At 47.2% G+C, this 144179-nt stretch overlaps 3 protein-coding genes and 1 pseudogene across 4 annotated transcripts; 2 read left to right on the top strand and 2 right to left on the bottom strand.

Annotated features, from left to right (window-relative positions):
• The first annotated feature begins 7164 nt into the window (after window positions 1-7164).
• LOC144602584 (uncharacterized) lies at window positions 7165-60366 on the top strand. Its single transcript, XM_078415712.1, has 13 exons — window positions 7165-7575; window positions 7653-7748; window positions 8942-9175; window positions 9828-9850; window positions 9943-10061; window positions 16657-17181; window positions 41053-41330; window positions 52224-52490; window positions 52568-52663; window positions 56469-56702; window positions 57361-57383; window positions 57476-57594; window positions 59715-60366. The coding sequence occupies exons 1-13, from the start codon at window positions 7165-7167 to the stop codon at window positions 60245-60247; spliced, it is 2958 nt and encodes a 985-aa protein (XP_078271838.1). The 3' UTR covers window positions 60248-60366.
• Window positions 40768-41522, bottom strand: LOC144603015 (galectin-2-like). The gene has a single exon (XM_078416140.1). It carries the CDS (start codon window positions 41442-41444, stop codon window positions 41043-41045), a length of 402 nt encoding a protein of 133 aa, XP_078272266.1. The 5' UTR covers window positions 41445-41522; the 3' UTR covers window positions 40768-41042.
• A 26784-nt stretch (window positions 60367-87150) lies between the features above and the next one.
• On the top strand, window positions 87151-143225 carry LOC144602583 (uncharacterized). Its single transcript, XM_078415711.1, has 14 exons — window positions 87151-87561; window positions 87639-87734; window positions 88463-88696; window positions 89358-89380; window positions 89473-89591; window positions 97754-98278; window positions 116699-116778; window positions 118797-118901; window positions 134953-135456; window positions 135534-135629; window positions 136362-136595; window positions 137255-137277; window positions 137370-137488; window positions 142693-143225. The coding sequence occupies exons 1-14, from the start codon at window positions 87151-87153 to the stop codon at window positions 143223-143225; spliced, it is 3102 nt and encodes a 1033-aa protein (XP_078271837.1).
• On the bottom strand, window positions 113083-126596 carry LOC144603016 (zinc-binding protein A33-like; annotated as a pseudogene). Its single transcript, XR_013548521.1, has 6 exons — window positions 126158-126596; window positions 121219-121314; window positions 120895-121128; window positions 119006-119028; window positions 118804-118922; window positions 113083-113798 (listed from the first exon to the last, which is right to left on the bottom strand). The product of XR_013548521.1 is annotated as a zinc-binding protein A33-like (transcript).
• Window positions 143226-144179: the final 954 nt, after the last annotated feature.

Here is a 144179-nt window from a genome sequence, read left to right as displayed (position 1 = left end):
GTGTGGGCGGGGCCCAGGAGCGGTTGGAGCAGCGTGTGGGCGGGGCCCAGGAGCGGTTGGAGCAGCGTGTGGGCGGGGCCCAGGAGCGGTTGGAGCAGCGTGTGGGCGGGGCCCAGGAGCGGTTGGAGCAGCGTGTGGGCGGGGCCCAGGAGCGGTTGGAGCAGCGTGTGGGCGGGGCCCAGGAGCGGTTGGAGCAGCGTGTGGGCGGGGCCCAGGAGCGGTTGGTGCAGCGTTGGTTTAAAAACGTTCCCTCACACTTCAAAAGAAGTGGTCTAGAGGAAGCAGCTGATTGGTGGAAGCGGACTAGAGGAAGCAGCTGATTGGGCGTAACCCCAGGGTTGTAAGCACATTGACAAATTGGGCCCGTTCCTCGTAGGGTTTCCATTTCGACCTGGGGAAATGACGTTTTTCTTTAAAATAAATTGTCTCTTAAAAAAAAAAATGAATCTCAAAGGGAGGGGGGGGGGGAGGTGGAGAGGGGGGGGGGGGGAGGTGGAGAGGGGGGGGGGGGGAGGTGGAGAGGGGGGGGGGGAGGTGGAGAGGGGGGGGGGAGGTGGAGAGGAGGGGGGAGGGGTGGAGAGGGGAGGGGTGGGTGAGATGGGGGAAAGGGGAGAGGGATCCTCTGACACCGTCCTGCCAGCGGCCATCTTCTTTCTCCTTCACTGTGGTGCCGTGCTCCTCCAGGGGAGGGGGAGCGCAATTAAAGGCGGTACAGGGAAGGGGAGAGGGTGTGACCGAGGAGCCTTGGACCCAAAGCCTCTCCTGTATTGGTGTAGCATCCTCAACCCCCTACACAATCCCCCTGATCCCTCCTCTCCCTACCCCCCACTCTCCCATTTTCCCTGACACCCACTGTCCCCCTTCTCCCCAGCCCACTCTCTCATCCCGTCCACCAACACCCCCTCCTCCCCCCACCCCTGCTGTCCCCTTCCCCCCACCCCACCCCTCCTCCCCAGTAGAACTCTCCCTCCAACCCCCACTCGCACTCTCCTCCACCCCCCATTCCCCACAACCTCTTTCCACCACTCTCCTCCCCCCAACCCCCCCCACTCTATCCTCCCCCGCCCCACTCTCACTCTCCCCATCCCCCCTTTCCCCCACTCTCTCCTCCCCCATCCCCCCTTTCCCCCACTCTCCCCTCCCCCAACATTCTCTCCTCGGCCAGCCTCACTCTCCCTAGCCCCACTATCTCCTCCACCCCTCCTCACCCACCCCCGCCTCCCCCACTCTCTCCTCCCCTCACCCCCCTCCCACCCCTCCCCTCCACCCACTCGCCCCACCTGCATTCTCACCGTCCCCCTCTCCCCCACCCCCACTGTCCCCCTTCTCCCTACTCCCCATTCTCTTCCCCCACCACCACCCCTTCCCCCCGCACTCCCTCTCTCCTCCCCCACCCTCCCCCTCCTTTCACTCTCACTGTCCCCTTCCCCATCATCCACCTTTCCCTCCCTCCCCCACTCTTCCCTGACCCTCAGTCCCCCTTCCCTCCCACCCCCACTTTGTCTTCCCCCCACTACCACCCCCCCTCCCCCCACCACCACCCCCTCCACCCACCCCCTCCCCCCACCACCACCACCACCCCTCCCCCCACCACCACCCCCGCTCTCCCCACCCCCTTCTCCTCCCTCCTCCCCACCCCTCCCTCCTCCCACCCCCTCCTTTCACTTTCACTGTCCCCTTCCCCACCCACCCACCTTCTCCCTCTTTGCTTCCCCCCACTCTTCCCTGACCCCCACTTTCCCCCATCCCCACTCTCTCTTCCCCCCACCCCCGCTGTTCCCCTCCCCTGTCCCACTCTCCCACCCACCCCCACTCTCTGCTCCTCCCACCCTCCCCCTCCCCCCAACTCTCCCCTCTTCCCTGACCCCCACTGTTCCCCTTCCCCCCACCCCCATTCTCTTTTCCCCCAACCACCCCCGCTGTCCCCCTCCCCGTCCCACTCTCCCCCTACTCTCTCCTCACCCACTCCCCCCTTTCCCCACCGCCCCTTTCCCCCACTCTCTCCTCCCCCCATTTTCTCCTTCACCCCCACCCGTCCCCCACGTCCTCTCCCCTCCGTGGAGCCGTTGGCGGCGAAAGGCACTTACCGAAGTGCAGGGAGGAGGAGGGAGCCCCGGACTACTCGAGTTGGGCGGCGGAGGTGGGACTACTCGAGTCGGGCGGCGGAGGTGGGCCTACTCGGGGCGGACGGCCGCGGGTCTGGGAGAGTGGGGAGGAGAGAGAAGTGAGAGGAGGGAGGGGAGAGGCGCGGCGGGGGATGCGCACAAGATGGCAGAGCATGAGGAGGCCGCCATCTTTCTGAGGTCGCGACGGGGCCGTCGGTGGCAGCGACCGCTGAAGGAGGAGGAGAAGAAGCTGCCCGGTCCCGCTGGGTCCGGGCGGGAGGGAGGACTCCAGGACGCCGTGCCCATGGATTGAAGGGACGGAAGGGAAGGATGAGGACCATCAGTCCGACCATCCCCCTCCTGCTCGGGAGTGTCCCCCGGATGAGGTAGAGTGAGGAGAGGCCATGCCGTCAGACGCACAGCACTTTGAAAAATGTGTTTAGAAATGAGAGTTTCAAAGTTAAAAATGTCTGTAACTTAAAAGATATTCGACCAATGACAATTAAGCTCTCGCGGGCCACATAAAATGACGTGGCGGGCCGCATTCGGCCCGCGGGCCTGTGTTTGACACATGTGCTGTAAACAAACACAATACAGAAATATATTATGTTAATCTTCAATATTCATTTGACAGGAAGAGTCACACAGCCTTCAGTCCCATGTCACATCCCAGTTTGCTAAACTGCACCAGATTATCACTGAGAAAGAAAAGTACTTCCTCAAAGATATCCGAGAAGATGAGGAGCGGATTCTAAATCTAATGGAGAAAAATCTTCGGGAGATTCAAGAGAATTTAAATTCTAATCAGGAGGAACGTTTACAGGAACGGATGGAAATGCAGAAGGGCCTCTTTTCTCCTATACTCAACTCCTCTTGTTATGAAAGCCAACATTCCATTGGCTTCCTTCACTGCCTGCTCTTCCTGCATGCTTCCTTTCAGTGACTGGTGCACTAGGACACCCAAATCTCGTTGTACGTCCCCTGTTCCTAACTTGACACCATTTAGATAATACTCTGCCTTCCTATTCTTACCACCAAAGTGGATAACCTCACACTTATCCACATTAAACTGCATCTGCCATGCATCCGCCCACTCACACAACCTGTCCAAGGCAACCTGCAACCTCATAGCATCTTCCTCACAGTTCACACTGCCACCCATCTCCCGGTGACTCAGCACTTCAACTCCCCCTCCCATTCCCTTTCTGTCCTTTCTGTCCTGGGCCTCCTCCATTGTCAGTGTGAAGGAACAGGAAATTGGAGGTAGAGCACCTCATATTTAGCGTGGGTAGTTTACACCCCAACGGTATGAACATTGACTTCTCTAACTTCAAATAGCCCTTGCTTTCCCTCCGTATACCCTCCTCCTCCCCAGTTCTCCCACCAGTTCTCCGACTACATTCCATCTCTGTCCCACCCACTCCCCTGCCATCAGTCTGAAGAAGGGTCTCGTCTCGAAACGTCACCCATTCCTTCTCTCCAGAGATGCTGCCTGGCCCGCTGAGTTACTCCAGCATTTTGTGTCGACCAGTGAATTTATTCATTCGACTAGTCCACAGGCATACAGCACACACTCTCACCAACACACACCTTACATGTGGGGACACACCATGACTTACACAACCATCGATGAACACACTCACCAACGCAGGATACATGCACCCACTGATATTTAATACGGCCATTACATTAACTCAGTCTGACGCACACACGTACCCAGCCGCAACTTCGCCATCATCTCCCATTTCGCTCTCCCCGTCCGCGACAACCAAAACATTTCACTTCCACTTCCCGGAAGAAAATTAGCGGAAATGCATTTATCTTTTCCATCTCGCGCAATTGTGGAAAATCCCCCACGGGAAACTTTCAGTTGTCCGCCCGCCTGTGCCCGAGGCCGAGCGGCCTCTCCCCCGGTCCCGGGGCCGCGCTGCCCGAATCTCCCCCCGACCCCCGGGGACTCTCTGATTCTCAGCTTCTCTCCCCAGTCTCCGTCACCCTGGATGTGGAAACAGCGCATCCGCTGCTCGAGGTGTCTGAGGATCGGAAGAGGGTGGGACAGACCGAGTCGCGGAGGAGTCTCCCTGACACCGGGAAGAGGTTCATAAACTGGCTGTGTGTGCTGGGATCGGAAGGATTCACATCGGGGAGACATTACTGGGAGGTGGATGTGGCGTGGCCGAACTAACCATGGAGACTGGAGTCTGGAGCATCGAGCGGGATAGTAATGAGCTTAATGCAGTCACCTCCCCTCCATCCCGTCTCCCCGCCTGTCCCATCCCCTGGAGGGTGGGAGTTTATCTCAGTTACGAGTCCGGGACAGTTTCCTTTTACGACGCGGGCACCAAGTCCCATCTCCACACCTTCACTGGGAATAAATTCACGGAGAAACTTTATCCTTTTTTTGGGCCTTGGCAAGAAACCCAGTGGCTGAGAATCTGCTCCGGTTCCTCTCCGGGTGTGTGAAAGGGTCGGGTCCCGGGACCGGCGTCAGGAGCGGGGCTCAGGGGCTGTGGTGCAGAAACCCGGTGGACAACAGGTCGGCGCTGAACGGCTCCCATTTAATTCCCAAATTCCGCGTCGTAAACCCCCAGTGAGCGCGGAAATAATACCAGGGGGAATGAAAATGTGGGAAGAGAGAAATAAACAGCCACCGCTTTAGAATTGTTGATCCGCCTTTTTTTCAAACGTGTTATCGGATCCCGTTAACTGAACTTTTATAAAAATCTAAGGATTGATACACTTGACCTCCCCGCTCATACTTGACCCATGGCATCCCGATCTCAGTCAGAAAGTTGTGAATCTGTGGAATTCTCTGCCTCAGAAGGCAGTGGAGGCAGAGAATTCCAGAGATTTAGAACTCTGAGTGAAAACGTTTTTCCCCATCTCCGTTCTAAATGGCCTACCCCTTATTCTTAAACTGTGCCTCCTGGTTCTGGACTCCCCCAACATTGGGAATATGTTTCCAGCGTCTAACGTGTCCAATCCCTTATTAATCTTGTATGATTCGGAGAGTTCTCGGAGTTTAACTTCATGAAGTAGAAACAAGGAACCGCAACATGCTGGAGTAACTCGGCGGCCAGGTAGCGTCCCTGAAGAACATGGATAGGCGAGGTTTCGGGACGGGATCCTTCTTTGGATAAAACATGGGTAGATGACGTTTCGGATGCGGGTCCATCTCCAGACTGAAGAAGGGTCCCAGCCCGAAACATCACCAATACGTTTTCCAGAGATGGTGCCTGACCCGCCGAGTTACTCCAGCACGTTGTATAATTCTGTGAATCTTGTGTGGCTTCTCGTCAAGCTCTCAAACACCCGTTTAAACTAATCCCAGTTTAGCTCGCCCCGTGTTCCGCTAAATCCCTTCAATCGTTACCAAAGGACAGAAGCAACTCTATTTTTTAGTGCGACTAAACAGGAGTATCGAGGAGAGGTCCGCGAGGTTAGAGCGAGAACGTCCAGACTCGACACAGCGAGCACCAACCAGTTCGAAGCCAACACTGGGTCGTTGGATCTGTGCAACGGCAGGTCATTTTAGCTGTACCACAATAGTGCCCGCATGCGATGGAAAACTAAAGGGCAGTCAACGGGAATGTCACAGTCACCCCCGGTGATGCTGCCTGACCTGCTGAGTTACTCCAGCATTTTGTGAATAAATACCCAGCTAACAATGGCCTGTTTCATTTATCACCCTAACTTTTTTTTGCATATTTTTCATTCATGTGTTCTATATCTCTCTGCATCCTCATCTATATCTATCGTATCTCTTTCCCTTAACGCTCACTCTGAAGAAGGGTCTCGACCCGAAACGTCGCCCATTCCTTTTCTCCAGAGGTGCTGTCAGACCCGTTGAGTTACTCCAGCTTTTAGTGTCTATCTTCGGTTTGAACCAGTATCTGCAGTTCCTTCCTACACATGTAGATTACACAGAGAGACTGTGGAACGCCACATTTCACCGGTGTTCGCATGTTACCATTTAACAGTTGGTCTAAATTTATATTTCACCATCGTTTCCCATCCACGTATGGCACCATTTTGGCCTTGCTCCCCATTGTTCTGCTTTACACTGTCCCAGGTCCATATCTCTGGTATATTCACTTTCAAGAACTAACGGCCCCTCCCTCCTGTGAGATTAGTTGGAGGTTTGCTCGGACAACTTCACAATGAACCCTTGCAGTTTAATGTGGATAAATGTGAGCTTATCCACTTTGGTGATAAGAATAGGAAGGCAGATTATTATCTGAATGGTGTCGAGTTAGGAAAAGGGGACGTACAATGAGATCTGGGTGTCCGAGTGCATCAGTCACTGAAAGGAAGCATGCAGGTACAGCAGGCAGTGAAGAAAGCCAATGGCATGTTGGCCATCATAACAAGGGGAGTTGAGTATAGGAGCAAAGAGGTCCTTCTGCAGTTGTTCATTGCCCTAGTGAGAATGCACCTGGAGTGCTGTGTGCAGTTTTGGTCTCCAAATTTGAGGAGGGATATTCTTGCTATTGAGGGCGTGTAGCTTAGGTTCACTAGGTTAATTCCCGGAATTCTGGGACTGTCATATGTTTAAAGACAGGAGCGAATTGACTTGTATACACTGGAATTTAGAAGGATGAGAGGGGATCTTATTGAAATATATAAGATTATTAAGGGATTGGACACGTTGGAGGCAGGAAACATGTTCCCAATGTTGGGGGAGTCCAGAACCAGGGGCAACGGAGATCAGGAAAACGTTTTTCAGTCAGAGAGTTGTAAGTCTGTGGAATTCTCTGTCTCGGAAGGCAGTGGAGGCGAATTCTCTGGATGCATTCAAGACAGAGCTAGATAGAGCTCGTAAGGATAGCGGAGTCAGGGGATAAGGGGAGAAGGCAGGAACGGGGTACGGTTTGAGAATGATCAGCCACGATCACATTGAATGTTGGTGCTGCCTCGAAGGGCTGAATGGCCTCCTGCCGCGTCTATTGCAGTCAATTAACATTCATTATACGAAGTGGGAGGGTGCGGAGTGGATAACGCGATACTGCAGGAATCCAGCCGCACCCAAAAGCAAATAGAATTCGAACCGGGAATTAAAATGGCTTCGAAAGATAAGGTCGAGAGTTTAACCGAGGAGGCAGTTTGTCCAATCTGCCTGGATTTCTTCACCGACCCGGTTACACTGGAGTGCGGGCACAACTACTGCCGCTCCTGTATCACACAGAGTTGGGACAGCGAGGGGAGAAACTCCTGCCCGGAATGCAGAGAGGAGTTTACAGACCGCACCCTCAAAGTCAATCGGGCCTTGGCGAGACTGTCTGAGAAAGCTCGAGCACTGAGCCTGAATGCAGAAGAGAAGGGAAGTAAACTTTTCTGCGAGGAACATCAGGAAGAAAAGAAGCTGTTTTGTGAAAATGACAAAAAACTGGTCTGTCTGGTTTGTCGAGATGCGCTGGAACACAGAAACCACAGCTTCCAGCCGATTAAAGAAGCTGTTGACATCTACAAGGTTAATGCAAACAGATTTGTATCTTTATTTACCTTGTTCATTCTTTGTTGTCTAACGCCTTTATTCTTTGATCCTAGGCTCGGGTAAAATCGGCCATAGAATCTGTCACGAAAAATAAATCTGATATCGAAGAAATAGAACAGCAACAACTACGAAAGATTTCCAAAGTTCGGGTGAGGCCTTTCTGTCTGGAAGATCATGACAAAAAGTATAAGAAAATAACTGCAGATGCTGGTACAAATCGATTTATTCACAAAATGCTGGAGTAACTCAGCAGTTCAGGCAGCATCTCGGGAGAGAAGGAATGGGTGACGTTTCGGATCGAGACCCTTCTTCAGACTGATGTCGGGGGTGGGACAAAGGAAGAATATAGGTGGAAACAGGAAGATAGAGGGAGATCTGGGAAGGAGGAGGTGAAGGGAGGGACAGAGGAGCTAACTAAAGTTGGAGAAGTCAACTTTCATACCACCGGGCTGCAAACTGCCCAGGCGAAATATGAGGTGCTGTTCCTCCAATTTCCGGTGGGCCTCACTATGGCACTGGAGGAGGCCCATGACAGAAAGGTCAGACTGGGAATGGGAGGGGGAGTTAAAGTGCTGGGCCACCGGGAGATCGGTTTTGTTAATGCGGACCGAGCGCAGGTGTTCAGCTAAGCAATCACCGAGCCTTCGCTTGGTTTCGCCGATGTAAATAAGTTGGCATCTAGAGCAGCGGATGCAATAGATGAGGTTGGAGGAGGTGCAGGTGAACCTTTGTCTCACCTGGAAAGACTGTTTGGGTCCTTGGATGGAGTTGAGGGGGAGTAACAGCGGGACTGGCAGCACCTCTGGAGAGAATGAATGGGTGATGTTTCGGGACGAGACCCTTCTTCAGACTGGTTAGAGATAAGGGAAACGAGGGACAGGGAGTAGACGATGATGCAGAGAAATAAAGAACAATGAATAAAAGATATGCAAACAAGTAACGACGATAAAGGAAACAGGCCATTGTTAGCTGTTCATGGGGTGAAAGGGAGAAGTTAGTGCGACTTGGGTGGGAGAGGGAGAGAGAGAGAGGGAATGCCGTGGCTACCGGAAGTGAGAGAAGTCAATATTACTGGGCTGAAATCTGCCCAAGCGAAATATGAGATGCTGTTCGTCCAATTTTGCAATTAGCCTCCCTCTGACAATGGAGGAGACCTAGGACAGAAAGATCAGTGTGGGGATGGGAAGGAGAATTAAACTTCTTTGTTTCAGGAAAGTGTGAGAGAATTTGACTGATTAGATAATTCTGACAACCGGACGCCGATGGGCTATATGGCCACTTATTCTGTCAACAAACACAATACAGAAATATATTATGTTAATCTTCAGCATTCATTTGACAGGAAGAGTCACACAGCCTTCAGTCCCATGTCACATCCCAGTTTGCTGAACTGCACCAGATTATCACTGAGAAAGAAAAGTACTTCCTCAAAGATATACGCGAAGATGAGGAACGGATTCTAAACCTAATGGAGAAAAATCTTCGGGAGATTCAAGAGAATTTAAATTTTATTCAGGAGGAACTCCTGCGTTTACAGGAACAGATGGAACAAAAAGACAGCGTGAAATTTCTAGAGGTAAGGAAGTCTATTTAAATTTGCTTCCATAAATGTGCACCGTCACAAAATGGCATCTGATATATTTGAAACAAATTCAACCATGTTGCCTATTGTCTATGCATCTGCAGTTCCTTCCTACACATCACTAACATCATATTCAATAGACAACAGGTGCAGAAGTAGACCATGCAGCCCTTTGAGCCAGCAACTCCATTCAATGTGATCACGGCTGATCATTCTCAATCAGTACCCCGTTCCTGCCTTCTCCTCGTACCCCCTGACTCCGCTATCATTAAGAGCTCTATCTAGCTCTCTCTTGAAAGCATCCAGAGAATTGGCCTCCACTGCCTTATGAGGCAGTGAATTCCACAAATTCACAACTCTCTGACTGAAAACGTTTTTCCTCATCTCCGTTCTAAATGGCCTATCCTTTATTCGGCTGAAACGCACAACCTGTCCAGACTATCCTGTCAGCATCGTGTAATTTTCAGAACAATCTTTATACTTCCTCCATCGGTTCTATGTCTGCAATATCATTATTCTTGTCTCTGTCATTTTGGGTGAGAGTGGAGAAATGGGAACTTTTAGCACCTCGTAATAATCTGGGTGAAATTCATGCTCTCAGTAGTTCTGTCTCGGTCAATTCAGTCTTGTGTTTTATTTATTTCAGGAGGAAGCTGTTCGCAAGCGAAGGTAGGGCATGTTCTTCACTGAAACTCTACATGAAACATATTTCCTCATAAACATCAATGCAGAATTTGTAATCAGCTATTTAATATTTGCAGGATTAGTGATGATGGGCATTTATTGTCAGTGACAGATGTTGCCATAACGGCTGAAAAATTCAACCACCTCTTTTTGTTGAAGGCAGCATTGATAGAAACGTTTGACTCCGTTAAACAAGGTAAAACATATGGACTTATTTCACTTGGTTTGTGGGACACATTGATGTTTTTATGTGATGCAAAGATTGGTCAGGATAAGCACTGAATGGTAATTGGAGTTTCATTTCTGCACCAACCCACTGACTGAGAAGCCTCACGCACACATGGTCAGCTGGAGATGTTAGGTCCTGGAACACATGCAACACAGGAGCACAATAGACAATAGGTGCAGGAGGAGGCCAATCGGCCCTTCGAGCCAGTACCGCCATTCAATGTGATCATGGCTGATCATTCTCAATCAGTACCCCGTCCCTGACTTCTCCCCAAAACCCCTGACACCGCTATCCTTAAGAGCTCTATCTAGCTCTCTCTTGAATGCATTCAGAGAATTGGCCTACCCCTTATTCTTAAACTGTGCCCCCTTGTTCTGGACTCCCCCAACATTGGGAACATGTTTCCTGCCTCTAACGTGTCCAACCCCTTAATAATCTTATAAGTTTCGATAAGATACCCTCTCATCCTTATTGAGGCCAACATTCCATTGGCCTTCTTCACTGCCTGCTGTACCTGCATGCTTCCTTTCAGTGAATGATGCACTAGGACACCCAGATCTCGTTGTACGTCCCCTTTTTATAACATGACGCCATTCAGATAATACTCTGCCTTCCTATTCTTACCACCAAAGTGTATAACCTCACACTTATCCACATTAAACTGCATCTGCCATGCATCCGCCCACTCACACAACCTGTCCAAGTCACCCTGCAACCTCATATCATCTTCTGCACAGTTCACACTACCACCCAGCTTTGTATCATCTGCAAATTTGCTAATAGTACTTTTAATCCCTTCATCCAAGTCATTAATGTAGATTGTAAATAGCTGCGGTCCCAGCACCGAACCTTGCGGTACCACACTAGTTACTGCCTGCCATTCTGAAAGGGGCCCATTTATCCCCAGTCTTTGCTTTCTTTCTGTCAACCAATTTTCTATCCATGTCAGTACCCTACCTCCTATACCCTGTGCTCTAATTTTGCTCACTAATCTCCTATGTGGGACCTTGTTGAAGGCTTTCTGAAAGTCAAGGTACACCACATCCACCGGCTCTCCCCAGTACATTTTCCAAGTTACATCCTCAAAGAATTCCAGAAGATTAGTCAAGCATGATTTCCCCTTCATAAATCCAAGCTGACTCGGAACGATCCTGTTACTGCTATCCAAATGCTCCGCAATTTTGTCTTTTATAATTTACTCCAACATCTTCCCCACCACTGATGTAAGACGAACTAGTCTATAATTTCCCGTTTTCTCTCTCCCTCCTTTCTTAAAAATTGGACAACATTAGCTACCCTCCAATCCACAGGAACTGATCCTGAATCTATAGAACATTGGAAAATGATCACCAATGCATCTACAATTTCCAGCGCCACCTCCTTAAGTACTCTGGGATGCAGACCATCAGGCCCTGGGGATTTATCAGCCTTCAGTCCCATCAGGCTACCTAACACCATTTCCTGCCTAATGTGGATTTCCTTCAGTTCCTCCGTCACCCAAGGATCTCTTGCCACTAGAACATCTGGGAGATTGCTTGTATCTTCCTTAGTGAAGACAGATCCAAAGTACCGGTTCAACTCGTCTGCCATTTCCTTGTTCCCCATAATAAATTTCCCCGCTTCTGTCTTCAAGGGACCCACATTTGCCTTGACTATTTTCTTCCTCTTTACATACCTAAAAAAGCTTTTACTATCCTCCTTTATATTATTGGCTAGTTTACCCTCGTACCTCATCTTTTCTCCCCGTATTGCCTTCTTAGTCATCTTCTGTTGCTCTTTAAAAGTGTCCCGATCCTCTGGCTTCCCACTCTTCTTTGCATGGTTGTACTACTTCTCTTTTATTTTTATGCTGTCCTTGACTTCCCTTGTCAGCCTCTTACTCCCCTTAGAATCTTACCTCCTCTTTGGGATAAATTGATCCTGCAACTTTTGAATTATTCCCAGGAATACCTGCCATTGCTGTTCCACCGTCATCCCTGCTAGGGCCTCCTTCCAGTCAATTCTGGCCAGCTACTGCCTCATGCCTCTGTAATCCCCTTCGCTATACTGTAATACTCACACTTCCGATTTTCCCTTCTCCCTCTCAATTTGTAGAGTAAAACCTATCATATTGTGATCACTGCCTCCTAATGGCTCTTTTACCTCGAGTCCCCTTCTCAGATCAGGTTCATTACACAACACTAAATCCAGAATTGCCTTCTCCCGAGTAGGCTCCAGTACAAGCTGTTCTAAGAATCCATCTTGGAGACACTCCACAAACTCCCTTTCCTGGGGTCCGTTACCAACCTGATTTTCCCAGTCTACCTGCATGTTGAAATCTCCCATAACCACCGTAGCATTACATTTGCGACATGCCAATTTTAGCTCCTGATTCAACTTGCACCCTCTGTCAAGGCTACTGTTTGGGGGCCTGTAGATAACTCCCATTAGGGTCTTTTTACCCTTACAATTCCTCATTTCTATCCATACTGATTCTACATCTCCTGATTCTATGTCACCCCTTGCAAGGGAGTGAATATCATTCCTCACCAACAGAGCGACCCAACCCCCTCTGCCCACCTGTCTGTCTTTTCTATATGTTGCGTACCCCTGAATATTCAGTTCCTAGCCCTGGCCCTCTTGTAGCCATGTCTCAGTGATTCCCACAACATCATACTTGCCAATGTCTAAATAAGCCTCGGGCTCATCCACTTCATTTTTTGTACATCGCGCATTTAAATACAACACTTTAATTTCGGTATTCTCCTCCCCTCTCACACCGGTCACAATTGGCCCTGACCTTACTCTCTTATCCCTTCTCGAACTTCCCTTCCCATTCATTCAAGATTCCTTTGCAATTTCTCCTCTATTCGCTTCCCCGCTAACTCCATCTTCATATTCCCAGTTTGTCAACCCCTCCCCCCCCACTACTTAGTTTAAAGCCACACTTGTAGCACTAGCAAACCTACCTGCCAGAATGTTGGTCCCCTGTTGTTAAGGGGTAACCCGTCCCTTTTGTACAGGTCACCCCTACCCCAGAAGAGATCCCAGTGGTCTAGAAATCTAAATCCCTGCTCCCTGCACCAGCCCCTCAGCCATACATTCATATCCCCGATCTCTCTGTTCCAGCCCTCACCAGCACGAGGTACAGGTAGCAGTCCAGATACAACCACCTTTGACGTCCTACTTCTCAGTCTTCTTCCTAACTCTCTAAACTCACGTTGCAGTATCTCCTTCCTCTTCCTCCTGACGTCGTTCGTGCCCACGTGCACAACTATGTCCAGTTGATCACCTTCCCTCGCTAGGATGTTCTGAAGCCGCTCCGTGATGTCTTGAACCCTGGCACCAGGGAGGCAACAGACCATCCTCGAGTCCCGCCATCTGCCAAAGAATCTACTGCCCGTACCTCAGTAGTCAGGAAATTGGAAGTAACGGAATTAAATTATAATGAACAACGAATGAGCAGTATTGTCATGGGGATACGAGGGCGTCCTGTGGAGATCTGTGCCATGGGCCCTGCCTAACCTTGAAGTGACTATCGTTGACTCTGGTTGACTCAGGTCTGCCCCCTGTTGGACCCTTGAGCCGCACAGACTTTCTCAAACCCCATACTGATGCATTGTAAGAACGAGACCGGATAGATCTCGGCCCAAGATCTAGTCTCGGAAAAGCACGCACAGTTTCATCGGCCTGACATAGATACCCTTAAACACATTCACAAGGAAAAACTCCTGTTCGTGGGCACAACCTCCTCAATATACGTTCCCACTGTAAACTGGAATTGATAATCTTTAGACACCGTGAATATATTTACCTGAGTAACCCACAGACTCTGTAGTAACATACGCTGAGTCAGGAAATTATATTTCAGCTTTGCAGGACTTAGGCATAATTTGGAGTATTTTGTGCAGTTCTGGTCGTCCCTTTGCAGGAAGAATGTGGATGCCTTGGGAAATGTGCAGAAGAGGTTTACCAGAATGCTGCCTGGATTAGAGGGAATTAGCTATTAGGAGAGGTCGGATACATTTGCTTGTTTTATGTGGACTGTCAAAGGCTGAAGGGAAACTGATAGAATTATTTTAAATTATGAGAAGGTGTAAATCGTAGAGGGCATATGTTCAAGGAAACAGAATGAAAATTTAACGGAGGATTGTAAGGCTTTTTAAAAGTACACCTAACTTCTAACAATATGCTTCCAGGGGGCACTGCAGTAGCAGCGATCACACCAATGTTTAAGAGGTATTTACACAGCCAATACAGGGTACGTGGGATAGGCACGGGCAAGGAAAAGAGGAAAACGGGCCATGTGCAACCAAATGGGATTAATTTATGTTCATAGGCATCATGGATGGCGCTGATATGCTGGGCCAAAGGGCGTGTACCTGTTCTGTATGTTTCTATTGGGGGAAGGATATTCATGCTATTGAGGGCGTGCAGCGTAGGTTTACTAGGTTAATTCCCGGAATGGCAGGACTGTCGTATGTTGAAAGACTGGAGTGTCTAGGCTTGTATACACTGGAATTTAGAAGGATGAGAGGGGATCTTATCGAAACATATAAGATTATTAAAGGGTTGGACACGTTAGAGGCACGAAACATGTTCCCAATTTTGGGGGAGTCCAGAACGAGGGGCCACAGTTTAAGAATAAGGGGTAGGCCATTTAGAATGGAGATAAGGAAAACATTTTCAGTCGGAGAGTTGGAAATCTGTGGAGTTTTCTGCCTCAGAAGTCAGTGGAGGCCAATTCTCTGAGGGAACGGGGTACTGATTGAGAATGATCAGCCATGATCATATTGAATGGTGGTGGTGGCTCGAAGGGCCGAATGGCCTACTCGTGTGTCTATTGTCTATGTTCTATATTAAAGAGAAAGTGAGGAGATCTCAGTGAAACACAAAGTTCTACTCGACTTAACAGGCAGCATGATGGGAGGACCTTTCCCTTTCCTGAGGTGTCCAGAACAGAGGTTATCATCTCAGAATAGGGAGTATGTTTTATAGGACAGAGATAAGGAGATAGTTCTGCACTCAGAGGATGGTAGACCTTTGGGATTCTCCGCATCGGATGGCAGTGAAGGCTCAGTGATTCACTTCATTCAGTCCCAATCTACTGCAGGGAAATGGACCCTTCGACCCACTATCTCTATTCCGATCATTTTGCACATCTACATCAATCCCATTGGTTCACAACACGTCAACGCCCTTATATACCTCGCGTGTACAACTGTCTGTCTAAATGACTCTTGAAGTTAGTGATTCCACCTCCTCCAATGGGAGCATGTTCCCGGTATCAACTACTCTCTGTGCAAGAGATTTATCCCTCACATCTATATACTAAAACTCTCGCCTGTTTGTTTGTTTGTTTGTTCCTGAACTACAGCTAAAACGGTTCACGATAGCACAACAATTTTAGGCCCAGCTTACTCACCGTCGTCCCTTTGGTGCTAATGGAAGGAGTTTCATTGAAATCAGTGTTATATTGTTAAAGTTATTCAAATTTTAAAGTTTAAATCTATCTCCTAGGGAGGGAGGGAGGGTGGAGGAGGGAGGATAAGGGGGGTTCAAGGGGATGGAGTTGGGTTGAGGGGAAGCTGGAAGGGGAGGTTGTGTGGAAGGAGTGGGGTGGGGGATGGAGGAGGGGAGCGGGTAGGGTGAGGGGGAGGGGGGAGGGTGGAAGGAGAGGGTGCTGCACCAATGCAGTAGAGGTTTGGGCCCACTTGGTCTTGTCTTCTTTAAAACTCCATCCTCTCACTTTAAACCAATAACCTTGTTTTTGGTACCATTAAGATGGGGAACTGAATCTGACTAACTACCCCCTCTCTGTGTCTCGTAAACTTGTAAACTTCTCCTAGGTCTCCAAATCAGCATTATTCAAGTCCTTCAATGGAGGCAACTTCCCGGTGAATCTCCTTTGGACTCTCTCCAGCACAGTCACATCTTTCCTCATTTTTAATAACCTCCAGTAAACATTTAACTCCTCAACTGCCCCGCCAATCTAGCCCCCATTTTCACCACCATAAGCAAAATCACTCAATATCACGCCCGCACACCCATCCGCCCACCATTTCTCCTATCTCCTCTCTCCCAATTCCATCTGCTTGCCCACGACATTTCAGCATGGAGGCAACCAATGGAGGCAACTTCCCGGTGAATCTCCTTTGCACTCTCTCCAGCACAGTCACATCTTTCCCCCTGTATCACCAAAATATAACGACCTCATTTTTAATTACCTCCAGTAGACATTTAACTCCTCAACTGTCCCGCCAATCAAGCCCCCATTTTCACTCAATATCACGCCCGCACACCCATCCGCCCACCATTTCTCCTACCTCCTCTCTCCCAATTGCATCTGCTTGCCCACGACATACCCCAACTCTCGCCTCCACCTCGGGAGAAATGATCCGGAAAGGATTTCTGTTGTCCATCTTACGTGGTAGGGGGAGGGGAAGAAAACTCCGGACAAATTTTCAGTTGTCCGCCCGCCTGTGCCTGAGGCCGAGCGGCCTCTCCCCCGGTCCCGGGGCCGCGCTGCCCGAGTCTCCCCCCGACCCCCGGGGACTCTCTGATTCTCTGCTTCTCCCCCCAGTCTCCGTCACCCTGGATGTGGAAACAGCGCATGCGCTGCTCGAGGTGTCTGAGGATCGGAAGAGGGTGAGACGGACCGGGACCCGGAGGAGTCTCCCTGACACCGGGAAGAGGTTTACAGACTGGCCGTGTGTGCTGGGATCGGAGGGATTCACATCGGGGAGACATTACTGGGAGGTGGAGGTGGCGGGGAATGAGCGCTGGAGTCTGGGAGTCGCCGCAGAGTCTGTGGAGAGGAAGGGAACGGTCACACTGACCCCTGAGACTGGAGTCTGGAGCATCTGGCGGAGTGGTGACGTATTTGTTGCAGTCACCTCCCCTCGATCCCGTCTCCCCGCCCGTCCCATCCCCGGGAGGGTGGGAGTTTATCTCAGTTACGAGTCCGGGACAGTTTCATTTTATGACGCGGACACCAAGTCCCATCTCCACACCTTCACCGGGAAAAAATTCACGGAGAAACTTTATCCTTTCATCGAGACCTGGGATGCAGACCAGTGGCTGAGAATCTGCTCCGGTTCCGCTCCGTGTCAGTAATTAACAAATTCTATCAATCCTTCACCAGCACCGGGAATATAGTTAAATCACCTCGGTTCTTTTAGATGTTAAACAAGTCTGTTCTGGGAATCGATGACCATAAAATTCCTAGACTGCCGCCTGTGATGATAATAATAATAATAATAATGATAATAAATAAATTCATTTAATTGTCCCACACCGTGGAAATTTACAGTGTTGCAGCAGCAAAGTGGATAACAGGAGACATTCATTATCAATAAAAATAAAGACGTATAAATTGTGATCAGTTTACTGTGTATTCCTTAACTGTTACTGTTGACTGGTCTGTTGGGAGCAGTGCTGTTTGTGCAGTCTCACAGCAGCGGGAAGGAAGGACCTCCGATATCTCTCCTTCACTTAAATATACCTGGACTATCTCCGACATCTCCCTCCTGTTTCTGGACCTCACCATCTCCATCACAGGAGACAGACTAGTGACTGACATTTACTATATACCCACCGACTCGCACAGCTATCTGGACTACATTTCTTCCCACCCGGTCCCCTGCAAAAAGCCTATCCCCTACTCCCAATTCCTCCGTCTACGCCGCATCTACGCCCGGGATGAGGTGTTTCACACTAGGGCATCAGAGATGTCCTCGTTCTTCAGGAAACGGGGCTTCCCCTCCTCCACTATCGATGAGGCTTTCACTAGGGTCTCTTCTACATCCCGCAGCTCCGCTCTTGCTCCCCCTCCCCCCACTCGCAACAAGGACAGAATCCCCCTCGTTCTCACCTTCCACCCCACCAGCCAGCGGATCCAACATATCATCCACCAACATTTCCGTCACCTACAATGGGACCACACCACTGGCCATATCTTCCCATCCCCTCCCCTCTCTGCGTTCCGCAGAGACCGATCCCTCCGTAACTCCCTGGTCCACTCGTCCCTTCCTACCCAAACCATCCCAACCCCAGGCACTTTCCCCTGCAACCGCACGAGATGCAACACCTGTCCCTTTACCTCCCCCCTCAACTCCATCCTAGGACCCAAACAGTCTTTCCAGGTGAGACAAAGGTTCACCTGCACCTCCTCCAACCTCATCTATTGCATCCGCTGCTCTAGATGTCAACTTATTTACATCGGCGAAACAAAGCACATCGGCTGAACACCTGCGCTTGGTCCGCATTAACAAAACTGATCTACCGGTGGCCGAGCACTTCAACTCCCCCTCCCATTCCCAGTCTGACCTTTCTGTCATGGGCCTCCTCCAGTGCCATAGTGGGGCCCACCGGAAATTCGACGAACAGCACCTCATATTTCGCCTGGGCAGTTTGCAGCCCAGTGGTATGAACGTCGACTTATAACCATATAACCATAATAATAACTACAGCACGGAAACAGGCCCGTTCGGCCCTACCAGTCCATGCCGACCACTCTCTCTGACCTAGTCTCATCTACCTGCTCTCAGACTATAACCCTCTAATCCCCTCTTCTCCATATACCTATCCAATTTACTCTTAAATAATAAAATCGAGCCTGCCTCCACCACTTCCACCGGAAGCCCATTCCATACAGCCACCACCCTCTGAGTAAAGAAGTTACCCCTCATGTTACCCCTAAACTTTTGTCCCTCAATTCTGAAGCTATGTCCCCTTGTTGGAATCTTCCCCACTCTCAAAGGGAAAAGCCTACCCACGTCAAATCTGTCCGTCCCTCTTAAAATTTTAAAAACCTCTATCAAGTCCCCCCTCAACCTTCTACGCTCCAAAGAATAAAGACCCAACCTGTTCAACCTCTCTCTGTAGCTTAAGTGCTGAAACCCAGGCAACATTCTAGTAAATCTCCTCTGCAAGTAGATCTGTGCCGGTTCACTGTGCGATGTGACCATCCGGCTCAGCAGGGCCGGTTCATAGCAGCTATGGCCCTGGGGATGAAGCTGTTCCTGAGTCTGGAGGTGCGGGCGTAGAAGGCCTTGTATCGTCTGCCCAATGATAGAAGTTCGAACAGACTGTTGCAGGGGTGTGAAGAGCCTTTGTGGATGCTGGTGGCTTTTCTGAGGCATCGTGTGTTGTAGATGCCCGCCAAGGCTGGTAGCTGTGTTCCGATGGTCCTCTGAGCACTATGGACTACTCGCTGAAGAGCTTTCCTTTCTGCCTCCGTGCAGCTGAGGTACCACACAGGGATGCCTTGTGTTAGGATGCTCTCTATGGTGCAGCAGTAGAATGTCATCAGCAGCTGTTAGGGTAGACCAGACGTCCTCAGTGTTCTTAGGTAAAGACTGCACATGATTACAATCGAGCAATTCACAGTGCACACGTAAACGATAAAGAGAATAACGTTTAGTGCAAGATTAAGTCCAGTAAAGTCCGATTAAAGATAGTCCGAGGGTCTCCAAAGAGGCAAATGGTCGTTCAGGGCTGCTTTCCAGTTGGTGAGAGGCTGGTTCAGTTGCAGATGAACATGATAAGGGAATAACCATTTAGTCCAAGTTAAAGCCAACAAAGTCCGATCAAGTGTAGGAAATAAAAACTGCAGATGCTGGTTTAAATCGAATGTAAACACAAAATGCTAGAGTAACTCAGCGGGTCAGGCAGCATCTCGGGAGAGAAGGAATGGGTGACGTTTCGGGTCGAGACCCTTCTTCAGACTGGATCAAGTCCGATCAAGGATCGTCCGAGCGTCACCAATGAGATAGGGCAGTAGTTCAGCGCGGCTTTCGATCTGAAAGGATAATTAACGCTAATATCAAAAGCATTTATTATCCCAAGTTAAAGAGGAAATCGGTGCTCGGTGTCTTTGTAGTCACAAGAGACTGCAGATGCTGGAAACTTCAACAACAGACAAAGTGCTGGAGTAACTCAGTGAGTCGGACAGCGTCTGTGGGGGGAACTGGACAGACGAGGTTTCAGATTGGGACCCTTCAGCTTGTCCGCCTCCTTGTTTCTTTCGCCTTTTCCTCGTCCTCCTAGATTGCGTTCTTGTCACCGGCGCTGCTCTCGGGTTGGTGAATTCACCCGGCATCCAAATCTGCTCGTTCTCTCTACCTAAGCCCCCGAACCCTCCCCCTCACCCCCCTCACCCCGCTACTGTCCAACAACTGTCCAACAAATATTAAGAAAGGCAATGGGATGTTGCCTTCATTACGAGAGGATTTGAGTTGAGCAAGGAGGTCCTGCTGCAGTTGTGCAGGGCCCTGGCGAGACCACACCTGGAGTATTGAGTATTAATAATTATAATAATAATGCATTACATTTATATAGCGCTTTTCAAACACTCAAAGACGCTTTACAGGGATTTCTAGAACATAGAGAAGTGAATAAATAGATAAATAAGTAAACGAACAGAGAAAGGAGACAGAAGGTGAGGTGACCTTCAGTGGTTGAAGGCAGTGCTGAAGAGGTGAGACTTCAGTGATGTTTTGAATGTGGTGAGTGAGGAGTCTCTGACGGTCTCCTGTTGGTCCACTAATTTGAGGAAGGACATTATTGCTATTACCAGAGTGCAGCGTAGGTTCACCAGGTTAATTTCCGTGATGGCGGGACAGACGTATGATGAAAGACTGGGTCGAATGGGCTTGTATTCGCTGGAATTTAGAAGAATGAGAGGGGATCTTATAGAAACATATAAAATTCTTAGAGGATTGGACAGGGTAGATGCAGGAAAAAAATTCCCGATATTGGAGGAGTCCAGAACCAGGGGTCAAAGTTTGAGAATAAGGGGTCGGCCATTTAGTACTGAGATGAGGAAAAACCTTTTCACCCAGAGACGTGAATCTGTGGAATTCTCTGCCACAGAAGACAGTGGAGGCCAGTTCACTGGATGTTTTCAAGAGAGAGTTAGATTGGGGGGGGGGGGGGGGCGTGTCCAATGTCTGGCTGAGTAGACATAACTGTTCAGCACTCCCGAGAAAAAAGCCCTAAACTACCAAAAAAAGACGCACTAAAAGAATTCAAGTACTTTAATTTAAAGTTAAAAGTATAAAGAACGTACTGATGACCCCCAAGAAAGAAAGGAAGGGAGCACTGCTGCCACTGAAACCAAGAAATCCACCGAGGGAATCAAGAAAAAAAAATCGAAGGTAGGCCTACAGCCACGACGGAGCAGGGGCCTGGATTTGAGGAGCTCTCAGCAGGCGCAGAGGCATGGCCCTCTGGTGGCCGAGAGGCTCAAGTTTCGGAATCGAGTGAAGATGAGGGAACAAGCAGTGAAAGTGGAAACAAGCAAGAACGGGATCAAGAAGATTCAGAGATTAAAATTAAAGCGATGTTTGAAGAAATTATTAAAAGGCTCATGAAAATTGAAGGAGCTCACAAAGTGATGGAAAAGGAAGTGAAAGCATTGAGGATAGATAATAAGGAACTGCATAACGATAACAAGGAGCTTCATAAGGACAATATGGAAATATATAAGACTGAAAAAAATGGAGGGGGACTTTCAAACAGTGATAAACAGAGTAGATAATATAGAAATGGAGAACGAATTGTTAAAATCCAGAGTGGAAAGAAATGAAGATAATATTACTGCTGCAACAATTGAAAGCAAAAAGATCGTGGAAAAGTTGGATGCCTTGGAAAACTACAGCAGGAGAAATAATGTTAAAATTGTTGGCTTGCCAGAGGGAGTTGAGGGGGAAGACCCAATCAATTTTTTTCAAGATTGGATAGTGACTAGTCTTGGAATAGATAAACAAGGACCGATGGAAATAGAAAGAGCACATAGGGCTCTAAGACCGAAACCTACGAATAATCAAAAGCCAAGATCTGTGTTGATTAAATTCTTAAGATACCGAGATAGAGAATTGGTCCTCAAATCAGTCGGAATGAATATAAGACAGGGAAAACCAATAGAGTATGAAGGTACCAAAATAATTTTTTACCCAGATATTAGTAATGTCTTGTTGAGCAGGAAAAAAGAATTTAATAAGGCAAAAAATATTTTATGGAAGAAAGGATATAAGTTCATTTTACTGCATCCTGCTACTTTGAAGATCATGATCAACATTGGAGAAAATAAATTTTTCAAAGACTTTGTCAGAGCACAAGAATTTGCTGAAGAATTGCCATCGAGAATTGGTGAAGAAGATCCGTGAATGAATGATTATTAACAAGATTTGTATACTATAGAGGGGATCAATTGTATTAAGGATAGTTAATTTTTAGAAGTACTTGAAATATCGGGGGGGCTGGAGAATATGCATGCTCTACCATAATCATGGGCACAAGTGTGGTGTGGACCACACCTCGTGTAATAGAGGGGGGTAATGTTGTTAATTTATTTATTAACAACATTAGAGGGAGGGTTTACTTTTCTTTCTCTCTTTTTTCTTTTCTGTTTTTGTACCTGGACGATGGAAGGGAGTACACTGAAATACGGCACAACGTAAATATTCGAAGAGGTAACAAGGTAAGGAGGAAGGGGAAAAAAAAAAAAAAAAAAGATTGAATGGAGAATAAATTAAATTTTTTAAGTTATAATGTGAATGGGTTAAATGGACCGATAAAAAGGAAGAGAATTTTAACACAGATGAAAAAATTGGAAGTGGATATAGCTTTCTTACAAGAAACACATCTAACGGAAAAAGAACATCAAAAGTTAAAGAGAGATTGGGTAGGAAGTTTGGTAGCATCTTCTTTTAATTCAAAAGCAAGAGGGGTTGCTATCCTATTTAAGAAAACGCTACCAATTAAGATACAAAATATTGTAAGTGACCCAGTAGGTAGATTTATAATCGTACATTGTCAAATTTTCTCAGAATTGTGGACTTTAATGAATATATATGCACCAAATACAGATGATGAGAAGTTTGTGCAGGATACTTTTCTAAATCTAGCGGAAGCACATGAAAATATATTGATAGGGGGAGATTTCAATTTTTGTTTAGATCCAGTAATGGATAGATCATCAAGGACAACGACAAGGACAAGAGCAGCGAAGACAACCTTGAATTTAATGGAAAGTTTAAATTTAATAGATGTGTGGAGGAAAAGCCATCCCAAGGAAAGAGATTACTCTTTTTATTCCAATAGACATGATACATATTCTAGAATAGATCTATTTTTGATTTCAGCTCAATTAAGCGGTAGAATAATACAAATAGATTACAAGGCTAGATTGTTATCGGATCACTCACCATTATTAATGAAAATTACGATGTCAGATAAAGAACAGGCAGTGTATAGATGGAGACTCAACTCTTTACTATTGAAAAGGCAAGACTTTTGTGATTTTATTCGAGGACAAATTGAATTATATTTGGAGACAAATTTAAATTCAGTGGATGATAAATTTATTGTATGGGATGCAATGAAGGCTTATTTGAGAGGCCAAATTATAAGCTACTCATCTAAGATAAAGAAAGACTATAGGAAGGAATCTGAAAGATTAGAAAAAGAAATCACTGTATTAGAAAAAGACTTACAGAAAACTTCTTCAGATACAAAAAAAACACAACTTGCAAATAAAAAATTTCAATACAATACATTACACACTCACAGAACTGAAAAACTAATATTACGAACTAACCAAAGATATTATGAATTAGGAGAAAGAGCCCACAAGGTATTGGCATGGCAACTGAAAGAAGAACAAATATCAAGAACAATAAATTCAATTAGAACAGATCAGAACATTATTACTTATAAACCTAGAGAAATCAATGAGGTATTCAAGCAATTCTACACTAATCTCTACCATTCTGAATCTGAAAAGGATGAAATTAAGATAAATAATTTTTTATCCAAGATACGATTACCAACAATCTCTAATGAGGAGCAGATGGGACTAAATGCCTCCTTTACTTTGAGAGAGGTGGAGGAAGTACTATATTCTTTACCAAGTAATAAATCTCCAGGGGAAGATGGTTTTCCGCCTGAGTTCTATAAAAAATTTAAAGAGTTGTTGTTACCACTATTTATGGAAGTGATACATCAAGTGGAGAAAACATCTACATTACCAGACTCCTTCTCATTGGCAATTATAACTGTAATTAAAAAAAAAGGGAAAGACCCTTTAAATGCATCTTCTTATAGACCAATATCATTGTTGAATGTAGATTATAAAATAGTTGCTAAACTTTTAGCAAGGAGATTGGCAGAATATTTACCGAAGCTGGTTAAAGAGGACCAAACTGGATTTGTCAAAAAAAGGAAAATATCTGATAATGTAGCAAGATTTATAAGTATTTTACATTTAGCACAGAAAAGAAAGGAATTGAGTGTAGCTGTTGCTTTAGATGCTGAAAAGGCGTTTGACAGGTTAGAATGGGATTTTTTATTTAAAGTATTAGAGAAGTACCGATTAGGAAACAGTTTTATTAACTGGGTAAAAGCTCTTTATAAACAACCTAAAGCCAAAGTGGTGACAAATGGCCAATCTTCTCAATCATTTAATTTGGAAAGATCTAGTAGACAGGGATGTCCCTTGTCACCGGCTTTATTTGTATTGGCCATTGAACCTCTGGCAGAGCTAATAAGATCAGATTTAGATATTAAAGGATTTAAAGTTAACCAGGAAGATTACAAGATTACTTTATTTGCAGATGATGTCTTAATTTGTCTTACTAGACCATTGGAATCCTTAAGAAAACTATATTCTAGACTGGAAGAATATGGGAAAGTATCAGGATATAAAATTAATAAAGATAAAACTGAAATAATGCCTCTTGTTGAAGGCAATTATGATCAATGTAAAAGAGAAAGTCAGTTTAAATGGCAAAAAGAAGGCATTAAGTTTTTAGGAGTTAAAGTAGATAATAAGTTAAATAATTTGTATAAATTAAATTATAAACCACTAATAAAAAAAATAGATGAGGACCTGAAGAAATGGATGAATCTTCCAATTACATTGATAGGGAGAGTTAACTGTATTAAGATGAATATTTTTCCGAGGATACAGTATTTATTTTCAACACTGCCTATACCTGTGCCAAATAGATTTTTCCAAGAATTGAACAAAACTGTGAGGAATTTTCTTTGGAAAGGTAAAATGCCAAGAGTGTCTCTGGAAAAATTAACATGGAAATTTGAATTAGGGGGATTGCAATTACCAAATTTTAAAAATTACTACCTGGCAGCGCAAATGAGTTTTATTTCATCCTTTTATCAAGAGGGTGGAAAAACAGCATGGGTTAAAATTGAAATGGATAAAATAAAAGAGTCTTGTCCAGAAGAATTTATATATAAATGGGAAGCGAAGATATTAGTTAAGGATAGAGAGTCACCCTTGCTAAAACATTTAATTAATACATGGTTGAAAACAGTTAAAGTTAAGGATAAAAGATTTTTTTTAACAGCTAAAACTCCATTAGTAAAAAATGGATTATTGCCGTTTGCTTGGAATAATCAAATACTACAACTCTGGGAACAGAAGGGTATTAAAAATATAGGAGATTGCTATGAAGGGAATATCTTTTTGACATTTTCTCAATTGAGAAATAAATATCAAATTCCAGGGAATAGTATTTTCTTCTATTATCAATTACAATCTTTTTTAAGGGAAAAGTTAGGAAATTCAATGTCTCTATTTCAGATTAAAGGAATCGAATCCTTGATTCAGGGTAAGGGAATTAAAAAATTTATATCATCAATGTATAAACTACTACAGATAGCTAGTCCAAAGATAGGAATTAATAAAGCAAGACAAAGATGGGAAACAGATCTTAATATTATTATTGATGCACCAAGTTGGGAAAGACTGTGTCTAGATATTATGAAAAATACTATTAATGTGAGATACAGCTTAGTACAGTATAATTTTTTGCAGCAACTATATTTAACCCCGGAAAAATTAAATAAATTTAAACTAAATTCAACTGAAAGGTGTTTTAGATGCAACCAAGACGGGGGCACTTTTATACACTCTACTTGGGCATGTCAGAAGGTAACTCCTTTTTGGCAAGACCTAAAAAAGTTTTTAGAGCAATTGATGAATAAGATTATACCAATGGATCCAAGGTTGTTTTTGATAGGAGATACAAAAGGAATAATACCAAAGCTAAGTCTCGATAAACATCAGGAAAGATTTCTCAAAATATCATTAGCAGTAGCCAAAAAATGTGTTGCGGTTACATGGAAAGAACAAAATGAAATAAGATTCGAAAGATGGCATGCAGAAATGCGGAGTTGTATCCCATTAGAAAAAGCAACGTATAATCTGAGAAATGGATACGACTTCTTTTTGAAGGTGTGGAACCCATTCATGGCAAAGTTAGGATTAAGAATAGGAAGTACTTAAATTCAGGATTGCCTTGTTACCTAGCAAGAATTTTAAAAGAAATTACTCGGAAGTGACCCCCTCGGGACTCCAGGTTTCTTTCTTTCTTTCTTTCTTCTACTTTTTCTTTTTCTTTCTTTTCAACTGAGGGGTGGGGGGGTGGGGGGGTGGGGGGGGGGGGAGAAAATACAGAACAATACGTGTATAATCGAAGTTATAGGTTAGTGACTATTGTTTACTATTGTTTACTATGAAATGTATAATGTATAACGTATGGGTTCTGTTAAAAATTAAATAAAATATTAAAAAAAAAAAAAAAAAAAAGAAGTAGGAAAGAAATTAAAACTGGCGAATTCCATTTGTACGGCCCCTAAAATAGCGATAAACCCAGATTTTTTACCATCTACTATGGACTCAGGGTATAACAATTGGTCAAACAAGGGGTTATTATATATCGCACAAGTGTTTAATGGACAGATCATGAAGTCATTCGAACAACTTGCACAGGAATTTAATCTACCAGCTCATGACTTTTTTATAAATTCCTACAACTACGACATTACCTTCAGAAACATAAGGAATGGGAGAATATTTGTAAAAAACCATCCAAATTAGGAACTGTTACGTATAAGAAAATAACTGCAGATGCCGGTACAAATCGAAGGTATTTATTCACAAAATGCTGCAGTAACTCAGCAGGTCAGGCAGCATCTCAGGAGAGAAGGAATGGGTGACGTTTCGGGTCGAGACCCTTCTTCAGACTGATGTCACGGGGGGGCGGGACAAAGGAAGGATATAGGTGGAGACAGGAAGATAGAGGGAGATCTGGGAAGGAGGAGGGGAAGGGAGGGACAGAGGAACTATTTAAAGTTGGAGAAGTCGATGTTCATACAACTGGGCTGCAAGCTGCCCAGGTGAAATATGAGGCGCTGTTCCTCCAATTTCCGGTGGGCCTTACTATGGCACTGGAGGAGGCACATGACAGAAAGGTCAGACTGGGAATGGGAGGGGGAGTTGAAATGCTCGGCCACCGGGAGATCAGTTTGGTCAATGCGGAACGAGCACAGGTGTTGAGCGAAGCGATCGCCGAGCCTGCGCTTGGTTTCGCCGATGTGAATAAGTTGACATCTGAGCAGCGGAAGCAATAGATGAGGTTGGAGGAGGTGCAGGTGAACCTTTGTCTCACCTGGAAAGACTGTTTGGGGCCTTGGATGGAGTTGAGGGGGGAGGTAAAGGGACAGGTGTTGCATCTCCTGTAGTTGCAGGGGAAAGTGCCCGGGGACGAGGTGGTTTGGTTAGGAAGGGACGAGTGGACCAGGGAGTTACGGAGGGAACGGTCTCTGCGGAACGCAGAAAGGGGAGGGGATGGGAAGATATGGCCAGTGGTGGGGTCCCGTTGTAAGTGACGGAAATGTTGGCGGATGATTTGTTGGATCCGCTGGTAGGTGGGGTGGAAGGTGAGGACGAGGGGGATTCTGTCCTTGTTGCGAGTTGGGGGAGGGGGAGCAAGAGCGGAGCTGCGGGATGTAGAAGAGACCCTAGTGAGAGCTTCATCTATAATGGAAGAGGGGAAGCCCCGTTTCCTGAAGAATGAGGACATCTCTGACGCCCTAGTGTGAAACACCTCATCCCGGGCGCAGATGCGGCGTAGACGGAGGAATTGGGGGTAGGGGATAGACTTTATACAGGGGACCGGGTGGGAAGAGGAACTGTTAATGTCATTTTCAGAGGAAGAGACAAAAAAAGGAGTTATATCAAAAATGTATAAAATAATACAACATGAATCAAATGATAACAATATGGATGTCAAAGAAAAATGGGGGTTGGAAACAAATATTATAATAACAGATGAAAAATGGGAGGAATCATTCAAAGGAGGACATAAATTAACCAACAGTCCAACATGGAGGGAATTTGATTGGAAGGTGAAAATGCGGTATTTTAACACTCCATCTATAACATCAAAATATAGTAACACATCTGAGCTATGTTGGAGGGACTGTGGAATGGTGGGGGTCTTCACACATATATTTTGGGATTGCCCAAAGCTCTTGGAGTTCTGGAAGAGTGTTCAAAAGGAGATTGAACAGATGTTGGCCATTAATTTCACTTTAGATCCAGCACTCTGTATACTGGCTATACTCCCTGACAATATGAAAGATGGAGAGTTAATTTATCCACTGAGAATTCTACTTTTGATAGCAAAAAAAATGATGACAGTTTTCTGGTAGAAGCCACAACCCCCCCCCCCCCCCCAGCATAACGCAATGGAGAGACAGGGTAAAAAAAATCTTTGTCATGGAGAAAATCACAGCAAAAATACAGTTGAAGACAGACGTTTGTTAAAAGATGGCCACCATTAATACAGGCGATGCCAGAACTCTAGTCACCTTTCACTTTTATTTTTATTTTTATTTTTTTTAATTAATTTTTTTAAAAAACTTATTGGTATTTATTTTTACTTATATTACACCTGTTCATCGTTGGGTTAATACCACAGTCTGAAGAAGGGTCTCGACCCGAAACGTCACCCATTCCTTCTCTCCCGAGATGCTGCCTGACCTGCTGAGTTACTCCAGCATTTTGTGAATAAATACCTTCGATTTGCACCAGCATCTGCAGTTATTTTCTTATAATAATAATAATAATAATAATGCATTACATTTATATAGCGCTTTTCAAACTCTCAAAGACGCTTTACAGGGATTTCTAGAACATACAGAAGTGAATAAATAGATAAATAAGTAAACGAACAGAGAAAGGAGACAGAAGGTGAGGTGATCTTCAGTGGTTGAAGGCAGTGCTGAAGAGGTGAGACTTCAGTGATGTTTTGAATGTGGTGAGTGAGGAGGAGTCTCTGACGGTTTGGGGTAGTGAGTTCCATAGGGTGGGAGCAGCGATGGAGAAAGCCTTGTCCCCCCAGGATCTGAGTTTGGTCCGGATAGGGGGCGGACAGGAGATTGGCAGCAGCAGAGCGGAAGGTGCACGTGGGAGTGTGCCTGTGGAGGAGGTCAGTCAGGTAGGATGGGGCCAGGTTATGGAGGGCTTTGTAGTTCATGAGGAGGATTTTGTATTGGATTCTCTGGGGGATGGGGAGCCAGTGGAGTTTGTAAAGGACGGGGGTGATATGGTTACGGATCGGGGAGTGGGTGAGGAGACGGGCAGCGGAGTTTTGAATGTATTGAAGTTTACTGATGATTTTTGAGGGTGAGCCATAGAGGAGGCTGTTGCAGTAGTCCAGACGGGAGGTGATGAAGGCGTGGATGAGGGTTTCTGCAGCTGTGAAGGAGAGGGATGGACGGAGACGGGCAATGTTTTTGAGGTGGAAGAAGGCTGTCTTTGTGATGTGTTTGATGTGTTTGTCGAAGGAGAGGGTTTGATCAAAGATGATTCCAAGATTCCGGATGTGAGGGGAGGTGGATACTGGGAGACCATCAATATTGAGGATGAAGTTTTGGGTGGATTTGGTGAGCGTTTTTGGACCAATGATGATGATTTCAGATTTGCTGCAGTTGAGTTTGAGGAAATTTTTTGAAGCCAAGATTTTATTTCAGTGATGCAGTTTGTCAGTGTAGAGTGTGTGGTGGGGGAGATTGACTTGGTGGAGATGAGGAGCTGGATATCATCGGCGAAGCAGTGGAAGTTGAGACCATGACGGCGGATTAATTGACCAAGGGGGAACAGGTAGAGGATGAAGAGGAGGGGGCCAAGGACTGAGCCTTGGGGGACACCTTGGGGGAGGGGAGCGGTGGGGGATTTACAGTTGTTAATGGAGATGAACTGGTGCCTGTCAGAGAGGTAAGATTTGAACCAGGATAGGGCTGTGCCGGTGATGTGAAAGGAGGATTCAAGTCGGGTGAGGAGAATGGAGTGATTTATGGTGTCAAAGGCGGCGCTGAGGTCAAGTAGGATGAGGATGTTGAGGTTGCCAGCGTCGGAGGAGAGGAAAAGGTCGTTTGTGATTTTGAGGAGCGCAGTTTCAGTACAGTGGTTGGAGCGGAATCCAGATTGGAAAGTTTCATACAGGTTATTGGTAGAAAGGTGGTATTTGAGTTGGGAAGCTACAGCACGTTCCAAAACTTTGGACAGAAATGCTATAAAAATGATTTTCTTACCACAAATCCTATACCTATTTCAATCAATACCTATATATCTTCCTAAAAGGTTTTTCAAAAAATTGGACTCAGACATTACAAATTTTATATGGGATTATAAATCCCATAGAATACAAATAGCACACCTTAATAAACGAAAAGAGTTCGGGGGTCTAGCGCTCCCTAACTTTATGTATTATAATTGGGCAGTAAATATTAAAAATATGATTCACCTGCTGGACAATTCTGCCCATCAGGCGGCCTGGATCTTAATGGAAAAAGGGGACTGCTCCCCGAGTAATATAGGAGCGACTATCCTCTCACCAATAAATCTGAATAATAAAAATTATAATAAAAATCCAATTATACATAGCACAATTAGAACATGGAAACAAATAAAACAGAATCTAAAATTAAGAAACTTATCTCTTTTAATACCAATAGTCAATAATCCATCGTTTAAACCATCAATTATAGACAAATCATTTATACAATGGGAAAGAATGGGAATCAAATCGCTCGAAGATTTGTATGAATTGGGAAAATTACTATCATTTCAACAAATACAACTGAAATATAATTTGAAAAATAACCAATATTTTAAATATCTTCAAATTCGTGATTATCTGAAAAAATATACAAAAGATTATTATAATATGCCTTCCGACTTACTGGATGAAGCAATGAAGACAAAGGCGGAATCAGCTAATCTAATATCGTATTTATATAATATCATTTTAAACATAGCAATACCCACAACAGATGGAATTAGAAGAGACTGGGAACAAGAATTAGCTATAAAAATTTCAAAAGAGAGTTGGGATAATCATTTACTACAGGTGCATAAATGTTCGATCAACGTACGACATACGCTCATCCAATTCAAAACATTACATAGATTATATTATTCAAAAACTAAATTAAATAAAATCTTCCCGAATGTTTCACCAATTTGTGATAAATGTCTGTGTCAAGAAGCTACTATAGCGCATTCTTTTGTTTTTTGTACAAAAATCCAAAAATTCTGGTATGAAATATTTGATATTTTTTCAAAATTAATCAAAATAAAACTGGTACCAAATCCAGAATGGATCATTTTTGGAATATCGGAAGGTAACCCTGAATTAAACGTGTTTCAGAAGAATTTATTTAATTACGGGCTAATAATGGGAAAAAAGCTCATACTGAAATTCTGGAAAAATGCGCCCACACCAACAATAAAAATGTGGATATCAAATATGTTTGAAACACTACATTTGGAAGAGATGAGATTCCTCTTAGCAGGTAAAGCAGACCAATTCCAAAAGACGTGGTCTACGTTTCTGGACCTATTACAAGCATGAGGTGCAATAGTAATTTTACAAAGAAATAAATAAATAAATGGTATCAGGACCTGGTAACGGGAGGTAAAACAACAAAACAGACTTGGTTGGTAGTCCCCTTCCTGCGGAGTTTAATGTTATAATAGAGCGATTGTTTCTACTTTTTTTTTTTCTTTCTTTCTTTTCTAGGGTCTACTTTCTTACTTTACTTCCTTCTCTAACTTCTTTTCCAAGGGGCTTTCTTTTCCCAACACTCTCTTGCACTTCACGACTCTTGCGCACTTTCTTTCTTTACTTCTTTACTTCTATCTTTTTCTTAAAGCTCAAAAAAAGGAAGCGGTATAAAAAATGTATTAAGATATATCTGTTGTATTATTGTAATTTACCGTACTTTTAATAAAAAAATAAAAAATAAAAAAAAATAAAAAAGAAATGGTAGGTTGGAGATTGGTCTGAAGTTGTTTGGGATGTCAGGGTTGAGACCAGGTTTTTTCAGAATGGGGGTGACAGCAGCGATTTTGAGGGATGGCGGTACGATGCCAGTGGACAGGGAGGAGTTTATTGTTGCAGTGATAAGTGGAGAGAGAGCAGGAAGGCAGGCCTTGACAAAGCTGGAGGGGATGGGGTCCAGAGAGCAGGTGGCAGTTTTTATTCCTGTGAAGAGGTCAGAGAGGTTGGTGGTGGAGACTGGGGAGAACTGAGGCAGGGGTTGACAGGATAAGGGGGGGCAGGTGGTTTGAGGGGGAGCAGGTGCGTTGGTGGTTAAGGTGCTGTAGATGCTGTCTATTTTGCTTTGGAAGAATGAAAGGAAAGTGGTGCATTTGTCAACTGTGAATGATTGGGAGATGGTGTCCAGGGGGCTGAGGAGTTTGTTTATTGTAGAGAAGAGTGCTTTTGGGTTTCCGGAGCCAGAGTGAATTATTTGAGAGTAGTAGGTGGAGTGGGCGCGGGAGAGGGCATCTTTGTAGTGCTGCAGGTGGACTTTGTAGGCTTGGGAGTGAATTGTGAGACCTGTTTTGTTGCGGAGTCTTTCAAGTTGGCGGGCATGAGTTTTCATCATGCGGAGTTCGGGGGTAAACCAGGGAGCAGAGTGGGTGAAGGAAACTGTTTTGGTTTTTATAGGTGCTAGCTGGTCGAGGCAGGAGGAGAGAGTGTGGTTGTAGTAGTCAGTGAGGTCAGAGGGGCTGTGGAGGTCAACGAAGGGAGAGGCGGACATTATTTCAGAGAGGGAGGATGAGAGCGAGGTAGGTGAAACAGAGTTCAGCTTACGGAAGTTGATTTTGCGTTTTTGCCTTGGAGCTGGGGTGGGAATGTTGACGGACATGGTGATGGCTAAGTGATCAGAGAGGGTGGGGTCGGAGCCAGAGAGGTGGTGTAGATTTAGTCCAGTGGAGCAGGCAAGGTCCAGAATGTGCCCACGGTTATGGGTGGGAAAATTGACGTGTTGAGTGAGGTTAAAGCAGTTGAGTATTTCAGTGAAGTCAGCGGCTATTGTGGAGTCAGTGGAGTCCATATGGATGTTGAAATCACCGAGGAGGATTGAGGGGGAGAGAGAACAGAGCTGGGTCAGAAAATCAGAGAAGTCAGAAAGGAATGATGGGTGTGGTTTGGGAGGGCGGTAGACAACTGCCATGACTAATTATGTGTGGCCAGAGAGTTTGAAAGCCAGGTGTTCAAATGAAGGAGCAGATGAGATGGAGATGAGGCTGATCTTGAAATCCTGTCGGTGAATTACGGCAATCCCACCACCTCGGCCCTCCGAGCGTGGTTTATTGATGTAGGAGTATCCGTTGGGTGTAGTGAAGTTGAGTGGGAGGTAGTCCAGAGGTTGTTGCCAGGTTTCAGTCAGACAGAGGAAGTCCAGTTTATTTTCCAGGATGAAGTAATTCAGAATGTGGCTTTTATTGTTGAGGGACCGGATATTGAACAGAGTGAGCTTCATGTTGCTTTGTATGGTGTGGATGGACACAGGTGATTTTGCCAGGGTTTGCAAACAGGGGGCGCAGTTATACCACAGTTACCGTAGTCAATTCATAGGTGGAACGCGAGATAAGGTATATGATGAGTGATACCCTTGTTTAGGTATTTGTGAATTATTATTACCAATGAAGAAGTAGTTATTAACCATGTTCATAACAGATATGAACAAAAGAGAATATACGTGAAAACAGGTGTAACCGAATATGTATCTCCTTCATGTTGTATGTATTCTGTACTATGGTATTGAATAAATTTTAAAATTGCGTTAAAAAAAAGGAAAGATGGTGAATTTAATGGAAGGGGAGGGTTAGATGTCAACAGGAGAGAACGTGCTGGGAGCTAAACAGAAAGGTTTAGGAGATCATCGGATGGAGCAGGGGGTATAAACGTGATGGCGGGGCCTAGGGGTGAAAAGAAATATGGAGGGTTGTGGGGAACAGGGAAGACTTGAAGGGGATTAGATTGACCTATAATAGGACAATTCAGTGTACACGAGTCTGAAGAAGGATCACTTCCTTCTATCCAGAGATGCGGCCTGTCCCGCTGAGTTACTCCAGCATTTTGTGTCTCTTCAGTGTACAGGCTTTTGGTGTGTTTGCTATTTAGAATATGAGGTATTTTACTTCCCTACAACTATTCTAATTTGTTTCATTGGGTTGTTTAAATTAATACTGACTAGCTAATTAATTTATTCCATCGTAGGGGAGGTGCATTCCCAATCTCGTTGTACCCCTGTACAATGACAATAAAGATATATTGTATTGTATTGTATGTGATTTGTTTAAATGAGCCCCAAATTAAAGCACAATGCTGAATTTATTTCAAAAGTCGCCCACTATTTTGTGATGTTGGAAAATAACTGCAGATGCTGGTACAAATCGAAGGTATCACAAAATGCTGGAGTAACTCAGCAGGTCTGAAGAAGGGTCTCGACCCGAAACTTACTCTAAACCAAACTGAAAATGTAACCCCTTACCTTCAGAAACATCAAACTGTCCGTTAGGTTCAGCTGATCCTGTAGCTTCAAGCATTTCTCTGGCATAGAGTTTATCTTCTCTTGAATCGCTCGGAGATTCCTTTCCATTGGATTTAGAATGCTGTTCTCTTCTTCCAGAAGATCCTTGAGAAAGAGCAGCTCTTTCTCATTGAGAATCTGGCGCAGTTCAGCAAATACCGATGTGATGTAGGTCACCAGGTTCTGATACTGTTCCTGTCAAATGAAAGGTGAAGGTCAATATTATCGAGCCTGGAATCTAAGACAAATAGCACAAGATCAGAGAAGGGAAACTGGAAACCTTACCTGGACTCCAGAAATCTTCTCTTTCTGTTGCTGCTCCATTTCCTCCATCGCTGATTTATTTTTTGTGAGAGTTTCCAAAGATGTTTTAATCTTCTCCTGGGATTGAGGTTCAGATTCAGTCAGTAAAAGAATTAGACCAGACGGAAACAATGAACTGCAGACACGAAACTGTACATGAACGTTTACAAAAAGACACAGACTGCTGGGGAATTTGGCGGGTCAGGAAGCGTATCGTTGGAGAGCTGTAGGCGACATTTTGGGTCAGAATCTTTCTTTGGACTGATTGGAGTAGGTGGGAAAGATGGGCCAGGAATACATCTGGCCAAGTGATGCCCCCATCACTTGTATCCACCTATCACCTAGCAGATGCATTCCTGGCCCATCATTCCTCCCCCCTGGGGGGGGGGGGGGGGGGGGAGGAGTAGGGGTTTGGCAGCAGGTTGGTCAAAGGCCATACATGAAAAGACAAAAATAAGGGAAGTAAGGAGTAAGGAAACAAGAGGTGCGAATTGTAAAGCCAGAGGAAAGAATATAGATGGGGAGGGGTTGGGGATGGGAAGGAGGAAATGGTTGCACTGCCAGGTGTGGCATCTCTATACTAAAACCCTCGTTTGTTTGTTTGTTTGTTCCTGATCTACAGCCAAAGCGGAACACGATAGCGCGACAATTTTAGGCCCACCTTACTCAACGTCGTCCCTTTGGTGCTAATGGAAGAAGTTTCATTGAAATCGGTGTTATATTTTTAAAGTTATTCACATTTTAAAGTTTAAATCTATCTCCGAGGGAGGGAGGGGGGTGGAGGGAGGGAGGGAGGATAAGGGGGTTGAGGGAGATGCAGTGGGGGAGGGGAAGGGGAGGGGGAAAGGGAGGAGGGGGTGGGGTGGGGGAGGGGGTTGTGAGCTGGGGCAGGGAGCGGGAGGGGAGGAGGGAGGGAGGGAGGGGAGGCGGGGGGAGGGGGAATAGGGGGATGGGGGAGAGGAGAGGGGGAAGGGGGCGAGGGATGGAGGAGAGGGTGCTGCACCAATGCAGGAGAGGTTTGGGCCCAGTAACTTGGTCTAGTAAGGCAAGGCAAGGCAAATTTATTTATATAGCACATTTCAATAGACAATAGGTGCAGGAGTAGGCCATTCAGCCCTTCGAGCCAGCACCGCCATTCAATGCGATCATGGCTGATCACACTCAATCAGTACCCCGTTCCTGCCTTCTCCCCATACCCCCTCACTCCGCTATCCTTAAGAGCTCTATCCAGCTCTCTCTTGAAAGCACCCAACGAACTGACCTCCACTGCCTTCTGAGGCAGAGAATTCCACACTTTCACCACTCTCTGACTGAAAAAGTTCTTCCTCATCTCCGTTCTAAATGGCCTACCCCTTATTCTTAAACTGTGGCTCCTTGTTCTGGACTCCCCCAACATTGGGAACATGTTTCCTGCCTCTAATGTGTCCAATCCCCTAATTATCTTATATATTTCAATATGATCCCCCCTCATCCTTCTAAATTCCAGTGTATACAAGCCTAATTGCTCCAGCCTTTCAACATACGACAGTCCCGCCATTCCGGGAATTAACCTAGTGAACCTATGCTGCACGCCCTCAATAGCAAAAATATCCTTCCTCAAATTTGGAGGCCAAAACTGCACACAGTACTCCAGGTGCGGTCTCATGATGGCCTTGTACAACTGCAGGAGGACCTCTTTGCTCCTAATAATAATCTGCCTTTCTATTCTTACTTCCAAAGTGAATAACCTCACACTTATCTACATTAAACTGCATCTGCCGTGTGTCCGCCCACTCACACAACCTGTCCAAGTCACCCTGCAGCCTTATTGCATCTTCCTCACAATTCACACTACCCCCCAGCTTAGTATCATCTGCAAATTGGCTAATGGTACTTTTAATCCCTTGATCTAAGTCATTAATGTATATCGTAAATAGCTGGGGTCCCAGCACCGAACCTTGCGGTACCCCACTGGTCACTGCCTGCCATTCCGAAAGGGACCCATTTATCCCCACTCTTTGCTTTCTGTCTGTCAACCAATTTTCTATCCATGTCAGTACCCTACCCCCAATACCATGTGCTCTAATTTTGCCCACTAATCTCCTGTGTGGGACCTTGTCGAAGGCTTTCTGAAAGTCGAGGTACACCACATCCACTGACTCTCCCCTGTCAATTTTCCTAGTTACATCCTCAAAAAATTCCAGTAGATTTGTCAAGCATGATTTCCCCTTCGTAATGACTTGGAATGATCCTGTTACTGCTATTCAAATGCTCAGCAATTTCGTCTTTTATAATTGACTCCAGCATCTTCCCCACCACTGATGTCAGACTAACTGGTCTATAATTACCCATTTTCTCTCTCCCTCCTTTCTTAAAAAGTGGGATAACAATGCTTCCACTATTTCTAGAGCCACCTCCTTAAGTACCCTGGGATGCAGACCATCAGACCCTGGGGATTTATCAGCCTTCAGTCCCATCAGTCTACCCAAAACCATTTCCTGCCTAATGTGGATTTCCTTCAGTTCCTCCATCACCCTAGGTTCTCCGGCCCCTAGAACATTTGGGAGATTGTGTGTATCTTCCTCAGTGAAGACAGATCCAAAGTAACGGTTTAACTCGTCTGCCATTTCTTTGTTCCCCATAATAAATTCCCCTGCTTCTGTCTTCAAGAGACCCACATTTGCTTTGACTATTTTTTTCCTCTTCACGTACCTAAAAAAACTTTTGCTATCCTCCTTTATATTATTGGCTTGTTTACCCTCGTACCTCATCTTTTCTCCCCGTATTGCCTTTTTAGTTAACTTTTGTTGCTCTTTAAAAGTGTCCCAATCCTCTGTCTTCCCACTCTTCTTTGCTATGTTATACTTCCTCTCCTTAATTTTTATGCTGTCCTTGACTTCCCTTGTCAGCCACAGGTGTCTCTTACTCCCCTTAGAGTCTTTCCGCCCCTTTGGGATAAATTGATCCTGCAACCTCTGCATTATTCCCAGGAATACCTGCCATTGCTGTTCTACCGTCTTCCATGCTAGGGCCTCCTTCCAGTCACTTTTGGCCAGCTCCTGCCTCATGCCTCTGTAATCCCCTTTGCTATACTGTAATACTGCAATGGTAATTCAAAGTGAGCATAAAAATACAGAACAAGGAGAAAAGGTAGGAAAACACAGATAATAAGAGTAATAAGATAAATAAATAAATTATAAGTAAGATTAATAGAGGAATGATTAATAGAGTAATAGTTGGGAATTAAAGTGTTGTGGGTGGTGTGGGTTTGTTATGTATGGATGTAGTTTGGTTACCTACAAACTGTAAATGTTAATGTTTATGCTGAAGGAATTACACGAGAAATTCCGAGCTTCACAAGCGGAATTTGAGGCGCTATTCCTTCAGTTTGCAATCAAGCAAAACACAAGCCCAGGGCAGAAAAGTCAGCGTAGGAATGCAAAGGAGAGTTGAACTGGTTAGCAACCGGTAGATCCATCGGGGCTTGGCAGGGGTACTCGCGGAACCGGTGGCTCAATCTACCCTCTCGCCTCGCCGGTGTAATGGAGGCCTCGCCGGGAACACGGGATGCAGTGGGTGAGGGTCACAGGTGGTGCACGAAAACCCCTCTCTCTCTCTCTCACTGTCAGGGGTCCCTTGATGGGTGTAAGACAGACAGAAAGCAAAGAGTGGGAATAAATGGGTCCCTTTCAGAATGGCAGGCAGTGACTAGTGGGGTACCGCAAGGCTCAGTGCTGGGACCGCAGCTATTTACAATATACATTAATGACTTGGATGAAGGGATTAAAAGTACCATTAGCAAATTTGCAGATGATACAAAGCTGGGTGGCAGTGTGAACTGTGAGGAAGATGCTATGAGGTTGCAGGGTGACTTGGACAGGTTGTGTGAGTGGGCGGATGCATGGCAGATGCAGTTTAATGTGAATAAGTGTGAGGTTATCCACTTTGGTGGTAAGAATAGGAAGGCAGAGTATTATCTGAATGGTGTCAAGTTAGGAACAGGGGACGTACAATGAGATCTGGGTGTCCTAGTGCGTCAGTCCTGAAAGGAAGCAAGCAGGTACAGCAGGCAGTGAAGAACGCCAATGGAATGTTGGCCTTCATAACAAGAGAAGTTGAGTATATGAGCAAAGAGGTCCTTCTGCAGTTGTACAGGGCCCTAGTGAGACCGCACCTGGAGTACTGTGTGCAGTTTTGGTCTCCAAATTTGAGGAAGGATATTCTTGCTATTGAGGGCGTGCACCGTAGGTTTACTAGGTTAATTCCCGGAATGGTGGGACTATCATATGTTGAAAGACTGGAGCGACTAGGCTTGTATACACTGGAATTTAGAAGGATGAGAGGAGATCTTATCGAACCGTATAAGATTATTAAGGGGTTAGAAACATTAGAGGCAGGAAACATGTTCCCAATGTTGGGGGAGTCCAGAACAAGGGGCCACAGTTTAAGAATAAGGGATAGGCCATTTAGAACTGAAATGAGGAAAAACTTTTTCAGTCAGAGAGTTGTGAATCTGTGGAATTCTCTGCCTCAGAAGGCAGTGGAGGCAAATTCTCTGAATGCATTCAAGAGAGAGCTGGATAGAGCTCTTAAGGATAGCGGAGTCAGGGGAGATGGGGAGAAGGCAGGAACGGGGTACTGATTGAGAATGATCAGCCATGATCACATTGAATGGCGGTGCTGGCTCGAAGGGCCGAATGGCCTCCTCCTGCACCTATTGTCTGTTGTAAGGGAGAAGGTATAGCCACAGGTGTCTCATGTCTTACTGTAGGTGGGGCGGGTACCTGGGGAAGGGGTGGTTCGTGTGGGAAACTGAGTGCAAAACAGCAGTCGCCGAGGGTGCGGTCTCTGCGAAAGGCGAAAATGGAAAATCACCAGATGCTCTTTGTTTTTTTTACCTTGAAGATTTCCACTGCTTCTTTAATCGGCATGAAGAGGTGCTCTCTGTGTTCCCGCGCGTCTCGGCAGATCAGGCAGATTAGTTGCTTGTCTGTTTCGCAAAACAGCTTCAGTTCTTCCTGGTGTTCCTCGCAGTGAAGTTTACTTTGCTTGCTTTCCGTTTTCGGGCTGAGTGTTCGAGCTTTCTCGGTGATACTCACCAGGGCCCGATTCATCCTGAGGCTGCGGTCTGCAAACTCCTCTCTGCACTCCGGGCAGGAGTTTCTCCCCTCCCTGTCCCAACTCTGCGTGATGCAGGAGCGGCAGAAGTTGTGCCCGCACTCCAGTGACACCGGATGGGTGAACAAATCCAGGCAGATGGGAGAAACCACGTCCTCGGTCCAACACTCGGACTCAGCCATCGAAGCCATTTTCAATTCACACAACGTCCTGGTTCACGCCGAGCCCTGGAGTATCGCGAGTGTTCAAATGTGCGCTGGCAGCAAAGGCTGAACAATACTAATAAACAACACCAAGTCAAGTCAAGTTTATTTGTCACATACACATACAAGATGTGCAGTGACATGAAAGTGGCAACGCCTGCGGATTGTGCCATTTTTTTTTACAATTACGGCATAAAAATTAAAATTAATGCAGATTTTTAAAAATTCTTTGGAGATATAATAGTTAACAGTCCCGATGGCCTGTGGGAAGAAACTCCATCGCATCTGAAGAAGCCTGAAGAAGGGTCTCGACCCGAAACGTCACCCATTCCTTCTCTCCAGAGATCCTGCCTGACCCGTTGAGTTACTCCAGCATTTTGTGTCCACTAGCATCTCATAATTTATTCTTGGGATGTCAAGTGAACAATTACCACTGAGCAAGGAAATCACAAGTGGTCAAATTAATTTTGTGCATTCTCACATCAGAAGGATCACCAAGAACGGTTGGACTCAAAATCTAGAATCCCGGAGGTAATTAAACTATTTCTGTAGCGTCTGCCTCGAGTCCGCCATCTTGCACCAAGTAAACCGTTCTTCGTCAAGAGAACAGACGGGACATTTTCCATTCAGCGTCCACGTTTGACACTTCCTCTCAAAACCTCTCTCATCTGCAGCCGAACGAGACCAACTTGAAATCTCCGGACACAGAGACAAAGCTGATGGTCTCCAGGGAGAAGCGATTGGGGAACTCAATCACGGATTCATTGGGGAGCTTAATCTCAAAGACGTCTCCCTTGAACGTGATGCTCATTTTGAACTTCTCGCCCTTGCTGAAGGGGAAGTCGTGCTCTCGTTGCTCGGAGTCCCAGCCGTCAGCACACTTGGAGTTGCAGACGATCACGGTCCCGTCGTCCCCATCGTGGAAGCGGGGCTGGAAGTGGAGGCCGATGTGGTCAGCGTCACTCCCCAGATTCACCGTAAACCTGTCGGCTTCCTCTGAAATCTTCCCTTTAATCTTCAAGGTATTTCCCACTTTCATTTCAACATTGCGGATTTCAAGCGCCATCGCCCGCTGTCCTTGTCCCAGCGCTTGTATCTGTATCTGTCCTTGTATCCGCGTTGAATGCCGAATCTCTCTCTATCTCCCCCACTCAAGTTGCACTAGCTTCTCGTTTTCACTCAACAAACAGCTAATAATGGCCTGTTTCCTTTATAATCGTTACGTTTTTGCATATCTTTCATTCATTGTTCTTTATCTCTTGGTTGGTGCAGCGTGTGGGCGGGGCCCAGGAGCGGTGGGTGCAGCGTGTGGGCGGGGCCCAGGAGCGGTTGGTGCAGCGTGTGGGCGGGGCCCAGGAGCGGTTGGTGCAGCGTGTGGGCGGGGCCCAGGAGCGGTTGGTGCAGCGTGTGGGCGGGGCCCAGGAGCGGTGGGTGCAGCGTGTGGGCGGGGCCCAGGAGCGGTTGGTGCAGCGTGTGGGCGGGGCCCAGGAGCGGTTGGTGCAGCGTGTGGGCGGGGCCCAGGAGCGGTTGGTGCAGCGTTGGTTTAAAAATGTTCCCTCACACTTCTTTAGGAAGCCGCTGATTGGTGGATGCGGACTAGAGGAAGCAGCTGATTGGTGGAAGCAGACTAGAAGAAGCAGCTGATTGGGCGTAACCCCAGGGTTGTATTTCTGCTTTTAGTTCAGGGTTCAGTGAGTTCAGGGTTCAGTGAGTTCAGGGTTCAGTGAGTTCAGGGTTCAGTGAGTTCAGGGTTCCGAGAGTTCAGGGTTCCGTGAGTTCAGTGTTCAGTGAGTTCAGGGTTCAGTGAGTTCAGGGTTTAATGAGTTGAGGGTTCCGTGCTTTTTAGTAAAGGTACAGTTTAAAGCAAGGGTGTCAAACTCATTTTCACCCCGGGCCACATCAGCATTATGGTTGCCCTCAAAGGACCGGTTGTAACTGTAAGACTGTATAAATGTAACTAATCCTTAACATATTGTTAAATAACTGTCTGCATTTGATTATTATTTATTGAAATGAACAAATATTGTACATGCATTAACATAAATGTAAAAATATATGTAAGAACATTGACAAATTGGGCCCGTTCTTCGTAGGGTTTCCATTTCGACCTGGGGAAATCGCGTTTTTTCTTTAAAATATATTGTCTCTTAAAAAAATAAAAATGAATCTCAAAGGGGGGGGGGGGGGGAGGTGGAGAGGGGAGGGGTGGGTGAGATGGGGAAAGGGGAGAGGGATCCTCTGACACCATCCTGCCAGCGGCCATCTTCTTTCTCCTTCACTGTGGTGCCGTGCTCCTCCAGGGGAGGGGGAGCGCAATTAAACGCGGTACAGGGAAGGGGAGAGGGTGTGACCGAGGAGCCTTGGACCCAAAGCCTTTCCTGTATTGGTGTAGCATCCTCAACCCCCTACTCAATCCCCCTTATCCCTCCTCTACCTACCCCCCACTCTCCCATTTTCCCTGACCCCCACTGTCCCCCTTCTCCCCCAGCCCACTATCTCATCCCCCCACCAACACCCCCTCCTCCCCCCACCCCTGCTGTCCCCTTCCCCCCACCCCTCCTCCCCACCCCCACTATTCTCTCCTCCCCACCCCACCCTCCTCCCCAGTAGCACTCTCCCTCCAACCCCCACTCGCACTCTCCTCCACCCCCCATTCCCCACCACCTCCCTTTCCACCACTCTCTCCTCCCCCCACCCCCCACTCTCACCTCCCCGCCCCACTCTCACTCTCCCCATCCCCCCTTTCCCCCACTCTCTCCTCCCCATCCCCCCTTTCCCCCACTCTCCCCTCCCCCCACATTCTGTCCTCCCCCAGCCCCTCTCCCCAGCCCCACTATCTCCTCCACCCCTCCTCACCCACCCCCGGCTCCCCACTCTCCTCCCCTCACCCCCCTCCCACCCCTCCCCTCCACCCACTCGCCCCACCTGCATTCTCACCGTCCCCCTCTCCCCCACCGTCCCCCTACCCCCCATTCTCTTCCCCCACCACCACCCCCTTCCCCCCGCACTCCCTCTCTCCTCCCCCCACCCTCCCCCTACCTTCACTGTCACTGTCCCTTCCCCATCATCCACCTTTCCCTCCCTCCCCCTCTCCCTCCCCCCACTCTTCCCTGACCCTCAGTCCCCCTTCCCTCCCACCCCCACTCTCTCTTCCCACCACCACCCCCCCTCTCCCCACCACCACCCCCCTCCCCCCACCACCTCCCCCCACCACCACCCCCCTCCCCCCACCACCACCCCCCCTCCCCCCACCACCACCCCCCTCCCCCCACCCCCCTCCCCCCACCACCACCACCCCTCTCCCCACCCCCCTCTCCTCCCCACCCCTCCCACCTCCTCCACCCCCTGCTCCCCCTTTCACTCTCACTGTCCCCTTCCCCACCCACCTTCTCCCTCTTTGCTTCCCCCCCCCCACTCTTCCCTGACCCCCACTATCCCCCTTCCCCCCACCCCCACTCTCTCTTCCCCCCACCACCACCCCCTCCCCAGTCCCACTCTCCCACCCACCCCCACTCTCTGCTCCTCCCACCCTCCCCCTCCCCCCAACTCTCCCCTCTTCCCTGACCCCCACTGTTCCCCTTCCCCCCACCCCCGCTCTCTCTTCCCCCAACCACCCCCGCTGTCCCCCTACCCACCACCCCTTTCCCCCACTCTCTCCTCCCCCCACCCCCCCCATTCTTGCCTCCACCCCCCCCTCCTACCCCCACCCGCCCCCCACGTCCCCTCCCCACCGTGGAGCCGTTGGCGGCGAAAGGCACTTACCGAACGTGCAGGGAGGAGGAGGGAGCCCCGGACTACTCGAGTCGGGCGGCGGAGGTGGGACTACTCGAGTCGGGCGGCGGAGGTGGGACTACTCGGGGCGGACGGCCGCGGGTGTGGGAGAGTGGGGAGGGGAGAGAAGTGAGAGGAGAGAGGAGAGAGGCGCGGCGGGGGATGCGCACAAGATGGCGGAGCATGAGGAGGCCGCCATCTTTCTGAGGTCGCGACGGGGCCGTCGGTGGCAGCGACCACTGAAGGAGGAGGAGAAGAAGCTGCCCGGTCCCGCTGGGTCCGGGCGGGAGGGGGGACTCCAGGACGCCGTGCCCGTGGATTGAAGGGACGGAAGGGAGGATGAGGACCATCAGTCCGACCATCTCCCTCCTGCTCGGGAGTGTCCCCCGGATGAGGTAGAGTGAGGAGAGGCCGTGCCGTCAGACGCACAACACTTTGAAAAATGTGTTTAGAAATGAGAGTTTGAAAGTTAAAAATGTCTGTAACTTAAAAGATATTCGACCAATGACAATTAAGCTCTTGCGGGCCACATAAAATGACGTGGCGGGCCGCATTCGGCCCGCGGGCCTCTGTTTGACACATGTGCTGTAAGCAAACACAATACAGAAATATATTATGTTAATCTTCAACATTCATTTGACAGGCAGAGTCACACAGCCTTCAGTCCCATGTCACATCCCAGTTTGCTAAACTGCACCAGATTATCACTGAGAAAGAAAAGTACTTCCTCAAAGACATCCGAGAAGATGAGGAGCGGATTCTAAATCTAATGAAGAAAAATCTTCGGGAGATTCAAGAGAATTTAAATTCTAATCAGGAGGAACTCCTGCGTTTACAGGAACGGATGGAACAAAAAGACAGCGTGAAATTTCTAATTTCGAAGGTGCCCTTCGAGCGAGCACCGCCATTCAATGTGATCATGGCTGATCATTCTCTATCAGTACCCAGTTCCTGCCTTCTCCACATACCCCCTGACTCCGCTATCCTTAAGAGCTCTATCTAGCTCTCTCTTGAATGCATTCAGAGAATTGGCCTCCACTGTCTTCTGAGGCTGAGAATTCCACAGATTCACAACTCTCTGACTGAAAAAGTTTTTCCTCATCTCTGTTCTAAATGGCCTACACCTTATTCTTAAACTGTGGCCCCTTGTTCTGGACTCCCCCAACATTGGGAACATGTTTCCTGCCTCTAACGTATCCAACCCCTTAATAATCTTATACGTTTCGATAAGATCTCCTTTCATCCTTCTAAATTCCAATGTATACAATCCGAGTCGCTCCAGTCTTTCAACATATGACGGTCCCACCATTCCGGGAATTAACCTAGTAAACCTACGCTGCACGTCCTCAATAGCAAGAATATCATTCCTCAAATTTGGAGACCAAAACTGCACACAGTACTCCAGTTGCGGTCTCACTAGAGCCCTGTACAACTGCAGAAGGGCCTCTTTTCTCCTATACTCAACTCCTCTTGTTATGAAGGCCAACATTCCATTGGCTTTCTTCACTGCCTGCTCTTCCTGCATGCTTCCTTTCAGTGACTGATGCACTAGGACACCCAGATCTCGTTGTACATCCCCAGTTCCTAACTTGACACCATTCAGATAATACTCTGCCTTCCTGTTCTTACCACCAAAGTGGATAACCTCACACTTATCCACATTAAACTGCATCTGCCATGCATCCGCCCACTCACACAACCTGTCCAAGGCAACCTGCAACCTCATAGCATCTACCTCACAGTTCACACTGCCACCCATCTCCCGGTGACTCAGCACTTCAACTCCCCCTCCCATTCCCAATCTGTCCTTTCTGTCCTGGGCCTCCTCCATTGTCAGAGTGAAGGAACAGCAAATTGGAGGAAGAGCACCTCATATTTAGCGTGGGTAGTTTACACCCCAACGGTATGAACATTGACTTCTCTAACTTCAAATAGCCCTTGCTTTCCCTCCCTATCCCCGCCTCCTCCCCAGTTCTCCCACCAGTCTTTCTGTCTCCGACTACATTCCATCTCTGTCCCACCCACTCCCCTGCCATCAGTCTGAAGAAGGGTGAAGAAGGGTCTCGACTCGAAACGTCACCCATTCCTTCTCTCCAGAGATGCTGCCTGGCCCGCTGAGTTACTCCAGCATTTTGTGTCGACCAGTAAATTTATTCATTCGACTAGTCCACAGACATACAGCACACACTCTCACCAACACACACCTTACATGTGGGGACACACCATGACTTACACAACTATCCATGAACACACTCACCAACGCAGGATACATGCACCCACTGATATTTAATACGGCCATTACATTAACTCAGTCTGACGCACACACGTACCCAGCCGCAACTTCGCCATCCTCGTCTCCCATTTCGCTCTCCCCGTCCGCGACAACCAAAACATTTCACTTCCACTTCCCGGAAGAAAATTAGCGGAAATGCATTTCTCTTTTCCATCTCGCGCAATTGTGGAAAATCCCCCGCGGGAAACTATCAGTTGTCCGCCCGCCTGTGCCTGTGCCCGAGCGGCCTCTCCCCCGGTCCCAGGGCCGCGCTGCCCGAGTCTCCCCCCGATTCCCCCGGGGACTCTCTGATTCTCTGCTTCTCCCCCCAGTCTCCGTCACCCTGGATGTGGAAACAGCGCATCCGCTGCTCGAGGTGTCTGAGGATCGGAAGAGGGTGGGACAGACCGAGTCCCGGAGGAGTCTCCCTGACACCGGGAAGAGGTTCATAAACTGGCTGTGAGTGCTGGGATCGGAGGGATTCTCATCGGGGAGACATTACTGGGAGGTGGATGTGGCGGGGAGTCGGCGCTGGAGTCTGGGAGTCGCCGCAGAGTCTGTGGAGAGGGAGAGACAGGCCGAACTGACCCCGGAGACTGGAGTCTGGAGCATCGAGCGGGATGGTAATGAGCTTAATGCAGTCACCTCCCCTCCATCCCGTCTCCCCGCCCGTCCCATCCCCGGGAGTGTGGGAGTTTATCTCAGTTACGAGTCCGGGACAGTTTCCTTTTACGACGCGGGCACCAAGTCCCATCTCCACACCTTCACTGGGAATAAATTCACGGAGAAACTTTATCCTTTCTTTGGGCCTTGGCAAGAAACCCAGTGGCTGAGAATCTGCTCCGGTTCCTCTCCGGGTGTGTGAAAGGGTCGGGTCCCGGGACCGGCGTCAGGAGCGGGGCTCAGGGGCTGTGAGGCAGAAACCCGGTGGACAACAGGTCGGCGCTGAACGGCTTCCATTTAATTCCCAAATTCCGCTTCGTAAAACCCCAGTGAGCGCGGAAATAAAACCAGGGGGAATGTAAATGTGGGAAGAGAGAAATAAACAGCCACTGCGTTTAGAATTGTTGATCCGCCTTTTTTTTAAACGTGTTATCGGATCCCGTCAACTGAACTTTTATAAAAACCTAAGGATTGATACACTCGGCCTCCCCACTCATACTTGACCCATGGGATCCCGATCTCATCAGGATCATAAATGGTCGGAAAATCTTCATCGGGACACGGAAACGTTGGACATTGAACAAATTTGGCATTGCAGTCGAACTTATTAGAAGTGGAGAGAGTCATAGGTGATAGAAGCAGGATTAAGCCATTCGGCCCTTCAAGTCTACTCCGCCATTCAATCATGGCTGATCTATCTCTCCCTCCGAACTCCATTCTCCTGCCTTCTCCCCATAACCCCTGACACCCGTACGAATCAAGAATATGTCTAGCTCTGCCTTAAAAATATCCATTGACTTGGCCTCCACAGCACTCTGTGGCAAAGAAATCCACAGATTCACCACCCTCTGACTCAAGATATTCCTCCTCAATTGCCTAAAGGAACATCCGTTAAATCTGGGGCTGTGACCTCGGGTCCGAGATTCCCACGAGTGGGAACATCCTCTCCACGTCCACTCTATCGAAGCCTTTTTCACTTATCGGTAAGTTTCAGATCGCCAGGCAGGCCACGGGTGCAACCCACGGGAATGTGAATAACACGAATGGGGTTTTATGTGGGCAGCAAGAAGGTGGCAATGGTGAGCCTGGGAACAATTTATGAAGGAGATGGGAACTGCATAATTACCAATAGCGATACCATACGATAAATCTGTATTTATCCCCGGAGGGAAATTGGTCTGCCAATTGGTCACGACAAACAACAAGGTACACGAAAAACATGGTTAAAATTAAAATTTTAAAGGGGGAAAAGGGGACGTACAACGAGATCTGGGTGTCCGAGTGCATTAGTCACTGAAAGTAATCATGAAGGTAAAAGCAGGCAGTGAAGAAAGCCAATGAAATGTTGGCCTTCATGACGAGAGGAGTTGAGTATAGGAGCAAAGAGGTCCTTCTGCAGTTGTACAGGGCCCTAGTGAGACCATACCTGGAGTACTGTGTGCAGTTTTGGTCTCCAAATTTGAGGAAGGATATTCTTGCTATTGAGGGCGTGTAGAGTAGGTTTACTAGGTTCATTCCCGGAATGGCGGGACTGTCGTATGTTGAAAGACTGGAGCGACTAGATTTGTATACACTGGAATTTAGAAGGGTGAGAGGGGATCTTATTGAAACATATAAGATTATTAAGGTATTGGACACGTTCGAGGCAGCGAACATGTTCCCAATGGTGGGGGAGTCCAGAACCACTGGCCACAGTTTAAGACTAAGGGGTGGGCCATTTCGAGCGGAGATGAGGAAAAGCTTTTTCAGTTAGAGAGTTGTAAATCTGTGGAATTCTCTGCCTCAGAAGGCAGTGGAGGCCAATTCTCTGAATGCTTTCAACAGAGAGCAGGTGCAGGAGTAGGCCATTCGACCCTTCGAGCCAGCACCGCCATTCAAAGTGATCATGGCTGATCATTCTCAATCAGCACCCCGTTCCTGCTTTCTCCCCATACCCCCTGACTCCGCTATCCTTAAGAGCTCTATGTAGCTCTCGCTTGAATGTATTCAGAGAATTGGCCTCCACTGCCCTCTGAGGCAGAGAATTCCACAGATTCACAACTCTCTGACTAAAAAAGTTTTTCCTCATCTCTGTTCTAAATGGCATACCCCTTATTCTTAAACTGTGGCCCCTGGTTCTGGACTCCCCCAACATTGGGAACATGTTTCCTGCCTCTAACGTGTCCAACCCCTTAAGAATTTTGTAAGTTTCTATAAGATCCCCTCTCATCCTTCTAAATTCCGATGTATACAAACCTAGTCGCTCCAGTCTTTCAACACATGACAGTCCCGCCATCCCAGGAATCAATCTGGCGAATCTTCTCTGTACTCCCTCTATGGCAAGAATGTCTTTCCTCAGATTAGGAGACCAAAACTGTACGCAATACTCCAGATGTGGTCTCACCAATGCCCTGTACAACTGCAGCAGAATCTCCCTGCTCCTATACTCAAATCGCCTCGCTATGAATGCCAACATGCCATACCATAGACAATGGGCAATAGACAATAGGTGCAGGAGTTACCATTCGGCCCTTCGAGCCTACCCCTTATTCTTAAACTGTGGCACTTGGTTCTGGACTCCCCCAACATTGGGAACATGTTTCCTGCCTCTAGCGTGTCCAATCCCTCAATAATCTTATATGTTTCCATACGATCCCCTCTCATCCTTCTAATTTCCAGTGTATGCAAGACTAGTCGCTCCGGTCTTTGAACATATGACAGTCCCGCCATTCCGGGAATTAACCTAGTAAACCTACGCAGCACGCCCTCAACAACAAGAATATCCTTCCTCAAATTTGGAGACCAAAACTGCACACAGTACTCCAGGTGCGGTCTCACTAGAGCCCTGTACAACTGCAGAAGGACCTTTTTGCTCCTATACTCAAGAGACGAAGAGCTGTTCCTCGAGAACCCATGGAAACGTTCATTGTCCGTGGGATTCGGAGAGTTCTCGGAGTTTAACTTCATGAAGTAGAAACAAGGAACTGCAACATGCTGGAGTAACTCGGCGGCCAGGTAGCGTCCCTGAAGAACATGGATAGGCGAGGTTTCCGGACGGGATCTTTCTTGGGATAAAACATGGGTAGATGACGTTTCGGGTGCGGGTGCATCTCCAGACCGAAGATGGGTCCCAGCCCGAAACATCACCGATACGTTTTCCAGAGATGGTGCCTGACCCGCCGAGTTATTCCAGCACGTTGTGTAATTCTGTGAATCTGTGCGGCTTCTCGTCAAGCTCTCAAACACCCGTTTAAACTAATCCCAATTTAGCTCGCCCCGTGTTCCGCTAAATCCCTTCAATCGTTACCAAAGAACAGGAGCAACTCTATTTTTTAGTGCGGCTAAACAGGAGTATCGAGGAGAGGTCCGCGAGGTTAGAGCGAGAACGTCCAAACTCCACACAGCGAGCACCAGTTGTATCTGTGCGACAGCAGGTCATTTTAGCTGTACCACAATAGTGCCCGCATGCGATGGAAAACTAAAGGGCAGACAACGGGAATGTCACAGTCACCCCCGGTGATGCTGCCTGACCTGCTGAGTTACTCCAGAATTTTGTGAATAAATACCCAGCTAACAATGGCCTATTTCCGTTAACAGCCTAACTTTTTTTTGCATATTTTTCATTCATGTGTTCTATATCTCTCTGCATCCTCGTCTATATCTATCGTTTCTCTTTCCCCTAACGCTCACTCTGAAGAAGGGTCTCGACCCGAAACGTCGCCCATTCCTTTTCTCCAGAGGTGCTGTCAGACCCGTTGAGTTACTCCAGCTTTTAGTGTCTATCTTCGGTTTAAACCAGTATCTGCAGTTCCTTCCTACACATGTAGATTACACAGAGAGACTGTGGAACGCCACATTTCACCGGTGTTCGCACGTTACCATTTAACAGTCGCTCTAAATATATATTTCACCATCGTTTCCCATCCACGTATGGCACCATTTTGGCCTTGACGCCTATGTTCTGCTTTACACTGTCCCAGGTCCATATCTCTGGTATATTCACTTTCCAGAACGAACGGCCCCCTCCCTCCTGTGAGATTAGTTGCAGGTTTGCTCGGACAACTACACAATGAACCCTTGCAGTTTAATGTGGATAAATGTGAGCTTATCCACTTTGGTGGCAAGAATAGGAAGGCAGAGTATTATCTGAATGGTGTCAAGTTTGGAAAAGGGGACGTAAAACGAGATCTGGGTGTCCTAGTGCACCAGTCACTGAAAGGAAGCATGCAGGTACAGCAGGCAGTGAAGAAAGCCAATGGAATGTTGGCCTTCACAACAATAGGAGTATAGGAGCAAAGAGGTCTTTCTGCAGTCGTACAGGGCCCTAGTGAGACCGCACCTGGAGTACTGTGTGCAATTTTGGTCTCCAAATTTGAGGAAAGGTATTCTTGCTATTGAGGGCGTGCAGCGTAGGTTCACCAGGTTAATTCCCGGAATGGCGAGACTGTCGTATGTTAAAAGACTGGAGCGATTAGGCTTGTATACACTGGAATTTAGAAGGATGAGAGGGGATCTTATTGAAACATATAAGATTATTAAGGGATTGGTCACGTTAGAGGCAGGAAACATGTTCCCAATGTAGTGGGAGTCCAGAACCAGGGGCCACAGTTAAGAATAAAGGGGAGGCTATTTTGAACGGAGATGAGGAAAAACTTTTTCACTCAGAGAGTTGTAAATCTGTGGAATTCTCTGGCTCAGAAGGCAGTGGAGGCCAAATCTCTGGATGATTTCAAGAGAGCTAGATAAAGATCTTTAGGATATCGGAGTCATGGGGTATGGGGAGAAAGCAGGACCGGGGTACTGATTGAGAATGATCAGCCATGATCACATTGAGTGGTGGCGCTGGCTCGAAGGGCTGAATGGCCTCCTCCTGCGACTATTCCCTATTGTCTATTGCAGTCAATTAACATTCATTATACGAAGTGGGAGGATGCGGAGTGGATAACGCGATACTTCAAGAATTAAGCCGCTCCCTGAAGCAAACAAACTTCGAACCCGGAAATGCTCGGAATTAAAATGGCTTTGAAAGACCAGGTCGAGAGTTGGTCCGAGGAGGTAGTTTGTCCCATCTGCCTGGATTTCTTCACCGACCCAGTTATACTGGAGTGCGGGCACAACTTCTGCCGCTCCTGTATCACACAGAGTTGGGGCAGGGAGGGGAGAAACTCTTGCCAGGAATGTAGAGAGGAGATTGCAGACCGCAGCCTCAGGGTAAATCAGGCCTTGGCGAGACTGTCTGAGAAAGCTCGAGCACTGAGCCTGAATCGGACAGAGAAGGGAAGTAAACTTTTCTGCGAGGAACATCAGGAAGAAATGAAGCTGTTTTGTGAAAATGACAAGAAACTGGTCTGTCTGGTTTGTCGAGATGCGCTGGAACACAGAAACCACAGCTGCCAGCCGATTAAAGAAGCTGTGGACATCTACAAGGTTAATGCAAACAGATTTGTATCTTTATTTACCTTGTTGATTATTTGTTGTCTAACGCCTTTATTCTTTAATCCCAGGCTCGGGTAAAATCGGCCATAGAATCTGTCACGAAAAATAAATCTGATATCGAAGAAATAAAACAACAACAACTACGAAAGATTTCCGGAGTTTGGGTGAGGCCTTCCTGTCTGGAATTTTTATGCAGCGTTGCTCATTTTAATGTGTAGTGGACATGCTGGATCAATTGACTGCTGAAATTAGGTGCGTAGGAAGGAACTGCAGATGTTGGTTTAAACCGAAGATCATGATAAAAAGCTGGAGTAACTCAGCGGGACTGGCAGCATCTCTGGAGAGAAAGAATGGGTGACGTTTCGGGACGAGACCCTTCTTCAGACTGGTTAGGGATAAGGGAAACGTGGGGCATAGAGTAACATAGAAACATAGAAAATAGGTGCAGGAGTAGGCCATTCGGCCCTTCGAGCCTGCACCGCCATTCAATATGATCATGGCTGATCATCCAGCTCAGTAGCCTGTACCTGCCTTCTCTCCATACCCCCTGATCCCTTTAGCAAAAAGGGCCACATCTAACTCCCTCTTAAATATAGCCAATGAACTGGCCTCAACTACCTTCTGTGGCAGAGAATTCCACAGACTCACTACTCTCTATGTGAAGAAATGTTTTCTCATCTCGGTCCTAAAAGACTTCCCCCTTATCCTTAAGCTGTGACCCCTGGTTCTGGACTCCCCCAACATTGGGAACAATCTTCCCGCATCTAGCCTCTCCAACCCCTTAAGAATTTTATATGTTTCTATAAAATCCCCCCTCAGTCTCCTAAATTCCAGCGAGTACAAGCCCAGTCTATCCAGTCTTTCCTCATATGTAAGTCCCGCCATCCCAGGGATCAATCTGGTGAACCTTCTCTGTACTCCCTCTAAGGCAAGAACGTCTTTCCTCAGGTTAGGAGACCAAAACTGCACACAATACTCCAGGTGCAGTCTCACCAAGGCCCTGTATAACTGCAGCAGAACCTCCCTGCTCCTAAACTCAAATCCTCTTGCTATGAATGCCAACATACCATTCGCTTTCTTCACTGCCTGCTGCACCTGCATGCTTGCTTTCAATGACCGGTGCACCATGACACCCAGGTCACGTTGCATCTCCCCTTCTCCCAATCGGTCACCATTCACGTAATACTCTGCTTTCCTGTTCTTGCCGCCAAAGTGGATAACCTCACATTTATCCACATTATATTGCATCTGCCATGCATTTGCCCACTCGCCTAATCTATCCAAGTCACTCTGCAGCCTCCTAGCTTCCTCCTCGCAGCTAACACTGCCACCCAGCTTCTTGTCATCCGCAAACTTAGAGATGTTGCATTCAATTCCCTCGTCCAAATCATTAATATACACTGTAAATAACTGGGGTCCCAGCAATGAGCCTTGCGGTACCCCACTAGTCACTGCCTGCCATTCCGAAAAGGTCCCGTTTATTCCTACTCTTTGCTTCCTGTCCGCCAACCAATTTTCTATCCACCTCAACACTGAACCCTCAATACCGTGTGCTTTATGTTCGTACACCAATCTCCTATGTGGGACCTTGTCGAAGGCCTTCGGAAAGTCCAGATATAACACATCGACTGGTTCTCCCTTATCCACTCTACTAGTTACATCCTCGAAAAATTCTATAAGATTCGTCAGACATGATTTGCCTTTGGTAAATCCATGCTGACTTTGTCCGATGATTTCACCACTTTCCAAATGTGATGCTATCACATCTTTAATAACTGACTCTAGCATTTCCCCCACTATCGATGTTAGGCTAACTGGTCTATAATTCCCCGTTTTCTCTCTCCCTCCCTTTTTAAAAAGTGGGGTTACATTAGCTACCCTCCAGTCCTCAGGAACTACTCCAGAATCTAAAGAGTTTTGAAAAATTATCACTAATGCATCCACTATTTCTGAGGCTACTTCCTTAAGCACTCTGGGATGCAGCCTATCTGGCCCTGGGGATTTATCTGCCTTTAATCCATTTAATTTACCTAACACCACTTCCCGACTAACCTGGATTTCCCTCAGTTCCTCCATCTCATTAGACCCCCGGTCCCCCGCTATTTCCGGCAGACGGTTTATGTCTTCCTTAGTGAAGACAGAACCAAAGTATTTGTTCAATTGGTCTGCCATCTCCTTGTTCCCTATGATCAATTCACCTGTTTCCGACTGCAAGGGACCTACATTTGCCTTAACTAATCTTTTTCTCTTGACATATCTATAAAAGCTTTTGCAGTCTGTTTTTATGTTCCTTGCCAGTTTTCCCTCATAATCTATTTTCCCTTTCCTAATTAAGCCCTTTGTCCTCCTCTGCTGGACTCTGAATTTCTCCCAGTCCTCTGGTATGCTACCTTTTCTGGCTAATCTTTATGCTTCATATTTTGTTTTAATACTATCCTTGATTTCCTTTGTTAGCCACGGATGCACTACCTTTCCTGGTTTGTTCTTTTGCCAAAGTGGGATGAACACTTGTTGTAATTCATCCATGCAACCTTTAAATGCCTTCCATTGCATGTCCACCGTCAACCCTTTCAGCATCAATCGCCAGTCTATCTTGGACAATTCACGCCTCATACCCTCAAAGTTACCTTTCTTTAAGTTCAGAACACTTGTTTCTGTATCGACTTTGTCACTCTCCATCCTAATGAAGAACTCTACCATATTATGATCACTCTTCCCCAAGGGGCCTCGCACAACAAGACTGCTAACTAACCCTTCCTCATTACTCAATACCCAGTCTAGAATGGCCTGTTCTCTCGTTGGTTCCTCGACATGTTGGTTTAGAAAACCATCTCTCAAACATTCCAAGAAATCCTCTTCCTCAGCACCCCTGCCAGTTCGGTTCACCCAATCTATATGTAGATTGAAGTCACCCATTATAACTGCTGCACCTTTAGTGCATGCATTTCTAATTTCCTGCTTGATGCAATCCCCAACCTCCCTACTGCTGTTAGGTGGCCTGTACACAACTCCCACTAGCGTTTTCTGCCCCTTAGTGTTTCGTAGCTCTACCCATATCGATTCCACTTCCTCCAAGCTAATGTTCTTCCTTTCCACTGCTTTAATCTCTCTAACCAGTAATGCTACCCCACCTCCTTTTCCTTTCTGTCTATCCCGCCTGAATATAGAATATCCCTGGATGTTGAGCTCCCAGCCTTCGTCACCCTGGAGCCATGTCTCCGTAATCCCAACTATATCATAATCATTAATAACTATCTCCACATTTAATTCATCCACCGTATTACGTATACTCCTTGCATTGAGACACAAAGCCTTCAGGCTTGTTTTTACAACTCTCTTACCCCTTATACGATTATGTTGAAAAGTGGCCCTTTTTGATTTTTGCCCTGGATTTGTCTGCCTGCCACTTTTACTTTTCACCTTGCTACCTGTTGCTTCTACCCTCATTTTACACCCCTCTGTCTCTCTGCTCCAGCTCCCATCCCCCTGCCACATTAGTTTAATGTGTCAGTAGACGATGATGCAGAGAAATAAAAAACAATGAATAAAAGATATGCAAACAAGTAACGACGATAAAGGAAACAGGCCATTGTTAGCTGTTTATGGGGTGAAAGGGAGAAGTTAGTGTGACTTGGGTGGGGGAGGGAGAGAGAGAGAGGGAATGCCGTGGCTACCGGAAGTGAGAGAAGTCAATATTACTGGGCTGAAAGCTGCCCAAGCGAAATATGAGATGCTGTTCCTCCAATTTTGCAATTAGCCTCCCTCTGACAATGGAGGAGACCTAGGACAGAAAGGTCAGTGTGGGAATGGGAAGGAGAATTACACTTCTTTGTTTCAGGAAAATGTGACAGAATTCGATTGATTTGATAATTCTGAGAACCGGACGCTGATGGGCTATATGGCCACTTATTCTGTTAGCAAACACAATGCAGAAATATATTATGTTAATCTTCAGCATTCATTTGACAGGAAGAGTCACATACCCTTCAGTCCTATGTCACATCCCAGTTTGCTGAACTGCACCAGATTATCACTGAGAAAGAAAAGTACTTCCTCAAAGATATCCAAGAAGATGTGGAGCGGATTCTAAATCAAATGGAGAAAAATCTTCGGGAGATTCAAAAGAATTTAAATTCTATTCAGGAGGAACTCCTGCGCTTACAGGAATGGATGGAACAAAAAGACAGCATGAAATTTCTAGAGGTAAGGAAGTCTATTTAAATTTGCTTCTATAAATGTGCACCGTCACAAAATGGCGTCTGATATATTTGAAACAAATTCAACTATGTTGTCTATTGTCTATACATCTGCAGTTCCTTCCTACACATCACTAACATCATATTCAATAGACAAGAGACAACAAGTGCAGAAGTAGACCATGCAGCCCTTCGAGCCAGCAACTCCATTCAATGTGATCATGGCTGATCATTCACAATCAGTACCCCGTTCCTTCCTTCTGCCCATACCCCCTGACTCCGCTATCCTTAAGAGCTCTATCTAGCTCTCTCTTGAAAGCATCCAGAGAATTGGCCTGCACTGCCTTCCGAGGCAGAGAATTCAACAGATTCACAACTCTCTGACTGAAAACGTTTTTCCTCATCTCCGCTCTAAATGGCCTACCCCTTATTCGGCCGAAACGCACAACCTGTCCAGACTATCCTGTCAGCATCGTGTAATTTTCAGAATATTTTTTCTACTTCCTACATCGGTTCTATGTCTTCAATATCATTATTCTTCTCTGTGTGTCAGTGGGGGTGAGATTGGACAAATGGGAATTTTTAACACATAATGATCTGGGTGAAATTCGTGCTCTCAGTAGTTCCGTCTTGGTCAATTCAGTCTTGTGTTTTATTTATTTCAGGAGGAAGCTGTTCGCAAGCGAAGGTGGGGCATGTTCTTCACTGAAACTCTGCATGTAACATATTTCCTCATAAACATCAATGCACAATTTGTAATCAGCTATTTAATATTTGCAGGATTACTGATGAGGTGAATTCATTGTCAGTGACAGATGGTGCCATAACGGCTGTAAAATTCATCCACCTCTTTTTGTTGAAGACAGTGTTGACAGAAGCGTTTGACTCCTTTAAACAAGGTAAAACATATGGACTTATTTCACTTGGTTTGTGGGACACATTGATGTTTTTATGTGATGCAAAGATTGGTCAGGATAAAGCACTGAATGGTAATTGGAGTTTCATTCCTGCACCAACCCACTGACTGAGAAGCCTCACGCTCACATGGTCAGCTGGAGATGTTAGATCCTGGAACACAGGTAACACAGGAGAACGATACAACAAATACCCAGGCTGTTGGATGAAGCAATGCATCCTGACCCACCCACACCGCAAAAACACGCTGATCTATGAGTTTGAATTCTACCACGGTAGTCAGGAAATTTGGGGGGATGGTGTAGGGGGGGGGCGGGAGGGGGGAGGGGAGGGTGGGTGGAGGGACTGGGGACGGGGATGGAGGGTTGGGAGAGGGAGAGGGGGGAGGAGAGGGTACTGCACCAATGCAGTAGAGATTTGGGCCCAACGGGTCCACTTAGTCTATTCTTCTTTAAAACTCCTTCCTCTCACTTTAAACCAATAACCTTGTTTTTGATACCATTAAGATGGGGAACTGAATCTGACTAACTACCCCCTCTCTGCCTCTCGTAAACTTGTATTATAAGAAAATAACTGCAGATGCTGGTACAAATCGAAGGTATTTATACACAAAATGCTGGAGTAACTCAGCAGGTCAGGCAGCATCTCAGGAGAGAAGGAATGGGTGGCCTTTCGGGTCGAGACCCTTCTTCAGACTGATGTCAGGGGGGCGGGACAAAGGAAGGATATAGATGGAGACAGGAAGATAGAGGGAGATCTGGGAAAGGGGAGGGGAAGAGAGGGACAGAGGGACTATCTAAAGTTGGAGAAGTCAATGTTCATACCAATGGGCTGCAGGCTGTTCAGGCAAAATATGAGGTGCTGTTCCTCCAATTTCCGGTGGACCTCACTAAGGCACTGGAGGAGGTTCATGACAGAAAGGTCAGACTGGGAATGGGAGGGGAAGTTGAAGTGCTCGGCCACCGGGAGATCAGTTTGGCCAACACGGACCGAGCGCAGGTGTTGAGCGAAGCAATCGCCGAGCCTGCGTTTGGTTTCGCCAATGTAAATAAGTTGACATCTGGAGCAGCGGATGTAATAGATGAGGTTGCAGGAGGTGCAGGTGAACCTCTGTCTCACCTGGAAAGATTGTTTGGGTCCTTGGATGGAGTTGAGGGGGAGGTAAAGGTTGCATCTCGTGCGGTTGCAGGGGAAAGTGCCCGGGGATGGGGTGGTTTGGGTAGGAAGGGACGAGTGGACCAGGGAGTTGCGGAGGGAACGTTCTCTGCGGAACGCAGAAAGGGGAGGGGATATGAAGATATGGCCAGTGGCGGGGTCCCGTTGTAGATGACGGAAATTTTGGCGGATGATTTGTTGGATCTGCTGGCTGGTGGGGTGGAAGGTGAGAACGAGGGGGATTCTGTCCTTGTTGCGAATGGGGGGAGGCGGAGCAAGAGCGGAGCTGCGGGATGTAGAAGGGACCCTAGTGAGAGCCTCATCTATAATGGAAGAGAGGAAGCCCCGTTTCCTGAAGAATGAGTCCTGAAGAAACGTCACCCATTCCTTCTCTCCTGCGATGCTGCCTGACCTGCTGAGTTACTCCAGCATTTTGTGAATAAATACCTAAACTTGTAAAGTTCTCCCAGGTCTCCAAATCAGCATTATTCAAGTCCTCCAATGGAGGCAACATCCCGGTTAATCACCTTTGCACTCTCTCCAGCACAGTCACGTCTTTCCTCATTTTTAATTACCTCCAGTAAACATTTAACTCCTTAACTGCCCCGCCAATCTAGCCCCTATTTTCACCACCATAAGTAAAAACACTCAATATCACGTCCGCAACCCACCCGCCCACCATTTCTCCTACCTCCTCTCTCCCAATTGCATCTGCTTGCCCACGACATACCACAACTCTCGCCTCTACCTCGGGAAAAAATATCCGGGAAGGATTTCTGTTGTCCATCTTACGTGGTAGGGGGAGGGGGAAGAAAAATCCGGGCAGGGTTTCAGTTGTCCGCCCGCCTGTGCCTGAGGCCGAGCGGCCTCTCCCCTGGTCTCGGGGCCGCGCTGCTCGAGTCTCCCCCCGACCCCCGGGGACTCTCTGATTCTCTGCTTCTCCCCCCAGTCTCCGTCACCCTGGATGTGGAAACAGCGAGTCCGTGGCTCGAGGTGTCTGAGGATCGGAAGAGGGTGAGATTTACCGGGGCCCGGAGGAGTCTCCCTGACACCGGGAATAGGTTTACAGGCAGTGCGTGTGTGCTGGGATCGGAGGGATTCACATCGGGGAGACATTACTGGGAGGTGGTGGTGGCGTGGAGTCGGCGCTGGAGTCTGGCAGTCGCCGCAGAGTCTGTGGAGAGGCAGGGAGAGGACACACCGACCCCGGAGACTGGAGTCTGGAGCATCTGGCGGCGAAGTGACGAGTTTGAAGCAGTCACCTCCCCTCTATTCCCTCTCCCCGCCCGTCCCATCCCCGGGAGGGTGGGAGTTTATCTCAGTTACGAGTCCGGGACAGTTTCATTTTACGATGCGGACACCAAGTCCCATCTCCACACCTTCACCGGGAATAAATTCACGGATAAACTTTATCCTTTCTTTGCGATCTGGGATGAAAACCACTGGCTGAGAATCTGCTCCGGTTCCGCTCCGTGTCAGTAATTAACAAATTCTATCAATCCTTCACCAGCACCTGGAATATAGTTAAATCACCTCGGTTCTTTTAGATGTTAAACAAGTCTGTTCCGGGAATCGATGACCATAAAACCCCTAGACTGCAGCCTGTGATGATAATAATAATAATAATAATAATAATTTCATTTAATTGTTCCACACCGTGGAAATTTACAGTGTTACTGCAGCAAAGTGGATAACAGGAGACATTCATTATAAATAAAAATAAAGACAAGGATAAATTGTCATCAGTTTACTGTGTATTCCTTTACTGTTACTGTTGACTCGTCTGTTGGGAGCAGTGCTGGTTGTGCAGTCTCACAGCAGCGGGAAGGAAGGACCTCCGATATCTCTCCTTCACGCACTTGGGGTGAGGCAGTCTGTCACTGAAGGAGCTACTCAGTGCAGTGACTGTGTCCTGCATCTCGTTTAATATGTTTGATCCTGAAATGTCCTTGGAAATGGCCGAGGGAACCGTTGAGAGGGCATGTGGGATGTGCAATAAATGCAGGTCCTACAGATGTGCCCGACGGGTAATTTAGCTCATGAGTTCAATTTATTTCCTTAAAAACAATAGCTGGTGTTATTAATGTCAATATTCTGTTAAGTGTCGTTTCAATTTAGTTAAGTTTATTATTGCGTGAATCGAGGTACAGTGATACGTTTTCGTTGCGTGCTGTCTAGTCAACGATACAATACAATATAATATATCTTTATTGTCATTGTACAGGGGTACAACGAGATTGGGAATGCGCCTCCCATTTGATGCAATAATTTAATTAATTTAAACAACAACAACCCAACGAGACAAATTGTAACAGTTTTAAGACAGAATAAAGTGCAAGTAGATCTGTGCCGGATCACTGTGCGATGTGACCATCCGGCTCAGCAGGACCGGTTCATAGCAGCTATGGCCCTGGGGATGAAGCTGTTCCTGAGTCTGGAGGTGCGGGCGTAGAAGGCCTTGTATCGTCTGCCCGATGGTAGAAGTTCGAACAGACTGTTGCAGGGGTGTGAGGAGTCTTTGTGGATGCTGGTGGCTTTTCTGAGGCATCGTGTGTTGTAGATGCCCTCCAAGGCTGGTAGCTGTGTTCCGATGGTCCTCTGAGCTCTATGGACTACCCGCTGAAGAGCTTTCCTTTCTGCCTCCGTGCAGCTGAGGTACCACGGAGTGAGGGGGTATGGGGAGAAGGCAGGAACGGGGTACTGATTGAGAGTGATCAGCCATGATCGCATTGAATGGCGGTGCTGGCTCGAAGGGCTGAATGTTAGGATGCTCAATATGGTGCAGCGGTAGAATGTCGTCAGCAGCTGTTGGGGTAGACCAGACTTCTTCAGTGTTCTTAGGTAAAGACTGCACATGATTACAATCGAGCCGTTCACAGTGCACACGTAAACGATAAAGGGAATAACGTTTAGTGCAAGATAAAGTCCAGTAAAGTCCGATTAAAGATAATCCGAGGGTCTCCAAAGAGGCAAATGGTCGTTCAGGGCCGCTTTCCAGTTGGTGAGAGGCTGGTTCAGTTGCAGATGGACATGATAAGGGAATAACGTTTAGCCCAAGTTAAAGCCAACAAAGTCCGATCAAGTGTAGGAAATAAAAACTGCAGGTGCTGGTTTAAATCGAAAGTAGACACAAAATGCTGGAGTAACTCAGCGGGTCAGGCAGCCTCTCGGGAGAGAAGGAATGGGTGACGTTTCGGGTCGAGACCCTTCTTCAGACTGGATCAAGTCCGATCAAGGATCGTCCGAGCGTCACCAATGAGATACGGCAGTAGTTCAGCGCGGCTTTCGATCTGAAAGGATAATTAACGCCAATATTAAAAGCATTTATTATCCCAAGTTAAAGAGCAAGTCGGAGCTGGTGTCTATGCAGTCACAAGAGACTGCAGATGCTGGAATCTTCAACAAAAGACAAAGAGTGGAGTAACTCATTGAGTCGGACAGCGTCTGTGGAGGGAACTGGACAGACGAGGTTTCAGATTGGGACCCTTCTTCAGCTTGTCCGTCTCCTTGTTCTTCGCCTTTTCCTCGTCCTCCTTAATTGCGTTCTTGTCACCGGCGCTGCTCTCGGGTCGGTGAAGTCACCCGGCATCCAAACCTGCTCGTTCTCTCGACCTAAGCCCCCGCCCCTCACCCCCCACCCCTCACCCCGCCACGCCCCGGTAACTGTCCAAACTGATTAATCCAGCAATTATTTCTTCATTGTCGCGAAGTTTCAAGAGTTTTATTGTCATGTGTCTAGAGACGGAATAAATGAAATACTTGAAGGAGGCCAACAGATATGTTGATATATTACTCTGTAAATAAAAACATAATAAACCATGATGTACTTACTTCTGTGTTTATCTTCTTCTTACCATCCGCCAAGAAACAAATGGCCCTTCCTGATGGAGCAATGACCCACTTGCGACCTCTCCCAATTCCGTGAGCTGCCTTTGCCGCTCACACTGTTGTCCGCTCTCCACATCGACATCGACATTGTTGTTGTCAGTGCAGGGTTCCTGACCTGACCATGAAGGCTCATTGTCTTGGCAGCGTTGCAGGGCCGGTCTGGCCAATCGTAGTACATCCCATTCTACGTCACAGACAGACCATTCAGTCCATCTTATCCTGTCAATTCTGCGGCACCAGATAAACCCCCTTCCACCCATTCACCGCACTGACCAACAATGTCCTGAACTCAATAGACCCACACGTGTTTCTCCAACAGCCCTCCCACCCCATAACACATACTCTCTGCTTCAACCACATCTGTGGTGGCACGTTCCATTTTCTCATTGCTGAATTCCTTAAGGAATATATTGAAGACTATTTTATTTTAAATATATATTTTTTTATATTTATTTTATCTTTGTCATTTCGTGCCTCCACAAGTAAAGATACTTTCTCCGTTCCCTCTTGGTCAAATTCATCACAAATCTAAAATTACACTATCCGATCATCACGGACATCTTACCCGGCTAAAACGCACAACCACAATTTGTCCAGTCTATCCCGTCAGTATGGTATCATTCTAATTATAATTTTAATATTTTCTCCCTTGATTCACTGTCTGCAATATATCTGCTTTGCCCTGTGAATCCGAGGGAGTGAGAGTTGGCAATGGGACTATTTAACACCTTGTAATAAATAGGGTAAACTTCCTGGTTGCGAGGATGTCGACGGTCTGTCTCAGTCAATTCAGATTTATGTTTTATTTATTTCAGGAGGAAACTGATTGTAAGAGGAGGTAAGACTTGCTATTCACTGACACTCTGCATGGACCCGTAACATATTTCCTAGAAAAATCATTGCTCCGTTTGTAATCAGCTATTAAATATTTGCAGGGTCAGAGGTGACGAGCAGCCACTGTCGGTGAGAGATGATTCCATACACGTTGAGAAATTCAACCATCTCTTTTTGTTGAAGACAGTTTTGAAGGAAACGTTTGACTCCATTAAACAAGGTAAAACATATAGATTTATTTCACTATGTTTGTGAGACACATTGATGTTTCTTTATCAGATGCAAAGATTGGCCAGGAAAACGGACTGAATGGTAATTAAAGTTTCATTCGAACACCAACCCCAAGGGCTGAGAAGCCTCACGCACAATGATCAGCTGGAGATGTTCGACCCTCGAGCACATCCAACACAGGAACACGATACAACCAATACCTAGGCTGTTGGATAAGTCCTACAATGGGACTCACACAGCCGCACACACACATCGAGATATGAGTTTGAATTCTACCACAGTGGCCAGAAAATTAACTGAAATTATAAAGATTAAAAGTAGGTATCAGGGTGATGTCCAGGATAGACATCAAGGTATATGGTGGTCCTTCTGAGATGGAAATCTGCGCCACTATCCCTGTCTAACATGTCATTGACTGCAGATTTATGTTGACTCAAGTCTGCCCCATGTTGGACTCTTGAACCTCGCAGTTTTATTCAAACTGCACATTGAAGCATTTGACAGATATGGGCCCATGACCTGAGCTATGAGAAACTCACACATTCTCATCGGCCTAGAAAGGATCCCCATAAACAGGTACAGGGGACAAAATGGCAGTTCGTGGGTACAACCTCCACAATCTACGATCCCTTTGTAACAAAGAATACATACTCTGCAGACACAGTGAACTTACTTCAGCATATACTGTAATACTCCAACATTTTCACCACCTCCAACGGGATCTCACTACTGGCCACATCTTCCCATCTCCACCCCTTCTGCGGAGACCATTCCCACTGAAACTCCCATGTCAACTCGTTCCTTCCCACCCAAACCGCCCCCTCCCCAGGTACTTTCCCCTGCAACCGCAGGAGATGCAACACCTGTCCCTTTACCTCCCCCCTCACCTTCATCCAAGGACCTAAACAGTCTTTCCAGGTTAGGCAGAGGTTCATTTGCACCTCCTCCAACCTCATCTACTGTATCTGCTGATCCAGGTGTCAACTTCCTTACATCGGCGAGACCAAGCGCAGGCTCGGCGATCATTTCGCTGAACACCTTCGCTCAGTCCGTCTTAACCTCCCTGATCTCAATAGACAATAGACAATAGGTGCAGGAGGAGGCTATTCGGCCCTTCGAGCCAGCACCGCCATTCAATGTGATCATGGCTGATCATTCTCAATCAGTACCCCGTTCCTGCCTTCTCCCAATACCCCCTGACTCCGCTGTCCTTAAGAACTCCATCTAGCTCTCTCTTGAATGCATTCAGAGAATTGGCCTCCACTGCCTTCTGAGGCAGAGAATTCCACAGATTCACAACTTTCTGACTGAAAAAGTTTTTCCTCATCTCAGTTCTAAATGGCCTACACCTTATTCTTAAACTGTGGCCCCTTGTTCTGGACTCCCCCAACATTGGGAACATGTTTCCTGCCTCTAACGTGTCCAACCCCTTAATAATCTTATACGTTTCGATAAGATCTCCTCCCATCCTTCTAAATTCCAGTGTGTACAATCCTAGTCGCTCCAGTCTTTCAACATATGACAGTCCCGCCATTCCGGGAATTAACCTAGTAAACCTACGCTGCACGCCCTCGATAGCAAGAATATCCTTCCTCACATTTGGAGTCCAAAACTGCACACAGTACTCCAGGTGCGGTCTCACTAGGGCCCTGTACAACTGCAGAAGGGCCTCTTTGCTCCTATACTCAACTCCTTTTGTTATGAAGGCCAACATTCCAGTGGCTTTCTTCACTGCCTGCTTTTCCTGCATGCTTCCTTTCAGTGACTGATGCACGAGGACACCCAGATCTCGTTGTACGTCCCCTGTTCCTAAGTTGACACAATTCAGATAATACTCTGCCTTTCAATTCCTACCACCAAAGTGGATAACCTCACACTTATCCACATTAAACTGCATCTGCCATGCATCCGCCCACTCGCACAACCTGTCCAAGTCACCCTGCAATCTCATAGCATCTTCCTCACAGTTCACACTGCCACCCATCTCCCGGTGGTTCAGCACTTCAACTCCCCCTCCCATTCCCAATCTGTCCTTTCTGTCCTGGGACTCCTCCATTGTCAGAATGATTGAACAGCAAATTTTAACGGAACTATTATAAAAATCTAAGGATTGATACACTCGGCCTCTCCGCTCATACTTGACCCATGGCATCCCGATCTCAGCAGGATCACAAAGGTCAGAAATCTTCATCGGGACACGGAAAAGTTGGACATTGAACAAATTTGCAGTTGAACTTATTAGAAGTGGATTGAATCATAGGTGACCGGAGCAGGATTAAGCCATTCGGCCCTTCAAGTCTACTCCGCCATTCAATCATGGCTGATCTATCTCTCCCTCTGAACCCCATTCTCCTGCCTTCTCCCCATAACCCCTGACACCAGAACGAATCAAGAATCTGTCTATCTCTGCCTTAAAAATATCCATTGACGGCCTCCACAGCACTCTGTGGCAAAGAAATCCACAGATTCACCACCCTCTGACTCAAGATATTCCTCCTCAATTGCCTAAAGAAACTTCCTTTGAATCTGGGGCTGTGACCTCTTGTCCTAGATTCCCACGAGTAGAAACATCCTCTCCACATCCACTCTATCCAAGCCTTTTTCACTTATCGGTAAGTTTCATATCACCGGGCAGGCCACGGGTGCAACCGACGGGAAGGTGAATAACACGAATGGGGTTTTAAGTGGGCAGGAAGAACGTGGCAATGGTGAGCCTGGGAACAATTTAAGAAGGAGATGGTAACTGCACAATTACCAATAGCGATACCATAAGATAAATCTGTATTTATCCCCGGAGGAAAGTTGGTCTGCCAATTGGTCACGACAAACAATAAGGTACACGAAAAACATGAAGTTAAAAGTAAAAATTTAAAAGGGGAAAAGGGGACGTACAACGAGATCTGGGTGTCCTACTGCATCAGTTACTGAAAGTAAGCATGCAGGTACAAGCAGGCAGTGAAGAAATCCAATGGAATGTTGGACTTCATGACAAGAGGAGTTGAGTATAGGAGCAAAGAGGCCATTCTGCAGTTGTACAGGGCCCTAGTGAGACCACACCTGGAGTACTGTGTGCAGTTTCAGTCTCCAAATTTGAGGAAGGATATTCTTGCTATTGAGGGCGTGCAGCGTAGGTTTACTAGGTTAATTCCCGGAATTCCGGGACTGTCGTATGTCGAAAGACAGGAGCGACTAGGCTTGTATACACTGGAATTTAGAAGGATGAGAGGGGGTCTTATTGAAACATATAAGATTGTTCAGGGATTGGACACGTTAGAGGCAGGAAACATGTTCCCAATTTAGGGGGAGTCCTGAACCAGGGGGCACAGTTTAAGAATAAAGGGTAGGCTATTTAGAACGGAGATGAGGAAAAACATTTTCACTCAGAGAGTTGTAAGTCTGTGGAATTCTCTGCCTCAGAAGGCAGTGGAGGCCAATTCTCTGGATGCTTTCAAGAGAGAGCTAGATAGAGCTCTTTAGGATAGCGGAGTCAGGGGGTATGGGGAGAAGGCAGGAACGGGGTACTGTTTGAGAATGATCAGCCACGATCACATTGAGTGGTGGCGCTGGCACGAAGGGCTGAATGGCCTCCTCCTACGTCTATTGCCTATTGTCTATTGCGGTCAATTAACATTCATTATACGAAGTGGGAGGGTGCGGAGTGGATAACGCGATACTGCAAGAATTAAGCCGCTCCCTAAAGCAAACAGACTTCGAACCCGTAAGTGCTCGGAATTAAAATGGCTTCGAAAGACCAGGTCGAGAGTTGGTCCGAGGAGGCAGTTTGTCCCATCTGCCTGCATTTCTTCACCGGCCCGGTTATACTGGAGTGCGGGCACAACTTCTGCCGCTCCTGTATCACACAGAGTTGGGGCAAGGATGAGAGAAACCCCTGCCCGGAATGTAGAGAGGAGATTGCAGACCGCAGCCTCAGGGAAAATCTGGCCATGGCGAGACTGTCTGAGAAAGCTCGAGCACTGAGCCTGAATCGGACAGAGAAGGGAAGTAACCTTTTCTGCGAGGAACATCAGGAAGAAATGAAGCTGTTTTGTGAAAATGACAAGAAACTGATCTGTGTGATTTGTCGAAATGCGCTGGAACACAGAAACCACAGCTTCCAGCCGATTAAAGAAGCTGTTGACATCTACAAGGTCAATGCAAACATATTTGTATCTTTATTTACCTTGTTGATTCTTTGTTGTCTAACGCCTTTATTCTTTGATCTTAGGCTCGGGTAAAATCGGCCATAGAATCTGTGACAAAAAATAAATCTGATATCGAAGAAATAGAACAACAACAACTACGAAAGATTTCCAAAGTTCGGGTGAGGCCTTTATGTCTGGAATTTTTATGCAACGTTGCTCATTTTAATGTGTAGTGGACATGCTGGATCAATTGACTGCTGAAATTAGGTGCGTAGGAAGGAACTGCAGATGCTGGTTTAAACCGAAGATCATGACAAAAAGCTGGAGTAACTCAGCGGGACTGGCAGCATCTCTGGAGAGAATGAATGGGTGAAGTTTCCGGATGAGACCCTTCTTCAGACTGGTTAGAGATAAGGGAAACGAGGGACAGGGAGTAGACGATGATGCAGAGAAATAAAGAACAATTAATAAAAGATATGCAAACAAGTAATGACGTTAAAGTAAACAGGCCATTGTTAGGTGTTTATGGGGTGAAAGGGAGAAGTTAGTGCGACTTGGGTCGGGGATAGAGAGAGAGGGAATGCCGGGGCTACGTGAAGTGAGAGAAGTCAATATAACTGGGCTGAAAGCTGCCCAAGCGAAATATAAGATACTGTTCCTCCAATTTTGCAATTAGCCTCCCTCTGACAATGGAGGAGACCTAGGACAGAAAGGTCAGTGTGGGAATGGGAAGGAGAATTAAAGGAGAATTAAACTTCTTTGTTTCAGGAAAATGTGAGAGAATTTGATTGATTAGATAATTCTGAGAACCGGGCGCTGATGGGCTATATGGTCACTTATTCTGTAAGCAATCACAAACAGAAATATGTTATGTTAATCTTCAGCATTCATTTGACAGGAAGAGTCACACAGCCTTCAGTCCCATGTCATATCCCAGTTTGCTGAACTGCACCAGATTATCACTGAGAAAGAAAAGTACTTCCTCAAAGATATACGCGAAGACGAGGAGCGGATTCTAAATCTAATGGAGAAAAATCTTAAGGAGATTCAAAAGAATTTAAATTCTATTCAAGTGGAACTCCTGCGTTTACAGGAACGGATGGAACAAAAAGACAGCGTGAAATTTCTAAAGGAAAGGAAGTCTATTTAAATTTGCTTCTATAAATGTGCACCGTCACAAAATGGCGTCTGATAGAAACATAGAAACATAGAACATAGGTGCAGAAGTAGGCCATTCGGCCCTTCGAGCTTGCACCGCCATTCAATATGATCATGGCTGATCATCCAGCTCAGTAACCTGTACCTGCCTTCTCTCCATACCCCTTGATCCCTCTAGCCATAAGGGCCACATCTAACTCCCTCTTAAATATAGCCAATGAACTGGCCTCAACTACCTTCTGTGGCAGAGAATTCCACAGACTCACCACTCTCTGTGTGAAGAAATGTTTTCTCATCTCGGCCCTAAAGACTTCCCCCTTATCCTTAAGCTGTGACCCCTGGTTCTGGACTTCCCCAACATCGGGAACAATCTTCCCGCATCTAGCCTCTCCAACCCCTTAAGAATTTTATATGTTTCAATAAGATCCCCCCTCAGTCTTCTAAATTCCAGCGCGTATAAGCCTAGTCTATCCAATCTTTCTTCATATGAAAGACCTGCCATCCCAGGGATCAATATGGTGAACCTTCTCTGTACTCCCTCCAAGGCTAGAATGTCTTTCCTCAGATTAGGAGACCAAAACTCTACACAATACTCCAGGTGTGGTCTCACCAAGGCCCTGTACAACTGCAGCAGAACCTCCCTGCTCCTATACTCAAATCCTCTTACTATGAATGCTAACATACCATTCGCTTTCTTCACTGCCTGCTGCACCTGCACGCTTGCTTTCAATGACTGGTGCACCATGACACCCAGGTCACGTTGCATCTCCCCTTTTCCTAATTGGCCACCATTCAGGTAATAATCTGCTTTCCTGTTCTTGCCGCTAAAGTGGATAACCTCACATTTATCCACATTATATTGCATCTGCCATGCATTTGCCCACTCTCCAAATCTATCCAAGTCACTCTGCAGCCTCCTAGCATCCTCCTCTCAGCTAACACTGCCACCCAGCCTCGTCCAAATCATTAATATATATTGTAAATAACTGGGGTCCCAGCACTGAGCCTTGCGGTACCCCACTAGTCACTGCCTGCCATTCCGAAAAGGACCCGTTTATTCCTACTCTTTGCTTCCTGTCCGCCAACCCATTCTCTATCCACCTCAACACTGAAGCCCCAATACCATGTGCTTTAAGTTTGTACCCCAATCTCCTATGTGGGACCTTGTCGAAGGCCTTCTGAAAGTCCAGATATAACACATCGACTGGTTCTCCCTTATCCACTCTACTAGTTACATCCTCGAAAAATTCTATAAGATTCGTCATACATTATTAATGATTTGGACGAGGGAATTGAATGCAACATCTCTAAGTTTGCGGATGACACGAAGCTGGGTGGCAGTGTTAGCTGCGAGGAGGATGCTAGGAGGCTGCAGAGTGACTTGGATAGATTAGACGAGTGGGCAAATGCATGGCAGATGCAATATAATGTGGATAAATGTGAGGTTATCCACTTTGGCGGCAAGAACAGGAAAGCAGAGTATGACCTGAATGGTGACCGATTGGGAGAAGGGGAGATGCAACGGGACCTGGGTGTCATGATGCACCAGTCATTGAAAGCAAGCATGCAGGTGCAGCAGGCAGTGAAGAAAGCGAATGGTATGTTGGCATTCATAGCAAGAGGATTTGAGTTTAGGAGCAGGGAGGTTCTGTTGCAGTTGTACAGGGCCTTGGTGAGACCGCACCTGGAGTATTGTGTGCAGTTTTGGTCTCCTAACCTGAGGAAAGACGTTCTTGCCTTAGAGGGAGTACAGAGAAGGTTCACCAGATAGATCCCTGGGATGGCGGGACTTACATATGAGGAAAGACTGGATAGACTGGGCTTGTACTCGCTGGAATTTAGAAGACTGAGGGGGGATCTTATAGAAACATATAAAATTCTTAAGGGGTTGGAGAGGCTAGATGCGGGAAGATTGTTCCCGATGTTGGAGGAGTCCAGAACCAGGGGTCACAGCTTAAGGATAAGGGGGAAGTCTTTTAGGACCGAGATGAGGAAACATTTCTTCACACAGAGAGTGGTGAGTCTGTGGAATTCTCTGCCACAGAAGGTAGTTGAGGCCAGTTCATTGGCTATATTTAAGAGGGAGTTAGATGTGGCCCTTTTTGCTAAAGGGATCAGGGGGTATGGAGAGAAGGCAGGTACAGGCTACTGAGCTGAATGATCAGCCATGATCATATTGAATGGCGGTGCAGGCTCGAAGGGCCGAATGGCCTACTCCTGCACCTATTTTCTATGTTTCTATGTTTCATAAATCCATGCTGACTTTGTCCGATGATTTCACCACTTTCCAAATGCGATGCTATCACATCTTTAATAACTGACTCTAGCATTTTCCCCACTACCGATGTTAGGCTAACTGGTCTATAATTCCCCGTTTTCTCTCTCCCTCCCTTTTTAAAAAGTGGGGTTACATTAGCTACCCTCCAATCCTCAGGAACTACTCCAGAATCTAAAGAGTTTTGAAAAATTATCACTAATGCATCCACTATTTCTGAGGCTACTTCCTTAAGCACTCTGGGATGCAGCCTATCTGGCCCTGGGGATTTATCGGCCTTTAATCCATTTAATTTACCTAACACCACTTCCCGACTAACCTGGATTACCCTCAGTTCCTCCATCTCGGTAGACCCCCGGTCCCCTGCTATTTCCGGCAGATTATTTATGTCTTCCCTAGTGAAGACAGAACCAAAGTATTTGTTCAATTGGTCTGCCATCTCCTTGTTCCCTATGGTCAATTCACCTGTTTCCAACTGCAAGGGACCTACATTTGTCTTAACTAGTCTTTTTCTCTTCACATATCTATAAAAGCTTTTGCAGTCAGTTTTTATGTTCCCTGCCAGTTTTCTCTCATAATCAATTTTCCCTTTCCTAATTAAGCCCTTTGTCCTCCTCTGCTGGACTCTGAATTTCTCCCAGTCCTCTGGTATGATACTTTTTCTGGCTAATTTATATGCTTCATCTTTTGTTTTAATACTATCCTTGATTTCCCTTGTTAGCCACGGATGCACTACCTTTCCTGGTTTGTTCTTTTGCCAAACTGGGATGAACAATTGTTGTAGTTCATCCATGCAATCTTTAAATGCCTTCCATTGCATGTCCACCGTCAACCCTTTTAGTATAAATTGCCAGTCTATCTTGGACAATTCACGTCTCATACCCTCAAAGTTACCTTTCTTTAAGTTCAGAACACTTGTTTCTGAATTGACTTTGTCACTCTCCATCCTAATGAAGAACTCCACCATATTATGGTCACTTTTGCCCAAGGGGCCTCGCACAACAAGACTACTAACTAACCCTTCCTCATTACTGAATACCCAGTCTAGAATGGCCTGCTCTCTCGTTGGTTCCTCGACATGTTGGTTTAGAAAACCATCTCGTAAACATTCCAAGAAATCCTCTTCCTCAGCACCCCTGCCAATTTGGTTCACCCAATCTATACGTAGATTGAAGTCACCCATTATAACTGCTGCACCTTTAGTGCACGCATTTCTAATTTCCTGTTTGATGCCATCCCCAACCTCACTACTGCTGTTAGGTGGCCTGTACACAACTCCCACTAGCGTTTTCTGCCCCTTAGTGTTTCGCAGCTCTACCCATATCGATTCCACATCCTCCGAGCTAATGTCCTTCCTTTCCACTGCGTTAATCTCCTCTCTAACCAGCAACGCTACCCCATCTCCTTTTCTTTTCTGTCTATCCCGCCTGAATATAGAATATCCCTGGATATTGAGCTCCCAGCCTTGGTCGCCCTGGAGCCACATCTCTGTAATCCCAACTACATGATAATCATTAACAACTATTTCCACATTTAATTCATCCACCATATTACGTATACTCCTTGCATTGAGACACAAAGCCTTCAGGCTTGTTTTTATAACACTCTTGCCCCTTATATAATTATGTGGCAAAGTGGTCTTTTTTGATTTTTGCCCTGGATTTGTCTGCCTGCCACTTTTACTTTTCACCTTGCTACCTATTGTTTCTACCCTCATTTTATACCCCTCTGTCTCTCTGCTCTTGTTCCCATCCCCCTGCCATATTAGTTCAAATCCTCCCCGACAGCACTAGCAAACACTCCCCCAAGGACATTCGTTCCATTCCAGCTCAGGTGCAGACCGTACTGCTTGTAACAGTCCCACCTCTCCCAGAACTGGTTCCAATGTTCCCAGAAATTCGAGATATATTTGAATCAAATTCAACCATGTTGTCTATTGTCTATGCATCTGCAGTTCCTTCCTACACATCACTAACATCATATTCAATAGACAAGAGACAACAAGTGCAGAAGTAGACCATGCAGCCCTTCGAGCCAGCAACTCCATTCAATGTGATCATGGCTGATCATTCACAATCAGTACCCCGTTCCTTCCTTCTGCCCATACCCCATGACTCCACTTTCATTAAGAGCTCTATCTAACTCTCTCTTGAAAGCATCCAGAGAATTGGCCTCCACTGCCTTCTGAGGCAGAGAATTCCACAGATTCACAACTCTCTGGCTGAAAAGTTTTTTCCTCATCTCCGTTCTAAGTGGCCTACCCCTTATTCGGCCGAAACGCACAACCTGTCCAGACTATCCTGTCAGCATCGTGTAATATTCAGAATAATTTTTATACTTCCTCCATCGGTTCTATGTCTGCAATATCATTATTCTTCTCTGTGTGTCATTGGGGGTGAGAGTGGAGAAATGGGATTTTTTAACACCTCGTAATAATCTGGGTGAAATTCATGCTCTCAGTAGTTCTGCCTCGGTCAATTCAGTCTTGTCTTTTATTTATTTCAGGAGAAGCTGCTCGCAAACGAAGGTAGGGCATGTTCTTCACTGAAACTCTGCATGTAACATATTTCCTCATAAACATCAATGCACAATTTGTAATCAGCTCTTTAATATTTGCAGGATTAGTGATGAGGCGAATTCATTTTCATTGACGGATGGTGCCTTAACGGCTGACAAATTCAACCACCTCTTTTTGTTGAAGGCAGTGTTGATAGAAAAGTTTGACTCCATTAAACAAGGTAAAACATATGGACTTATTTCACTTGGTTTGTGGGACACATTGATGTTTTTATGTGATGCAAAGATTGGCCAGGATAAAGCTCTGAATGGTAATTGGAGTTTCATTCATGCACCAACACACGGGCTGAGAAGCCTCACGCACACATGGTCAGCTGGAGATGTGAGTTCCTGGAACACATGCAACACAGGAGCACGATACATCAGATACCCAGGCTGTTGGATGAACCAGTGCATCCCGACCCACCCACAGCGCAAAAACACGCTGATCTATCAGTTTGAATTCTATCACGGTAGTCAGGAAATTGGGGGGGATGGAGATGGGGGGAGGGGAAAGGGGGGAGGGGAAGGTGCTGCACCAATGCAGTAGAGGTTTGGGCCCAAAGGGTCCACTTGGTCTAGTCTTCTTTAAAACTCCTTCCTCTCACTTTAATCCAATAACCTTGTTTTTGATACCATTAAAATGGGGAACTGAATCTGACAAACTACCCCCTCTCTGTCTCTCGTAAACTTGTAAAGTTCTCCCAGGTCTCCAAATCAGCATTATTCAAGTCCTCCAATGGAGGCAACATCCCGGCGAACCTCCTTTGCACTCTCTCCAGCACTGTCACATCTTTCCTCCTGTATCACCTAAATATAGCGACCTCATTCTTAATTACCTCCAGTAGACATTTAACTCGTCAACTGTCCCGCCAATCAAGCCCCCATTTTCACTCAATAGCACGCCCGCACACCCATCCAACCACCATTTCTCCTACCTCCTCTCTCCCAATTGCATCTGCTTGCCCACGACATACCACAACTCTCGCCTCTACCTCAGGAGAAATATCCGGGAAGGATTTCTGTAGTCCATCTTACGTGTTAGGGGGAGGGGGAAGAAAACTCCGGACAAATTTTCAGTTGTCCGCCCGCCTGTGCCCGAGGCCGAGCGGCCTCTCCCCCGGTCCCGGGGCCGCGCTGCCCGAGTCTCCCCCCGACCCCCGGGGACTCTCTGATTCTCTGCTTCTCCCCCCAGTCTCCGTCACCCTGGATGTGGAAACAGCTGGTTCGTGGCTCGAGGTGTCTGAAGATCGGAAGAGGGTGAGAGGGATCGGGACCCGGAGGCGTCTCCCTGACACCGGGAAGAGGTTTACAGGCAGTGCATGTGTGCTGGGATCGGAGGGATTCACATCGGGGAGACATTACTGGGAGGTGGAGGTGGCGGGGAGTGAGTACTGGAGTCTGGGAGTCGCCGCAGAGTCTGTGGAGAGGAAGAGACCGGTCACACTGACCCCGGAGACTGGAATCTGGAGCATCTGGCGGCGGGATGACGAGTTTGCTGCATTCACCTCCCCTCCATCCCGCCTCCCCGCCCGTCCCAACCCCGGGAGGGTGGGAGTTTATCTCAGTTACGAGTCCGGGACAGTTTCATTTTACGACGCGGACACCAAGTCCCATCTCCACACCTTCACCGGGAATAAATTCACGGAGAAACTTTATCCTTTCTTCGGGATCTGGGTTGCAGGCCAGTGGCTGAGAATCTGCTCCGGTTCCACTCCGTGTCAGTAATTAACAAATTCTATCAATCCTTCACCAGCACCTGGAATATAGTTAAATCACCTCCGTTCTTTAACATGTTAAACAAGTCTGTTCCGGGAATCAATGACCATAAAACTCCTAGACTGCCGCCTGTGATAATAGTGATAATAATAATAATAATAATAATAATAATAATAATAATAATAATAATAATAATAATAATAATAATAATAATAATAATAATATATTCCTTTATTTGTCCCACACCGTGGAAATTTGCAGTGTTACAGCAGCAAAGTGGATGAGGAGACATTCATTATAAATAAAAATAAAGACAAGGATAAATTGTCATCAGTTTACTGTGTATTCCTTAACTGTTACTGTTGACTCGTCTGTTGGGAGCAGTGCTGGTTGTGCAGTCTCACAGCAGCGGGAAGGAAGGACCTCCGATATCTCTCCTTCACGCACTTGGGGTGAGGAAGTCTGTCACTGAAGGAGCTACTCAGTGCAGTGACTGTGTCCTGCATCTCGTTTAATATGTTTGATCCTGAAATGTCCTTGGAAATGGCCGAGTGAACCGTTGAGAGGGCATGTGGGATGTGCAATAAATGCAGGTCCTACAGATGTGCCCGGCGTGTAATTTAGCTCATGAGTTCAATTTATTTCCTTAAAACCGATAGCTGACGTTATTAATGTCAATATTCTGTTAAGTGTCGTTTCAATTACTTCAGTTTATTGTTGCATGAACCGAGGTACGGTGAGACGTTTTCGTTGCGTGCTATCCAGTCAACAATACAATACAATACAATACATCTTTATTTTCATTGTACAGGGGTACAACGAGATTGGGAATGCGCCTCGCATACGATGCAATAATTTAATTAATTTAAACAACAACAACCCAACGAGACAAATTGTACCAGTTTTAAGACAGAATAAAGTGCAAGTAGATCTGTGCCGGATCACTGTGCGATGTGACCATCCGGCTGAGCAGGACCGGTTCATTGCAGCTATGGCCCTGGGGATGAAGCTGTTCCTGAGTCTGGAGGTGCGGGCGTAGAAGGCCTTGTATCGTCTGCCCGATGGTAGAAGTTCGAACAGACTTGCAGGGGTGTGAAGAATCTTTGTGGATGCTGGTGGCTTTTCTGAGGCATCGTGTGTTGTAGATGCCGTCCAAGGCTGGTAGCTGTGTTCCGATGGTCCTCTGAGCTCTATGGACTACCCGCTGAAGTGCTTTACTTTCTGCCTCCGTGCAGCTGAGGTACCACACAGGGATGCCATGTGTTAGGATGCTCTCTATGGTGCAGCGGTAGAATGTCGTCAGCAGCTGTTGGGGTAGACCAGACTTCTTCAGTGTTCTTAGGTAAAGACTGCACATGATTACAATCGAGCCGTTCACAGTGCACACGTAAACGATAAAGAGAATAACGTTTAGTGCAAGATAAAGTCCAGTAAAATCCGATTAACGATAGTCCGAGGGTCTCCAAAGAGGCAAATGGTCGTTCAGGGCCGCTTTCCAGTTGGTGAGAGGCTGGTTCAGTTGCAGATGAACATGATAAGGGAATAACGTTTAGCCCAAGTTAAAGCCAGCAAAGTCCGATCAATTGTAGGAAATAAAACTGCAGATGCTGGTTTAAATCGAAAGTAGACACAAAATGCTGGAGTAACTCAGCGGGTCAGGCAGCATCTCGGGAGAGAAGGAATGGGTGACGTTTCGGGTCGAGACCCTTCTTCAGACGGGATCAAGTCCGTTCAAGGATCGCCCGAGCGTCACCAATGATTTAGGGCAGTAGTTCAGCGCGGCTTTAGATCTGAAAGGATAATTAACGCTAATATCAAAAGCATTTTAAAGAGGAAATCGGAACTCGGTGTCTATAGTCACAAGAGACGGCAGATACTGGAATCTTCAACAAAAGACAAAGTGCTGGAGTAACTCAGTGAGTCGGACAGCGTCTGCGGGGGGAACTGGACAGACGAGGTTTCAGATTGGGACCCTTCTTCAGCTTGTCCGCCTCCTTGTTCTCCGCCTTTTCCTCGTCCTCCTAGATTGCGTTCTTGTCACCGGCGCTGCTCTCGGGGCGGTGAAGTCACCCGGCATCCAAATCTGCTCGATCTCTCTACCTAAGCCCCCTGCCCCTCACCCCCCTCAACCCACCCCTCACCCCGCCACGCCCCGGTAACTGTCCAAACTGATTAATCCAGCAATTATTTCTTCATTGTCGCGAAGTTTCAAGAGTTTTATTGTCATGTGTCTAGAGACGAAATAAATGAAATACGTGCAGGAGGCCAACAGATATGTTGATATATTACTCTGTAAATAAAACCAAAATAAACCATGATATACTTACTTCTGTGTTGATCTTCTTCTTACCATCCGCCAGGATGCAAATGGCCCTTCCTGATGGAGCGATGACTCACTTGTAACCTCTCCCAATCCCGTGAGCTGCCTTTGCCGCTCACACTGTTGTCCGCTCTCCACGTCGACATCGACATTGTTGTTGTCAGTGCAGGGTTCCTGACCTGACCATGAAGGCTCATTGTCTTGGCAGCGTTGCAGGGTCGGTCTGGCCAATCGTAGTACATCCCATTCTACGTCACAGACAGACCATTCAGTCCATCTTCTCCTGTCAATTCTACGGCACCAGATGAACCCCCTTCCACCCATTCACCGCACTGACCAACAATGTCCTCAACTCGATAGACCGACACGTGTTTCTCCAACAGCCACCCCACACCATAACACATACTCTCTGCTTCAACCACATCTGTGGTGGCAGGTTCCACTTTCTCATTGCTGAATTCCTTAAGGAATATGCTGAAGACCATTTTAGTTAAAAAAACAAATATTTTTATATTTATTTTATCTTTGTCATTTGGTGTCTCCACAAGTAAAGATACTTTCTCCGTTCCCTCTTCGTCAAATTCATCACTAATCTAAAATTACACTATCCGATCATCACGGTCATCTTACCCGGCTAAAACGCACAACCACAACCTGTCCAGTCTATCCCGTCAGTATGGTATCATTCTAATTAACATTTTAGTATTTTCTCCCTTGTTTCTCTGCCTGCAATATATCTGCATTCCCTGTGAACCCGAGAGAGTGAGAGTTGGTAATGGGACAGTTTAACACCTTATAATAAATAGGGTAAACTTCCTGGTTGTGAGGATGTCGACGGTCTGTCTCAGTCAATTCAGATTTATGTTTTATTTATTTCAGGAGGAAACTGATTGTAAGAAGAGGTAAGACTTGCTATTCACTGCCGCTCTGCATGGACCGGTAACATATTTCCTAGAAAAATCATTGCTCAGTTTGTAATCAGCTAATAAACATTTGCAGGGTCAGAGGTGACGAGCAGCCACTATCGGTGAGAGATGATTCCATACCCGTTGAGAAATGCAACCATCTCTTTTTTTGTTGAAGACAGTTTTGAAGGAAACGTTTGACTCCATTAAACAAGGTAAAACATATAGATTTATTTCACTTTGTTTGTGAGATACATTGATGTTTCTTTAACAGATGTAAAGATTGGCCAGGATAACGGACTGAATGGTAATTAAAGTTTCATACCAACTCCAGCTCCACGGGATGAGAAGCCTCACGCACAATGATCAGCTGGAGATGTTCGATCCTTGAGCACATCCAACACAGGAACACGATACAACCAATACCTAGGCTGTTGGATAGGTCCTACAATGGGACTCGCACAGCCGCACACACACACACACACACATCGAGATATGAGTTTGAATTCTACCACAGTGGCCAGGAAATTAAAATTAACTGAAATTATAATGATTAAAAGTAGGTATCAGGGTGATGTCCAGGATAGACATCAAGGTATATGGTGGTTCTTCAGAGATGGAAATCTGTGCCACTAACCCTGTCTAACATGTCAGTGACTGCAGATTTAGGTTAACTCAAGTCTGCGCCCTGTTGGACTTTTAAAACTCGCAGTTTCATTCAAACTGCACATTGAAGCATTTGAGAGATCTGGGCCCATGACCTGAGCTATGAGAAACTCACACATTCTCATCGGCCTAGAAAAGATCCCCATAAACACATTCACGGGACAAAATGGCAGTTCGTGGGTACAACCTCCACAATCTACGATCCCTTTGTAACAAAGAATACATACAATAGACAATAGACAATAGACAATAGGTGCAGGAGTAGGCCATTCAGCCCTTCGAGCCAGCACCACCATTCAATGCGATCATGGCTGATCACTCTCAATCAGTACCCCGTTCCTGCTTTCTCCCCATACCCCCTCACTCCGCTATCCTTAAAAGCTCTATCCAGCTCTCTCTTGAAAGCATCCAACGAACTGGCCTCCACTGCCTTCTGAGGCAGAGAATTCCACACCTTCACCACTCTCTGACTGAAAAAGTTCTTCCTCATCTCCGTTCTAAATGGCCGACCCCCTATTCAGACGCAGTGAACTTAATTCATACATATACTGTAATTCTCCAACATTTTCACCACCTCCAACGGGATCCCACTACAGGCCACATCTTCCAATCTCCACCCCTTTCTGCAGAGACCATTCCATACGAAACGCCCTGGTCAACTGGTCCCTTCCCACCCAATCCACCCCCCCGTACTTTCCCATCACCGCAAGAGATGCAACACCTGTCCCTTTACCTCCCCCCCCTCAACTTCATCCAAGGACCCAAACAGTCTTTCCATGTGAGGCAGAGGTTCACTTGCACCTCCTCCAACCTCATCTACTGTATCTGCTTTTCTTGGTGTCGACTTCCCTACATCGGCGAGACCAAGCGCAGGCTCGGCGATCATTTCGCTGAACACCTTCGCTCAGTCCGTCTTAACCTCCCTGATCTCCCGGTGGTTCAGCACTTCAACTCCCCCTCCCATTCCCAATATGTCCTTTCTGGCCTGGGCCTCCTCCATTGTCAGAGTGAAGAAGCAGCAAATTGAAGGAACGGCACCTCATATTTCGCGTGGGTAGTTTACACCTAGGCGGTATGAACATTGACTTCTCTAACTTCAAAAAGCCCTTGCTTTCCTCTCTATCCCCTCCTCCTCCCCAGTTCGCCCACCAGCCTTTCTGTCTCCGACTACATTCCATATCTGTCCCACCCACTCCCCTGGCATCAGTCTGAAGAAGGGTCTCGACTCGAATCGTCGCCCATTCCGTCTATCCAGAGATGCTGCCTGGCCCGCTGAGTTACTCCAGCATTTTGGGTCTACCAGTGAATTTATTCATTCGACTAGTCCACAGGCATACAGCACACACTATCACCAACACACACCTTACGTGTGAGGACACGCCATGACTTACACAACCATCCATGAATACACTCGCCATCGCAGGACACATGCACCCACTGATATTTAATACGGCCATTACAATAACTCAGTCTGACGCACACATGTACCCAGGCGCAACTTCGCCATCCTCGTCTCCCATTTCGCTCTCCCCGTCCGCGACAACCAAAACATTTCACTTCCACTTCCCGGAAGAAAAGTAGCGGAAATGCATTTCTCTTTTCCGTCTCGCGCAATTGTGGAAAATCCCCCACGTGAAACTTTCAGTTGTCCGCCCGCCTGTGCCCGAGGCCGAGCGGCCTCTCCTCCGGTCCCGGGGCCGCGCTGCCCGAGTCTCCCCCCGACCCCCAGGGACTCTCTGACTCTCTGCCTCTCCCCCGTCTCCGTCACCCTGGATGTGGAAACAGCGCATCCGCTGCTCGAGGTGTCTGAGGATCGGAAGAGGGTGGGAGAGACTGAGTCCCGGAGGAGTATCCCTGACACCGGGAAGAGGTTCACAAACATTCTGTGTGCGCTGGGATCGGAGGGATTCACATCGGGGAGACATTACTGGGAGGTGGATGTGGCGGGGAGTGAGTACTGGAGTCTGGGAGTCGCCGCAGAGTCTGTGGAGAGGAAGCGACAGGTCGAACTGACCCCGGAGACTGGAGTCTGGAGCATCGAGCGGGATGGTAATGAACTTAATGCAGTCACCTCCCCTCCATCCCGTCTCCCCGCCGGTCCCCTCCCCGGGAGGGTGGGAGTTTATCTCAATAGACAATAGGTGCAGGAGTAGGCCATTCAGCCCTTCGAGCCAGCACCGCCATTCAATGCGATCATGGCTGATCACTCTCAATCAGTACCCCGTTCCTGCCTTCTCCCCATACCCCCTCACTCCGCTATCCTTAAGCGCTCTATCCAGCTCTCTCTTGAAAGCATCCAACGAACTGGCCTCCACTGCCTTCTGAGGCAGAGAATTCCACACCTTCACCACCCTCTGACTGAAAAAGTTCTTCCTCATCTCCGTTCTAAATGGCCTACCTCTTATTCTCAAACTGTGGCCCCTTGTTCTGGACTCCCCCAACATTGGGAACATGTTATCTGCCTCTAATGTGTCCAATCCCCTAATTATCTTATATGTTTCAATAAGATCCCCCCTCATCCTTCTAAATTCCAGTGTATTCAAGCCCAATCGCTCCAGCCTTTCAACATACGACAGTCCCGCCATTCCGGGAATTAACCTAGTGAACCTACGCTGCACGTCCGGGACAGTTTCCTTTTACGACGCAGGCACCAAGTCCCATCTCCACTCCTTCACTGGGAATAAATTCACGGAGAAACTTTATCCTTTCTTTGGGCCTTGGCAAGAAACCCAGTGGCTGAGAATCTGCTCCGGTTCCGCTTCGGGTGTGTGAAAGGGTCGGGTCCCGGGACCGGCGTCAGGAGCGGGGCTCAGGGGCTGTGGGGCAGAAACCCGGTGGACAACAGGTCGGTGCTGAACGGCTCCCATTTAATTCCCAAATTCCGCGTCGTAAAACCCCAGTGAGCGCGGAAATAAAACCAGGGGGAATGTAAATGTGGGAAGAGAAAAATAAACAGCAACTGTGTTTAGAAGTGTTGATCCGCCTCTTTTTTAAACGTGTTATCGGATCCCGTCAACTGATCTTTTTTAAACGTGGGTGACCCCTGGCATCTCGATCTCATCAGGATGTTCCCAATGTTGGGGGAGTACAGAACAAGGGGCCACAGTTTAAGAATAAGGGGTAGGCCATTTAGAACTGAGATGAGGAAAAACTTTTTCAGTTAGAGAGATGTGAATCTGTGGAATTCTCTGCCTCAGAAGGCAGTGGAGGCCAATTCTCTGAATGCATTCAAGAGAGAGCTGGATAGAGCTCTTAAGGATAGCGGAGTCAGGGGGTATGGGGAGAAGGCAGGAACGGGGTACTGATTGAGAATGATCAGCCATGATCACATTGAATGGCGGTGCTGGCTCGAAGGGCCGAAAGGCCTCCCCCTGCACCCATTGTCTATTGTCTATTGATCATAAATGGTCGGAAATCTTCATCGGGTTACGGAAAAGTTGGACATTGAATAAATTTGACATTGCAGTTGAACTTATTAGAAGTGGAGAGAATCAATGGTGAACGGAGCAGGATTAAGCAATTCGACCCTTCACGTCTACTCCGCCATTCAATCATGGCTGATCTATCTCTCCCTCCGAACCCCATTCTCCTGGCTTCTCCCCATAACCCTTGACATATGTACGATTCAAGAATCTGTCTATTTCTGCCTTAAAAATTATCCATTGACTTCGCCTCCACAGCATTCTGTGGCAAAGAAATCCACAGATTCACCAGCCTAGGACTCAAGATATTCCTCCTCAATTGCCGAAAGGAACATCTCACTAGGGCCCTGTACAACTGCAGAATGACCTCTTTGCTCCTATACTCATGAGACGAAGTGCTGTTCCTCGAGAACGCATGGAAACGTTCATTGTCCGTGGGATTCGGAGAGTTCTCGGAGTTTAACTTCACGAAGTAGAAACAAGGAACCGCAACATGCTGGAGTAACTCAGCGGCCAGGTAGCGTTCCTGAAGAACATGGATAGGCGAGGTTTCCGGACGGGATCCTTGTTGGGATAAAACATGGGTAGATGACGTTTCGGGTGCGGGTGCCGAGTTACTCCAGCACGTTGTGTAATTCTGTGAATCTGTGTGGCTTCTCGTCAAGCTCTCAAACACCCGTTTAAACTAGTCCCAGTTTAGCTCGCCCCGCTAAATCCCTTCAATCGTTACCAAAGAACAGAAGCAACTCTATTTTTTAGTGCGACTGATGTTGAATCAGTATGGATAGAAATGAGAAATTGTAAGGGTAAAAAGACCCTAATGGGAAGGAAATTCTTGCTATGGAGGGCGTGCAGCGTAGGTTCACTAGGTTAATTCCCGGAATGGCGGGACTGTCGTATGTTGAAAGGCTGGAGCGATTGGGCTTGTATACACTGGAATTTAGAAGGATGAGGGGGATCTTATTGAAACATATAAGATAATTAGGGGATTGGACACATTAGAGGCAGGAAACATGTTCCCAATGTTGGGGGAGTCCAGAACAAGGGGCCACAGTTTAAGAATAAGGGGTAGGCCATTTAGAACGGAGATGAGGAAGAACTTTTTCAGTCAGAGAGTGGTGAAGGTGTGGAATTCTCTGCCTCAGAAGACAGTGGAGGCCAGTTCGTTGGATGCTTTCAAGAAAGAGCTGGATAGAGCTCTTAAGGATAGCGGAGTGAGGGGTATGGGGAGAAGGCAGGAACGGGGTACTGATTGAGAGTGATCAGGCATGATCGCATTGAATGGCGGTGCTGGCTCGAAGGGCTGAGTGGCCTACTCCTGCACCTATTGTCTATTGTCTATTGAACCGGAGTATCGAGGAGAGGTCCGCGAGGTTAGAGCGAGAGCGTCCAAATTCCACACAGCGAGCACCAGTTCGAAGCCAACACTGGGTCGTTGGATCTGTGCGACGGCAGGTCATTTTAGTTGTACCACAATAGTGCCCGCATGCGATGGAAAACTAAAGGGCAGTCAACGGGAATGCCACAGTCACCCCCGGTGATGCTGCCTGACCTGCTGAGTTACTCCAGCATTTTGTGAATAAATACCCAGCTAACAATGGCCTGTTTCACTTATCACCCTAACTTTATTTTGCATATTTTTCATTCGTGTGTTCTATATCTCTCTGCATCCTCGTCTATATCTATCGTTTCTCTTTCCGCTATCGCTCACTCTGAAAAAGGGTCTCGACCCGAAACGTCGCCCATTCCTTTTCTTCAGATGTGCTGTCAGACCCGTTGAGTTACTCCAACGTTTAGTGTCTATCTTCGGTTTAAACCAGTATCTGCAGTTCCTTCCTACACATGTAGATTACACCGAGAGACGGTGGAACGCCACATTTCACCGGTGTTCGCACGTTACCATTTAACAGTCGCTCTAAATATATATTTCTCCATCGTTTCCCATCCACGTATGGCACCATTTTGGCCTTGCCCCCTATGTTCTGCTTTACACTGTCCCAGGTCCATATCTCTGGTATATTCACTTTCAAGACCTAACGGCCCCTCCCTCCTGTAAGATTAGTTGGAGGTTTGCTCTAACCCTTGCAGTTTAATGTGGATAAATGTGAGCTTATCCACTTTGGTGGTAAGAATAGGAATGCAGATTATTATCTGAATGGTGTCAAGTTAGGAAAAGGGGACGTACAATGAGATCTGGGTGTCCGAGTGCATCAGTCACTGAAAGGAAGCATGCAGGTACAGCAGGCAGTGAAGAAAGCCAATGGCATGTTGGCCATCATAACAAGGGGAGTTGAGTATAGGAGCAAAGAGGTCCTTCTGCAGTTGTTCATTGCCCTAGTGAGAACGCACCTGGAGTGCTGTGTGCAGTTTTGTTTTCCAAATTTGAGGAGGGATATTCTTGCTATTGAGGGCGTGCAGCTTAGGTTCACTAGGTTAATTCCCGGAATTCTGGGACTGTCGTATGTTAAAAGACAGGAGCGAATTGACTTGAATACACTGGAATTTAGAAGGATGAGAGGGGATCTTATTGAAATATATAAGATTATTAAGGGATTGGACACGTTAGTGGCAGGAAACATGTTCCCAATGTTGGGGGAGTCCAGAACCAGGCGCCATAGTTTAAGAATAAGGGGTAGGCCATTGAAAACGGAGATGAGGAAAAACTTTTTCACTCAGAGAGTTGTAAATCTGTGGAACTCTCTGCCTCAGAAGGCAGTGGAGGCCAATTCTCTGGATGCTTTCAAGAGAGAGCTAGATAGAGCTCTTAATGATAGCGGAGTGGGGGGGGGGGGGGGGTATGGGGAAAAGGCAGGAACGGGGTAGTGTTTGAGAATGATCAGCCATGATCACATTGAATGTTCTTTGACTTCATACACTTCACTTCCAATTTCCATCCTGCCCTTAAATACAAGTGGACTATCTGTTATCTCCCTCCCGTTTCTGGACCTCACCATCTCCATCACAGGAGACAGACTGGTGCCTGACATCTACTATAAACCCACTGACTCGCACAGCTATCTGGACTACACTTCTTCCCACCCGGTCACCTGCAAAAAGTCTATCCACAACTCCCAATTCCTCCGTCTACGCCGCATCTGCGCCCGGGATGAGGTCTTTTCACACTCGGGCATCAGAGATGTCCTAATTCTTCAGGAAACGGGGCTTCCCCTCTTCCATTATAGATGAGGCTCTCACTAGGGTCTCTTCTACATCCCGCAGCTCCATTCTTGCTCCCCCTCCCCCAAACCGTAACAAGGACAGAATCCCCCTCGTTCTCACCTTCCACCCCACCAGCCAGCGGATCCAACAAATCGTCCTCCAACATTTCTGTCACCTACAACGGGACCCCACCACTGGCCATATCTTCCCATCCCCTCCCCTTTCTGCGTTCCGCAGAGACCATTCCCTCCTTGTCCCTTGTCCACTCGTCCCTTCCTACACAAACCACCCCATCCCCGGGCACTTTCCCCTCAACCGCAGGAGATGCAACACCTGTCCCTTTACCTTCCCCCTCAACTCCATGCAAGGACCCAAACAGTCTTTCCAGGTGAGACAGAGGTTCACCTGCACCTCCTCCAACCGCATCTATTGCATCCGCTGCTCCAGATGTCAACTTATTTACATCGGCGAAACCAAACGCAGGCTCGGCGATCGCTTCGCTTAAAACCTGCGCTCAGTCCGCATTAGACAATCTGATCTCCCGGTGGCTGAGCACTTCAACACCCCCTCCCATTCCCAGTCTGACCTTTCTGTCATGGGCCTCCTCCAGTGCCATAGTGAGTCCCACCGGGAATTGGAGGAACAGCACCTCATATTTTGCCTGGGCAGCTTGCAGCCCAGCGGTATGAACATCGACTCTGTCCCTCGCTTCCCCTCCTCTTCCCAGATCTCCCATTTTCTTCCTGTCTCCATCTATATCCTTCCTTTGTCCCGCTCCCTGACATCAGTCTGAAGAAGGGTCTCGACCTGAAACGTCGCCCATTCCTTCTCTCCTGAGATGCTGCCTGACCTGCTGAGTTACTCCAGCATTTTGTGAATAAATACCTTCGATTTGTACCAGCATTCGCAGTTATTTTATTACACATTGAATGGTGGTGCTGGCTCGAAGGGCTGAATGGCCTCCTCCTGCGTCTATTATCTATTGTCTATTGCAGTCAATTACCATTCATTATACGACGTGGCAGGGTGCGGAGTGGATAACGCGATACTGCAGGAATTCAGCCGCTCCCAAAAGCAAATAGACTTCGAACCTTTGTGCCGGGAATTAAAATGGCTTCGAAAGACAAGGTCGAGAGTTTAACCGAGGAGGTAGTTTGTTCCATCTGCCTGGATTTCTTCACCGACCCGGTTATACTGGAGTGCGGGCACAACTACTGCCGCTCCTGTATCACACAAAGTTGGGGCAGGGAGGGGAGAAACTCCTGCCCGGAATGCAGAGAGGAGTTTGCAGACCGCACCCTCAAAGTCAATCGGGCCTTGGCGAGACTGTCTGAGAAAGCTCGAGCACTGAGCCTGAATACAGAAGAGAAGGGAAGTAAACTTTTCTGCGAGGAACATCAGGAAGAAATGAAGCTGTTTTGTGAAAATGACAAGAAACTGATCTGTCTGGTTTGTCGAGATGCGCTGGAACACAGAAACCACAGCTTCCAGCCGATTAAAGAAGCTGTTGACATCTACAAGGTCAATGCAAACAGATTTGTATCTTTATTTACCTTGTTCATTCTTTGTTGTCTAACGCCTTTATTCTTTGATCTTAGGCTCGGGTAAAATCGGCCATAGAATCTGTCACGAAAAATAAATCTGATATCGAAGAAATAGAACAGCAACAACTACGAAAGATTTCCAAAGTTCGGGTGAGGCCTTTCTGTCTGGAATTTTTATGCAGCGTTGCTCATTTTAATGTGTAGTGGACATGTTGGAACAATTGACTGCTGAAATTAGGTGCGTTGGGAGGAACTGCAGATGCTGGTTTAAACCGAAGATAGGCATAAAAAGCTGGAGTAACTCAGCGGGACTGGCAGCATCTCTGGAGAGAATGAATGGGTGATGTTTCGGGACGAGACCCTTCTTCAGACTGGTTAGAGATAAGGGAAACGAGGGACAGGGAGTAGATGATGATGCAGAGAAATAAAGAACAATGAATAAAAGATATGGAAACAAGTAACGACGATAAAGGAAACAGGCCATTGTTAGCTGTTTATGGGGTGAAAGGGAGAAGTTAGTGCAACTTGGGTGGGGGTGGGGGGGGGGGAGGGGGGATAGAGAGAGAGGGAATGCCCAGGCTACCTGAAGTGAGAGAAGTCAATATTACTGGGCTGAAAGCTGCCCAAGCGAAATATGGGATGCTGTTCCTCTAATTTTGGAATTAGCCTCCCTCTGACAATGGAGGAGACCTAGGACAGAAAGGTCAGTGTGGGAATGGGAAGGAGAATTAAACTTCTTTGTTTCAGGAAAATGTGAGAGAATTTGATTGATTAGATAATTCTGAGAACCGGACACTGATGGGCTATATGGTCACTTATTCTGTAAGCAAACACAATACAGAAATATATTATGTTAATCTTCAGCATTCATTTGACAGGAAGAGTCACACAGCCTTCAGTCCAATGTCACATCCCAGTTTGCTGAACTGCACCAGATTATCACGGAGAAAGAAAATTACTTCCTCAAAGATATCCGTGAAGATGAGGAGCGGATTCTAAATCCAATGGAGAAAAATCTTCGGGAGATTCAAGATAATTTAAATTCTATTCAGGATGAACTCCTGCGTTTACAGGAACGGATGGAACAAAAAGACAGCGTGAAATTTCTAAAGGTAAGGAAGTCTATTTAAATTTGCTTCTATAAATGGGCACCATCACAAAATGGCGTCTGATATATTTGAAACAAATTTAAGCATGTTGTCTATTGTCTATGCATCTGCTGTTCCTTCCTACACATCACTAACATAATATACAATAGACAAGAGACAACAAGTGCAGAAGTAGACCATGCAGCCCTTCGAGCCAGTAACTCCATTCAATGTGATCATGGCTGACCATTCTCAATCAGTACCCCGTTCCTGCCTTCTCCCCATACCCCCTGACTCCGATATCATTAAGAGCTCTATCTAGCTCTCTCTTGAAAGCATCCAGAAAATTGGCCTCCACTGCCTTCTGAGGCCGAGAATTCAACAGATTCACAACTCTCTGACTGAAAAAGTTTTTCCTCATCTCCGTTCTAAATGGTCTACCCCTTATTCGGCCGAAACGCACAACCTGTCCAGACTATCCTGTCAGCATCGTGTAATTTTCAGAATAATTTTTATACTTCCTCCATCGGTTCTATGTCTGCAATATCATTATTCTTCTCTGTGTGTCATTGGGGGTGAGAGTGGACAAATGGGAATTTTTTACACCTCGTAATAATCTGGGTGAAATTCGTGCTCTCAGTAGTTCTGCCTCGATCAATTCAGTCTTGTGTTTTATTTATTTCAGGAGGAAGCTGTTCGCAAGCGAAGGTAGGGCATGTTCTTCACTGAAACTCTGCATGAAACATATTTCCTCATAAACATCAATGCAGAATTTGTAATCAGCTATTTAATATTTGCAGGATTAGTGATGATGAGCATTCATTGTCAGTGACAGATGGTGCCATAACGGCTGAAAAACGCAACCACCTCTTTTTGTTGAAGGCAGCGTTGACAGAAACGTTTGACTCCTTTAAAGAAGGTAAAACATATGGACTTATTTCACTTGGTTTGTGGGACACATTGATGTTCTTACGTGATGCAAAGATTGGTCAGGATAAGCACTGAATGGTAATTGGAGATTCATTCCTGCACCAACCCACTGACTGAGAAGCCTCACGTACACATGTTCAGCTGGAGATGTTAGATCCTGGAACACATGCAACACAGGAGCACGATAGACAATAGACAATAGGTGCAGGAGGAGGCCATTCGGCCCTTCGAGCCACCACCGCCATTCAATGTGATCATGGCTGATCATTCTCAATCAGTACCCCGTTCCTGCCTTCTCCCCATACCCCCTAACTCCACTATTTTTAAGAGCTCTATCTAGCTCTCTCTTGCATGCATTCAGAGAATTGGTCTCCACTGCCTTCTGAGGCAGAGAATTGCACAGATTCACAACTCTCTGACTGAAAAAGTTTTTCCTCATCTCGGTTCGAAATGGCCTATCCCTTATTCTTAAACTGTGGCCCCTTGTTCTGGACTCCCCCAACATTGGGAACATGTTTCCTGCCTCTAACGTGTCCAACCCCTTAATAATCTTAAGTTTCGATAAGATCCCCTCGCATCCCTATTAAGGCCAACATTCCATTGGCCTTCTTCACTGCCTGCTGTACCTGCATGCTTCCTTTCAGTGAATGATGCACTAGGACACCCAGATCTCGTTGTACGTCCCCTTTTTATAACATGACACCATTCAGATAATACTCTGCCTTCCTATTCTTACCGCCAAAGTGTATAACGTCACACGTATCCACATTAAACTGCATCTGCCATGCATCCGCCCACTCACACAACCTGTCCAATTCACCCTGCAACCTCATAGCATCTTCCGCACAGTTCACTCTACCACCCAGCTTTGTATCACCTGCAAATTTTCTAATAGTACTTTTAATCCCTTCATCCATGTCATTAATGTATATTGTAAATAGCTGCGGTCCCAGCACCGAACCTTGCGGTACCCCACTAGTTACTGCCTGCCATTCTGAAAGGGACCCATTTATCCCCAGTCTTTGCTTTCTTTCTGTCAACCAATTTTCTATCCATGTCAGTACCCTACCACCTATACCTTGTGCTCTATTTTTGCTCACTAATCTCCTATGTGGGACCTTGTCGAAGGCTTTCTGAAAGTCAAGGTATACCACATCCACCGGCTCTCCCCTGTCCATTTTCCTAGTTACATCCTCAAAGAATTTCAGAAGATTAGTCAAGCATGACTTCCCCTTCGTAAATCCATGCTGACTCGGAACGATCCTGTTACTGCTATCCAAATGCTCCGCAATTTTGTCTTTTATAAATTACCCCAACATCTTCCCCACCACAGATGTAAGACGAACTGGTCTATAATTTCCCGTTTTCTCTCTCCCTCCTTTCTTAAAATTTGGACAACATTAGCTACCCTCCAATCCACAGGAACTGATCCTGGAAAATGATCACCAATGCGTCTACAATTTCCAGCGCCACCTCCTTAAGTACTCTGGGATGCAGACCATCAGGCCCTGGGGATTTATCAGCCTTCAGTCCCATCAGTCACAACACCATTTCCTGCCTAATGTGGATTTCCTGCAGTTCCTCCGTCACCCTAGGATCTCTGGCCACTAGAACATCTGGGAGATTGCTTGTATCTTCCTTAGCGAAGACAGATCCAAAGTACCGGTTCAACTCGTCTGCCATTTCCTTGTTCCCCATAATAAATTCCCCTGCTTCTGTCTTCAAGGGACCCACATTTGCCTTGACTATTTTTTTCCTCTTTACATACCTAAAAATGCTTTTAGTATCCTCTTTTATATTATTGGCTAGTTTACCCTCGTACCTCATCTTTTCTCCCCGTATTGCCTTCTTAGTCATCTTCTGTTGCTCTTTAAAAAAGTCCCAATCCTCTGGCTTCCCACTCTTCTTTGCTTTGTTGTACTTCTTCTCTTTTATTTTTATGCTGTCCTTGACTTCCCTTGTCAGCCACGGGTGCCTCTTACTCTCCTTAGAATCTTTCCTCCTCTTTGGGATAAATTGATCCTGCAACTTCTGCATTATTCACAGTTTAAGAATAAGGGGTAGGCCATTTAGAACGGAGATGAGGAAGAACTTTTTCAGTCAGAGAGTGGTGAAGGTGTGGAATTCTCTGCCTCAGAAGGCAGTGGAGGCCAGTTCGTTGGATGCTTTCAAGAGAGAGCTGGATAGAGCTCTTAAGGATAGCGGAGTGAGGGGTATGGGGAGAAGGCAGGAATGGGGTACTGATTGAGAGTGATCAGCCATGATCGCATTGAATGGCGGTGCTGGCTCGAAGGGCTGAATGGCCTACTCCTGCACCTATTGTCTATTGTCTATTGAATACCTGCCATTGCTGTTCCACTGTCTTTCCTGCTAGGGCCTCCTTCCAGTCAATTCTGGCCAGTTCCTGCCTCATGCCTCTGTAATCCCCTTTGCTATACTGTAATACTGACACTTCCGATTTTCCCATCTCCCTCTCAATTTGTAGAGTAAAATTATCATATTGTGATCACTGCCTCCTAATGGCTCTTTTACCTCGAGTCCCCTTATCAGATCAGGTTCATTACACAACACTAAATCCAGAATTGCCTTCTCCCGAGTAGGCTCCATTACAAGCTGTTCTAAGAATCCATCTTGGAGACACTCCACAAACTCTCTTTCCTGGGGTCCATTACCAACCTGATTTTCCCAGTCTACCTGCATGTTAAAATCTCCCATAATCACCATAGCATTACATTTGCAAAATGCCAATTTTAGCTACTGATTCAACTTGCACCCTATGTCGAGGCTACTGTTTGGGGGCCTGTAGATAGATAGATAGATAGATAGATAGATAGCTTTATTTGTCATCCAATATTGGACGAAATTCGGTCACCCACAGTCCAACAACAAAAACATTAAATATGCATTCAAATTACACAACCCCAAAACCCCCAAAACACAGTCCAACAACAAAAGCACCAAACAGGCACCAAAATTACCCAACCCCAAAAACACACAAAAAAAGAAACATCCATCAAAGAAACATCCATCACAGTGAGTCTCCTCCAGTCCTCTCCTCACTGTGATGGAAGGCCACAATGTCTTTCCCTTCTCCCGCTGTCCTCGCCCGCAGTCAGGCTGTTGTGGTTGCAGGCCGCACCGGACGGTCCACAGCGGGCCAAGCCCAAGGCGCGTCGCGTCGCAGCCGCTCCCGCAGCCTCCGAAAACGGCCGGCTCCGCCGATGATAAGTCCGATCCGGGGCGGGCGAACACGCTGCTGCTGCCGCTGTTGTTGCACGTCGGGGCGGTCGTGGCTCCCGACATTGAAGCCCCCGCCCAGCAGAGAAATATCCCGCGGCATATCTTGGGCCGCGCCGGACGGTGAAATGTCCGCGCCCCAAGCCCCGTGATCCGGGGCGGGCGAACCCTCTGCCGCTGCCGGAGCTCCCGATGTCGGCATCCACACGGCCCGAGCCTAAGGCGAGTCGCAGCTGCTCCCGCAGCCTCCGAAGACGGCCGGCTCCGGTGGTGGTAAGTCCGATCCGCGGGCTCTGCCAACCAGAGCCCTGGAGGCCGACAGCTCCAGGAGTTGGGCCGATGGTAGGCCGCAGCAGGAACGGAGACACGGCCCAGAGCACAAAGGTCGGGTCTCCGTTCGGAAGGGATACATATTTAGTGTTACAGTTCCCCCCCTCCCCCCCACACACACACATAGTACACAAACACAAAAACACCACATCACAACTACAATTAAGACAAACAAAACCAACAAAAACACAAGACAAATGGACCGCAGGTGTAGCCGCAGCTGCTAGGGCAGCGCCGCCATTAGGGTATTTTTACCCTTACAATTCCTCTTTTCTATCCATACTGATTCTACATCTCCTGATTCTATGTCAACCCTTGCAAGGGAGTGAATATCATTCCTCACCAACAGAGCGACCCCACCCCCTCTGCCCACCTGTCTGTCATTTCTATATGTTCTGTACCCCTGAATATTCAGTTCCCAGCCCTGGCCCTCTTGTAGCCATGTCTCAGTGATTCCCACGACATCATACTTGCCAATGTCTAACTGAGCCTCGAGCTCATCCACTTTATTTTTTATACTTCGCATTTAAATACAACACTTTAATTTCGGTATTCACTTCCCCTCTCACACCGGTCACAATTGGCCCTGACCTTACTCTCTTATCCCTTCTAGAACTTCCCTTCCCATTCATTCGAGAGCCCTTTGCAATTTCTCCTCTATTCGCTTCCCCTTTAACTCCATCTTCATATTCCCAGTTTGTCAACCCCTCCCCCCCCCACTACTTAGTTTAAAGCCACACTTGTAGCACTAGCAAACCTGCCTGCCAGAATGTTGGTCCCCCTGCTGTTAAGGTGTAACCCGTCCCTTTTGTACAGGTCACCCCTACCCCAGAAGAGATCCCAGTGGTCTAGAAATCTGCCCGCGTGCACAACTATGTTCGGTTGATCGCCTTCCCTCGCTAGGATGTTCTGAAGCCGCTCCGTGATGTCTTGAACCCTGGCACCAGGGAGGCAACAGACCATCATTGAGTCCCGCCTGCTGACACAGAATCTACTGTCCGTACCTCGAACAATGCAGTCACCCACTACTACATCACAGGTTAGGCAGATACAACAAATACCCAGCCTGATGGATGAACCAATGCATCCCGACCCACCCACACCGCAAAAACACGCTGATCTATGAGTTTGAATTCTACCACGGTAGCCGGGAAATTGGAAGTAACGGAATATAATTATAATGAACAATGAATGAGCAGTATTGCCGTGAGGATACGAGGGTGTCCTGTGGAGATCTGTGCCATGGGCCCTGCCTAACCTGTGAGTGACTATCGTTGACTCTGGTTGACTCAGGTCTGCCCCCTGTTGGACCCTTGAGCCGCACAGATTTCCTCAAACGCCACACTGATGCATTGTAAGAACGAGACCGGATAGATCTCGGCCCAAGATCTAGTCTCGGAACAGTACGCACAGTTTCATCGGCCTGACATAGATACCCTTAAACACATTCACAAGAAAAAACTCCTGTTCGTGGGCACAACCTCCTCAATTTACGTTCCCACTGTAAACTGGAATTGATAATCTTTAGACACAATGAATATATTTACTTGAGTAACCCACAGACTCTGTAGTAACATACGCTAAGAGTCAGGAAATTATGTTTCACCTTTACAGGACTTATTCATATTATTTCATATTTCAGATACAGCGCGGTAACAGGCCTTTTCGGCCCACCAAGTCCGCGCCGCCCAGCGATCCCCGCACATTAACACTATCCTACACACACTAGGGACAATTTTTTACATTTACCCAGTCAAATTAACCTACATACCTGTACGTCTTTGGAGTGTGGGAGGAAACCGAAGATCTCGGAGAAAACCCACGCAGGTCACGGGGACTTAGGCATAATTTGGAGTATTTTGTGCAGTTCTGGTCGTCCCTTTGCAGGAAGAATGTGGATGCCTTGGGAAATGTGCAGAAGAGGTTTTCCAGAATGCTGCCTGGATTAGAGGGCATTAGTTATGAGGAGAGGTCAGATACATGTGCTTGTCAAAGGCTGAGGGGAAACTGATATAATTGACAAGGTTCCACATGGATGGTTGATTAAGAAGGTTAAATCGTTGGGTATTAATAGTGAGGTTGCAAGATGGATTCAACAATGGCTGAATGGGAGATACCAGAGGGTAATGGTTGACAACTGTATGTCAGATTGGAGGCCAGTGTCTAGTGGAGCACCCCAAGGATCTAGTGGAGTACCCCAAGGGTCCACTGTTGTTTGTCATTTACATTAATGATCTGGATGATGGTGTGGCAAATTGGATTAGTAAGTATGCAGATGATACTAAGATAGGTGGTGTAGTTAATAATGAAGTAGATTTTCAAAGTCTACAGAGAGACTTGGGCCTTTTGGAAGGGTGGGCTGAAAGATGGCAGATGGAGTTTAATGCTGATAAGTGTGAGGTGCTGCATTTTGGTAGGACAAATCAAAATAGGACGTACAGGGTAAATGGCAGGGAATTGAGGAATGCAGTGGAACAGAGGGATCTGGGAATAACTGTGCATTGTTCCATGAAGGTGGAATCTCATGCGGATAGGGTGGTGAAGAAGGCGTTTGGTATGCTTGCCTTTATAAATCAGAGCATCGAATATAGAAGTTAGGATGTAATGTTGAAATTGTACAGGGCATTGGTGAGGCCGAATCTGGAGTATGGTGTGCAGTTCTGGTCGCAAAATTATAGGAAGGATGTCGACAAAATGGAGAGGGTACAGAGGAGATTTACTAGAATGTTGCCTGGGTTTCAGCACTTAAGCTACAGAGAGAGGTTGAACAGGTTGGGTCTTTATTCTTTGGAGCGTAGAAGGTTGAGAGGGGACTTGATAGAGGTTTTAAAATTTTTAAGAGGGACGGACAGAGTTGACGTGGGTAGGCTTTTCCCTTTGAGAGTGGGGAAGATTCCAACAAGCGGACGTAACTTCAGAATTAAGGGACAAAAGTTTAGGGGTAACATGAGGGGTAACTTCTTTACTCAGAGGGTGGTGGCTGTGTGGAATGAGCTTCCGGTGGAAGTGGTGGAGGCAGGCTCGATTTTATTATTTAAGAGTAAATTGGATAGGTATATGGATAGGAGGGGATTGGAGGGTTATGGTCTGAGAGCAGGTAGATGAGACTAGGTCAGAGAAAGTGGTCGGCGTGGACTGGTAGGGCCGAACGGGCCTGTTTCCATGCTGTAATTGTTATATGGTTACATGGTTATAATTATTTTAAATTATGAGAGGCATAGACAGGGTTGACAGTCAGAACCCTTTTCGCAGAGTGGAATTGTATAGACAATAGACAATAGATGCCACCTCCTACAACGGGAGCATGTTCCAGGTATCAACTACTCTCTGTGCAAGAGATTTATCCCTCACATCTATATACTAAAACTCTCACTTGTTTGTTTGTTTGTTCCTGAACTACAGCCAAAACGGTACACGATCGCGCGACAATTTTAGGCCCACCGTACTCACCATCGTCCATTTGGTGCTAATGGCAGGAGTTTCATTGAAATCAGTGTTATATTTTTTAAGTTATTCACATTTTTAAGCTTAAATCTATCTCCTAAGGAGGGAGGGAGGAGGTAGAATAAGGGGGTTGAGGGGGATGGAGTAGGGGGAGGGGAAGGAGGGAGGGGAAGGGAGGGTTCGTGGAGGGAGGGGGTTGGAGGATTGGAGGAGGGGAGGGGAAGGGGGGGGGGGAGATGGTGCTGCACCAACGCAGTAGAGATTTGGGCCCAACGGGTCCACTTGGTCTAGTCTTCTTTAAAACTCCTTCCTCTCACTTTAAACCAATAACCTTGTTTTTGGTACCATTATGATGGGAAACTGAATCTGACTAACTACCCCCTCTCTGTGTCTCGTAAACTTGTAAACTTCTCCTAGGTCTCCAAATCAGCATTATTCATGTCCTTCAATGGAGGCAACTTCCCGGTGAATCTCCTTTGCACTCTCTCCAGCACAGTCACATCTTTCCTCATTTTTAATTACCTCCAGTAAACATTTAACTCCTCAACTGCCCCGCCAATCTAGCCCCCATTTTCACCACCATAAGGAAAAGCACTCAATATCACGCCCGCACACCCATCCGCCCACCATTTCTCCTATCTCCTCTCTCCCAATTCCATCTGCTTGCCCACGACATATCAGCATGGAGGCAACCAATGGAGGCAACTTCCCGGTGAATCTCCTTTGCAATCTCTCCAGCACAGTCACATCTTTCCAAAATATATCGACCTGATTTTTAATTACCTCCAGTAGACATTTAACTCCTCAACTGTCCCGCCAATCAAGCCTCCATTTTCACTCAATATCACGCCCGCACACCCATCCGCCCACCATTTCTCCTACCTCCTCTCTCCCAATTGCATCTGCTTGCCCACGACATACCACAACTCTCGCCTCTACCTCGGGAAAAAAGATCCGGGAAGGATTTCTGTTGTCCATCTTACGTGGTAGGGGGAGGGGGAAGAAAACTCCGGACAAATTTTCAGTTGTCCGCCCGCCTGTGCCTGAGGCCGAGCGGCCTCTCCCCCGGTCCCGGGGCCGCGCTGCCCGAGTCTCCCCCCGACCCCCGGGGACTCTCTGATTCTCTGCTTCTCCCCCCAGTCTCCGTCACCCTGGATGTGGAAACAGCGCATGCGCGGCTCGAGGTGTCTGAGGATCGGAAGAGGGTGAGACGGACCGGGACCCGGAGGAGTCTCCCTGTCACTGGGAAGAGGTTTACAGACAGGTGGTGTGTGCTGGGATCGGAGGGATTCACATCGGGGAGACATTACTGGGAGGTGGAGGTGGCGGGGAGTCAGATCTGGAGTCTGGGAGTCGCCGCAGAGTCTGTGAAGAGGGAGGGACCGGTCACACCGACCCCGGAGACTGGAGTCTGGATCATCAGGCGGTTGGATGACGTGTTTGATGCATTCACCTCCCCTCCATCCCCTCTCCCCGCCCGTCCCATCCCCGGGAGGGTGGGAGTTTATCTCAGTTACGAGTCCGGGACAGTTTCATTTTACGACGCGGGCACCAAGTCCCATCTCCACACCTTCACCGGGAATAAATTCACGGAGAAACTTTATCCTTTCTTCGGGATCTGGGATGTAAACCAGTGGCTGAGAATCTGCTCCGGTTCCGCTCCGTGTCAGTAATTAACAAATTCTATCAATCCTTCACCAGCTCCGGGAATATAGTTAAATCACCTCGGTTCTTTTAGATGTTAAACAAGTCTGTTCTGGGAATCGATGACCATAAAATTCCTAGACTGCCGCCTGTGATGATAATAATAATAATAATAATGATAATAAATAAATTCATTTAATTGTCCCACACCGTGGAAATTTACAGTGTTGCAGCAGCAAAGTGGATAACAGGAGACATTCATTATAAATAAAAATAAAGACGTATAAATTGTGATCAGTTTACTGTGTATTCCTTAACTGTTACTGTTGACTGGTCTGGTGGGAGCAGTGCTGTTTGTGCAGTCTCACAGCAGTGGGAAGGAAGGACCTCCGATATCTCTCCTTCACTTAAATATACCTGGACTATCTCCGACATCTCCCTCCTGTTTCTGGACCTCACCATCTCCATCACAGGAGACAGACTAGTGACTGACATTTACTATATACCCACCGACTCGCACAGCTATCTGGACTACATTTCTTCCCACCCGGTCCCCTGCAAAAAGTCTATCCCCTACTCCCAATTCCTCCGTCTACGCCGCATCTACGCCCGGGATGAGGTGTTTCACACTAGGGCATCAGAGATGTCCTCGTTCTTCAGGAAACGGGGCTTCCCCTCCTCCACTATCGATGAGGCTCTCACTAGGGTCTCTTCTACATCCCGCAGCTCCGCTCTTGCTCCCCCTCCCCCCACTCGCAACAAGGACAGAGTCCCCCTCGTTCTCACCTTCCACCCCACCAGCCAGCGGATCCAACATATCATCCACGAACATTTCCGTCACCTATAATGGGACGCCACCACTGGCCATATCTTCCCATCCCCTCCCCTCTCTGCGTTCCGCAGAGACCGTTCCCTCCGTAACTCCCTGGTCCACTCGTCCCTTCCTACCCAAACCATCCCAGCCCCAGGCACTTTCCCCTGCAACCGCACGAGATGCAACACCTGTCCCTTTACCTCCCCCCTCAACTCCATCCTAGGACCCAAACAGTCTTTCCAGGTGAGACAAAGGTTCACCTGCACCTCCTCCAACCTCATCTATTGCATCCGCTGCTCTAGATGTCAACTTATTTACATCGGCGAAACCAAGCGCAGGCTCGGCGATCGCTTCGCTGAACACCTGCGCTTGGTCCGCATTAACAAAACTGATCTCCCGGTGGCCGAGCACTTCAACTTCCCCTCCCATTCCCAGTCTGACCTTTCTGTCATGGGCCTCCTCCAGTGCCATAGTGGGGCCCACCGGAAATTCGACGAACAGCACCTCATATTTCGCCTGGGCAGTTTGCAGCCCAGTGGTATGAACGTCGACTTATAACCATATAACCATATAACCATAATAACATCTACAGCACGGAAACAGGCCCGTTCGGCCCTACCAGTCCATGCCGACCACTCTCTCTGACCTAGTCTCATCTACCTGCTCTCAGACTAAAACCCTCTAATCCCCTCTTATCCATATACCTATCCAATTTACTCTTAAATAATAAAATCGAGCCTGCCTCCACCACTTCCACCGGAAGCCCATTCCATACAGCCACCACCCTCTGAGTAAAGAAGTTACCCCTCATGTTACCCCTAAACCTTTGTCCCTCAATTCTGAAGCTATGTCCCCTTGTTGGAATCTTCCCCACTCTCAAAGGGAAAAGCCTACCCACGTCAAATCTGTCCGTCCCTCTTAAAATTTTAAAAACCTCTATCAAGTCCCCCTCAACCTTCTACGCTCCAAAGAATAAAGACCCAACCTGTTCAACCTCTCTCTGTAGCTTAAGTGCTGAAACCCAGGCAACATTCTAGTAAATCTCTGTACCCTCTCCATTTTGTCGCCATCCTTCCTATAATTTGGCCACCAGAACTGCACACCATACTCTAGATTCGGCCTCACCAATGCCCTGTACAATTTTAACATTACATCTCCAACTTTAGATAGTCCCTCTGTCCCTCACTTCCCCTCCCCCTTCCCAGATCTCCCTCTATCTTCCTGTCTCCACCTATATCCTTCATTTGTCCCGCCCCCTGACATCAGTCTGAAGAAGGGTCTCGACCCGAAACGTCACCCATTCCTTCTCTCCCGAGATGCTGCCTGACCTGCTGAGTTACTCCAGCATTTTGTGAAAAAATCGATTTGTACCAGCATCTGCAGTTATTTTCTTATATTATCTTTCAATACAATACAATATATCTTTGCAGTCATTGTACAGGGGTACAACGAGATTGGGAATGCGCCTCTCATACGATGTAATAATTTAATTAATTTAAACAACAACTGCCCAACGAGACAAATTGTAACCGTTTTAAAACAGAATAAAGTGCAAGTAGATCTGTGCCGGTTCACTGTGCGATGTGACCATCCGGCTCAGCAGGGCCGGTTCATAGCAGCTATGGCCCTGGGGATGAAGCTGTTCCTGAGTCTGGAGGTGCGGGCGTAGAAGGCCTTGTATCGTCTGCCCGATGGTAGAAGTTCGAACAGACTGTTGCAGGGTTGTGAAGAGTCTTTGTGGATGCTGGTGGCTTTTCTGAGGCATCGTGTGTTGTAGATGCCCGCCAAGGCTGGTAGCTGTGTTCCGATGGTCCTCTGAGCACTATGGACTACTCGCTGAAGAGCTTTCCTTTCTGCCTCCGTGCAGCTGAGGTACCACACAGGGATGCAATGTGTTAGGATGCTCTCTATGGTGCAGCAGTAGAATGTCGTCAGCAGCTTTTAGGGTAGACCAGACGTCCTCAGTGTTCTTAGGTAAAGACTGCACATGATTACAATCGAGCAATTCACAGTGCACACGTAAACGATAAAGAGAATAACGTTTAGTGCAAGATAAAGTCCAGTAAAGTCCGATTAAAGATAGTCCGAGGGTCTCCAAAGAGGCAAATGGTCGTTCAGGGCTGCTTTCCAGTTGGTGAGAGGCTGGTTCAGTTGCAGATGAACATGATAAGGGAATAACCATTTAGTCCAAGTTAAAGCCAACAAAGTCCGATCAAGTGTAGGAAATAAAAACTGCAGATGCTGGTTTAAATCGAATGTAAACACAAAATGCTAGAGTAACTCAGCGGGTCAGGCAGCATCTCGGGAGAGAAGGAATGGGTGACGTTTCGGGTCGAGACCCTTCTTCAGACTGGATCAAGTCCGATCAAGGATCGTCCGAGCGTCACCAATGAGATAGGGCAGTAGTTCAGCGCGGCTTTCGATCTGAAAGGATAATTAACGCTAATATCATCATCATTGGTCCAAAAATGCTCACCAAATCCACCCAAAACTTCATCCTCAACATTGATGGTCTCCCAGTATCCACCTCACCTCACATCCGGAATCTTGGAATCTTGGAATCATCCTTGATCAAACCCTCTCCTTCGACAAACACATCAAACACATCACAAAGACAGCCTTCTTCCACCTCAAAAACATTGCCCGTCTCCGTCCATCCCTCTCCTCCACAGCTGCAGAAACCCTCATCCACGCCTTCATCACCTCCCGTCTGGACTACTGCAACAGCCTCCTCTATGGCGCACCCTCAAAAATCATCAATAAACTTCAATACATTCAAAACTCTGCTGCCCGTCTACTCACACACACCTCGATCCGTGACCATATCACCCCGTCCTTTATAAACTCCACTGGCTCCCCATCCCCCAGAGAATCCAGTACAAAATCCTCCTCATAACCTACAAAGCCCTCCATAACCTGGCCCCATCCTACCTGACCGACCTCCTCCACAGGCACACTCCCACCTGCACCCTCCGCTCTGCCGCTGCCCATCTCCTATCCCCCCACGTCCGGACTAAACTCAGATCCTGGGGGGACAGGGCTTTCTCCATCGCTGCTCCCACCCTATGGAACTCACTACCCCAAACCGTTAGAGACTCCCCCACACTCACCACATTCAAAACATCGCTGAAGTCTCACCTGTTCAGTACTGCCTTCAACCACTGAAGGTCACCTCACCTACTGTCTCCTTTCTCTGTTCATTTATTTATTTACTTATTTATCTATTTATTAATTTCCCTATGTTCTCAAAATCTCTGTAAAGCGTCTTTGAGTATATGAAAAGCGCTATATAAATAAAATGTATTATTATTATTATTATAATATCAAAAGCATTTATTATCCCAAGTGAAAGAGGAAATCGGAGCTCGGTGTCTTTGTAGTCACAAGAGACTGCAGATGCTGGAATCTTCAACAAAAGACAAAGTGCTGGAGTAACTCAGTGAGTCGGACAGCGTCTGTAGAGGGAACTGGACAGACGAGGTTTCAGATTGGGACCCTTCTTCAGCTTGTCCGCCTCCTTGTTTCTTTCACCTTTTCCTCGTCCTCCTAGATTGCGTTCTTGTCACCGGCGCTGCTCTCCGGACGGTGTCCAAATCTGCTCGTTCTCTCGACCTAAGCCCCCGACCACGACCCCTCCCCCTCACCCCCTCACCCCGCTACGCCCCGGTAACTGTCCAACAACCAATAAGAAAGGCAATGGGATGTTGCCTTCATTACGAGAGGATTTGAGTTGAGCAAGGAGGTCCTGCTGCAGTTGTACAGGGCCCTGGCGAGACCACACCTGGAGGAGTATTGTGTGCAAGTTTGGTCTCCTAATTTGAGGAAGGACATTATTGCTATTGCCAGAGTGCAGCGTAGGTTCACCAGGTTAATTTCCGGGATGGCGGGACAGATGTATGATGAAAGACTGGGACTTATGATGAAAGACTGGGACCTCCGGTTGAACGAGCCACGAGATGGCAGATTAGGGTAAGAGCTCCCGACATTTTGAGTTAATATTTACCCACTACAACTCGAATATTTCCAAAACTTTTGTGGCAGTTTCGTAAATATTGTGGGTCAGGATTATGCCTAGAGGAAAGAGTAAAAAGTCGACGCAGATGGAGTTTTTCGATGGTGAGGGGGAAGGGCCTAGCCGAGCCTCCTCAGCTAGCAGTGCAAGGGAGGACGATGATAAGCAAATGCACCCAGATAAGGAACGAGAGAGAGAGCGGACCTCAGCCTCATATTGAAAGAGTTGAGAGAGTTTAGAAAGGACAATAGTGAGCAGCTGAACGGAATTCGGGAAGAAATTACTGAGACGAACACCAGAATCGGGGAGGCGGAAGAGAGGATTGACGCGGCTGAAAACAGGCTACAGGTGGCAGAGGACGTGGTGACGGAGCTGCTGCAACTCCAAATATACCTAGATGCCAAACTGACGGATATAGAGAGCCGCTCCAGACGTGAAAATATCCGAATTCATGGAGTTAAAGAGGGAGCAGAGGAGAACTCCCCGTCAATGGTGGATTTTGTGGAAAGTTTGTTGAGGGAAGGACTGGGGCTTCCGGCCGCCTTTAAACTACGGGTAGAGAGAGAGCACCGAGCTCTGATGTCGAAGCCGCCCGGGGATGCCCGACCGAAGTCCATGGTGGCCAAGTTGTCAAGTTACAGGATGAAAGAGGAGCTGCTTAGACTGGCCTGGCAGAATAGAGGATTTCAATACCTCGAGAAGAGAGTTAACCTGGATCACGATTATGCGCCAGATGTGTTATAAAAACGGAGGGAATACACCGAAGCGAAAAGAATCCTGAAGGAGAAGAAAATCAGATTTCAAACTCCATTTCCGGCCAAGTTAAGAGTTTTCTACCAGGAGGGAACAGTGGTATATGGATCGGCGGGGGAGGCGACGGAGGATATGGCGAAGAGGGGACTCCCAGTGTCGGTCATCAAACACCCGGAGTCCCTTTTGGAGCGGATCCAGCATCTCACTTGGCGTAGTGCCGGGAGACCGGGGAACCGGGAGAGAACGGTCAGGAAAGTGGATTTCAAGGAAAAGTTACAGGCTTTTAGACGCCAGGACTCGGGATAATGACTGAACCGAAAGGTTCGAACGGCAGAGGTGACCAAAGGAAGCGGGTGAGTCGAGTTTTGATGTTGGGGAGTTTCAGGACCCATCTCCCATCGGAGGACAGACTTTAAGGCCTTGTTTTTACTCGTTACATTAAACGAGCATGGTATAGGCTATGAACACGGATATTACGTATATGTCGGGTGGACTCTTCTAACCGGGTAGCCGGATAGATGGACAGCTTTGGAACGGAAGAGCCACCGTTAGAAGACGGCCCTCTCCCACCTGTCAGGGGGAGAGGCAACATCTCAAAGCCCTCTCACCATCAGGGCTTTAATAGGGTCAAAATCAGGACCCCACAGTTGGAAGTCCGTTTATTTACTTTAGTGTTATTATTGTGTTTTTGTCCTGTAGTTGTTTTTTGGGGGCTGTTTCGTGCATGGATACTGGAGCTGGTATGGTTTATATACTTTTATTTCTTCTACTTATTGGACACTAAATGCAAACAGTTAAAATAGTAACTTATAATGTGAATGGCCTTATCAATCCTATTAAGAGAAGCAAGATATTAACCAAAATAAAGAGAGAGTCGAGATGGCCTTTCAACAGAGCATGCTAAACTAAAACGACTGGGCTTTAAACATCAGTACTCCTCATCATATAGTGCTGGTCATAGGAGGGGGGTGGCAATATTAATCTCTAGCAATATAAGTTTTGGTCCCACCTTTGAAAAGAGAGATCCAGAGGGGAGATATATCTTCATGAGAGATAATTTAGGCGGCTCATTGGTTACTCTGTTAAATATTTACGCTCCTCCCAACTCGGATTGGAAAAATTTTAAACAAGTGTTTGATTTGATAATATCTGAAACCCAGGGAGTATTAATCTGTGGGGGGGATCTTAATGTTAGATTAAATCCTAAACTGGACTCTTCGAATGTTCATATAGCTCAGACGAAATTGATAAATTAAAAAATTAATTTGGCAATGAATGATATTGGATTAATTGATGTATGGAGAGAACTAAATTTGTCAAAACGAGACTACACATATTTTTCTAATACACATTTGGCATATTCTCAGATTGATTATTTTCTTACCTTTGGAAAAGACCTTCATAGGGTTGTAAGCTGCGAGGTGGGGAGCATGGACCTTTCAGATCATAGTCCTGTGTATTTAAAACTACTTCTTGATCGATATCAAAGAGACACTTTATGGAGATTAAATACATATGTACTGACTCATATGAAAGAACAGATTAAGAATGATATTACAGAGTATCTGGAACTAAATGACAATGACGAAGTTTCACCTCTGATACTGTGGGATGCATGTAAAGCGGTGCTTCGGGGCAAGATAATAGGATACAGTGCTCACATAAAGAAAGCTAGACATGAAAAGTTAGATCGGCTGCAAGTGGAACTGAAACAACTGGAACAAAACCATAAGGATACAAATGATCAAAAAATCCGAGAACTACTTGTGAAGAAGAAGAATGAAATAAATGATATTTATACAAAAGATATAGAAAAAAAGTTGCTTTTTGTAAAACAGAAATATTATGATGGAGGAGGAAAAGCCAGTAAATTATTAGCCAATAAACTAAAAAAACAACAGGCAGAGAACACAATTCATAAAATAAAACACCCTGTAACTAATTTTACACACTATAAATTGAAGGAAATACAAAATTGTTTTGATATATATTTCAAAAGATTATATTTACAACCTCAAATCAGTGGGGAGAAAGTGGAGGATTTCTTTAATGAGATTCATTTGCCAAAATTGACCAGTGAACAGAGTAAGTCCCTTGTAGCTGAAATAACAGAGAAAGAAGTTAGGTCTGCTGTAGTACATCTTAAACCAAATAAGGCCCCGGGCCCAGACGGGTTCCCTTCAGAATGGTAGCGGGTAATGGTGGACTCATTGGTCCCTACGTTACAACGTACTTTCAATTGGGTTCTCAAAGAGAACGTAATACCCCCCTCCTGGAAGGAGGCAGTAATCTCATTGATTCCGAAAGAGGGAAAAGATAAATCTGTATGCAGTAATTTTAGGCCAGTGAGCGTACTCAATCAGGATTACAACATTTTTACTCACATACTGGCCAAACGATTAGAGTGTTTGCTACCACAAATTATTAGCCTGGATCAGACAGGGTTTGTTCGAGGGAGACAAACCCAAGACAACATTAGAAGGACATTGCACATAATTGACCACATAACAAAATTTAACTTAGAAGCAGTCCTAGTTGGGTTAGATGCCGAAAAAGCTTTTGATTGTGTAAATTGGTCTTTTTTGCTTAGAGTTTTAGATAGATTTGGATTTCACAATACTTTTATTAAAACAATACAGGCTCTTTATGATAGCCCAAGTGCAAGAATTAAAATTAACGGAGTAGTTTCAAAACCATTTTTGCTAGAAAGAGGAACAAGACAGAGATGTCCAATCAGCCCCCTTTTATTTGCGGTTTTTATCGAACCTTTGAGTCAGTGGATTATCCTGAATAATAATATCAAAGGAATAGTAATGAAAGTAGGGGAACAAAAGATTTCTTTATTTGCCGATGACGTATTGGTGTATTTGTCAGACCCTGAACAGTCTTTGTTACAGTTATTTTATGTTTTGTAACGATATGGATCCTTCTCTGGCTATAAGTTAAATGTTATAAAAACACAAATTCTTAGTTTCAAATATAGCCCCTCAGTAAAAGGGAAAAGTTTAATTTGAGGTGGGATGCAGAATCCATGAGATATCTGGGAATAAACATTCCAATAGATCTGACTAAACTGCACTTGCTTAACTACCTCCCATTGAACAATAAGATCAGGGAAGACATTAGGAGGTGGGACCTAATACCTTATCTTAATTTTGGATCTCGTATTGAATCGGTCAAAATGGTTATGTTACCGAGGCTGTTGTATCTCTTTCAATCACTTCCACTAGATATATCAGACCAACAATTTCAAGAATGGGATAAACATATCTCGAGGTATATTTGGCAGGGACAAAGACCAAGAATCAGATACCAGGGGTTACAACTGACCAAAAATAAAGGTGGGGTTGCACTCCCGTGCTTGAAAGACTATTATGCAGCTGCTCAGCTGAGAACATTAATTTATTGGTGCAACCCCGACTATTGTGCTAGATGGAAGGAGATTGAGATTGCTATAACAGAGGAATTTCCGATTCAGGCTGCAATCGGAGATAAGGAGTTAACAAATAAGTTAATTAATTTGGGAAACCCATGGATTCGATTATCACTTAAGGTATGGAATAAGGTCGTTACCCAAAATCATCTGAGGGATGCTGTGAAGGTTTTGAGATGGTGCACGTTTGATCCAGATTTTGTACCAAAAAGACAGGACACTAGTTTTAAAAGATGGAGTTCTCAAGGTTTGACATCATATTGCACATTTTTACATAAGGGGTCTATGAACAGCTTTGAGAATCTGAAGAGGCAATTTGGTTTGAATAATGATGATTTCTATAGATACCTTCAAATTCGCCATTATATAGATCAAATACAAAAGGAATGTGCAGAAGTAAAATGGGATAATATTTTGTTAAATGTATTTATTGATGCTTACCATGGAGGCTCAAAACAGAAAACCATCTCAAAATTATACAAGGGTTTACGGCAGAGAAAAGGCAACTCACTGCATGTAAAACAGATATGGGAAAGGGAAGGTAATCTGGTTCTAAAGGAAGAAACCTGGGAGAGCTTATGTGAGATACAATGGAAAACTTCAAGTTCAAATGTTTGGCGAGTGTTTTGCTGGAAAACCCTTATTAGGTTTTTTATTACACCAGTTCAAAAAAGGCATTACACAAATTCTTCTTCATGCTGGCGACAATGTGGGTGCCTTGAGGTAAACCATTTTCACATATTTTGGTCTTGTGTATCAGTGATCCCATTTTGGCAGGAGATTCGTAAAGTTTTACAAAAAGTTTTTTATATGGATATTCCATTTAAATTTGAGTTTTTATATTTTGGTGCTTTACCAGTACAAAAAGCTTCTATTAAAGATAAGTATCTTTTCCAGATCTTAAGTGCTGCCAGCAGGAAAGCTATTACTAGGAAGTGGTTGAAACCTGGAAAACCTAATGTGGATGACTGGATTAACATTGTATATGATATTTTTATAATGGAAAGGATAACTTTTGCTTTAAGATTGCAACAGGGAATATTTTTGAAAAGGTGGGAAAAATGGATGTTGTACATTATGCCCGTACGGCCATCATTTGTTTAAAGCGGATCTTTGTATCCTACTTCCGTGTCCTATCTCATTTTCCTTGATTTCATACCGCTCCAGAAGTAGTGATGAAATATTATAGAGGTATACCCCAAATGTTGGTTTTAGTTGTTTTTGTTTGTGTATGTAGTTAAGTTTTGGATATGATCAAATGTCCAGTAAGTCATTACCCATCCTTGTAGTGCTTCCAATACCTGTGGTATGATTTATTTTGGGATATGCAGTATTTGTTAACTACGGAGGGTTTAAGGTGAATGAGAATGTGTATCATTGTGGAATGTATGGAACTGGAAAATCAAAATCAAAATAGAATTATAAAAAAAACAAAGACTGGGTCGGCTGGGCTTGTATTCGCTGGAATTTAGAAGAATGAGAGGGGATCTTGTAGAAACATATAAAATTCTTAGAGGATTGGACAGGGTAGATGCAGGAAAAATGTTCCCGATGTTGGAGGAGTCCAGAACCAGGGGTCAAAGTTTGAGAATAAGGGGTCGGCCATTTAGTACTGAGATGAGGAAAAACCTTTTCACCCAGAGAGTTGTGAATCTGTGGAATTCTCTGCCACAGAAGACCGTGGAGGCCAGTTCACTAGATGTTTTCAAGAGAGAGTTAGATTTAGCTCTTAGGGCTAAGGGAATTAAGGGATATGGGGGAAAATCCAGAGTACTGATTTTGGATGATCAGCCATGATCATATTGAATGGTGGTGCTGGCTCGAAGGGCCGAATGACATATTCCTGCACCTATTTTCTATGTTTCTATAATCGAGCAATTATTTCTTCATTGTCGCGAAGTTTCAAGAGTTTTATTGTCATGTGTCTAGCGACGGAATAAATACTTGCAGCAGGCCAACAGATATGTTGATATATTACTCTGTAAAAAAACCCACAATAAACCATGATGTACTTACTTCCGTGTTTATCTTCTTCTTACCATCCGCCAAGAAGCAAATGGCCCTTCCTGATGGAGCAATGACTCACTTGTGACGTCTCCTAATTCAATGAGCTGCCAATAGACAATAGGTCCCAGAGGAGTACATTCGGCCCTTCGAGCCAGCACCGCCATTAAATGTGATCATGGCTGATCATTCTCAATCAGTACCCCGTTCCTGCCTTCTCCCCATACCGCCTGACTCCGCTATCCTCAAGAGCTCTCTCTAGCTCTCTCTTGAATGCATTCAGAGAATTGGCCTCCACTGCCTTCTGAGGCAGAGAATTCCACAGATTCACAACTCTCTGACCGAAAAAGTTTTCCTCGTCTCAGTTCTAAATGGCCTACCCCTTATTCTTAAACTGTAGCCCCTTGTTCTGGACTCCCCCAACATTGGGAACATGTTTCCTGCCTCTAACGTGTCCAACCCCTTAATAATCTTACACGTTTCGATAAGATCTCCTCTCATCCTTCTAAATTCCAGTGTATACAAGCCTAGTCGCTCCAGTCTTTCAACATATGACAGTCCCGCCATTCCGGGAATTAACCTAGTAAACCTACGCTGCACGCCCTCAATAACAAGAATATCCTTCCTCAAATTTGCTGTTTTGCTGCCTTTGCCTCTCACACTGTGGTCCGCTCTCCACGTCGACACCAATCACAGATTGTGGGACCGCTTTGCGTTCTCTCCCGTCCGCTGCTCGCAGGAGACCCTGAGTCTCCGGCCGCCGCCACTGTGATTCCCCATCCCTCTCTCAGGCTGAATTCTGCATTTAGTTTCCCGCACTTTCTCAGCCAACATCCCGAGGAACATCTGAACAGTCTATTGAACTGGACACGTTACTTCCTCTGGACTTTAACACTGACTTTGTGGCGACTCCCAAGGGTTGGGCCTTGTCACTATCGAACCCCTCGGCAGGGGAATGGACCAGTCCGTGGGGGCCATCAGCTACAGGGATAAAGGGCAGGGGTTTAGAAACATAGAAACATAGAAAATAGGTGCAGGAGTAGGCCATTCGGCCCTTCGAGCCTGCACCGCCATTCAATATGATCATGGCTGATCATTCAGCTCAGTATCCTGTACCTGCCTTCTCTCCATACCCCCTGATCCCTTTAGCCACAAGGGCCACAGCTAACTCCCTCTTAAATATAGCCAATGAACTGGTCTCAACTACCTTCTGTGGCAGAGAATTCCACAGATTCACCACTCTCTGTGTGAAAAAAAACGTTCTCATCTCGGTCCTAAAAGACTTCCCCCTTATCCTTAAACTGTGACCCCTTGTTCTGGACTTCCCCAACATCGGGAACAATCTTCCTGCATCGTTTATGCGCGATCGTTCTCTTCCAGACCCGACTGGACAAGAGAACAAGACCTAATACAATATAATACAATACAATCTATCTTTATTGTCATTGTACAGGGGTATGACGAGATTGGGAATGCGCCTCCCATACGACGCAATAAATTAATTAGTTAATCAGTATTAATTTAAACAACCCAATGAAACAAATTAGAACAGTTTTAAAACAGAATAAAGTGCAAGTAGATCTGTGTCGGATCACTGTGTGATGTGACCATCCGGCTCAGCAGGACCGGTTCATAGAAGCTATGGCCCTGGGGATGAAGTTGTTCCTGAGTCTGGAGGTGCGGGCGTAGAAGGCCTTGTATCGTCTGCCCGATGGTAGAAATTCGAACAGACTGTTGCAGGGGTGTGAGGAGTCTTTGTGGATGCTGGTGGCTTTTCTGAGGCATCGTGTGTTGTAGATGCCCTCCAAGGCTGGTAGCTGTGTTCCGAGGGTCCCCCCCGAAACACTTCATTTCGGGCTCCCTGCCTTAATTTCGGGCTTATCGACCGGCCACATTGGTGACCCCGACGCTCCATTGGTGTCGTAATGGAGTCAAAACACAGAGCCACCCCTCCGTCCGCCTCACAGGCCGACCAGGCCCTGTCTCTCGACGCGGTCTCCCGTCAAACTACCGACGTTCTGGACCGCCCGGCCTCCGATTTGTTTTCAGCAGGCTGAGGCTCAATTTCAGCTGCGGGGCATCACGGTGGACGGCACCCGCTATTTCTACCGCCGGCACCTGCATCCCTCCTGCACGTGGACATTGTGGGGCCTCTCCCGCCGTCCCGGGGCATCACCCACCTCCTCACGGTGGTGGACAGCTCCACGCGGTGGCAGGAGGCCATACCGCTGGCTGACACATCCACAGCTACATGCGCTCGTGTGTTATCCGCGCACTGGATTGCTCGCTTTGGGGTGCCGGTGGTCATCTCGTCAGACCGGAGGAGGCCACAGTTCACCTCTCAGCTGTGGGCGGCCATGGCTCGCCTGTTGGGCGTGCGGCTGCACCACACCACGGCCTATCACCCGCAGGCAAACGGCCTGGTGGAGAGGTTCCTCCGGCAGCTGAAGGCGCGACTCTCCGGCCCGGACTGGATGGTCGCACTGCCGTGGGTCTGGCTGGGCATCCGGAGGACCTGTCCTCATCTTCGGCGGAGCTGGTGTACTGGTCGCCGCTCACGGTGCCCGGGGAGTTCGTGCCCTCGGCGCCAGGGCAGCAGGGACCGCCCTCATCCGCCCTACAGCGCCTTCGCGAGTTGGCAAGCTCGCACCCGTGCCGACATCCCGCCATGGGGCATTCCGCCCACACGGGCTATCGGCCCTCCGGGTTTGCCCCTATGCTTTCCAGCGCCGTGACGCGCACCGGGCGCCGCTCCAGAGGCCGTATCGGGGCCCGTACCGGGTGCTGGAGCACGGGCAGACAACCTGTGTGCTGGACATGGGGGGGTCGTGTCGACTGACCGCGTAAAGCGGGCACATTTGGACATTGACCAGCCTGGGCTGATTGCCCAGCCTCGGCCGCGAGGTCGCCCCCCTTCGCGGCTCCCTCAACCTGTGCCTCCGCCGGCCGACATCCGTACGCGGTCCGGTCGGGTTCTGCGCCCGCCGGTGCGTTTGGTGCCTCCTGTTCTGTGGGGGAGGAGGGGGGGGCTCCCAAGGATCGGGCCATATCACTATCGAACACCTCGGTACGGGAAGGGACCAGTCCGGGAGCGGCCCTTAGCGACAGGGATAAAGGCCAGGGGGTTTAGGGCGCGATCGTTCCCTTGCAGACCCGACTGGACAAGAGAACAACAGCTAATAAAGTCCCTCCCGAAACACCTGGCTCCTCGCCTTCATTTCGGGCTTGTCGACGCGCCACAACTTCCAATATTTTCTGTACCTTCCCATTGCCAACGTTCATCCTTATTCTTCTCACTCCATGTAATTTCTAGCTCCGTTCGTCCTTCCAATCTACACCTCGAAGGTATCACAAAATGCTGGAGTAACTCAGCAGGTCAGGCAGCATCTCAGGAGAGAAGGAATGGGTGACGTTTCGGGTCGAGACCCCACTACAGACTGAAGAAGGGTCTCAACCCAAAAGGTCACCCATTCCTTCTCTCCTGAGATGCTGCCTGACCTGCTGAGTTACTCCAGCATTTTGTGATACCTTCGATTTGTCCCAGCATCTGCAGTTATTTTCCTATTTACACCTGGTCAGTCGGACCTATACCGCCCTCACCCGGATAAAATTAGCGCCACTTCATTATACCACAGACGGACATTAGAATCAGGGGGAGCCCGGAGCTCAGGTCCCGCGGCCGCTGCCGAACCCGCTGGAAGGGCGATTGTTTCAATCTTTATATTTTCACAAAAGTAATTTCTGTTCCGTTGCTGGACGCGGTCAACGCGTTAAAATGAACGGATCGACAGCTCTGATTTCTGTAGCAGTTTATTTCTCTCTTCCCACATTTACATTCCCCCTGGTTTTATTTCCGCGCTCACTGGTGTTTTTACGACGCGGAATTTGGGGATTAAATGGGAGCCGTTCAGCGCCGACCTGTTGTCCACCGGGTTTCTGCCCCACAGCCCCTGAGCCCCGCTCCTGACGCCGGTCCCGGGACCCGACCCCCTTCACACACCCGGAGCGGAACCGGAGCAGATTCTCAGGCACTGGTTTCCAACCCACGTCCAGAAAAAAGGATACAGTTTCTCCGTGAATTTATTTCCAGTGAAGGTGTGGAGATGGGACTTGGTGTCCGCGTCGTAAAATGAAACTGTCCCGGACTCGTAACTGAGATAAACTCCCACCCTCCCGGGGATGGGCCGGACGGGGAGACGGGATGGAGGGGAGGTGCCTACATTAACGTCGTTACCATCTCGCCTGATGCTCCAGACTCCAGTCTCTGGGGTCAGGACGCCCGCACCCTTCCTGTCTACAGACTCTGCGGCGACTCCCAGACTACAGCCCTGATTTGACCCGATCCCCACCTCCCAGTAATATCTCCCCGATGTGAATCCTTCCGATCCCAGGACGCACATATTTTGCATAAACCTCTTCCCGGTGTCAGGGAGTCTTCGCCTGCCACCGACATATTGCATGCTCTTACGATCACCAGACACGTGGAGCTGCCAATGCGCTGTTTCCACATCCAGGGCGACGGAGACTGGGGGGAGAAGCAGAGAATCAGAGAGTTCCCGGGGGGGGGGGTCGGGAGACTCGGCCTCGGACACAAACGGTCGGCCAACTGAAAGATTGCGCGGGGTTTTAACGTCGAGTGGAGAAGAAAGCCCTTTTCCGACGTGGTGGAGTTGCATTTGTGCAGAGGTGGGAGAAGACGATGGGGACAGCGAGATGTGGTGACGCCCTCAGAGCAACAGAGCCCGGTTCTTGGTTCTTTGTTCCTCCGAAATATTCCAAACGGAATTTATACTGGAGGTGGCGGGGTATGGACTTAAGGTAGAAGGGCCTATTGGAGAAGAAGAGCTGCCTTAAATTTAGTTGTGTCTGGTTGAGTAACTACAGTAGGGTGAAGACTATTCCATGCTTCAATTGTGCGAGGGAAGAATGAATTGCTATACTCATCTGTCTTGGTAGCTGGTATCTCAAATTGAAGAAAGCCAATGGAATGTTGGCCTTCATAACAAGGGGAGTTAAGTATAGGAGCAAAGAGGTCCTCCTGCAGTTGTACTGGGCCCAAGTGAAACCGCACCTGGGGTACTATGTGCAGTTGTGGTCTCCAAATTTGAGGAAGAATATTCTTGCTATTGAGGGCGTGCAGCAAAGGTTTACTAGGTTAATTCCTGGAATGGCGGGACTGTCCTATGTTGAAAGACTGGAGCGGCTAGGCTTGTATACACCGGAATTTAGAAGGATGAGAGGGAATCTTATCGAAACATATAAGATTGTTAAGGGGTTGGACACGTTAGAGGCAGGAAACATGTTCCCAATGTTGGGGGAGTCCAGAACCAGGGGCCACAGTTTAAGAATAAGGGGTAGGCCATTTAGAACGGAGACGAGGAAAAACTCTTTCAGTCATAAAGTTGTTAATCCGTGGAATTCTCTGCCTCAGAAGGCAGTGGAGGCCAATTCTCTCAATGCATTCAAGAGAGAGCTAGATAGAGCTCTTAAGGATAGCGGAGTCAGGGGTTATGGGGAGAAGGCAGGAACAGGGTACTGATTGAGAATGATCTGCCATGATCACATTGAATGATGGTGCTGGCTCGAAGGGCCGAAAGGCCAACACCTGCACCTATTGTCTATTGAATCGAATGCCCTCATCTACACCCGATGGGTTTGTGTTTGGTGTAGATGTGGTAATCTATGTCGAGCCGACCATAAAACATTATGTAAAAACAGGTCAAACGGTGGGCTTTACGTCTGTCTTGGAGAGTGTTCCCCCCCAATGAATTTAGAAGTTCGGTAACACTCGCTTCTCTCTCATAGGTATTTGTAACAAAACGAGCTGCCTGTACCTTTGGACACGTTCGATGGAAGAAATGTTTTTATTTGTGTATGGGTCCCATGCTATTCACGTTGTTCCCTTTATCACGCATCTGTTCATTAGTGCTGCTCGATTGTAATCGTGTATTGTCTTTCTGCCGACTGGTTGGCACACAACATAGGCTTTTCATTGTACCTCGGTGAGCCCGGTGATGGGGGACAATGAGCCGTATTCGGATGAAGTGGAAGGAACTGAGTGGGATAGAAAGACGAGGAGGAGGAGTTTCGGGATTGCGGGAAGGAGAATCAGGGATGGGAATAATGGACTGCGTTGACTACAAATTGGCATCAAGAACTCCAACAACATCAAACCAGCATTCGGATCGAGCGGATGTGGAGTGGATGTTTACCTAGCAGGACAGTCTGGGATTAGAGCCGAAAGCTTCGGAATAAAAGGACAAATATTTCTAATGTCTTCAGTCACAGGGTGGCGAATCTGTGGAATTCATGGAAGCAAAAAGCTGTGGAGGCCAAATCGATGGATATTTTTAAGGCAGAGAACGACAAAGTCTTGATTAGTAACTTAGTCCTGATAAGGCGTGGAAAAAGGACCTTCGGCTCAACTTGCCCATAGCATCCGCCATGTCCCAGCTACACCAGTCCCACCTGCCTGCGTTTGACCCATATCCTTCCAAACCTGTCCTATCCATCTACCTGTCTAACTTTCTTGAACGTTAGGATAGTCCGTGCACCAACTACCTCCTCTGGCAACCCGTTCCATACACCCACCACTCTTTGTTAGGACACAATAGACAATAGGTGCAGGAGTAGGCCATTTGGCCCTTCAAGCCAGCACCGCCATTCAATGTGATCATGGCTGATCATTCTCAATCAGTACCCCGTTCCTGCCTTCTCCCCATACCCCCTGACTCCGCTATTCTTAAGAGCTCTATCTACCTCTCTCTTGAATGCATTCAGAGAATTGGCCTCCACTGCTTTCTGGGACAGAGAATTCCACAGGTTCACAACTCTATGACTGAAAAAGTTTTTCCTCATCTCCGTTTCTAAAGGACCTACCCCTTATTCTTAAACTGTGGCCCCTGGTTCTGGACTCCCCCAACATTGGGAACATGTTTCCTGCCTCTAATGTGTCCAACCCCTTAATAATCTTATACGTTTTGATAAGATCCCCACTCATCCTTCTAAATTCCAGTGTATATAAGCCTAGTCGCTCCAGTCTTTCAACATATGACAGTCCCGCCATTCCGGGATTTAACCTAGTAAACCTACGCTGCACGCCCTCAATAGCAAGAATATCCTTCCTCAAATATGGATACTGCACACAGTACTCCAGGTGCGGTCTCACTAGGGCCCTGTACAACTGCAGAAGGACCTTTTGCTCCTATATTCAACTCCCCTTGTTATGAAGGCCAACATTCCATTGGCTTTCTTCACTGCCTGCTGTACCCGCATGCTTCCTTTCAGTGACTGATGCACTAGAACACCCAGATATCGTTGTACATCCCCTTTTCCTAACTCAGATTCCTATTAAGTCCTTACTCCCTCATCTTAACCCGATGTCCTCTGGTCGCCGATTCACTCACTTTGTTTGTTGTTAAACAGGTTTCAAAAATGCAGTCAACGCTGCCGCAATCTCTTCGCTTGCCACGCCCAATATCCTAGAATATGTTGCAACAGACATGGCGAAATACCACTTGGGCATCTTACAACTCAGCGGTATGAATATTAATCTCAATAACTTCAAGTAACCCTTGCGTAAGAAGGAACTGCAGATGCTGGTTTAAACCGAAGATAGACAGAAAATATTGGATTAGCTCAGCGTGAAAGGCGGCCTCTCTGGATAGAAGAAATGGGTGAGGATTCGGGTCGAGACCCTTCTTCAGACTGAAGTCAGGGGAGAGGGAGATACAGATATAAGGTAGTGTAAGGTGTGAAAACGAGACAAAGGGGTTGGAGATCAAGGAATATGTGGAATCAAAGCAAACAGAGACAAAATGTAATCGGAGACAGTCAGACTGGTTGGAGAACTGGGAAGGGGGAGGGATGGAGAGAGAGGGAAAGCAAGGGTTACTTGAATTTAGCGAAGTCAATATTCATACCGCTGGGGTGTGAAATAGGATGTGCTGTTTCTCCAAACCCTCACTCTGACAGTGGAGGAGGCCCAGGACAGAAAGGTCAGAGTAGGAATGGGAGGGGGAGCTAAAGTGTTTAGCAGCTGGGAGATCAGGTAGGCAGAGGCGGACTGAAGAAGGGTCTCGACCCGAAACGTCAGACATTCCTTCTGTCCAGTGATGCTGCCTGTCCCGCGAGTTACTCCAGCATTGTGTGTATATCTTCGGTTTAAAGCAGCATCTGTAGTTCCTTCCTCCACATCAGTTCAGATATTGAACCTTTGTTACCACCGTACACTATCCGTACTCTATTGCCTCGTCAGTCTAGGATAATCTCTCTCAATGCAGTTGCGACATTTTCTATCATCAGTGGCACAGTTCTTTAACATCCCTCCCTATCACATCGGAAACACCTGGATCCTGATTCTTTGAGCTATCTGTCCTTCGCCTCTTATCAACCATGTCTTTGCAATGCCTTCAACATCAGAGATCCCTTTAGTAATCGTGACCATACATTCACCCGCTTCACTGCATTGAAATCAGTAGCTTTTAGCAGATCAACCCCATTGTGTGCATGAAACCGGCCTTGCGTGTCCGTACTTTCAAATGCATTTGATCCACTCTCCACATTGTCCTCAATCTCCCCCTTGCTGACCTACAAGGTTCCTTGGCGAGTAGGGCTGAAGACAATTCGAAAGTGTGTTATACATACGTTGAATCAAGAGGGTATCAATGGAGAGAGGGTTACACCTGTTGGACAAAGGAAGTAATTCGTGTCTGAAGTGCCTCACCAGTCCGGTATTAAAGGTATCACAAAATGCTGGAGTAACTCAGCAGGTCAGGCAGCATCTCTGGAGAGAAGGAATGGGTGACGTTTCGGGTCGAGATCCTTCTTCAGACAAATGATTCCTTTCCTCTGCCACCGCAGGAGATGCAACACCTGTCCCTTTACCTCCCCCCTCAACTCCATCCAAGGACCCAAACAGTTTTTCCAGGTGAGACAGCGGTTCACCTGCACCTCCTCCAATCTCATCTATTGTATCCGCTGCTCTAGATGTCAACTTCTTTACATCGGCGAAACCAAACGCAGGCTCGGCAATCGTTTCGCTCAACATCTTCGCTCAGTCCGCCATTACCAACCTGATCTCCCGGTGGCTGAGCACTTCAACACCCCCTACCACTCCCAGTCTGACCTTTCTGTCATGGGCCTCCTCCAGTGCCATAGTGAGGCCCACCGGAAATTGGAGGAACAGCACCTCATATTTTGCATGGGCAGCTTGCAGCCCAGCGGTATGAACATTGACTTCTCCAACTTTAGACAGTTCCTCTGTCCCTCTCTTCCCCTCCCCCTTCCCAGTTCTCCCTCTAACTTCCTGTCTCCACCTTTATCCTTCCTTTGTCCCGCCCCCCCTGACATCAGTCTGAAGGGTCTTGACCCGAAACGTTACCCATTCCTTCTCTCCTGAGATGCTGCCTGACCCGCTGAGTTACTCCTGCATTTTGTGAATAAATACCTTCGATTCCGGTAGTAAATAGACCCTTTACATATAACTGATACTTCAATATCTCCAATGGGCTTTTTTTTTTAGGTTTTACCTCTTGGAACGCCAGCGGGCACTTCCGTGAACACCGTGTTCAACAAAAATGGGCGATCGAACCTTTCAACGGCCAGGGCACCCTCTGCTACTGACAGCGTCAGGGCTTCATCACTCACCCTGCATTAATTAAACAACTAGTTAGAAGACCAACGTCCAATGTTTCCTGAGTTATATTCCAAAAACAACACAGCGAGCCTCACCTCCTCTTCCGAAGAGTTTCCTCCTGAAATACATAACAACAGAAAGATCAATTAATTTCCACATCGTGACAGCAAGGAAGTTCAGCCAAATTGTTACAATTTGCCAACAGATCCCGGCTTCCAATGCTGGTGTAGCTTCTCGACCCAGAACATCTACCAACCTTTACCCCCACCTCTTTGTATTCACTGGAGTTTAGAAGAATGAGAGGGGATCTTATAGAAACATGGAAAATTATAAAAGGATTGAACAAGCTAGATGCAGAAAAAATGTTCCCAATGTTGGGCGAGTCCAGAACCAGGGGCCGCAGTCTCAGAATAAAGGGGAGGCCATTTAATATCAAGGTGAGAAGAAACTTTTTCACCCAGAGATTTGTGAATTTGTGGAATTCTCTACTTTTGCGGTTGCAGCTCCTAGACTGTGGAACAGCATCCCTCTCCCCATCAGAACTGCCCCCCTCCATCGACTCCTTTAAGTCCAGGCTCAAAACCTATTTCTACTCACTAGCGTTTGAGGCCCTCTGAGGGGGCGCTGTGAACTGTTTATGTATGTGCTGCTATGTTTGTGTGCCATTGTATGTTCGTTTCTTAGTACCTCAACTGATGTGCGGCACTTTGGTCAATGTGGGTTGTTTTTAAATGTGCTATACAAATAAAATTGAATTGACTTGACTTGACTTGATCGAGGGCAGTGGAAGCCAAATCACTGGATGCATTTAAGAGAGAGTTTGATAGAGCTCTGGGAGCTAGTGGAATCAAGGGATATGGGGAGAAGGTAGGCACGGGTTATTGATTGTGGACGATCAGCCATGATCACAATGAATGGCGGTGCTGGCTCGAAAGGCTGAATGGCCTCCTCCTGCATCTATTTTCCATGTTTCTATGCTTGCAAAAGTTATTTCGCCAGCTTGTGAGGAGATATTACGTGAGTCTGCGTGAGAATTAGGCCCAGTAAACATGGAAAGATATTACTAGCTCAGTGTCATAACTGCTGATCCAGAGTAGAGTGCAGCTGTACTTGTGTAAGGAAAGCAGTAACTATGGCCCTGGAACAAACGCACCATTTATTCAGAGACACAAGACATGGCGGATTCGGGAGCAGGCATGTACCGATGATGCTTCGGTACCGGAGCCTTCTTGTGTCTTGTGGAGTAGAGGGGGTAGAGCTGGTAAAGAGGGGCAAGGAGAAGGACACAGGGCAAGTATTGGCAATTGACAGGTGGATTCGGCTGAGGAAGGACGTTGGTGAGATGGGCGGAGATATCCACCGCCAATGCAGATAGGGACAAAGATGGCCTCAGGATTGGAATATGTTCAGGATGAAAGATGGTGAATGGAACAAAATGCTTGTCAAAATGTACCGTTGGAATCACTCCCATTCTTGACTGAAATGGCACAGAGGCTTAGGGTGGGTAATGACTGTATCAAAGGAACATTGAAAATATGGTCAGAAGTACGAAAGAAATTAAAACTGTCGAATTCCATTTGTATGGCCACTAAAATAGTGATAAACCCAGATTTTTTACCTTCTACTATGGACTCAGGGTATAACAATTGGTCAAACAAGGGGTTAATATATATCGCCCAAGTGTTTAATGGACAGATCACGAAGTCATTCGAACAACTTGCACAGGAATTTAATCTACCAGCTCATGACTTTTTATAAATTCCTACAACTACGACATTACCTTCAGAAACATAAGGAATGGGAGAATATTTGTAAAAAAACATCCAAATTAGAGGAACTGTTAAGTATAAGAAAATAACTGCAGATGCCGGTCGGTACAAATCGAAGGTATTTATTCACAAAATGCTGGAGTAACTCAGCAGGTCTGAAGAAGGGTCTCGACCCGAAACTTACTCTAAACCAAACTGAAAATGTAACCCCTTACCTTCAGAAACATCAAACTGTCCGTTAGGTTCAGCTGATCCTGTAGCTTCAAGCATTTCTCTGGCATAGAGTTTATCTCCTCTTGAATCGCTCGGAGATTCTTTTCCATTGGATTTAGAACGCTGTTCTCTTCTTCCAGAAGATCCTTGAGAAAGAGCAGCTCTTTCTCATTGAGAATCTGGCGCAGTTCAGCAAATACCGATGTGATGTAGGTCACCAGGTTCTGATACTGTTCCTGTCAAATGAAAGGTGAAGGTCAATATTATCGAGCCTGGAATCTAAGACAAATAGCACAAGATCAGAGAAGGGAAACTGGAAACCTTACCTGGACTCCAGAAATCTTCTCTTTCTGTTGCTGCTCCATTTCCTCCATCGCTGATTTATTTTTTGTGAGAGTTTCCAAAGATGTTTTAATCTTCTCCTGGGATTGAGGTTCAGATTCAGTCAGTAAAAGAATTAGACCAGACGGAACCAATGGACTGCAGAAACGGAACTGTACATGAACGTTTACAAAAATACACAGACTGCTGGGGAACTTGGCGGGTCAGGAAGCGTATCGGTGGAGAGCCGTAGGCGACATTTTGGGTCAGAATCTTTCTTTGGACTGATTGGAGTAGGTGGGAAAGATGGGCCAGGAATACATCTGGCCAAGTGATGCCCCCATCACTTGTATCCACCTATCACCTAGCAGATGCATTCCTGGCCCATCATTCCTCCCCCCTGGGGGGGGGGGGGGGGAGGGGTAGGGGTTTGGCAGCAGGTTGGTCAAAGGCCATACATGAAAAGACAAAAATAAGGGAAGTAAGGAAACAAGAGGTGCGAATTGTAAAGCCAGAGGAAAGAATATAGATGGGGAGGGGTTGGGGATGGGAAGGAGGAAATGGTTGCACTGCCAGGTGTGGCATCTCTATACTAAAACCCTTGTTTGTTTGTTTGTTTGTTCCTGAACTACAGCCAAAGCGGAACACGATAGCGCGACAATTTTAGGCCCATCTTACTCAACGTCGTCCCTTTGGTGCTAATGGAAGAAGTTTCATTGAAATCGGTGTGATATTTTTTAAGTTATTCACATTTTAAAGTTTAAATCTATCTCCGAGGGAGGGAGGGCGGGTGGAGGGAGGGAGGGAGAAGGATGGAGGATAAGGGGGATGCAGTGGGGGAGGGGAAGGGGAGGGGGAAAGGGAGGAGGGGGTAGGGAGGGGGAGGGGGTTGTGAGCTGGGGCAGGGAGGGGGAGGGGAGGAGGGAGGGAGGGGAGGCAGGGGGGAGGGGGAATAGGGGGATGGTGGAGAGGAGAGGGGGAAGGGGGCGAGGGATGGAGGAGAGGGTGCTGCACCAATGCAGGAGAGGTTTGGGCCCAGTAACTTGGTCTAGTAAGGCAAGGCAAGGCAAGTTTATTTATATAGCACATTTCAATAGACAATAGACAATAGGTGCAGGAGTAGGCCATTCAGCCCTTCGAGCCAGCACCGCCATTCAATGCGATCATGGCTGATCACTCTCAATCAGTACCCCGTTCCTGCCTTCTCCCCATACCCCCTCACTCCGCTATCCTTAAGAGCTCTATCCAGCTCTCTCTTGAAAGCATCCAACGAACTGGCCTCCACTGCCTTCTGAGGCAGAGAATTCCACACCTTCACCACTCTCTGACTGAAAAAGTTCTTCCTCATCTCCGTTCTAAATGGCCTACCCCTTGTTCTTAAACTGTGGCTCCTTGTTCTGGACTCCCCCAACATCTAATGTGTCGAATCCCCTAATTATCTTATATATTTCAATAAGAATCCCCCTCATCCTTCTAAATTCCAGTGTATACAAGCCTAATTGCTTCAGCCTTTCAACATACGACAGTCCCGCCATTCTGGGAATTAACCTAGTGAACCTACGCTGCACACCCTCAATAGCAAGAATATCCTTCCTCAAATTTGGAGACCAAAACTGCACACAGTACTCCAGGTGCGGTCTCATGATGGCCCTGTACAACTGCAGGAGGACCTCTTTGCTCCTAATAATAATCTGCCTTTATATTCTTACTTCCAAAGTGAATAACCTCACACTTATCTACATTAAACTGCATCTGCCATGTATCGGCCCACTCACACAACCTGTCCAAGTCACCCTGCAGCCTTATTGCATCTTCCTCACAATTCACACTACCCCCCAGCTTAGTATCATCTGCAAATGGGCTAATGGTACTTTTAATCCCTTCATCTAAGTCATTAATGTATATCGTAAATAGCTGGGGTCCCAGCACCAAACCTTGCGGTACCCCACTGGTCACTGCCTGCCATTCCGAAAGGGACCCATTTATCCCCACTCTTTGCTTTCTGTCTGTCAACCAATTTTCTATCCATGTCACTACCCTACCCCCAATACCATGTGCTCTAATTTTGCCCACTAATCTCCTGTGTGGGACCTTGTCGAAGGCTTTCTGAAAGTCGAGGTACACCACATCCACTGACTCTCCCCTGTCAATTTTCCTCTTTACATCCTCAAAAAAGTCCAGTAGATTTGTCAAGCATGATTTCCCCTTCGTAAATGCATGCTGACTCGGAATGATCCTGTTACTGCTATCCAAATGCTCAGCAATTTCGTCTTTTATAATTGACTCCAGCATCTTCCCCACCACTGATGTCAGACTAACTGGTCTATAATTACCCGTTTTCTCTCTCCCTCCTTTCTTAAAAAATGAAATAACATTTGCTATCCTCCAATCCACAGGAACTGATCCTGAATCTATAGAACATTGAAAAATGATCTCCAATGCTTCCACTATTTCTAGAGCCACCTCCTTAAGGACCCTGGGATGCAGACTACCAGGCCCTGGGGATTTATCAGCCTTCAGTCCCATCAGTCTACCCAAAACCATTTCCTGCCTAATGTGGATTTCCTTCAGTTCCTCCATCACCCTAGGTTCTCCGGCCCCTAGAACATTTGGGAGATTGTGTGTATCTTCCTCAGTGAAGACAGATCCAAAGTAACGGTTTAACTCGTCTGCCATTTCTTTGTTCCCCATAATAAATTCCCCTGCTTCTGTCTTCAAGGGACCCACATTTGCTTTGACTATTTTTTTCCTCTTCACGTACCTAAAAAAACTTTTGCTATCCTCCTTTATATTATTGGCTAGTTTACCCTCGTACCTCATCTTTTCTCCCCGTATTGCCTTTTTAGTTAACTTTTGTTGCTCTTTAAAAGAGTCCCAATCCTCTGTCTTCCCACTCTTCTTTGCTATGTTATACTTCCTCTCCTTAATTTTTATGCTGTCCTTGACTTCCCTTGTCAGCCACAGGTGTCTCTTACTCCCCTTAGAGTCTTTCCACCTCTTTGGGATAAATTGATCCTGCAACCTCTGCATTATTCCCAGGAATACCTGCCATTGCTGTTCTACCGTCTTCCCTGCTAGGGCCTCCTTCCAGTCACTTTTGGCCAGCTCCTGCCTCATGCCTCTGTAATCCCCTTTGCTATACTGTAATACTGCAATGGCAATTCAAAGTGAGCATAAAAATACAGAACAAGGAGAAAAGGTAGGAAAACACAGATAATAAGAGTAATAAGATAAATAAATAAGTTATAAGTAAGATTAATAGAGGAATGATTAGTAGAGTAATAGTTGGGAATTAAAGTGTTGTGGGTGGTGTTGGTTTGTTATGTATGGATGTAGTTTGGTTACCTACAAACTGTAAATGTTAATGTTTATGCTGAAAGAATTACACGAGAAATTCCGAGCTTGACAAGCGGAATTTGAGGCGCTATTCCTTCAGTTTGCAATCAAGCAAAACAGAAGCCCAGGGCAGAAAAGTCAGCGTAGGAATGCAAAGGAGAGTTAAACTGATTAGCAACCGGTAGATCCATCGGGGCTTGGCAGGGGTACTCGCGGAACCGGTGGCTCAATCTACCCTCTCGCCTCGCCGGTGTAATGGAGGGCTCGCCGGGAACACGGGATGCAGTGGGTGAGGGTAACAGGTGGTGCACAAATACCCCCCTCTCTCTCTCTCTCAGGGGTCCCTTGATGGGTGTAAGACAGACAGAAAGCAAAGAGTGGGGATAAATGGGTCCCTTTCAGAATGGCAGGCAGTGACTAGTGGCGTACCGCAAGGCTCAGTGCTGGGACCGCAGCTATTTACAATATACATTAATGACTTGGATGAAGGGATTAAAAGTACCATTAGCAAATTTGCAGATGATCCAAAGCTGGGTGGTAGTGTGAACTGTGAGGAAGATGCTATGAGGTTGCAGGGTGACTTGGACAGGCTGTGTGAGTGGGCGGATGCATGGCAGATGCAGTTTAATGTGAATAATTGTGAGGTTTTCCACTTTGGTGGTAAGAATAGGAAGGCAGAGTATTATCTAAATGGTGTCAAGTTAGGAACAGGGAACGTACAACGAGATCTGGGTGTCCTAGTGCATCAGTCACTGAAAGGAAGCATGCAGGTACAGCAGGCAGTGAAGAAAGCCAATGGAATGTTTGCCTTCATAACAAGAGGAGTTGCGTATAGGAGCAAAGAGGTCCTTCTGCAGTTGTACAGGGCCCTAGTGAGACTGCACCTGGAGTACTGTGTGCAGTTTTGGTCTCCAAATTTGAGGAAGGATATTCTTGCTATTGAGGGCGTGCAGCGTAGGTTTACTAGGTTAATTCCCGCAATGGCGGGACTATCATATGTTGAAAGACTGGAGCGACTAGGCTTGTATACACTGGGATTTAGAAGGATGACAGGAGATCTTATCGAAACGTATAAGATTATTAAGGGGTTAGACACGTTAGAGGCAGGAAACATGTTCCCAATGTTGGGGGAGTCCAGAACAAGGGGCCACAGTTTAAGAATAAGGGGTAGGCCATTTAGAACTGAAATGAGGAAAAACTTTTTCAGTCAGAGAGTTGTGAATCTGTGGAATTCTCTGCCTCAGAAGGCAGTGGAGGCCAGTTTGTTGGATGCTTTCAAGAGAGAGCTGGATAGAGCTCTTAAGGATAGCGGAGTGAGGGGTTATGGGGAGAAGGCAGGAACGGGGTACTGATTGAGAATGATCAGCCATGATCACATTGAATGGCGGTGCTGGCTCGAAGGGCCGAATGGCCTCCTCCTGCACTTATTGTCTATTGTAAGGGAGAAGGTATAGCCACAGGTGTCTCATGTCTTACTGAAGGTGGGGCGGGTTCATGGGGAAGGGGTGGTTCGTGTGGGAAACTGAGTGCAAAACAGCAGTCGCCGAGGGTGCGGTCTCTGCGAAAGGCGGAAATGGAAAATCACCAGATGCTCTTTGTTTTTTTTACCTTGAAGATTTCCACTGCTTCTTTAATCGGCATGAAGAGGTGCTCTCTGTGTTCCCGCGCGTCTCGGCAGATCAGGCAGATTAGTTGTTTGTCTGTTTCGCAAAACAGCTTCAGTTCTTCCTGGTGTTCCTCGCAGTGAAGTTTACTTTTCTTGCTTTCCGTTTTCGGGCTGAGTGTTCGAGCTTTCTCGGTGATACTCACCAGGGCCCGATTCATCCTGAGGCTGCGGTCTGCAAACTCCTCTCTGCACTCCGGGCAGGAGTTTCTCCCCTCCCTGTCCCAACTCTGCGTGATGCAGGAGCGGCAGAAGTTGTGCCCGCACTCCAGCATCACCGGATCGGTGAAGAAATCCAGGCAGATGGGACAAACCGCGTCCTCGGTCCAACACTCGGACTGAGCCATCGAAGCCATTTTCAATTCCCGGAACTTCCTAATTCACGCCGAGCCCTGGAGTATCGCGAGTGTTCAAATGTGCGCTGGCAGCAAAGGATGAACAATACTAATAAACCACACCAAGCACACCACCGCGTGTGGGCGGGGCCATGGAGCGGTTGGTGCAGCGTGTGGGCGGGGCCCAGGAGCGGTTGGAGCAGCGTGTGGGCGGGGCCCAGGAGCGGTTGGTGCAGCGTGTGGGCGGGGCCCAGGAGCGGTTGGAGCAGGCGTGTGGGCGGGGCCCTGGAGCGGTTGGTGCAGCGTGTGGGCGGGGCCCAGGAACGGTTGGAGCAGCGTGTGGGCGGGGCCCAGGAGCGGTGGGTGCAGCGTGTGGGCGGGGCCCAGGAGCGGTTGGAGCAGGCGTGTGGGCGGGGCCCTGGAGCGGTTGGTGCAGCGTGTGGGCGGGGCCCAGGAACGGTTGGAGCAGCGTGTGGGCGGGGCCCAGGAGCGGTTGGAGCAGCGTGTGGGCGGGGCCCAGGAGCGGTGGAGCAGCGTGTGGGCGGGGCCCTGGAGCGGTTGGTTCAGCGTTGGTTTAAAAACGTTCCCTCACACTTCAAAAGAAGTGGTCTTTAGGAAGCCGCTAATTGGTGGAAGCGGACTAGAGGAAGCAGCTGATTGGTGGAAGCGGACTAGAGGAAGCAGCTGATTGGGCGTAACCCCAGGGTTGTATTTCTGCTTTTTGTTCGTACTTTTAGTTCAGGGTTCAGTGAGTTCAGGGTTCAGTGAGTTCAGGGTTCAGTGAGTTCAGGGTTCAGTGAGTTCAGGGTTCAGTGAGTTAAGGGTTCAGTGAGTTCAGTGTTCAGTGAGTTAAGGGTTCAGTGAGTTCAGGGTTCAGTGAATTAAGGGTTCAGTGAGTTCAGGGTTCAGTGAGTTCAGGGTTCAGTGAGTTCAGGGTTCAGTGAGTTCAGGGTTCAGTGAGTTCAGGGTTTAATGAGTTCAGGGTTCAGTGCTTTTTAGTAAAGGTACAGTATAAAGCAAGGGTGTCAAACTCATTTTCACCCCGGGCCACATCAGCATTATGGTTGCCCTCAAAGGGCCGTTTGTAACTGTAAGACTGTATAAATGTAACTAATCCTTAACATATTGTTAAATAACTGTCTGCATTTGATTATTATTTATTGAAATGAACAAATATTGTACATGCATTAACATAAATGTAAAAATATATGTAAGCACATTGACAAATTGGGCCCGTTCTTCGTAGGGTTTCCATTTCGACCTGGGGAAATCGCGTTTTTTCTTTAAAATAAATTGTCTCTTAAAAAAAAAAAAAGAATCTCAAAGGGGGGGGGGAGGTGGAGAGGGGAGGGGTGGGTGAGATGGGGAAAGGGGAGAGGGATCCTCTGACACCGTCCTGCCAGCGGCCATCTTCTTTCTCCTTCACTGTGGTGCCGTGCTCCTCCAGGGGAGGGGGAGCGCAATTAAAGGCGGTACAGGGAAGGGGAGAGGGTGTGACCGAGGAGCCTTGGACCCAAAGCCTCTCCTGTATTGGTGTAGCATCCTCAACCCCCTACTCAACCCCCCTGATCCCTCCTCTCCCTACCCCCCACTCTCCCATTTTCCCTGACCCCCACTGTCCCCCTTCTCCCCAGCCCACTCTCTCATCCCCCCCATCAACACCCCTTCCTCCCCCCCACCCCTGCTGTCCCCTTCCCCCACCCCTCCTCCCCACCCCCACCCTTCTCTCCTCCCCACCCCACCCTCCTCCTCAGTAGCACTCTCCCTCCAACCCCCACTCGCACTCTCCTCCACCCCCCCATTCCCCACCACATCCCTTTCCACCACTCTCTCCTCCCCCACCCCCCCCCCCACTCTCTCCTTCCCCGCCCCACATTCTCTCCTCCCTCAGCCCCACTCTCCCCAGTCCCACTATCACCTCCACCTCCTCACCCACCCCCGCCTCCCCCACTCTCTCCTCCCCTCACCCCCCTCCCACCCCTCCCCTCCACCCACTCGCCCCACCTGCATTCTCACCGTCCCCCTCTCCCCCACCCCCACTGTCCCCCTTCCCCATACCCCTCATTCTCTTCCCCCACCACCACCCCCTTCCCCCCGCACTCCCTCTCTCCTCCCCCCACCCTCCCCCTCCTTTCACTCTCACTGTCCCCACCTTCTCCCCCTTTGCTTCCCCCACCCTTCCCTGACCCCCACTATCCCCTTCCCCCCACCCCCACTCTCTCTTCCCCCACCACCACCCCCCTCCCCAGTCCCACTCTCCCACCCACTCCCACTCTCTGCTCCTCCCACCCTCCCCCTCCCCCAACTCTCCCCACTTCCCTGACCCCCACTGTTCCCCTTCCCCCCACCCCCATTCTCTTTTCCCCCAACCACCCCCGCTGTCCCCCTCCCCGTCCCACTCTCCCCCTACTCTTTCCTCACCCACTCCCCTCTTTCCCCACCGCCCCTTTCCCCCACTCTCTCCTCCCCCCATTTTCTCCTTCACCCCCCCCTCCTACCCCCACCCGCCCCCCACATCCCCTCCCCTCCGTGGAGCCGTTGGCGGCGAAAGGCACTTACCGAACGTGCAGGGAGGAGGAGGGAGCCCCGGACTACTCAAGTTGGGCGGCGGAGGTGGGACTACTCGAGTCGGGCGGCGGAGGTGGGACTACTCGGGGCGGACGGCCGCGGGTCTGGGAGAGTGGGGAGGGGAGAGAAGTGAGAGGAGAGAGGCGCGGCGGGGGATGCGCACAAGATGGCGGAGCATGAGGAGACTGCCATCTTTCTGAGGTCGCGACGGGGCTGTCGGTGGCAGCGACCGCTGAAGGAGGAGGAGAAGAAGCTGCCTGGTCCCGCTGGGTCCGGGCGGGAGGGGGGACTCCAGGACGCCGTGCCCGTGGATTGAAGGGACGGAAGGTTATGATGAGGACCATCAGTCCGACCATCTCCCTCCTGCTCGCGAGTGAGGTCTCCCTCCATCCCCCGGATGAGGTAGAGTGAGGAGAGGCCGTGCCGTCAGACGTACAGCACTTTGAAAAATGTGTTTAGAAATGAGAGTTTGAAAGTTAAAAATGTCTGTAACTTAAAAGATATTCGACCAATGACAATTAAGCTCTCGCGGGCCACATAAAATGACGTGGCGGGCCGCATTCGGCCCGCGGGCCTTGTGTTTGACACATGTGCTGTAAGCAAACACAATACAGAAATATATTATGTTAATCTTCAACATTCATTTGACAGGAAGAGTCACACAGCCTTCAGTCCCATGTCACATCCCAGTTTGCTAAACTGCACCAGATTATCACTGAGAAAGAAAAATACTTCCTCAAAGATATCCGAGAAGATGAGGAGCGGATTCTAAATCTAACGGAGAAAAATCTTCGGGAGATTCAAGAGAATTTAAATTCTAATCAGGAGGAACTCCTGCGTTTACTGGAACGGATGGAACAAAAAGACAGCGTGAAATTTCTAATTTCGAAGGTGCCCTTCGAGCGAGCACCGCCATTCAATGTGATCATGGCTGATCATTCTCAATCAGTACCCCGTTCCTGCCTTCTCCACATACCCCCTGACTCCGCTATCCTTAAGAGCTCTATCTAGCTCTCTCTTGAATGCATTCAGAGAATTGGCCTCCACTGTCTTCTGAGGCTGAGAATCCCACAGATTCACAACTCTCTGACTCAAATTCCCAAATTCCCAAATTCCGTGTCGTAAAACCCCAGTGAGCGCGGAAATAAAACCCGGAGGAATGAAAATGTGGGAAGAGAGAAATAAACAGCAACTGCGTTTAGAAGTGTTGATCCGCCTCTTTTTTAAACGTGTTATCGGATCCTGTCAACTGAACTTTTATAAAAAATCTAAGGATTGATACACTTGACCTCCCCGCTCATACTTGACCCATGGGATCTCGATCTCATCAGGATCATAAATGGTCGGAAATCTTCATCGGGACACGGAAAAGTTGGACATTGAACAAATTTGGCATTGCAGTTGAACGTATTAGAAGTGGAGATAATCATAGGTGATAGGAGCAGGATTAAGCCATTCGGCCCTTCAAGTCTACTCCGCCATTCAATCATGGCTGATCTATCTCTCCCTCCGAATCCCATTCTCCTGCCTTCTCCCCATAACCCTTGATACTCGTACGAATCAAGAATCTGTCTATCCCATTAAAAATGTCCATTGACTTGGCCTCCACAGCACTCTGTGGCAAAGAAATCCACAGATTCACCACCCTCTGACTCAAGATATTCATCCTCAATTGCCTAAAGGAACATCCTTTGAATCTCGGGCTGTGACCTCTGGTCTTAGATTCCCACGAGTGGGAACATCCTCTCCACATCCACTCTATCTAAGCCTTTTTCACTTATCGGTAAGTTTCAGATCGCCGGGCAGGCCACGGGTGCAACCCACGGGAATGTGAATAACACGAATGGGGTTTTATGTGGGCAGGAAGAAGGTGACAATGGTGAGCCTGGTGACAATTTAAGAAGGAGATGGTAACGGCACAATTACCAATAGTGATACCATACGATAAATCTGTATTTATCCCCTGAGAGAAATTGTTCTGCCAATTGGTCACGACAAACAACAAGGTACACGAAAAACATGAAATTAAAATTAAAATTTTAAAGGAGGAATAGGGGTCGTACAACGAGATCTGGGTGTCCTAGTGCACCAGTCACTGCAAGGAAGCATGCAGGTACAATAGGCAGTGAAGAAAGCCAATGGAATGTTGGCCTTGATGACAAGAGGAGTTGAGTATAGGAGCAAACAGGTCCTTCTGCAGTTGTACAGGGCCCAAGTGAGACCACAACTGGAGTACTGTGTGCAGTGTTGGTCTCCAAAATTGAGGAGGGATATTCTTGCTATTGAGGGCGTGCAGTGTAGGTTTACTAGGTTAATTCCCGGAATGGCGGGACTATAATATGTTGAAAGACTGGAGCTACTAGATTTTGTATACACTGGAATTTAGAAGGATGCGAGGGGATCTTATTGAAACATATAAGATCATTAAGGGGTTTGACACGTTAGAGGCAGGAAACATGTTCCCAATGGTGGGGGAGTCCAGAAACAGTGGCCACAGTTTAAGAATAAGGGGTTGGCCATTTCGAGAGGAGATGAGGAAAAACTTTTTCAGTCAGAGAGTTGTGAATCTGTGGAATTCTCTGTCTCAGATGGCAGTGGAGGCCATTTCTCTGAATGCTTTCAAGAGAGGGCTAGATTGAGCTCTTAAGGACAGCGGAGTCAGGGGGTATGGGGGGAAGGCAGGAACGAGGTACTGATTGAGAATATTCAGCCATGATCACATTGAATGGTGGTGCTGGCTCGAAGGACCGAACAGCCTACTCCTGCACCTATTGTCTATTGTCTATTATCTGAATGCATTCAAGAGAGAGAGTTAGATAGAGCTCTTAAGGATAGAGGAATCAGGGGGGGGGGGGGGGTATGGGGGGAAGGCAGGAACGGGGTACTGATTGAGAATGATCTGCCATGATCACATTGAATGGTGGTGTGGCTCGAAGGGCCGAATGGCCTACTCCTGCACCTATTGTCTATTGTCTAAATTTGAGAAAAATTAGTAGACTATTCCCGTGGGCTGAGGATTCTAAAACTAGAGACCCCCGGTCGCCCCCTCCCCTTCCCAACACCGGGTCTCCCACCGTGCCTCACGCCGCTCCCCCCACGCTGGGTCCACCATCGTCTTCCCCTCCCCCTCTCACGCTCATCGACCACTGTGCGCGGGTCTATCGCGACCCCCCTTCTCTCCGCCGCCGAGGCACAGGTTTCTAACGCACCTACTCAATCGACAATGGACAATAGACAATAGGTGCAGGAGGAGGCCATTCGGCCCTTGGAGCCAGCACCGCCATTCAATGTGATCATGGCTGATCATTCTCAATCAGTACCCCGTTCCAGCCTTCTCCCCATACCCCCTGACTCCGCTATCCTTAAGAGCTCTCTCTCGCTCTCCATTGAATGCATTCAGAGAATTGGCCTCCACTGCCTTCTGAGGCAGAGAATTCCACAGATTCACAACTCTCTGACTGAATTTTTTTTCCTCATCGGCGTTCTAAATGGCCTACCCCTTATTCTTAAACTGTGGCCCCTGGTTCTGGACTCCCCCAACATTGGGAACAAGTTTCCTGCCTCTAACGTGTCCAACCCCTTAATAATCTTATATGTTTCGATAAGGTCCCCTCTCATCCTTCTAAATTCCAGTGTATACAAGCCTAGTCGCTCCAGTCTTTCAACATACGACAGTCCCGCCATTCCGGGAATTAGCCCAGTAAACCTACGCTGCACGCCCTCAACAACAAGAATATCCTTCCTCAAATTTGGAGACCAAAACTGCACACAGTACTTCAGGTGCGGTCTCACTAGGGCCCTGTGCAAATGCAGAAGGACCTCTTTGCTCCTATACTCATGAGACGAAGTTCATTGTCCGTGGGATTCGGAGAGTTCTCGGAGTTTAACTTCATGAAGTAGAAACAAGGAACCGCAACATGCTGGAGTAACTCAGCGGTCAGGTAGCGTCCCTGAAGAACATGGATAGGCGAGGTTTCGGGACGGGATCCTTCTTGGGATAAAACATGGGTAGATGACGTTTCGGGTGCGGGTGCATCTTCAGACCGAAGATGGGTCCCAACCCGAAACATCATCGATACGTTTTCCAGAGATGGTGCCTGACCCGCCAGGTTACTCCAGCACGTTGCGTAATTCTGTGAATCTGTGTGGCTTCTCGTCAAGCTCTCAAACACCCGCTTAAACTAATCCCAGTTTAGCTCGTCGCTTGTTCCGCTAAATCCCTTCAATCGTTACCAAAGTACAGAAGCAACTCTATTTTTTAGTGCGACAAAACCGGATTATCGAGGAGAGGTCCGCGAGGTTAGAGCGAGAACGTCCAAACTCCACACAGCGAGCACCAGTTCGAAGCCAACACTGGGTCGGCAGGTCATTTTAGCTGTACCACAATAGTGCCCGCATGCGATGGAAAACTAAAGGGCAGTCAACGGGAATGTCACAGTCACCCCCGGTGATGCTGCCTGACCTGCTGAGTTACTCCAGGATTTTGTGAATAAATACCCAGCTAACAATGGCCTGTTTCAGTTATCACCCTAACTTTTTTTTCATTCGTGTGTTCTATATCTCTCTGCATCCTCGTCTATATCTATCGTTTCTGTTTCCCCTAACGCTCACTCTGAAGAAGGGTCTCGACCCGAAACGTCGCCTATTCCTTTTCTCCAGAGGTGCTGTCAGACCCGTTGAGTTACTCCATCTTTTAGTGTCTATCTTCGGTTTAAACCAGTATCTGCAGTTCCTTCCTACACGTGTAGATTACACCGAGAGACTGTGGAACGCCACATTTCACCGGTGTTCGCACGTTACCATTTAACAGTTGGTCTAAATTTATATTTCACCATCGTTTCCCATCCACGTATGGCACCATTTTGGCCTTGCCGCCTATGTTCTGCTTTACACTGTCCCAGGTCCATATCTCTGGTATATTCACTTTCAAGAACTAACGGCAGCTCCCTCCTGTGAGATTAGTTGCAGGTTTGCTCGGACAACTACACAATGAACCCTTGCAGTTTAATGTAGAGAAATGTGAGCTTATCCACTTTGGTGATAAGAATAGGAAGGCAGATTATTATCTGAATGGTGTCAAGTTAGGAAAAGGGGACGTACAATGAGATCTGGGTGTCCGAGTGCATCAGTCACTGAAAGGAAGCATGCATGTACAGCAGGCAGTGAAGAAAGCCAATGGCATGTTGGCCATCATAACAAGGGGAGTTGAGTATAGGAGCAAAGAGGTCCTTCTGCAGTTGTTCATTGCCCTAGTGAGAACGCACCTGGAGTGCTGTGTGCAGTTTTGGTCTCTAAATTTGAGGAGGGATATTCTTGCTATTGAGGGCGTGCAGCTTGGGTTCACTAGGTTAATTCCCGGAATTCTGGGACTGTCGTATGTTGAAAGACAGGAGCGAATTGACTTGTATACACTGGAATTTAGAAGGATGAGAGGGGATCTTATTGAAATATATAAGATTATTAAGGGATTGGACACGTTGGAGGCAGGAAACATGTTCCCAATGTTGGGGGAGTCCAGAACCAGGGGCCACAGTTTAAGACTAAAGGGTAGGCCATTTAGAACGGAGATCAGGAAAAAGTTTTTCAGTCAGAGAGTTGTAAGTCTGTGGAATTCTCTGTCTCAGAAGGCAGTGGAGGCCAATTCTCTGGATGCATTCAAGAGAGAGCTAGATAGAGCTCTTAAGGATAGCGGAGTCAGGGGATACGGGGAGAAGGCAGGAACGGGGTACGGTTTGAGAATGATCAGCCATGATCACATTGAATGTTGGTGCTGCCTCGAAGGGCTGAATGGCCTCCTGCCGCGTCTATTGCAGTCAATTAACATTCATTATACGAAGTGGGAGGGTGCGGAGTGGATAACGCGATACTGCAGGAATTCAGCCGCACCCAAAAGCAAAAAGACTTCAAATCGGAAATTGCCGGAAATTAAAATGGCTTCGAAAGACCAGGTCGAGAGTTGGTCCGAGGAGGTAGTTTGTCCCATCTGCCTGGATTTCTTCACCGACCCCGTTATACTGGAGTGCGGGCACAACTTCTGCCGCTCCTGTATCACACAGAGTTGGGACAGCGATGAGAGAAACTCCTGCCCGGAATGTAGAGAGGAGTTTATAGACCGCACCCTCAAAGTAAATCGGGCCTTGGCGAGACTGTCTGAGAAAGCTCGAGCACTGAGCCTGAAACGGACAGAGAAGGGAAGTAAACTTTTCTGCGAGGAGCATCAAGAAGAAATGAAGCTGTTTTGCGAAAATGACAAGAAACTGATCTGTCTGGTTTGTCGAGATGCGCTGGAACACAGAAACCACAGCTTCCAGCCGATTAAAGAAGCTGTTGACATCTACAAGGTTAATGCAAACAGATTTGTATCTTTATTTACCTTGTTGAGTCTTTGTTGTCTAACGCCTTTATTCTTTGATCCCAGGCTCGGGTAAAATCAGCCATAGAATCTGTCACGAAAAATAAATCTGATATCGAAGAAAGAGAACAGCAACAACTACGAAAGATTTCCAAAGTTCGGGTGAGGCCTTTATGTCTGGAATTGTTATGCAGCGTTGCTCATTTTAATGTGTAGTGGACATGTTGGATCAATTGACTGCTGAAATGAGGCGCGTAGGAAGGAACTGCAGATGCTGGTTTAAACGGAAGATAGACACAAAAAGCTGGAGTAACTCCGCGGGGCTGGCAGCATCTCTGGAGAGAATGAATGGGTGATGTTTCGGGACGAGACCCTTCAGACTGGTTAGAGATAAGGGAAACGAGGGCCATAGAGTAGACGTTGATGCAGAGAAATAAAGAACAATGAATAAAAGATAGGCAAACAAGTAATGACGATAAAGGAAACAGGCCATTGTTAGCTGTTGATGGGGTGAAAGCGAGAAGTTAGTGCGACTTGGGTGGGGGGTGGGTGGGGGAGGGATAGAGAGAGAGGGAATGCCGGGGCTACCTGAAGTGAGAGAAGTCAATATTACTGGGCTGAAAGCTGCCCAAGCGAAATATGAGATGCTGTTTCTCCAATTTTGCAATTAGCCTCCCTCTGACAATGGAGGAGACCTAGGACGGAAAGGTCAGTGTGGGAATGGGAAGGAGAATTAAAGGAGAATTAAACTTCTTTGTTTCAGGAAAGTGTGAGAGAATTTGATCGGATAGATAATTCTGAGAACCGGACGCTGATGGGCTATATGGTCACTTATTCTGTAAACAAACACAATACAGAAATGTATTATGTTAATCTTCAGCATTCATTTGACAGGAAGAGTCACACAGCCTTCAGTCCCATGTCACATCCCAGTTTGCTGAACTGCACCAGATTATCACTGAGAAAGAAAAGTACTTCCTCAAAGATATACGCAAAGATGAGAAGCGGATTCTAAATCTAATGGAGAAAAATCTTCGGGAGATTCAAAAGAATTTAAATTCTATTCAAGTGGAACTCCTGCGTTTACAGGAACGGATGGAACAAAAAGACAGCGTGAAATTTCTAGAGGTAAGGAAGTCTTTAAATTTGCTTCTATAAATGGGCACCATCACAAAATGGCGTCTGATATATTTGAAACAAATTCAACCATGTTGTCTATTGTCTGCATCTGCAGCTCCTTCCTACACATCACTAACATCATATTCAATAGACAAGAGACAACAAGTGCAGAAGTAGACCATTCAGCCCTTCGAGCCAGCAACTCCATTTAATGTGATCATGGCTGATCATTCACAATCAGTACCCCGTTCCTTCCTTCTCCCCATACCTCATGACTCCACTTTCATTAAGAGCTCTATCTAACTCTCTCTTGAAAGCATCCAGAGAATTGGCCTCCACTGCCTTCTGAGGCATAGAATTCCACAGATTCACAACTCTCTGGCTGAAAAAGTTTGTCCTCATCTCCGCTCTAAATGGCCTACCCCTTATTCGGCTGAAACTCACACCAGGTCCAGACTATCCTGTCAGCATCGTGTAATTTTCAGAATAATTTTTATACTTCCTCCATCGGTTCTATGTCTGCAATATCATTATTCTTCTCTGTGTGTCATTGGGGGTGAGAGTGGACAAATGGGAATTTTTGACACCTCGTAATAATCTGGGTGAAATTCGTGCTCTCAGTAGTTCCGTCTCGGTCAATTCAGTCTTGTTTTATTTATTTATTTCAGGAGGAAGCTGTTCGCAAGCGATGGTAGGGCATGTTCTTCACTGAAACTCTACACGTAACATATTTCCTCATAAACATCAATGCAGAATTTGTAATCAGTTATTTAATATTTGCAGGATTAGTGATGAGATCCATTCATTGTCAGTGACAGATGGTGCCATAACGGCTGAAAAATTCAACCACCTCTTTTTGTTGAAGGCAGCGTTGATAGAAACGTTTGACTCCATTAAACAAGGTAAAACATATGGACTTATTTCACTTGGTTTGTGGGACACATTGATGTTTTTATGTGATGCAAAGATTGGTCAGGATAAGCACTGAATGGTAATTGGAGTTTCATTCCTGCACCAACCCACTGACTGAGAAGCCTCACGCACACATGGTCAGCTGGAGATGTTAGATCCTGGAACACAGGAGCACAATAGACAATAGGTGCAGGAGGAGGCCATTTGGCCCTTCATGCCAGTACCGCCATTCAATGTGATCATGACTGATCATTCTCAATCAGTACCCCGTTCCTGCCTTCTCCCCATACCCCCTGACTCCGCTATCCTTAAGAGCTCTATCTAGCTCTCTCTTGAATGCATTCAGAGAATTGGCCTCCACTGCCTTCTGAGGCAGAGAATTCCACAGATTCACAACTCTCTGACTGAAAAAGTTTTTCCTCATCTCAGTTCGAAATGACCTACCCCTTATTCTTAAACTGTGGCCCCTTGTTCTGGACTCCCAACATTGGGAACATGTTTCCTGCCTCTAACGTGTCCAACCCCTTAATAATCTTAAAAGTTTCAATAAGATCCCCTCTCATCCTTATTAAGGCCAACATTCCATTGGCCTTCTTCACTGCCTGCTGTACCTGCATGCTTCCTTTCAGGGAATGATGCACTAGGACACCCAGATCTCGTTGAACGTCCACTTTTTATAACATGACACCATTCAGATAACACTCTGCCTTCCTATTCTTACCACCAAAGTGTATAACCTCACACGTATCCACATTAAACTGCATCTGCCATGCATCCGCCCACTCACACAACCTGTCCAAGTCACCCTGCAACCTCATAGCATCTTCCTCACAGTTCACACTACCACCCAGCTTTGTATCATCTGCAAATTTGCTAATAGTACTTTTAATCCCTTCATCCAAGTCATTAATGTATATTGTAAATAGCTGCGGTCCCAGCACCGAGCCTTGCGGTACCCCACTAGTTACTGCCTGCCATTCTGAAAGGGACCCATTTATCCCCACTCTTTGCTTTCTTTCTGTCAACCAATTTTCTATCCATGTCAGTACCCTACCTTCTATACCTTGTGCTCTAATTTTGCTCACTAATCTCCTATGTGGGACCTTGTTGAAGGCTTTCTGAAAGTCAAGGTACACCACATCCACCAGCTCTCCCCTGTCCATTTTCCTAGTTACATCCTCAAAGAATTCCAGAAGATTAGTCAAGCATGATTTCCACTTCGTGAAACCATGCTGACTCTGAACGATCCTGTTACTGCTATCCAAATGCTCCACAATTTTGTCTTTTATAATTTACTCCAACATCTTCCCCACCACTGATGTAAGATGAACTGGTCTATAATTTCCCGTTGTCTCTCTCCCTCCTTTCTTAAAATTTGGACAACATTAGCTACCCTCCAATCCACAGGAACTGATCCTGAATCTATAGAACATTGGAAAATGATCACCAATGCATCTACAATTTCCAGCGCCACCTCCTTAAGTACTCTGGGATGCAGACCATCAGGCCCTGGGTATTTATCAGCCTTCAGTCCCATCAGGCTACCCAACACCATTATCTGACTAATGTGGATTTCCTTCAGTTCCTCCGTCACCCAAGGATCTCTTGCCACTAGAACATCTGGGAGATTGCTTGTATCTTCCTTAGTGAAGACAGATCCAAAGTACCGGTTCAACTCGTCTGCCATTTCCTTGTTCCCCATAATAAATTCCCCTGCTTCTGTCTTCAAGGGACCCACGTTTGCCTTGACTATTTTTTTTCCTCTTTACATACCTAAAAAGCTTTTACTATCCTCCTTTATATTATTCGCTAGTTTTCCCTCGTACCTCATCTTTTCTCCCCGTATTGCCTTCTTGGTCATCTTCTGTTGCTCTTTAAAAGAGTCCCAATCCTCTGGCTTCCCACTCTTCTTTGCATGGTTGTACTTCTTCTCTCTTATATTTATGCTGTCCTTGACTTCCCTTGTCAGCCACAGGTGTCTCTTACTCCCCTTAGAATCTTTCCTCCTCTTTGGGATAAATTGATCCTGCAACTTCTGCATTATTCCCAGGAATACCTGCCATTGCTGTTCCACCATCTTCCCTGCTAGGGCCTCTTTCCAGTCAATTCTGGCCAGCTCCTGCCTCATGCCTCTGTAATCCCCTTTGCTATATTGTAATACTGACACTTCCGATTTTCCCTTCTCCCTCTCAATTTGTAGAGTAACTCTTATCATATTGTGATCACTGCCTCCTAATGGATCTTTTACCTAGAGTCCCCTTATCAGATCAGGTTCATTACACAACACTAAATCCAGAATTGCCTTTTCCCTACTAGGCTCCAGTACAAACTGTTCTAAGAATCCATCTTGGAGACACTCCACAAACTCCCTTTCCTGGGGTCCGTTACCAACCTGATTTTCCCAGTCTACCTGCATGTTGAAATCTCCCATAACCACCGTAGCATTATATTTCCGACATGCCAATTTTAGCACCTGATTCAACTTGCACCCTATGTCGAGGCTACTGTTTGTGGGCCTGTACAATTTTACCCTTACAATTCCTCATTTCTATCCATACTGATTCTACATCTCCTGATTCTATGTCACCCCTTGCAAGGGAGTGAATATCATTCCTCACCAACAGAGCGACCCCACCCCCTCTGCCCACCTGTCTGTCTTTTCTATACGTTGTGTACCCCTGAATATTCAGTTCCCAGCCCTGGCCCTCTTGTAGCCATGTCTCAGTGATTCCCAAGACATCATACTTGCCAATGTCTAACTGTGCCTCAAGCTCATCCACTTTATTTTTTATACTTCGCGCATTTAAATACAACACTTTAATTTTGGTATTCACCTCTCCTCTCACACCGGTGACAATTGGCCCTTACTCTCTTACCTCTTCTAGAACTTCCCTTCCCATTCATTCGAGAGTCCTTTGCAATTTCTGCTCTATTCGCTTCCCCGTTAACTCCATCTTCATATTCCCAGTTTGTCAACCCCTCACCCCCCCCACTCCTTAGTCTAAAGCCACACTTGTAGCACTAGCAAACCTACCTGCCAGAATGTTGGTCCCCCTGCTGTTAATGTGTAACCCGTCCCTTTTGTACAGGTCACCCCTACCCCAGAAGAGATCCCAGTGGTCTAGAAATCTGCCCACGTGCACAACTATGTCCGGTTGATCGCCTTCCCTCGCTAGGATGTTCTGAAGCCGCTCCGTAATGTCTTGAACCCTGGCACCAGGGAGGCAACAGACCATCCTCGAGTCCCACCTGCCGCCACAGAATCTACTGTTCGTACCTCGAACAATGCAGTCACCCACTACTAGATCACAGGTTAGGCAGATATAACAAATACCCAGCCTGATGGATGAACCAATGCATCCCGACCCACCCACACCGCAGAAACACGCTGATCTATGAGTTTGAATTCTACCACGGTAGCCGGGAAATTGGAAGTAACGGAATTAAATTATAATGAACAATGAATGAGCAGTATTGCCATGAGGATACGAGGGTGTCCTGTGGAGATCTGTGCCATGGGCCCTGCTTAACCTGTGAGTGACTATCGTTGACTCTGGTTGACTCAGGTCTGCCCCCTGTTGGACCCTCAAACCCCCCACTGATGCATTGTAAGAACGAGACCGGATAGATCTCGGCCCAAGATCTAGTCTCGGAAAAGCGCGCACAGTTTCATCGGCCTGACATAGATACCCTTAAACACATTCACAAGAAAAAACTCCCGTTCGTGGGCACAACCACCTCAATTTACATTCCCACTGTAAACTGGATTTGATAATCTTTAGACACCATGAATATATTTACCTGAGTAACCCACAGACTCTGTAGTAACATACACTAAGAGTCAGGAAATTATGTTTCAGCTTTGCAGGACTTAGGGATAATTTGGAGTATTTTGTGCAGTTCTGGTCGTCCCTTTGCAGGAAGAATGTGGATGCCTTGGGAAATGTGCAGAAGAGGTTTACCAGAATGCTGCCTGGATTAGAGGGCATTAGCTATTAGGAGAGGTCGGATACATTTGCTTGTTTTATGTGGTCTGTCAAAGGCTGAGGGGAAACTGATAGAATTATTTTAAATTATGAGAGGCATAGACAGGGTTGACAGAACCCTTTTCGCAGAGTGGAATTGTATAGACAATAGTAGCCACCTCCTACAACGGGAGCATGTTCCAGGCATCAACTACTCTCTGATTTATCCCTCACATCTATATACTAAAACTCTCGCTTGTTTGTTTGTTTGTTCCTGGACTACAGACAAAACGGTACACGATAGCGCGACAATTTTAGGCCCACCGTACTCACCATCGTCCCTTTGATGCTAATGGAAGGAGTTTCATTGAAATCAGTGTTATATTTTTAAAGTTATTCACATTTTTAAGTTTAAATCTATCTCCTAGGGGGGGAGGGCGGGGGGAGAGAGGGGGTGGGGGGGAGGAGGGAGGATAAGGGGGGTTGAGGGGGATGCAGTAGTGGGAGGGGAAGGAGGGAGGGGGATGGCGGGTTGAAGGGGGGATGGAAGAGGGGAGGGGGGGAGCAGGTGGTGCTGCACCAATGCATTCGCGGTTTGGGCCCAATGGGTGCAATTGGCCTAGTCTTCTATAAAACTCCATCCTCTCACTTTAAACCAGTAACCTTGTTTTTGATACCATTAAGATGGGGAACTGAATCTGACTAACTACCCCCTCTCTGTCTCTCGTAAACTTGTAAAGTTCTCCCAGGTCTCCAAATCAGCATTATTCAAGTCCTCCAATGGAGGCAACATCCCGGTGAATCGCCTTTGCACTCTCTCCAGCACAATCACATCGTTCCTCATTTTTAATTACCTCCAGTAAACATTTAACTCCTCAACTGTCCCGCCAATCTAGCCCCAATTTGCACCACCATAAGCAAAAGCACTCAATATCACGCCGGCACACCCATCCGCCCACCATTTCTCCTACCTCCTCTCTCCCAATTGCATCTGCTTGCCCACGACATACCACAACTCTCGCCTCAACCTCGGGAGAAAATACCCGGGAAGGATTTCTGTTGTCCATCTTACGTGGTAGGGGGAGGGGAAAGAAAACTCCGGACAAATTTTCAGTTGTCCGCCGGCCTGTGCCTGAGGCCGAGCGGCCTCTCCCCCGGTCCCGGGGCCGCGCTGCCCGAGTCTCCCCCCGACCCCCGGGGACTCTCTGATTCTCTGCTTCTCCCCCCAGTCTCCGTCACCCTGGATGTGGAAACAGCGCATGCGCGGCTCGAGGTGTCTGAGGATCGGAAGAGGGTGAGACGGACCGGGACCGGGAGGAGTCTCCCTGACACCGGGAAGAGGTTTACATTCCACGGGTGTGTGCTGGGATCGGAGGGATTCACATCGGGGAGACATTACTGGGAGGTGGAGGTGGCGGGGAGTGAGGGCTGGAGTCTGGGAGTCGCCGCAGAGTCTGTGGAGAGGAAGGGAAAGCTCACACCGACCCCGGAGAATGGAGTCTGGAGCATCTGGCGGCGGGATGACAAGTTTGTTGCAGCCACCTCCCCTCCATCCCATCTCCCCGCCCGTCCCATCCCCGGGAGGGTGGGAGTTTACCTCAGTTACGAGTCCGGGACAGTTTCATTTTATGACGCGGACACCAAGTCCCATCTCCACACCTTCACCGGGAATAAATCCACGGAGAAACTTTATCCTTTCTTCGAGACCTGGGATGCAGGTCAGTGGCTGAGAATCTGCTCCGGTTCCGCTCCGTGTCAGTAATTAACAAATTATTTCAAACCTTCACCAGCACCTGGAATATAGTTAAATCACCTCCGTACTTTTCATCTCCAACTACTAGTGTGACATTAACCGCCTCCAATTCTCCACTCCACTGACTAACACTAACCTCTCCGCTCTGAACGTGCAGCCGTCCACTCACTCTGCAACAACCCGGACTTAGTCATCAAACCCGCTGACAAGGGAGGTGCTGTGGTAGTCTGGCGTGCTGACCTCTACCGAACCGAGGCCATACGACAACTCTCAGACACCTCTTCCTACTTATCCCTGGACCATGACCTCACTGACAAACACCAGACCTTTATCATCAGCACCATCACGGACCTCACCATCTCCGGCGATCTACCCTCCAATGCCTCCAAACTTTTAGTTCCTCAGCCCCACACGGCCCGATTTTACCTCCTACCTAAAATCCATAAACAGAAGTCCTGGCAGACCCATTGTTTCTGCCTGCTCATGTCCCACCGAACCTATTTCCACCTACCTCGACTTTATCCTATCCCCCCTGGTCAAATCCCTCCCCACCTACGTCAAAGACACCTCACACGCTCTCCAGCTCCTCAATAACTTCCGGTTTCCAGGCCTCCACTCCCTCATCTTTACCATGGATGTCCAGTCACTCTACACTACCATCCCCCACAAGGATGGTCTCAAAGCCCTCCGTTTCTTCATCGACTGTAGAACCAGCCAATCCCCATCTACCAACACTCTCCTCCGCCTAGCAGAGCTGATTCTTACCCTCAACAACTTCTCCTTTGTCTCCTCCCACTTCCTCCAAACCAGAGGCGTAGCTATGCCTGCCTCTTTGTCGGGTACGTCGAACAATCCCTGTTCCGGACGTACACTGGCCCTACCCCGAACTGTACCTCCGCTACATCGACGACTGCATTGGTGCTACCTCTTCTACCCATGCAGAACTCGCTGACTTCATACACT

Source organism: Rhinoraja longicauda, chromosome 19 (genome assembly GCF_053455715.1).
Source record: "Rhinoraja longicauda isolate Sanriku21f chromosome 19, sRhiLon1.1, whole genome shotgun sequence".
Lineage (NCBI taxonomy): Eukaryota > Metazoa > Chordata > Chondrichthyes > Rajiformes > Arhynchobatidae > Rhinoraja > Rhinoraja longicauda.
Note: the sequence above shows the minus strand (reverse complement) of the source record. Positions and strands in the feature narration are given on the sequence as shown.

Bases quoted from the DNA above. Each gene is read 5' to 3' on its own strand.
- LOC144603015 (XM_078416140.1), bottom strand. From the start codon at position 41,444: ATGGCGCTTGAAATCCGCAATGTTGAAATGAAAGTGGGAAATACCTTG.
- LOC144602583 (XM_078415711.1), top strand. From the start codon at position 87,151: ATGGCTTCGAAAGACAAGGTCGAGAGTTTAACCGAGGAGGTAGTTTGT. The intron at 98,279-116,698 runs GTCAGTAATTAA...GTTGTTAAACAG, and splicing joins CTGCTCCGGTTCCGCTCCGT to GTTTCAAAAATGCAGTCAAC. The intron at 135,457-135,533 runs GTTAATGCAAAC...CTTTGATCCCAG, and splicing joins AAGCTGTTGACATCTACAAG to GCTCGGGTAAAATCAGCCAT.
- LOC144602584 (XM_078415712.1), top strand. From the start codon at position 7,165: ATGGCTTCGAAAGATAAGGTCGAGAGTTTAACCGAGGAGGCAGTTTGT. The intron at 7,576-7,652 runs GTTAATGCAAAC...CTTTGATCCTAG, and splicing joins AAGCTGTTGACATCTACAAG to GCTCGGGTAAAATCGGCCAT. The intron at 10,062-16,656 runs GTAAAACATATG...TTCTCCCCCCAG, and splicing joins GTTTGACTCCGTTAAACAAG to TCTCCGTCACCCTGGATGTG.